The sequence below is a fragment of the Hesperophylax consimilis genome, chromosome 4, assembly GCF_061612785.1.
Source record: "Hesperophylax consimilis isolate HC1 chromosome 4, BYU_Hcon_1.0, whole genome shotgun sequence".
Classification (NCBI taxonomy): Eukaryota; Metazoa; Arthropoda; class Insecta; order Trichoptera; family Limnephilidae; genus Hesperophylax; species Hesperophylax consimilis.
In genome coordinates, this window is record NC_142839.1 from 39,682,246 (window position 1) to 39,826,424 (window position 144,179).

Genomic DNA, 144,179 nt, shown 5'->3' on the forward strand with positions numbered 1-144,179 from the left:
TGACGTTTATAAAAATTCACGCGTTTCTTCAAGATGGCCGACAGAGCGCACCTCTGGCTGTTTAAAAACGAACCAAATGCCTGGCGCGAATATTTAAATATGCAGCTCACAATACTTGACTACTTACCATTAACAAGCGTTTTATAAGAAGATTTCTTCTGGAAGCTTATCACTTTGTAATGGCATTTATCATTATTTTTTATATATTTTTTTCTTATTAATTATATCTGATTTTATATTGGCATGTTTTCTAATTTATAAAATTTCAAAATTATTTATTTGCGATGCTTTATATCCTGAGTGAAGTATTTTAAGACCTGATTTTTTTATCGAAAGTGTGATCATTATTTAAAAGATTATTTGCAAACTCAGATTCACTATTTCCATTTATAGCCCTGCGATATTCTTTAGTTCTGACTTCAAAGTTTCTATTGGTTCTACCTTTGTAAAAGAAATTACAATCATCTCAATTGAGTTTTTAAACTCCTGATTTTTTTGTTTGAATTTTGCTATCATTATTATTAAGAATATATTTCTTCATTGTTATTAGTGTAAAACGCCAGTTGAATGGTACCAAGATTGTTTATATATATATAATTTTAGAAGTTTCGTTATCCACAAACAGAATTCTACGCCATTGTTTATTTCTATCTTTAGAAAGACCGTTTGAAGAGAATGTGTTTAATTTTTTTATTTAGTATTTCAACTTTCAATTTATTAGAATAACCGTTATTAAATGCTATTTGTCTTATGAATATATTGTTTTATGGTTATATGCTATTTGTTTTTTTTAGGTCTTAAAATACTTCACTATAAATAATTTTGAAATTTTAGAAATGAGGAAACATATTAATATAAAAGCAGATATAATTAACAAGAATTTTTTTATAAACTCTCTTTTAAATATTTTCCCACTCAGCTGGTCGTTCCCGTCTAACGATATTGTAATTCCTAATTATTATAAACCCAGGCTACTCTTACCCCTCCCCCCTCCTTCCACTTCTTCTTTCCCAATTGCAATCTATATTTAATTTTTGACTTCGGTGTATACACAATAAAATGTAAACATTATATTTATTTATTTATTGGACAATTTGCATAGCGCCGCTTTTGTGAGATATCACCTCAGGGGCGCTATATTGTAATAATCTACCTTTATATATAGATTTTTACTCTCCTGATGAAGGTGTATATATAATCTAGCTTTAAACTTTATTAGATACAGTAACAGTTGAAAGTAAAGAATTACCACCAGTTGGAGTAAAATTAACACCTTTTAATTAAACCGACTGCTAAAGTCATCGCACAATTACCCTCCTTTTATTCATAAACACGGGTACAATTAATCAATATGTAATAATCTATTATTTAAGTCAACTTTGTTAAAACTATCTTTAATTGTGACAAACTAAACGATATTGATTCAACTTATAGACATTTACGGTTGTAACACATATTTAAGCACTGCAAGTCTCCTATGAGCTAATTATATTAGGTACGATAGCAGTTAATATCAGTTGCAGACATGTAGTCAATAATAGTGTTTCATTTGAAATAATCTATCACAAATACGTAAAATTTCATTTATTCAAACAACTGTCATTCTTATTATGCGTAAATTTAGAATGTTATTATTAATTAACTCCTTCCTGTTCCGTGTTTTAACAATATATATACTCACCCTCTCTCTTTGAATGTTCTAATATCTATCTATTAAATGTAACTGTTGTAAATATCACTTAAAATGGGCGAAGCCCAATTAAGAGCCGCCCGCAGGGCCTAGCAGAAAAAAACCCGCGGAGCGGGTTTTTAACTGCTAGTGTGTTATTTATTTTTACTTTGAATGAGCGATTTCTCAGGAAACTATTTATAAGTTGAATGATTCTAAGTGGGTACCCTAGTTGGTACATTTTATACAGGGTGTCCGGAAACTCGTAGTACAAGCGGGAAACTGGTGAATCTAGATCACATTTGGAGTCGATTTTGTAGTATATTTTTTTTTTATTTGAGCTTTCGTTATCGAGTAAATCGAGTTTGAAGTTGATTTTTTTTTTTTTTTTTTTTTTTTTAATCAAATTCTTATAAATTATTACTGAAGATCAAAGTACCCAACTAATTAAAACTATTTGAAAGTAAAACAAATGAAGAAACTCGGATTTGAAGCATTATTTTGAAATCACCCTTCATTTAACCCGGTGTAATCATAAAATATTTCTGCTCTGCAGGGTTAAAACATCTGTTATTCAACCCTAAACACCAGAAAAAACTTTAACCCTAAAATAGCCGAAAAATATTTTTTTTTGGTTTTTTTTTTTTTTTTTTTGAAAATGCTCAAATCAAAAAACTTTATGTTTTTTTGGGTTCCCCATGTGGTGTAGATTCTCCAGTTTCCCGCTTGTACTACGAGTTTCCGGACACCGTGTATATTAGGCCATTGTGCCAGACTTTGTCGAACGCTTTACTGACGTCTAGAGATAATATTACTGTTTTCTTATTAGTGTTGAAGCCCTCCGTGATGTGTTCCACGACACGGAGGAGTTGATGAGAGGTTGAATGACCTGCTCGAAAACCATGTTGAAAGTCTGGCAAGAATTTACATTTATTTGTGATTTCATTTAATCTTACAAGAATTACTTTTTCTAGGACTTTTCCCAAGCAAGGAAGGAGACTTATCGGCCTATGGTTCTCCGTTAATAATGGATCCTTGCCTGGTTTAGGAATTAAAATGACATTAGCTTCTTGGAAGTCCTTTGGAAAGCAACGTAGTCTAAGTGCTGCGTTGCAGATGGCAGTCAGGGCGCAGATGCCCTTTTTTGGTAGGTATTTAAGGATTTTGTTAGATATTCCGTCAGGACCGGCCGCTTTCTTTTTCTTTAGACCCTTGATGATTTTTATTATTTCTTCTGGAGAAGTGGCTTTAATGGGCGGGTCCTGAGGGTCGAGACTTAATATTGCTTCTACTTTAGAATCCACCTTAGCTACGAAGGCTGGGTCGTCGTGTTCCGTGTTTGGAGTGAATTGAGCTTCAAGGCTATCTGCGAAGGCTTCAGCCTTATCGGTTGCAGAGAAAACTTTACCGTTTAGGCCTTGAAGCGGAGCTATTTTAGTTACTGGACGTCTGAGGCTTTTGGAGAGTTTCCAGTAAGCGTCCCTGTCGTCTTCGAGGGAGGAAATGAATTCATTCCAACGCTCGTTGCGGTGGTCGAGGAGTGCGTCGCGTACCTCTCTGTTTAATCTATTTAAGTGTTGCTTTACGATGGGGTTAAAAGAACTTTGCCACTCCTTACGCACTTGGTTTTTTTCCCTAATAAGGTCTTTGACCTCTTCGGGAATACCGTATTTCGCTGAGTTGAATTTCTTTTTAGTATTTTCTAATGACGCTTCGTTGATGCAAGATTTTAAGGTTTTAATTAAGTTGGAGGTGGCAGTATTTAATGCTAATTCGTTAGGTATTGATGTCGGTATTGTGATTTTACTTTCTAATAAATCGCTGAGTTTTTTCCAATTAATTTTCTTGTTGATAGGCACGTGGGGGACCAAAGGATTAGAGCCTCCTGATAATGTTAGAAGAACTGGATCGTGGTCGGAGGTTAGTTCACTAAGTACTTTTAATGAGTGCAAATGATTTGTTTCTTTTAAGATGACTATGTCAATCACGTCCGGGATTGAGTTAGCTTGATGAAGCGTTGGTATGTCCGGCGCGTCTACTACAATTGATTTAGTGCTAGCGTATTTTGCCAGCACGTTACCTTTTAGGTTTGGACGTTGACTGTGCCACGATCCATGTTTTGCGTTCATGTCCCCGGCTATAATGGTGGGGACATTTTCTTCTAATAGACTGTCCAGTTCGGACGGGATCAGTGGACGTTTTGGTGGTGAGTAAACGGAGATGAGTTTAAGTGGTCCTGAAGATGTATTTATTACTACCGAGGTGGATTCTATGTTACTGCTAGAGAATGAATGTGCTAGACGGTGGTCAATATTTTGTTTTACTAAAATGGCCGTGCCGCCGCCTCTATTGGTTAATCTGTCATCACGGTATGTGATGTAGTTTGGTAATTGAAATTTCTTAGATGGTTTAAGCCATGTTTCATTAATGAAGAATACGTCGATGTTGTATTCTTTAAGAAATTCAATTATTTCACCTTTGTGGGTGATGACAGAGCCATTGGCGTTCCAATAGGCTGTTTGTAAATTGACTGTTTTATTTTGGTGTCTAGACATTATGATTTCTTAAAGTGGCTTGAATTTTAAACATTTCGTCAGTAGCGAGTTTAATCGTGGCTTGAAGAGCTTCTAGCTGCTCTTTGAGGGCTTTAACGTGAGCCGGGTCCATCGGGGACGAGGGTAGTTGGGACTCTTGGGTGGGGGCTGGACCTCTGTCTAGTCTGTGCTGCTGAGAGTTAGAGTGATACATATGGTCTTTGGGCTGATAACTAGGACCTCTATTCGCTTGATGGTACGGTCTTTGTTTATAAAAATGAGGCTGAGGCCAGCTGCGGGGAATTGGATTTGGAGAGTTGCGTGGGAGTTGGGATGCGGGCTTGCGGGCAGTGGGGGTAGGGTTAGAGGTGGGGGGAGTTATGGGAGGGGGGGAGATTGGGACAGATGGGGTTGGAAGGGTGGGAAACTCCACTAGGGAGGATGCGGGAGCTGTTGCCTGTCTGGGGGGGTTTAGATGTGAATTTATATTTACCGATTGTCTATTATTATCATGTTGATTTCTGTGATTATTAATTTGGTGCCGCCTATTGTTATTGTAATTTCGCGTGTAGTTGGAGTTACGGTTTCGGTTATAATTTGGGTTTGAATTTTGGGGCCTGGCAGGGCACCCACCATAGTTGGCCGTATGGGCCCCTTGGCATAGAGCACATTTGGCCGGGGTATCCCTCGGTTTTGTGCAGTTAGATGATCGGTGAGGATCACCGCACTTGACACAGCGTTCGCTGCCATGGCAGCAATTTGCTGAATGGCCGTGCATTTGACAGCGGTAGCACTGTCCAATGCGCGCCTTGTTCCTTAAGGATTCGACCTGAATCCTCAGTCGGAAGATTGATGAGAGGTTATTAAAAATGCCCTTGGCTGTTTCATTTTTCGTTAGATTTACTAGCACTAAAGGTATCGGCAATTTTGTACGGGCCGCCTTCATTCTGTAAGTGTTTACCGTCGGAGTTTTTATGTTTTTTTATACGCTTTTCTGACCGGTCTATTAGTGATATTTTGTGTTTGTTGGGGTTTGTTTTTTGGTCGAAAATGTAGTTTAGTAGTGTTTTTATATATAATTGGCGTATATCAAGTATGTCACATCTTTGTATGAATGTTTCTTCGTCAGGATAAGCGTATACTGAAAATTAATAAACACAAGAACAGACAATTAAGCATCTTAGAATTAATAATTAAAAAATGTTCTTTAATAAAATATAATTGACTACTGATGAAAGTGACGCAACAACGTGATTTTGCCATCCAATGATGGATATGAAAATTTTAAAAAATATATTAAAGTTACTGGTGATAATAAATTGAGATTGACTGACCGTGTATTTATACCAAATCCGAGGGAAGATGTGATAGGTACTGAAAATAATCGAGCACCACTGGCATCTAGCGACAAAACAACGAACTCAGGTTCAACCTGAAAGCATGCGTCTCGGCTAGATTACTGAAAACCTTCTGAAAACGATAAAAGTTTTCCCGTTCCTTGTCTAGATAGTTTTGTAACCCCCAAATGTAAAGAATATTGAAAATGTATTGAATTTAAAATAATGTTAAATTAAATGCAGATTACACAATAATAATTAAAGAAATTATGATTTTTACATTTACAATAAATTACCGGAGCAGTTAACAGGAGAATCTAAAAATTGTGAAATAGCTTTGGAGATGATTATGTTGTGGAAAATGTGTTGATCGTGAAAGAAAATTAAAAAGACAGCAAATATAATGTTTAAAAAGTATTGCCAGCTCATATTAGGCTCACTAAAGATAGTATTAGCACCAGTTATACTAATTTATTAATCAGACTGGTTGGTTTTATTCCATGGTTTAAATTATTGTGAAAGCATTCTGCTATTTATAGGAACGTTGAGTTAAAAGCTAGCTTGATAAACGTATGTCAATTATAATTACGTATCTGTTGTAATACCAATTAAAGTTGCTCACATGTAGGGCAGCATAAGATATTAAAAAGTACTTTCTCAAGTCCTTTCATCAATAATATTGCACTGTAGCATATTGTAAAATTACTGTTACGTTGTTTGGTATGTCTTCTTCAGAGTAGAGTCACATAATTAACTGTTACAGTGTTTGCTATGTCTTCTTTAGAGTAGAGTTATATAATTAACTGTTACAGTGTTTGGTATGTCTTCTTAAGCGTTGAGTTGCATAATTAACTGTTACATGTTTGTTCTGTCTTCTTCAGAGTAGAGTTACATAATTAACTGTTACAGTGTTTGGTATGTCTTCTTCAGAGTAGAGTTACATAAATATAAATTATAATAATACAACCTTTAATTTATGTTGTATATTTCATGGATTATTAAGTGAAAAATCAATAATGTAAAATTGCAATATCTGTTCAGTTTGAGTGCATTTTTCATTAGTAAAATTTATCCTTGGCGCCAGTTAAATGCAATCGTGATAACTTTAAGTTGATAAAATACTTTCTGCAATGACTATTGAACTAGATTTTATAAGAAACTAGCGTAAACCCGTAAAAAATCACGGGATATTAAAACACATTGTAGGATTTGTTAAGCTGAAAGTTTATGCAAAGAAAACATGATAACAAGAACTGCAGAATGATCAAGAAGAAATATTCTGATTTGTTTTGAATTTAAGAGGTATTTTTAAAATTGAAACTGGTTATCACAAGGATTCGTACAAGCGATAAAGTACCTACACTAATAATATAATATTTTAGAATTTAACAATCATATTAAAAATTATTTTCAAAATCGACCAAATACCAAATATTCACAAAAAATATTTACAGCATAAAACATAATTCTTGACAAAATCAGTTCTAATTTTTAAAATGACACTTAAATTCAAAAGAAATCCAAATTCATTGAACAATAGTTACATCACAGACACACCTAAAACCTAAATTAGTTTGTTTGACGATGTAGTTTGATGTGAATGTTAAGTTGAAAATAATCAAATTTTCATTTCTACACTTTGTACAAAAACACTTTGGTTCTTGTAATGGTGGATTTGTGGAACATTTTTCCAACCAACCCAGATGTACATTGTACAGTAGAATTTAAATTTAAAACCTAGTGTTTTTTCCACACCGTTTGATGTGTTTTTTATTAATAATTTATCGATGCGAAAGCAAATTGAATGCAAAAGATGTCTAAAAGCTGAAAGTAATGCAATGTGGTATGGGAATATGTATGCTAGGCACCAATCTAAGAAATTAGATTTATTTATTTTTTTACATTAGATACATTTAAAGGAGACATAACAGTAATAATATAGAATAATGAGAGCATAATATATTTAAAATGAGTAGGTACAAGTGTTATTACGTTTTGTTGGATCGAATTTAGTTCCTAGCTAGGCAGATTGCCTGTTATAAGGAACCAAATGTTTTTGAAATGCCAAATGTAAATTAATTTTTACTCTTTTTTATTAAATTAAGTATACTTGTATTAAGTTTTTACTAAAAGTGACATTAATAGGTAAACATTTATAGTTTTAAGTGACATTAAATAATAGTTTTTCAGTCTTATATTAAGTTTTTACTAAAAGTGACATTAATAGTTAAACATGTGTAGTTTTAAGTGACATTATATAATATTTTTTCAGTCTTATATTAAGTTTTTACTAAATATGATATTAATAGGTAAACATGTATAGTTTTAAGTGATATTATATAATAGTTTTTCAGTCTTATATTAAGTTTTTACTAAAAGTGACATTAATAGTTAAACATGTGTAGTTTTAAGTGACATTATATAATATTTTTTCAGTCTTATATTAAGTTTTTTATTAAATATAACATAGGTAAACATGTATAGTTTTAAGTGACATTATATAATAGTTTTTCAGACTCCTCCCTACCTAAGCCAATCAACCATTTAGTTATTATTGCACCGATGTAGGACATTTTGCATTTGTTTGTTCATTTGTTTGTTTGCATTTATTTTCATTTGTTCGTTTGCATTACAGATTGTATTTAATCATTGAATACTGCACTATCGTTAAATATAATAAATTTAAAAAAAAAATCATCCTGGACTTAAGAAAAGTCGAAAGATGTCGTACACTAAAATAAAAATTGATGTATTTTACTGAGAAGACACTATCTAGATTGCACTTATTTCGGAAAGAGTCAATCATACATATAGATAGCAGCCAATAAAAATATGCGTAAAGAAAATGAAGATAATGTTCGTAGTTCTTAATCGAAGTATGATACTGTTAAACACGACCGATGTTTTTACTTATTAAGTTATTCCAAAAATATAGATACCTACGTATTTTTTATTTCTTATTTGAGTAGGTAGCGCACAACTCTTCCCAACCGGCTGGAGCCATTCAGATTATGGTATTCCCAATTGGGGTATGCTGTAGGACGGTGGCTGGTGAGTTGTGGAAGAGGAGGGTGGTGAAGTACCTGGCTATCCAGATCTCACCAAGTCACCAAACACGCTTAAAGACTGGCTTTCATTATGATGATATTCAAAGTTTGTTACTACTGAACCATGAAAGCCATCATCTTATGACATTGACATATTATTTGTGTATAAACAAAATAAAAATAATGGCAGGACACATTAGTCTGAAAATGGATAAGCGATACATAAAAGTCGGTGTACAGTGGCGCCCATGAGGAAACGACAGATAAGCTTGTTATATGGAAATACTTGGAACCGATAAGAGTTTTTGGCGTGGCTCAATCCTACAATGTTTTGTAGTGAATGACGACGATCAGGGCCGGCGCTGAGACAAACGGCGCCTGGCGCTAGTAGAAATCTCAAGGGCACTGTATTGGGTATTAGATATTAACAGCGCCTTCACTCCTTGGCGCCTGACTCCTTGGCGCCTTGGCAAATCGGCTCCCAGAGTGGACTGCCCCAAATGCGTCTACACAGGGCCGCCCTTCACCACGACGATACCGGTTCCATGCTAACTCAACACGGTGACTATTCAACACACTTTTAAAAAGTGATATAAAATCATTAAAAACTATGATTTTTTTTAAACCTAACCTAACCTACTTAACCCAGTAAATAAAGTTTTTGTTTCATCACTTTCCATGACTTTACATAACTTTTTAAATATGTGATGAATTATCATTTTGATGATTTATCCGGTCACCGACGATACCATATCTATAAATATATAAAAAAATTCTTTGTATGTCCCTCATGCGTTCCTATACCATTCATCAGATTTCGCTGTTAATTTCAAAGATTGTTCTTATTAGTGTCAGAGAGAGTGGTTTGAATGGTGGAAGAAGTAAGGTATGCTCGAGAAAGATTTAACGCATTAACACTGAATTGGAATAAGATACTGAGTCGAGCTAAAGTCGACATAAAAAGGTCGTGAATGCCCGAAGACGACACGGATCAAATAATTAAATAAAGGTACACGTCAGCTATTATATAATATAAATTATCCTAGGACATTATGTTATTAATCGGGACGATGATCGATTTTCGCCAGCCCAAAAATACTATAAAATAATAATAATAAGTGTTTATTCCGGTATGTGGGGAGGTTAGCGCAGTCCCACACATTCCAAATAGAGATTAAAAACAAAAATAAACAAAAAACAGATGTATTTTACATAAAACAGAATAGGATGATAATACTAATAATAATAAGTTGAAGCCTTTAGGAAGCCGTGACTGTATTAGGCGCTAGTATTTTTCTTCAGTGTGCGTCAATGCAGGAGGATGGAGTGAGGCGTTCCATGGTGAGGATATTTCCAGAGCTGCTTATCCTTTCACTCATTCCTGCCACCCTGATCTAATAAGGGCTGCATATCCGGGAACTCACCCCTCCGTGAACATACGGGAAGCGCTGCAGTATCTGGGGAGACAAAAAATTCTGCCGAAGGCGTTATTGTATTACACCCATAGTCTTTCTATAGTAATCTTTTTGGAGTTTACTCATAGTTCGCACGTTTACAACGTTGCGCAGATGGAAAGGAAGAGCGTCCTTTTTACAGCGGTACTTCAAAGACGAAATCTTCTACTGAGCATGTTTGCTTTAACGCTGAGAGCTCGTCTTTGTCTATCGATATCATCATCGTCCATCAGATTACTGGTGATCATGTGTCTAAAGTATTGAAACATCCAGTTTTATGTTGGTACATCAACGTTCTCAGTTAGGGTATTAATCTTATTCTATGTTGTTGATATGTGGTTGTATATATGGATCTTGAGATCTATACAGAATGAAAAACAAGAGAAAATGTCAAAATGTTTGAAAACATAAATAATATACAAATATCTGAAATTAAATTAATAAATAAAATAATATAAAAAAGACCTTGTATCTTTTCAGCTAGAGTAAGGAAAGTTACTTTGCGTTTAAATTCTTTGCATTTTTGTTACTTGGTTTATAAAATTCTGACCTTACTGAAGATATTTTTACAAGAAAAAAATACGATAATGACGGCATTTTGATTTCTATATTAATTTAAAATGTGCCATTTTTGATTTGCCGCCAAAATGAAACGTTGCTCGTGAATATGGCGTTGTTGACGTCACACCAGCCAACGTCGCGACGGTGACAGCCGTCTTACCAGCCAGTAGCGTTTTATACGTCATTATGATGTTGTAGGCAGTTGGAACTATTCGGAATGTGCGAAAATAAATAAATGGGACTGAAAATAATAAAATTACACGTTTGTAAATCAGAATCAGAAAAATAAACTATAAATCTTTCATACTTTTTACATGGTAATCGTAGTTTATGAACATTCCCCATGAACCTACTTTGTTACACCTCGCCTACTACATGCGTCATTTTTTGTTATTGATAAGTTAGTATCGATTAAAAATATTCGTTATCATTTCTCCCATCAATGTAATCGATTCGTGGAAAAGTACGACAATATAGTGCTGTTTGATTTATTTAAATACCCAAGATTAAGATCTGAATGAATACAATCTAATCTGAAATAATATTATTTACTTGTATATTAGCACCTTAGCAGAAAAATTAATGTTAAAATATATAATAAATATATAATGTTTGTCTTTCTTTTTAAAAAAAAAAAAAAAAAATATTGCTAATTTATTATGAATCTCTTCAAATTCATCGTAATCTGGTTAAAACGGGATTGCAGGCCCTTGACGAATGAATTGATATGTTTCCTGATAAACTTTTAGTAAAATACCAATGTATTGTCATGATGTCGGAACATAAAAGTGTGTTCATAAAAATCCTAACATTTTTGCATTTCGTCTTTATAAAGTTTACCAGGAAACGGACTGCAATCCCGTTTTTAACCGGATAAGAATAATTTGAAGAGATTCTTAATAAGTTAATGATTCTCATTTTTCTCCTTGTGTAAAATTAAAATTTCAAATGTATTTTCTTTTTACTTAAATAAAGTAGATACTGCAACATAAAAATACGACTAAAAATAGTGAAAAACGATTTGGTGAAATGCCAACGTAAAGATTTTCTTGTATGGGCAATACCAAATTCCAGTTCAAAATTATGAATTTTGTAAACTTCACAATTAAATGTTCGTTTGTTTCTTAGAATCGGTTTGTGACACCAGGAAACTTCACTGTGCAATTGGCGTAGTTGTAGTCAATTAATAATGTTTTAATAAATGATATATCGTGACCAATTCGTGATGGAAACAATATTTTCATTCCCGCTCAAGTTGCCGGCGCAGAGCGGGCGACGCACGGGTCCATTACAGATGTCGTCCTAGTCGCTTCCATTCAAATTATCCTCTTTCCATTAAAATGGAAAATTTGTTCAGGAATTTAAATATAATTATAAATGTGAAAATGCAGAAAAGCAGGACATGTCGAAAAGAATTTTTGAGATTTTTTGTGACTGTTGGTGTGAAGTGCTAGTTGGAGAAAATTGAATTGGAACACAGCGGGAAAGCCTTCCCGGGTCCCGCGGGTCGGGCGGAGTGGGCCTCGCGTGCGGCGCGCAGGCGCGGGGCGGCCGGGAGGGGGCCGTGCAGATCGAAGGGTCCGAGCGTGCGCGCGGTAGGCAAGCTTAACCGAGCCCAGTCCCAGCCCGCACACCCACACCGCAGGCATGGCCGACAAGACGAAGGTGACGGAACAGTATTACTCCCCGCCGCCGGTACTGGGCCGATGGGAGGGCTTCAGCCAGTTCTTATGGAATTCGGAAACCAGCCAGTTCTTGGGCCGAACCGGTTCCAGTTGGGGTAAGTCATTTTCATTTTCCACCCTCCCCAGACGTACCCTTCTTGAAGCCCGTGTCCTTCCGCACTCGGTGCGCTTGGCGCTCGGGGGACCCCCCGGAGGCTTTTCGTCAGGTTTTAAGCATCGTTTCATACATGACTCTTCGAATTTCCGCATTGCCGTAGGAAGTGGAAAATTGTTGAGAAAATGGCCTCTATGAGATGCGCAGAGTGCGCGCGCCTTCCGGCTTATGTAACAGTAGGATGACCCGAGAAGGAATCCACCACTCTCCCATGCCCCGTGCAGACTTTTAACCAGGATGTATCTGTTCCTAAGTAGTTTTAACACGTAATTATGATTATTCCAAAAAGGTTGCAGACGATTCCCCCTCCCGCGGGGCCTGCGCCCTGAGAGCTTTTTCGGTGACTACTGAATGTGGGTTGTAAATCAATTTAATTACTCCTCATTTCTGTGTCAATTGGCCCACCTCATTTGCATATGGAATCTACCGTTCTAATCTTCCAGACAAAATCCTTTGTAGGAGGCAGTCTAAAGTTATCCATTCTAAATGCCGAGCCACCAAATCTTACGTGATCGATTTTTAATTTGATTTTCAGGTTTTTAGAACAAAGAAAGCTCATAAGATAACATTTTCAAATAAAACGAAGAGTACAAGTTTGCTTATCGATTTATAAAGTCAGACCCGTAATTCCTTGTTAAGTAAAGTTTATTGATTCACTTGAAATATTCATGTACAGAATACTCTATAGGAGCGTGTTCGTGTTATCACCACTTACAAACCTCTCTTATATGTCACGGAATCCCATATCTTTGCCGCCAATATTACTTATATTTTATTCATATAAATTTCATTTCAAATACAAAGTGCCCAAATAATATGATATCACTTCACTGATTCTACTTGAGCATGCTTATCAGTTAAAACTATCCGGTGGTTATTAGGAAACTAGTAAATATATTTTTACTTCAGCTAAAAAAATTAATATGTAAAATGAATTATCATATTGACTGGCTTTCTCATAAGTTAACATTTAGAAAAGAAGAAAATAAGGAAGAAATTGAATAAATCTAACTAAATCTTCGATCTTTCAGATATTATTTCATATTTCAGGAATTTTCAGACAGAAAAGGCGTGATCTCGTGGTTTGTAGAATTTTCATCTCCGATCACATCTCTTATGTTCCATGTAATCGGTTCGAATTTACTTGTAAAAACGGTACAGGACATGAACAATAGTGCACATTCGGATATTGATCTGAAATTCTCTGTCTGGGAAAATATATGAACGTTACGTAACCTCATAAGTACAAAGCTTTGAAGTTTTTAACCAAATGCTTCGTATGTATCACATCAATATACATTTAAGGTGATTTGATGAATTTCAATAAATAATTTAAGAAAAAAAGATCGTCCTTTGAAAGTATAATAGGGCGGAAATCTATTTTTCAGTTTTTGACATCGATAATACACATATTCAAAATCATAATCAACCTCTCACTAGAAACGAACAGACCTGGAACGGAACGGAACAGACCTGGAACTTATTACAGAAAAGATGTAAAATTTCAGTTAAATTTATAATTAGTGTTAACTTTTAAGATCAATAAAACTTATCGTTTTATAAGGAACACGTTTTCAGAACACCGTGTGGTCCAGTTATCTGCTTTATTTGTTGTCCGATGCAATCGGTTTTTAGTATAAATTGGTTTCTAGTTAAACATGTGTCTGTTACTTCTAAGCTCAGCTATAAGCGCGCTCTCCGTATATATATGGAGAAAACATAAAAGAACAGGTAGATTAGTGAATTTTTAGTAAAAATTTACATTCATTCATTTAGTTTAACTAATTATTGAAATGTTCAAGTCAAGCGAACACCTATTGATACTTGTAAGCAGTTGTGAACAGGGTTGCACCTAGTTGCAACGAATTACACTCAAATGATTACATAACTCGCGTAATCAAGGAGCTTTTGTGATCAAATTTATTTGATATGTTTTATCTCTTTGCGTACATGAATTAGACAGCACACGATTATTGTCGATACGACTATCAACTCTTGTACATCACGTAGATATTTTTAAATGCTGTAATTACAGTAACAGATCCACAGTTTTAAAAGTTATGCAATTTGTACTTTAAAATTACTTTATGACTAGAGTTTCATGAAATTAAAAAAATTAATTTAATATTATATTAGCATACTACTTAGCAAATCTACAATGTATCAACTATATACTTGATCATAGAAAACGTTAATTATATGATTCCGGCCTTGTTATAACTTCTACTCTGTGATACAAATACGAAAAATATAATAACAAAATTAAACAGAAAAGCCACAAAAATAATGATTTTTATCACAGATTATTCATCACAAAGCACGACTTGTTCTGCAAATGGAGTAGATCTGTACCCGCTGCATGATTCGAACTCATCTCACCTATTGCTGTCTATGCATCCTCTATATCAGGCAACCGATCATTCCCAAATATTTTTGATCGGTAGTTAAATTTATCGTTAAATTTTCCATACATGATTTACATGGTGTGACGAGACAATTTAAATCCAGCTCAAGTACAATGACAATATTGCAATCATGGTTTTAGACGGCGGTCACTGATCAGATGTATTATTTAATATTCAACATTCATAAATAGAATAACTCAGCCAAAATATCTCAATTGAATTTTTATTTCTGAAGAAGCATATACCCTCTACCGGTGAGTCCAAGCCACGTGGAAACTGGACACCCTTTTTATGTATATAATTACGAAATCCATGCAACTACTTTTAGCTTGCGACATAATTCCTATCATGAGTCAATAATCAATGGTTTGAATAAATGAAATCTCGGGTGAAGACGGGTAGTTAGGATTGGTATATTACATAATGTTTGTCTACCGCCCCCAAACGCGAACTTGTTTGTTTTACAAGTTTTTGTGAACATTGCAAACGAACGCAAGCGATGAAAAAACTGTCCAAGGGATGGAGGTTAGGGGGTGGGGATGTTTGCTCTCCGCCATTTTACATTTGTCAAAGTCCTTCCGTCTATTCCCCAGAGCCTTCCATGGGCCGGAGGCGTGTTTAGTATTTTATTGCAACCCTCTTTTCTATTATTTAATTTGCCTCGTTTTAAAATACCGATGAAAAACTATATTTCAATGGAAACAGACCAAAGTGAATTGAATTGAAATTGTACGTATTGATCGCTCCTTTTTTCTGATACAATCGCAATTTTCACGAGTTCTATCATTTAAAAATATTTTCAGTAGATAAATTCAGCAGTTTTACGATATCAATGATGCATTTCTTCACTATCGAGTCAGTTTTCATCTGTGCGGTATCACCGCTGAGGGCGGTGAGACCAATGTAGCTTGCATAATATCAGCTGTATTGTACGCGTATGCCTTTATTGAAGTATTAATGTAATTAAATAAGCGAAGATTATTCAAAAGCACGTGTCCTCAATTATCGAAAATTTTATCAATTTGTTTATAACAAACGTGTATCGTTTATATTTTTATTTATTGGCATCCTCCCAATTTTCCCAACCTTCGCTTTTGTACATCCATTGTAACCTCTTCCTCTTTCTCACAAACGTCACGTGTAACTGAAAGAGATGTTACAGCAGTGCTCTCGGTAAGTGGTCCATATTACCCAACATTGCTTATATCTTCGCTCACCACACTCAGGACATGCGTCCATCGTCGATAATTACATAATTAACGCAAGGAACAGCATCCCAGCATCTATTCTTCTGATATATACCACCATTGTAACATCTCGCTCCATCTTGTGAACAACACTTGTGACTGAAAGAGAGGTGGCACAGGAGCTCTCAGCGGCAGGATGGTTGGGCGGGATTGTCCGCAGCCCCCCGTCCACCCCCCTCCCAGTCCGCTTAGAAGAGACCTGTTAATTGCCTACCGGTCTCGAAGTTCGATGCCAATTTCATGAAGACTCCGCAAACTGCATTTACTAGGCCACGACTAGTCGCTAATTTATTATTGCCTATTTCAGTCTAGCCACTTAGCGCGGAGAGAATGAGGCCGTCATGTCTCGGTAACCTATAGATTGAACATTTAGTATTTGGGGTGGATTTGGTTGGCATTCAGATGAATATCCCTACGACAAAATTATTTCATCTTTTGATGAATGACGTTAATGCGTTATTTAATGAGGTTATGCCAAAATAGAGTTTTTTTCCTTTCTTATCATGAAAAACATTTGGTTACTATCCTAATTATTTATATATACCTTAAAACAATTAAAATCAGATATCTGCACATATCCCCATAGGAGACAGTAATAATAACACCAAAAATATTCTGATTTCATTGAAAAATATTTTTTGGGTTTTGGACGAAAACGAAAATCAAGATAGATAATAGATAAGGAAATCAATTAAATAGCTGAGTAAATTTCTTAACGCCAGAGTTCAAAGTATTAGGGTTTTAACGGTTCATAAAATCTACCAATCGTTCAAATTCTAAAGTAGTTAAATTATAATAATATGTTAACCCTTCACGCACGTGGCTACTGAAAACTGTATAAAGACGTCATTGGTTCAATGCCTTTGTTAGCAAGGTCCTACGTATTGACACAAGCAACATTTCCGCTTATTAAGGTGGTATTAAGAATTTTTCAAATAATACTGTCGGGTCATTCGTAAACCGAGAATGTTTGTCTTTTTTTTATAAAAATATTTATATTTTTTTAAATTTATTGAATAAACTTTATCGAATTCATGACGAATACGAATGGCGGGGTTAACTGTTTACGACGTATAAATTCTCTGTAGAACAATAATGATTACTGAATGGTCAGAAATGACACAGTTAGATACGACAAGTGGCCGAGTGTTACTGTAGATAAATATATTGTGAGTGATTATTTTCTAACGCAGCCTCGTATGTAAATGGGTAATCATTTGTTTCTTTATTTATCTCTCTTAGTCACTTCGGTCAAAAAGTAATTTATCAAAAATTAGTGGGTCAAGTTTTCGAGTCAAGTACACAATATTTTTTAACCGTCTGGTAGGGAAATATTTGGAGCAACATACTTATTTTGGATATAATTTAATATAAAAGTTAGTCTTTTAAAGTAGACAATAACACTCTACATAAATCACTATGAGATACACGGACAAGTAACGAGAACTGCTAAGAAGAGGTCATACATTCAAAGTAACGTATTAATTTGACAATATGATTCCATGATAATATTCATGTCAGATAAATATACAATGATTGTAACAATATTATGTCACGTTAAAGAGTTACATTAATTATTATAAATTAAATAAATATATTCCGTACATTAAACACATTAAATAAATACATTATTAAATGGGTCATGATCATGTTAAAAAAGTGCCAATTTCCTGATAAAATATTAGGCATTCAGAATTTATCGAGAACACGTATTTTCCAAACAAATATCATAACGGAATGCGATAATATCAGTATGTCAATATCAATATCATTGTTTGAATGAACACGTGTTATATCATCCTTATAAAACACTCGCTTTCGACTAACACGTTTTGACACGAGAACTCATCTCTGTCAATTCATCAGTAAATTTTCTCCGTGTACTTACTCGATGAATTAAAAAAAAACGATTTTGTTACGTCTAGTCAAACATAAATATTTTATGAAGCGATGTAACAATGAAATAATTAATAAGCGTGTTATTCTCATTATTTCTAAAGATATATTTATATAAGGATGTTTAGGACATCAAATTTTATGCATTAATTTTCGATGAGAGCAGTTTAATCTGCACATTCCAAGAACGCGTAATCTGTTATGGGTGAAAACCTTGAGTATTTTTATTCACGTACTAAAAAAATATTTTCTGAGTGATAAAGATTTTAGACAAAAAAGATTGGTGTCGCGCTGTTATTAAAATATCTTTTAGGTGGCAATGATTTTCACGCAATAAAGTCAAAACGAAAACATCAGCAATTCAGCTAATAAGGTAGCCGAGAATCTAAACGACAATACGAGGTAAATAGCATTCTAAAAATACCCACCCCTATTTCTTTAGGGCGGCAGGAAGTGGGAAGTGTAAGGTAGGTTTCAGTTTGCCCCCCGGCGACACGTCCCATCGGCTGCGATGACAAATACTTACATAGGAATAGGCACCTACCCCCGCGCGTCAAACAACCCTTAGATGGGGTAAACCTTTAACCTTTCTATTTAAAGATGCCTTTGTTTTTATTTCCTCACAAATCTTTCGCACGTTATTACACTGCCTGTTTTGGTAAATTTTTGGGTCAATAATATTCAATATTATTTACTGAATCGTCGGAGAAGCGTGATTTTTGTAAAATATTTTATTTTATTTTGTACTTGGATTTACGTATAATCTTTGTAAACATTTACGTGGAAGTAAATCATCCTCGTATTAGCCAAGGGGGCTTAACTCATTTACAGTCAGCGATTAGTGGCTGTATTGGGGCTTCTTGCTTTTTAAAGGTTTCCACGTAAGTTGTTTATAAACATTGTGGTGTAATATCACCGCTAGTCTGACTCAATTTAATAATCAGTATATCTGAAAAATCACGTACGAATTTTTCCATTTACAGAGTCCAAAATTTAGATTTTGAATAGAAATCACAAAAATCTTAGAAGTTTGACGCAAATTTGTAACCAGATTGTAGCCTTGCCGAGATATCCGCATGAAACGCTTCCATAAATAAGTTTTAAGTTCGTGGATTTGATCAGAATTCCAAGATCTCGCGATAAGTTTGCTAGTTAGCGTAGATTAACCACGCATTTGAACCGCGAGAATATTAATCACCTCATCGCCGCGGGAAGGTGTCCTTGAACTCACTACCCTTCCCTGCCTGTAGCCTGCAAGCACCGCCCGGCACAGCCATCCGATCCATACAGCCTTCCACCTAGCCTTCTATACAGCTTTTCACGCTGTGTCTATAGAGCCTTATCCACCCTCTCCACGGCACAGCAGCTCGCAGCTTGGCAGCCTCCTCCCGATAGGGATACCTCCCCCAGCCCCCAGGCCTGTATCTCTCCCCTGTTCTGGATTCCAGCGGGGATGTATGATGGCATTGCTCTCGACTTGGCAGATAATCTATATTATTCACTACTCGGCTGGTGGCTGACGGAAATATCTCGACAGTGCGATGATTAAGGACTGATAAAAGGATTGATGCTTGGAATCAAAGCTTTGAATAACGACTACGAATTCAACGATGTACAGCTTTTGATTTGTCTCGGTGAATAAATGTATAATACATTTTTATTGTTTGATTGTTAGAGTGCTAAATTGCTAGTCTTACATTATTATACACTACATTTAAAAAGACGTGGGCTCTATTTGTGAATCCTACTTCAAACGGATCGGTGAATATTTTTATTTAATTATGTGTAATGACATAACAAGAAGTTATATAAGGATAATTGCGTGATGACATAACAATAAATTATATAAGGATAATTAATTATGTGTAATGACATAACAAGAAGTTATATAAGGATAATTAATGAATTATTAGAAAATCTTTTAATTTACTCACGTCCTTTTTTACGCCTGACATTTTCAACAACAATAAACAGGAAACTGTCATCCATGTACGAATGTAGTTACTTGCTCATCTTTATTAACTTTATTTAAACGTATAATTTACCTTGAGTTTTCACGTAGGAAAGGAATAACGTATTTTTTTGCAACTCTCAGTCATAAATCCAATAAACCGTTGTAATACTTTGCCGTATAAACCAACAACACTTTTCAAAGTCTCGCTTCTTAGCCATTTAATATTTCAGCATTTATTCAAAACGGAATTTTATAAATCATGATATACTGCGCCGTGGCGAGTTAACTTGCGCCGAGAAAGTTCTATAAGATTGGGGCTGGAGGTCGCGAAGTTAGATTCTGGGTTTACGAGCTTCATAAATAGGCTTTCTTATGTGGCAGCCTCACGCAGCGTACTTGTTATTTCAAGGAATTTAGGTGGAGCCGGATGACCATTTCTTTTATTTCTTTCCCTTGGAGAAACCCAAAGCAAGGTGTGTTCCGTGACGCGTCTCGGGGGAATTAATGGAGGCCACGCAGAGAAATAAACGATTTTAGCAATAATTTAAAGAATCTATTTGAAAAACTAGATAACAATGGACTCTGATGTCACGAATTTCCCGTAGCTATCTTTTGTTCCTTGAGTTTTTAGATCAATGCAAATATTTTCAGATCTCAAATTTCCGGTATGGATGCATTTACTGTACCTAGTTTTGAGTTCCAATCAACTATTAAAAATGAAGACGATAATAGTCAAAGAGGAAAATACGACTAAATCTCCTATAACTGACAGATAACCCAACAGATAACTGACCTCGATCACGACCTGTAGATCCCAGAAAAGGCAATGAGAGTGATTATCTTTTTAAAAATAAATTATGTAAAAACGGTTTAAACACTAGTACCTAACTCGAAATTACTTGTAAAATGCTGAAAAATTTCTTGCTTACATTTTATAGGAACAAACAAAAAAAGACACAGATAACCAGCGTCTTGGATTTCCATCAGCTATATTATTTGCTTTAAGGACATTAATTGCTCTAAGGACAACAGAGACAGTATTGCAGAAGCTTAAACATTTAGTTTTATGCATTAGAATATCGTTTTTCAGAGTTTTGAGCATGTAATAAGACGTTAAGAAAACAAACCGCGCCATTTCGTAACCGTTATTATTTGCCATCGCTAGAGCCTTCCTGAATATGAAACACGCCATTGTTTTAGATTGGAGATATCTATTTTAAAAGTAATTTTGTTTATAAGCTTTTTACGAACTGATACCCACTCGAAGAAGGGAAACTACTATTACTACTTAGGGGAAGTTTTTTGAAGAACTCCATATTTTTCTCACTCGTTTTTAGGACACATTGGTCAACATCAAAATTAATAAAGATTCGATTATGTAATAAAAACGCGGAAATCGTAATTACCTTCAGCATAACCACTGACGGTAAAACATTAGAATTTGAACAATTTATCAGATTTCAAAGATAATTTTAAAGTTATATTCAACTTAAATAAAATAGAACTTTCACAGAATTTGAAAATCAACTTTGAAATTTGACAAATTGTTCAAATTTCATGATACAACCGGCTCTTTATGTGGAATAATATTGATACATATTTTGCATAGTTTATTAAGATTTGCGTGGAAAACCTTTCCATTAGATTCTTTGTTTAATACCAACCCTTGCGTGACTCGCACACATTTGATACCTATACATCTTAACTCTGCTATTTGAAGGTCAAATGGCAAATTGTTGCCTTAATGTGAGTACACTCTTTTACCCTTCACCTCAATATTATGTTAAATCAAGACACCTCAAAAGTACTGAATTTTCCAAGGGAAGATCGACCTACAAGTTAGTCTGGTTCATTTCCTCGTTCCACTTTATCCACAGGAAGCAATTATCTAAGCGGTCACGCCGAGCAATTTGTAAATGTTTGGAAGGTTTGTGATCTGTGAAATAAGAAGCTTTTCTTTTTTAATTATAAAATAAACTTTCCACGGTGGTGTAAAAATATTAAAATTAAATTGACACACGTTTCTTTGGAACAGTAAAGAAATCACACCAGTGAAAAAGTTTTTGGCTGAGATTATTAATTGCAAGTTTTCTATAACTTCTCGAATCTAATAAAACCAATTAAACTCGCCCGCCTCAGAACAGAAATCTTCTAGTGAGGCGGGTTACTTTCATATTTGTAATATTGATCATGTTATTGCAATAAACGCCCGGGTTTCCGGCAATTAATAAAAAAAACTTTAATTGGGTATATTTAATTCTTCAAAATATATATTGGCTATATTCAGCAGGTTTACTACTCAGTGACTTAGTGGTCCTCCTGATAAAATCTTGGTAATGGTATTTTTTCTCGAGTAATTTTCTGAGAATAGTATCATTAAAAAATAAATATTTATTTGTGTTTAAGAAGAGAATTTATTTAACCATTCAAAGTTTAATTGCAAACATCGAAAACAGGATAAAACCATTTTATTCAAATATGCAATATGATTAGTCATTGTTATTTGTGTTTATATCCTTAAGCGGATAAAATAAAAGTCAGATGATTTAGAACTAATAAAAAGTCCTTACATTGTAACGTTGATTATTTAAGATGATTCATCTCCCGGAGGCTGTCGGAAGTTGGGATTTGAGAGAACCCAACAATAAACTTGTTTATCATCGGGGCAATTCAGAAAAGCCTTTGTGGAAGAAATGTTTCGTTTTCGGAAGCTTTTCAACCCCTATTCGTGCTACCCTTCTAAATATTGTTTACTAAAGGCCCCTTGACCTATTAGGCCGCCCGACCAACAGCGCGGTATGGATCGCTCTTGACAATTGAATACATTTACGCAGGTTGTGCCGATGGTGGGCTGTAATTTATGAGAAGTGGTTAGGTTATATGCGAACCGTTTTTTTTTATCAATCTAAAACCCATTGATTATAATAAGTAATAAAATAAAATGGAATTCGATAGTTTACCCATATTTTTTGTTAATATTTTAAAACAATTTAGATTCTAGTCGTTTGCGCTTTTCAAGTCTTTTAATGCGATGTAACTTTTTCCATCCTTATTTAGTATGGAATTTAAGAGAATTTATTTATTTATTATCAACGGTATAAATAAACCATAAACAATGATTGCATACCACAGTATTTATAATGACGAAATGCGAAAATGTTAGGATTTTTATGAACACGTGTTCCGACATCGGTATTGGTATTTTACTAAAAGTTTATCATTAACCTGTCGATTCATTCGTTACGGTCCTGCAATCCCGGTTTTAACCAGATAACAAATAATTTGAACAGATTATTAATAAATTAGAAATATTTCGTAAATTCATAATCTATTTAATCAAAATTTTATTGAATACGACAGGAAACTAGTCCAATGTAAACTGTTACCATCCGGTGTTCCGAGTAATTTTTCTTTATCAACATACATATTGAGCAATGCTTTTACAAAAAAGCTCGCATCTAATCACATTCTCCTGAAACGAAATAATTAAAATCTTACAGATCATTGTTTGTTCACTGATATAATCTGTCGTGTAGAGACTATACGACTAGAATGGATAGCGAATGTTAATTCAGTGATGCAGTTCAATTCGATGTCAATTGCTCGTGTGATTGAATGGCGTCTGGTCATTTAACCTCGTCACATGATTTGTATCCACTAGAAGAAGTAACCTAAACCAGTGGTAGGCATGTTTTTATTAACTGAAACAATTTTTAATTGGAAGATCCCAAAGTTCCATTTATTAGCATCTTGAACAGCTGGTTATTTTACTCTTCTAAATAAAAAACAATGTTTCAAGTTAAAACTAGGGCGAAACCGTTTAGTATATATCAGTGTAATCGTAAAACAACATCATAAAAAAGTAAATACAATTCTGGTTATTTTTTTTCACATTAGCTCTACATAGCAATCCATAATTCGCTTAGGGCTTATGTCATCTTTGGGGATGCTGTGTGGAGGGTCTTTTTAGGGAAATGAAGGAGAATGGAGAGGTCAAAAGATCCGGCTCGCCATGCAGTAGGTGGGCAAACCCATCCGCTGCCAAAACCTAGACAAACTTCACCCAATGAACCCGGGCGCCCCTGCTAAGTCACCAAACGTAGCAAACTATCTGGGGTGACCTATGATAGGAGTGTTGGTTATCCAACAATTGGAAAACATTCTCGGACAGTTTGATTTTTACACGGAGAAAATTCACTGATATAAAATACTGTTCATTTATTAAAATTCTGGTACAAAATTTCGTTTTCCTGTTAAAAACGGAACTACAGGCCTTTAAGGAATTTACTGACGGCGGAACACGTGTTCATACAAATATTGATATTTAATACTGATATGGTCGCATTCCGTCTTGATATTTATTAGGCAAAGAACACGTGTTCTCGATATATTCTGAATAACGATTATCTTTATCAGGAAACTGGATCATTTTTCTCTATGTACAAAAGTATTTTTGTTCACTTGCCCATCACTGCATTAAACAAACAGTAAATACTAATATTGCTAAGTGAGTAGCTAATTACGATTGCTTGCAATATGAATATGATGCTGTAATAATTCAGAGGTTTTCAGTTAAGACAAATCTATTATAATGATATTTTTTTATGCAGTTTTCTTAATAATTGTCATAATTGATCTAGTGAACTATTCGTAGTCAGAAATTATGCTTACTGATTAATAAATTTCTAGCTCGTTTAGCTAATAATCGAGGGCGAATGAAAAAAAAATCCGTAAAATTGAGCGCGGAAAAATCAGGGGAGAGAGAAAATTTAAAATTCTGCCAACATTAGCGAGAGATTTATGTAAATGGGACGCGAGATTAAATATGCTAATTTGCAGAGGCTGGATCAGTTCATAAGTACAGTGAGCTGTAGGTGCCTTAGGTATACATCAAACTCCGGGGCTAAAACCTGCAAGAGTAGTTAACTATGTAATTTAGACGAATTTTTACTTCAAATAATGTATGAGAAAATCTCACCATGGCTCTCAAAACAAACCAACATACAGCATCAAAATTAGATTTCTGTTGTGTTTCCGGGGTTTTTTCATAAACTCTCTTATTCAATAAAACTCCGGCTTCACCAAAACCCTGTGACAATGGGCTGTTACATCTTAATTAGAAGGCGTTTGGAATAATCAGGACCCCGACCTTGAAGTTCACCTCACCTTATTTATTCAACTATTTTTCTCGACAGCTAACGTCATCTATTGGTAGCCAAATAGACAAATACTAGACCCATCTATGGTTGAACTCTTACCTTAATATCAAGGATATTATGGGAATTGCTTACGTAGTTTTAGTAGCTAGATCTGAATGGCTATATTTCTAACAGCTTATTTTTGTCTCATCACCAACATTCTTCCACTTTTCAACAATCAGAACGACCGTAGTCCCTATGACTATGCGCTGTATATCACTTGTGAGATGTCACAAAAGTGTTGATTTTTTAAAATACTAATATCCAAGTCTAGGGAAAGTACTTTGAGAAATATCTCCAAAACAACCATTCTAGGGTGAGAGCTATTGTTTTATACGATAAATACATATTTTGATGTAACTAGGCGTCGAAACACGCCAAAGGCCACATTTGGTTAACTACCTACCTACAGAATATAGTGTCCCAGGCGTTCCGACGCCATCGCCCATAACCTCCATATGCAATATTTCACCATCAACTTAAACCATAAAACACAAAACACCCATTAAATTATAACTAATATCCTTTTAACTATCACTTATAAGCCAAGGTACCTATACACTTTTATAGGCTATTTTAAATAACATTCGTTGTTTAATACAATATGCTAAAGTAAACTGGTTAAATTTAATAACAAATTGTATTGTTTTTGTGAAATTTTTCGGTTGGTTTTAGATTAGAAATTCAGGTAGTTATTTATCAAAATACTAGAAATTATATTCTGCAAATTGCTTCGGTAGCAGTAGGTCGGAGCTTAAACGAATAAATTGTACGCTGTCTGAGCTATAAAATATATTATTCAATCGTTTGTGGCGAGTTTGGGCGGTTTTCCTTAGCCCCGGGGTAAATCTCGGGACATTAATATGTAAGACGTCGATGTGACTTGACCCATAATGGTCCATCTGGATATGCTTTATAAAACTTTAATTCCTAAGATTAATGCTACAGACCTTGTCGCTAAGCAATTTCGTGTTGCTAAGGGAAGTCAGTGCTCTTAAGCGATTTGAACTGAATGCATTCAAGACACAATCGAGTCTAACCTAACCCAACCTAATTTTACCTAATCTTACCTAACATTTACCGTATTAGAAATCGCTAGTTCAAACGAATACAAAAGGGTTACAATGGGTTAAACAATTACCTAACTTATCTTAATTTGACTCAACCTAACACAACCTAATCAAAAGTAACCTAAACTAAACTAACAAAACTTAGCCCTATATGATATTATCGTCGATATTGAAACACGTAGAAAAAATATTATTAATTTACTAAGAATCTCTTCAAATTATTGGTAATCTGGTTAAAAACGGGATTGCACGCCTTAACTAATGAATGTATCAAGGCACATGCATTACCAGTTTATCAGGAAACTTAAGGATTAAAAATAATTTGAAGAGATTCTTAATAAATTAGCAATAGTCATATTTGAAAATAATTACAAGCAATAAAATTAAAGAGTTTGCACACATCGCTGGAATAGTTTTCATTAAACCCTAGAGTTGAGAGTTCCAAAAACATGTGATTTCAAAACATCGTTAAATTTAACGTAGTTGTTTACCTGTCGAATAATAAATTCTTCAATAATCCCACATCATTATTATAGGCAGGTACTTACCGCACTTGTGCGTGTGTGAAAAATTACATTTTTAAGTATATATTTTTGTAACAGAATTCACATAGTTAAGCACCATTTTACCGCCGCCGGTCTTGGCCATTTTGAATTTGAAATACGGTGTTGTGACACGGCAAGATGATTAATCAAATTAACGGGGGGACACAATACCTTACCTTCATGTTTTATTAATTTGCTGACGTGAAATTACTTTTTCATACACAAACAAGCGCCGCTCCCGCCCCTATTAACCTAAAGTGTTATGTTCTGCCTCGTTATACCCGCTGTTGTGACTAGTGACTGTTGACAGCCCAGAAAAGGCACAACTTGTTTTAATAATCTAATTAACTACCGCACTATACTATTTTACCTTTTTTTTCGTTTCATCGTACAATCTTCTCCGTATAGTGCAAAATTAGATTGTTAGAAGAATTCAATTCTCTAGAACGTCTATGATCGTTTGTGTTGCCAATATTGAACTATAAGACAGCCTCCGTGGTCGAGGGGTAAGGCTCTCGACTAGAAATCCGAAGGGCGCGGGTTCATATCCCGGGGTGCACAACTGTTATTTGTGTTATTTCACAATTTAATCATTTAAATAAGGTATATCTGCGGCACGTTGAGTAGAAGATACTCTCAGTATCGCCCTGGTGTAAGACCACCATTCAGAATTGAAACGTTGCTTAAAATAGTTTTAGTCGTGTTTGGTGACCAGATCTGAATAGCCAGGTACATTTCCACCATTCTTTTTCCCATCTCCACTACCTTCAGCCTCACAACATACACCAATTGGGGATGCCATAGTCTCACTGGCTTCAGATGGTTGGGAATAATTGTGAGTCTTGTGCGGTATTCAAAGATCCATAATATGCATGCCTGAAGCAGTAAAACATGCGAACTGTGAGCTCTGGTGTTATGAAACTTTCACATAACTATGCGTCTCTTTTCAGCTCGTTTATTCCTAATATGCATTAAACTGGCGCGCGGTGGTTCGTAAGTCGGGTAGTTACTACTATTCTCTTTTCATCAAGAACATAGAAATATAAAAATATATATTCGACTACCATAATTCGGACATGTGTCTAGTGTGGTAGTCGAAAAGCATGTAAAAAACTGTATACAAATATATTTTTATGAAGAAAGAAAAAAAAAAAAAAAACATATATATATATATTAGGTTAAGTTATATAAATATATACGCATGTACTTTTGTGTCTATAAGGTAAACATTTTTTGTGAACTATTACTAACTTCAAGGTTCAGGAAACTTGAATAAACATGTCAAATGTATGCGTTTTTTGTTAATAAAGCTTTAGTTTATACAAACACAAACATGGAAATATGAAAACTTATTATAAAAACTTACCTTGTTATAAAAACTTACCTTATCGGTTCTTTGAAATTTAAAAAAAAAAAATATTTATAAAAAATATGCCAATATTTCTCAGACCTATTTAAGTTTTCCATAGTCACTATGAATAATTATGATATATGAGTGAGGTATATATTTTTTTAAATAGTGTTGGTCTTTAACCTGTATATCTGGTAACCACATCTGCATATCTGGGTACATCTTTCTCTCACTTCTCCAATATAACCTCATAAATTTACCCAAAATAACTGCGTACAGTTGTTGGGACTTAAGCAGGATCAAATATTCACATTTCATAATTACAGTAATTTCGGTACACTTTGAAAAAAAAAATGCTGGGATTACGGTCAACCGGGGAAATTCCTTGGGATTCCGGCTAAAATATGATCTTTCCAAGTTTACAATTCTGTCGCAGGGGATCCGGGAAGAGAAAAAACTAATGGCTGGAACATGTATACCTTTTATAATCTCATTATCCGGGGGCAGATCCCGCAGGAAAGGATTTGAGAAGATACCGAACCATTTCCGGTGAGAATTACAAATTGTATTACGCAGGATGTACGATATCCCCGTACAATAAATGTACTTCTTTGTAATAAAGGGTTTTCACACATTTTATAAAAGAGTTCTTATTTGGAAATTGAGTTTTGGTTTGTTAAAAAGTGTGACATGTTGACCTGGTATAAAAATAGACTTTTTTGTAAAAAAGGTAAAAAGGTAATTTTATAGAATCGTTCTTCTTTTAAAATTAAGTTTTGTATTGTTAAAGAATGTGACTGATATTGAATTTTCAGTTTGTTCAGTTGTTCGTTCCACATTTCGCCGTGAAAGAAAATCGATGGCATTCTGTCATATCAAGGTTTACAGTATCTTTGATGCGATCTGTATTGCGAGGGGACACACAATACTAGTGTGATATAATGCGATAGCTGTACACAATACAGTATTTGAGATTTATAAATATTGATTCTAATAAATAAACATACGAGTTAAACATTTTTAAAACGTTGGGCTATTTTATTTTCAACTACCTGACATGTACATGTTTTGAAGTTTTGAATTCGAGTGTTTCTGAAAACTGAGTCTATTTCAATTTTTTTCAATTACTTAGACTTCCACGAATTGCACCATTCTCTACTGTATACCACAAAGTTACCATAGAAAAACTACATTATATCGACGTTTATTCGAACCATGTACTTGCTCATTGTAGTGCAGAGATGCAGTCTTCCCAAGTCTTCCACGGTAGTCCCCGACTGCTTTTACCAACTTCTATCCACTCTATAAATACTACTTACACTAATAAAAACAAAGTTTCAAATTTTCTGCAAGATCGGTTCAGTAGTTTTAGAGTGTATCTATAGGGGACAAACGAAGAAACATTCATTTCCATATATATATATAGATTAACATTGCATAAAATATTACTGAAACACTTCAAAACATATCCAATAACCATCCAATGATATAAACTTTTCTATTATTAAAAGAACGTTATAAAGCATTTGAATTTATATATTTTTAATGAAATTAATATGTATGTTATATGTAAGAATGTAGAATGCATGGTTTTAGCAAAAGCAGTTAAATATTACACAATTTTTAGTTTATTTCTCTTATCTCTTCCCTTTTAATTCATAAACATTAACTTTATATAAAGATTTACGGATAATTATAAGATGTACCCAATTATAACTTATTATCGCATTACAGTTTATTTTTAAAATACTCGATAAGGAAGTCCAGCTCATTTTTTTCTTAATTCCTGAATGACCCTGAATGTTATAGGGTCAGACCTCAGAACAAGAATGAACTTTAGTATACATAATTTAATATTATTTTCAGATATTAAAACTTTGACTCCTAGAATAATAATAATATTTATAATAAGTATGTACTCGTAATTTCGTTATTGACTATTGGTTAGTTGTCTATTTGCCAATAAATATATCATATTTCCGTCACTAGTAATAGTTTTATATATTTAATAACAATTACGAAGCTCAATGTCGCCCAAACCAACTTATAATTTTGCAAAAGTTAAAAAAAATAAAGTCTCATAAAAATTTCGAAGAATCTACTCTACGCTTGTTGGCATGTTGTAACATATATTTTCAAGCCGTAATATTTTTCAAAAGAGTTACTAATTCCTAGCAATATCTCGTGCCACAGTTTGAGATTCGTATCGGGGCGAATGGTGCCACAGCGTGCCGCGGCGCGTCCTTCTGTCCGGATCAATACTGCGGCGCGCACCTCCCACTTCCATTCCCCCACCCCGACTGCCCCAATCCCCTCGCTCCGTACCCCGCAACCACCCCACAGAGCGGCGGGGGAATGTGCCAGGAAAAGCGCCCGTGAGTTACACACATATATAAGTGTACATTTCAACTAGGTACATTTTTGTTTCAATCTAGATATGTTCCCCACTAGAAATCACATACATTAGGCTGAAACTTCGTTTAGATTTTTAATTGAAACTTCCTATGCACCAAATGTTAATACAGCACTCTGAACGCTCCGGCCTATTTTTAGATATATTTTTTTAAATATCTGATTGACACGTTAATACATTACGTTGTGACACTTTATTTATGTATGATTGACACGTTGAATCTCCATTAATCTGAAAAAGGCACCGATTTAATTTGATGTTAATCAACAACGGTTTGATTATAAAGATAGTACTTACTTTGAAAATAATAATCTGTTTTATGAATTTGACAGTGATAAACAAATTGACAGGTAATCGATTATATTTAACTTTTACACCTTTCACTTAAAATAATTATAATCAGATATCAGACAAATTAATTCAGGGCAGGGCATTATATGTTAAAATTGCAACTATTAAACGTATAAAAGGTTTCTCTTTAAAATAATTTGTCTATGCTTCCAGATTTAATACTAAACACGAAATTGTAACTAGGCCACAACGAATAACTTATGATGTTTACTCTAAAAGTCACTTTTTTGGAAGGCTTGTTATTGTCGTTGATTTTAAGTGTTTTCCAATATTTGTTCATCTACCCCACGTAATTCGAGATTTTTCCTGAAATATTTCGGTTTTCTGGATGAACGGTTGGGTTACGAAATCTGTGGCTCGACGATATTTTTTATTTTCCATTACACAAATCTCTGAGGAAAATAAGGTGTGGCCGGATCGCTCCCTTAATATACGCACCAGGCTTGGTATAAGGGTAGGTCGTGATCAAAGGACTTTAATACGCGAAATAAACTTATAAAACTTAGTATAAAATCTTGACATGCTTCCACTATCCCAGTTTATTTCACATATCTTTATAATCTGAGTTCAATCATAAGAACGTAATACGAATAGTGTTTCTTTTATATTACCACTCTGAAATGATAAAATATCCAAGTAGATTAAAAAATGAACAAAAACTATTCGTGAATCGATTTATACCAGAAAAATACATCAGTTGAACGGTCTTCACAAAAACCTATTCTACTAAATTATAGCTTAAGTGTTTCAATCACTACAGACGAATTGGATTGTGGATTCATATTTCTGTAAGGTAGATTTTCTTCTGGAATCCTTTTCCCACCCCCGCTCCTCCCCCTGCCAGAAAACTGGCGGCGGAAATGAGTCAAGGACGGGTAAGGGGTGGAAGAGAAGCGGTAGGGGGATCCCCCCATATCCTCCATCCCCTCGCACTGTTACTATGCAATTCGCTGGAGGCTAGGCCCGAATAGGAACTGCATTTTTTAACTGCAGTGGCGCTCGAAGTTCGAGGAAGTATTGCGATAATGCTGACGTAATTATTTTTTAGTTTAAAACAATGAAAAATCAGATGTTTGAGATTAAATTTAATCAGAATAAACTTTCTTTTATTTACACATTTAATTATGCTACGCTTACGAATGCAAAAAAAATTCAACAAAAACCATTATTGAAAATGTTAATATCGAGTTTGGTACATTTATACCGAATTCATCGAACTCAAGAGGCCAATGCCCATCAATATGTTGAGTTATAGAATTCACGGTGTGACGACTGGCGGCTACCTATCACCCGGATGAAAGAATTTTCCAAGACCGCTGAAGAAACGATCGAGTTCAACAGAAGGCGCTGGATTTTTACTAAATTATTGGGGTTCAACGCACGCCAAACTCGTCAGCGGTAGTAGCGGGAAAAGAAGGCTTTTTGCATACAAGGTGTAATTAAATCGATTTTAGGAAAGTCGAGAGTAGATGTTACTCTGTCGATAAACACACTCTATGTAATCGACGTGTTGTCATTTCTCTACACCTTGGAAAGGCTGTTAGCCGGCTACTTAACTGACGTCTTCTTAAGCGAAGTACGGAGCCACGACCACACTCTAAACTCCTACAGAATTATGATATATTTATTAATTTATATTCTGTTAATGAAAGTCTAATTAACAAAATTATATTAATTTTTTTTATAAATACAATTTTAATTTTTTATAAATACATATCGAGATATAAATTCCAGTTAACATTATTATCCTTACCAAGATTTTAACTTCTTTCAATATCTTAACATCATAAATTTGCAATAAAATCGTAACAAATTTGTACGAGATGATTCCACGGAAATCTGATTCCATAAAAAAATTACACAGGTACAAAAAAATGGATTTATTCGAAGTGGGATTAAAATATAAGCTGCAGTGCAAAATGCTTTATATAATTCTATGGAACCTACAGGCTCCAAGTCTCCAGGCAGTGTCCCGGGAATTCCCTAATTACCAGAAGTAATTCTCCTTCACCAGGGGGAGGGTGGAGTCAACATCTAGCGGAGACTGTAGAACTGTAAATGGTGTTATTTCTACCCTTAGCTGGTTAGGTTCTACTCCTGCGGAAGGCATATGCGCCATTATAACCTAATTATAAGTTAAATACTGCAGCGGATAGTTTGGGATTTGTGGAACTGGGGTGCTCATATTTAAGACGGTTAATACTGCGGAAATGTTTTGAATGAATACGGTTTTGACTCGTGAGTGTTTGTGAGATTACTGTTATTTTAAGGTGTTTATCATCTTAACCGTAAAGAAGGCTCCAGCCTCATGAAATTGGTACATCTTCTCTAACAGGGTTTTATTGGTCGTTGCAATATTTTCAGCTTCGTAGCTTATTTCAATCATGAGGAATGATAAATAAATTAATAAAAAGAAAATAATAGTTTTTTTCTTCATATTTTCACTAAACCTGTGATGAAATCAATAGTAAAAATATATTTTTAATTTACAGTATAGCAAATTGTTACCTTGGAAATCAAATTCAATATTTTGATAATTTAGGAATGTTTCAGAAATAGGAACGGAAAAATTTACTTGAATGCCAAATATCTGCTTCCTACAAACAACAATGTTAAGTACCCTTGCCGCTAGATTGTTTATACGGAGAAGCTCCGTATAAATAAGTACAATTATTTCTGTACTACAGGGTTTTCCAATAAGAGGTGTTATTTTGAATAGCCCGCTATTTCGGTAGATGTTACTTTTGAAGCTGTCATTTTTTTGACATTTGACAAGTAGAAACTACGCCATTTATAAAAAATGGAACGATACACGCTTCAAAAACGCAACGCATTGAAATTATTAAAATTCATTTTAGTGAATCAAATGCAAATCATTTTGAGTGATGAGGCCTATTTCCACCTCGGTGGCTTCGTCAACAAGCAAAATTGTCGCATCTGGGGCTCGGAAAATCCAAGAATTATTGTTGAAAAGTCCCTTTATTCTCAACGTGTGACTGTTTGGTGCGGTTTATGGTCCTGCAGAGTCATTGGACCTTACTTTTTCGAAAATGAGGCTGGAGCAACAGTTACGGTGAATGGATTGCGCTATGAGAGATGATTAATGATTTTTCATGGCCGGAATTAGATGGTATTGATCTGGACAACGTTTACTTTCAACAACTCACTCACTGTGGCACTACGTGCCACACAAGCAACGAAACCATTGATCTTTTACGATTGAATATCAAAATAACACATCTTATTGGAAAACCCTTTATAAAACTTGTTTTGTCAAAAACTAGTGTTTTAAATGATTTCGTTTGTATTATATTTCTTTGTGTCATCAAATAGAACTAATCAAATGAACAAAACACTCCCGTTTTATTATGGGTAAAGTAAATGCCATTAGCAATAATTATGTTCCGAAAGCTAAAATACAAAGCAATAAAATGAAATATATGTACACTCCCATTAAAACATTTTATTGCGGGTAATGCATTAGTCTATATCCATAAAATTAATACGATTGTATAGACTGATCTTTATTATTCTTCTTGTGCGTTTTATTGTGGATATTTCGTACTCAATATCAGTATAGAATCTTACTTTATATCTAGAGCAATATTGATTGTGTTATTCACTTTAATAAACAAAGTAATCTAAGAGTGTCTTTGGCAGCAAGGTTTTGTTTTGTTTTTATACAAATCTACAGTTTTATCCCGATATTTATGAACTTTTGCACACTTGTCCCTGAGAAGAAATGTTACTCTATACTTGAGATTTAGAAAAAATTAACCCACCCCCTTTCCCACCCTCAAAATTTTCATAAATCTTGTTGAAAATTTGCACACTAGACGTTCCAAATAAAAGTAAAATTACTGCCGGCACGATTTAGGTACACTCTTAGGACGGGTTGTTTCACAGAATTTGAACGATTCATCAAATTTAATGATTTTCAAGTTCTGTGAAGCTTTTAAAACGGTTTGTCAATTTTAAGGAACGTTTTTCAACCATAAAATTAGCGATAAGCATCAGATTTTATTTTTCTAGATAATAAAATAGTAATTTACTGATTGATTCCTCTAGAAATATTTAAGATTTTAGTAATACGTTCATCAGAAATAATTAAAATAAACCCCACGGAAAGATCGATTTTCTAGGCCTGCTAGGGCAAAGTCGACCGTAGGTACGTCCAGTACCCCCGGCCGCGCGCCGAATATTGTTTTTACACGATTAAATCACTTATAAGTGGGAATTTTAATGTTGTTAAAAATCCCACTTTATTTTAGAGATTTGATAAAGCAAAATTAACCGCAGGTCTGTCCAATACACTATGGGCGCGCGTCGCATATTTTTGTGCACGCCTGCTTTACTTACGTCGTTAAGGTTCTGGCTTTATTTTAGGGTATTGTCTCATCTTAAGTAGACACCGTGTCAGCCTTTATATGTATAGTGAGCTGTTATTATACTTATTAATTACACCTTCACATCAGAAATTTTTAATTACTTTGGTTCCATATGCACGAATTTATTTCCAGCCGAGAAAATACAACGATATATAAAGCATAAAGAACATAGCACGAAATGACAGAAATAAACTATTAGACAAAGGCTGTATTTAATTAAGTTTTAAATTTATTTTTTCACGTAACACGTAAACACTTGATACAATACTCATACATTCACTCGCAAAGTAATTACCCCGTAGTTAATTAAACAAACTTGAATAGCATTTAATTATTCTCGTTGATAAAATTTCTAAATATATTTTCGGCACTTGAAAACGTTTTAAAAGAATGCCTAATAGATATAGAGGTAAATATTTTCTCCTATACAAGGAGAAAAAAGAATGTTGTTAATTTATTAAGAATGTCCTCAGATTATTCACGATCCGGTTAAAAACGGGATTGCAGGCCCTTAACGAATGATTTTATTAGTTTCGTGATAAACTTTTAGTAAAATACCAATAGATTATCAAGATGTCGGAACACGTGTTCATAAAAATCCTAACACTAAGCCCTTTTTTACAATATATTATGAAAGAAAACGCAGCCGTATGATCATATGTTCCGATATATTAGGAATTTATTAAAATTTTATCAGGAAACGGCCTGCAATCTTGTTTTCAACCAGGTTACTAATACTTTGAAGAGATTCTTAATAAATTATTAATAATCGTTTTCCTCTGTTAATTTTACAATATCACAAATTGATAACACTCTACAATCTCACCCATAATAAAGAAAATCTCTTCGCAGATTCTAAGGCAGCAAAATTTCTTGGACGGTGAGCTGTGGCTTCGTGAATTTAGCACAGGTTTGCCTACATGGACGTTCTTTGTTCAGGATTTTTATATAGAGCATTGATTAATTAATCCTAGAAAACACTTCCTTGTAAATAGAGTAGTGGATGCTTGGAACAAACTCCCACAACATGTCATCGATGCAACAAATATAAATCAATTCAAAGCTCTATTGGATTCACATTTGGAGAGAAGAAAGGACTTAGTTCAAACTTAAAACAACTCAATTACTGTCAAACTTCTGAAATCAGATATGAGCGCATCAGCAGAATGCTGCTTGCTCATTACATAATAATAATAAAATAATTAAACTTTTTTCAGAATTATTATATAGAGCTTTGAAATAGTGAAGCTTTGAGCAGAAATATTATATAGAGCTTTGAAATGATGAAGCTTTGCTCAGAATTTTCAATATTAACAATAAGACAATTAATTTGGTTATACTCATCAATATAATAATATATTTCGTTCAAAAAGAAGATAATACTAAGAAATTTATACGAGACACAGAAAAATTAAAAGATAACGGTCACAAATACTGTGTAAGACAGAGATCATGTGTTGGATTCCTCGTTGTGACCGTTTTTATTTTCTGTTCGTGTTCCGTTTTATATTTCGTTTAAATTTGTTACTATCGAAACCTGATAAAATAACTTCTAGTAAATTATAGCGGAAGAACCATTGGTTTCAATTACAATACGAATCATTCTTGTCCAAATTACTTAAAATGGTTTTCTGTTCTCAGACAATTAGTATTACCTGCGTTTGCGAAAATCCAGCCATTCAATATATCCGCGATCGAATCCTGACTATTGGGTATTTGTCAATCAATTGAGTATATTGAGATTCATTAATCCTTAAACTTTGGTCCTGGAGTGGGATTCAATCGGCGGAACTTTTCGCAGAATCAAAAGTTTCCTGAACAATGGTCTAGGTAAGCCTTCGAAAGAAACTTTTGGGCGGAGAACTTTCTCAGGCAACTTGTCCGTCTTACTGTTCTTTTGATTTGCTCTCCGCTTTTCGTTACAGAGATTATGAGGCTACAAACAAAAGTTGTCGCTTGCTGTAACAGATAAGGATGTCCTTTGTTATTATTACTTATTTTTCCATTTAAATGTTTCATTATATTCTCATTTTTCAATTTTTACATGTAGGTTATTGTCTTCCATAATTATTAATTATTGAAGACAATAATAGCGATTCTGAAACGAAAAATTGAAACAGAAAAATCAGAAAAGGATACAGTCGCATTTAGTACTTGAACCCAGGACACAACTGAGCTGATGGGATCCTATCTCCTTCGGTCACCGACTTGCGACCGTATGTTTTTTTGTTCCGATTTTTCGTTACATTATCGCTAATATTGTCTTCAATAATTAGATATTATAATTTAAGGTTTTACTCATAAAGTTATTCCAAAAATAAATAATAATAATAATTTTTTTCTTTATAAATAAGCCATCTGCCTTCTAGCCTTTTTAAAGACTGATTTTTATCAAATATGTACAGTTTGGTAGATTATCAGTATAATAAAAATTAGAAATAAAAAAAATGTGTTGTAGATACCCTCAGTATCACCCTGGTGACAAAAAGTCTTCATTTAAAAGTGTTCAACTTTTTTTAAACCTGATTAATGCTCCCAATCGTCTGGAGCCAGTGAAATTATGGCATCCCCAATTGGGGTATTTTGTGAGGCTGAAAGTTTTGAGGAGTGCAAGAAGATGGGCAAGAGTTAGGTGAGAAAGTACCTGGCTATTTAGATCTGGTCACCAAACAAGGCAAACAATTTCAATCAATTCTGAATGGTGTTCTTCCACCAGGGTGATATTGAGAGTAACTTCCACTTGGAACGTGCCGCAAGTATACTATATATATTGTAACACTTGATATCATATGCAGGAGAATGTCAAATACTAGTTAACTGTTTTTTGATTATTCAACCACAAATTGACATAATCGTTGGGTATGTCTTCTACATCTCCCGATCGGCGGAAGTAGTGTTGCTATTGCAACTGGAAACTCTTCCTCGTCTTATATATTATTTCTTCTAGGCTATTAATTGCGCCCCATTGCTGGCCACGTATAAATAAACGGGCGTTACAATATTATTTTAAATTGTGAAATAACACAAATTCATCTAATAAAATCTATTTGCGCACGCCTGGATAAGAACTCGCGACCTTCGGATTGCTAGTTTAGTCTTACCCCTCGTCCATAGAGTCCGCCCACTAAAACTAAACAGAATCTAATTGTAAATTCCTTTTACGTTTAATATATTCATTTAAATTTTTTTATTTAAATTCATCGTGTTTAAGTTTTTTTACCTTTGAGGAACATCCATATTTAATTGTGTTCAAATTGTAACGCTTTTAAATTTTAAATTTTCTATGCTTTTATACTATTATACTACTCAAGTTTCTATCATTAATAAAATTACACTTGAAAATCGTCGTCCAAGATGTTTATTTTACAATGATTTCGCCATATTTTGTGCCATAATTGCCAAATACTTTCCAACGTTTCTCTTCATCATTTCCATTCCTCACTCCCTCCAGCCTCACAACATCCACCATTTGTAGATGCCATAGTTCACTGGCTGCGGACAGTTGGAATCAGTTTCGGAATTCTATTCAGTCGTGGCGTGTTCACTTAATAAGAAAAAATATTCAATGCTGCTCTCACCAATCTAAATTTATGGATTCTCTTTTCACTATCAACCGATTCAACCACTTTTTTGATACAACGAACAAGGACACCAACCGACGACATCGTAATTCTAACTGTGATCCGTTAGGCCAACTACGTGACTGACGTAGTCTCATTTGAATATAAAGATCGTGACTTTCAATATGTACCTTGCTTCTAATCAACGCAATAGTCTTTCCATATCGCAAGGAGATTCCTAGCAAGGATTTTTTAATTACCGTAATTTCACACAACTATGGTCTTACGCCACAAGTATGGTCCAAACATCCACGCGCTCGATTACGGTAACGCCGATATTGGCTGAGTGACATCTTGCGAACAGTTTATACACTAAATGACAAAACATAGATTTGATGATATTGGTATGGTTTAGTAAAACGCTTTGTCCGCCATAATTCTTCACTTGTCAACGGTCAGTCTGGGTGACGTGTGGCATATAATCTCATTAGCTGCTTACTTTCACATTTTCCCGATTATGATCCTTTATCGAAAAAAATATATATTTTGTGTACTATGGTTGTGTACTTCATGAAACAACTATATATAGTCCAAAGCTATTTTTGACGTGAAACATCTTTTGGTACGGGGCGGTAAAACCGGCTATTGCGTAGTAAGCGTGGCAAGACGGAACGACGCTCTTGCACGGTACGACGCTTCATTCGGCCAGCCTCGTGGCTTGTCGGTTCTTTCCGCCCGGCCGCCAAAACTCTGTGCGGTATATTTTCTTCTATTCTCACCAAAAATGACAATGGATCATCAATGATTTTTTAATCTGTAAAACATTTATTTGTGTATATTTGAATAAATATATTATAGTTTTTTTTTTAACTATTATAACATATCAAAAATATAAAGACCTGTTTACTTTAATTTTCACTTCGTTCAAAAAAAACAATTTCGATGTTTCACATCTGCCAGGCGTCCCGTGACGGCTTTTTAAAATTGATTTCATTTATATTACGTAGAATAATATTATTTTTTGTATAATTTTCCAACCCTTCTACAGATAACATTAGCAAAGAAAACACCATTTTAAGAACATATTTTAGAAGTTACAATAAGTCAGACGTCTCGATTACTGCAACGGCATTTATGCCAGCCATCCAAAATATCAAAATGACACACTTCAATCAGTGTTTAATGCAGCAGCACGGCTCATAACCGGGGTTTCAAAATATTCGCACATTTCAGAACACCTTTGTAACCTTCATTGGCTCAAATGCCCTGAAAAAATCCAGTACAAACTGTACTGGATGGTGTTTAAATCCATCAATGAAATGGCCCCACCCTACATCTCTGAACTATGCGTCCCGGAAAACACTGGTCTGAGGCAGTCAACTCTTAGATCAGCAATATCATCAGCTGTAAGGAGACTGATAGAACCTAAGCGCAAGCCAAATACTAAGTTTGGTGATCGCGCTTTCGGAGTATCTGGGCCGAAGGCTTGGAATAAACTTCCTCCAGAACTAAGATCCATAACAAGTCCCAACAGAATTCAGGTCTAAACTAAAAACTTACCTTTTTAAGCTGTCATACTCTTAAATTAAATATACCATTCCTAAGAGAAAGTCAAGTTATATTCAATTTTCCAATTATGTCCTCAATCCTGTATCTAAATTTCGCTAATAAACAATTAGATAATGTTAATTAAGTGTTCATCTCAAGTGACCTACCAGGTAAGTATTGTACTGTATAGTATCTCCATAAATAGTTAAGTAATAACATAGATCACGCTAGAAATTTACTATAAGTTTGTACAGCGCCCTTGAGGTGATTTTGCACAAAAACGGCGCTATGCAAGTCATCCAATTATTATGATTATTATTATTAATAAAAAAAGGATTTCGGACTACAGTTTTGTGAAATTCCGGTGCTTTTTGTGTGTTTTCTATTTTTGTCAGTTCTTACTGGTGATGGTTAGTTTTTTCGCTCCACAGTACTGGTAAAACTTACGAATTCAATTATCTTCTTATTTTTGAGGAAAAAAGTATTATTTAAACCATTTGACATCAAGTAATCATACTACTTTGAATCTTTGTACATTCAACGTAGATATATATGACTATGTAAGATGGATTATTATTTTCACCTCGATAAACGAATTCCCCTGAAATTTAATAAAGATCAAATTTTCCGCCGAACGCCGAACATAAATAACCGCATAAACCCATCTCTCGGTCAATATCTCCCGACCTCGAATCCCGCCCCCAGTGGGAGGGGGGATGTATCAAAGTGGGAGGGGAGACAACCAGATACACGGTTTTATCACCCAGAGATAAGGACGCCTGGGGATGCAAAATTACGATTTTGTAATTAAAAATACAATTTACAGACGCCTATATCACCCGAACGCCGACTGAATAAATAATATCCCTGGCTTAGTTACACGGATATTTTCCCTAATGAGTTGAAAATGAAAAAATGCCAACTGTTCAACAAATCAATGACGTGAATAGAGCCCTCAATAATCGGTTTTATTATATTTATTTTATTAAGTGGTTGTATTTCCACAACAACCTTTTTTAGGAAAAATAACATACATAATGGTTAAAATATCAGCTTGGAATAATAATTCTAATCTAACATGTACGAAGATAATCTAAATAATTCTATAACATGTATTTTTTTTTCTTTATTCATAAAAATATATTTGGATACAGGTTTTTTACATGCTTTTCGACTACCACACTATTTCATACAATAACATCGCGTGTATACGAATTGTGTTGTACACGGAGAAAGTGATCCTGTTAAAATATTAGTCATTCAGAATATATGGAAAACGCGTGTTCTTTTTCGAATTGATATCAAGACGACATGCTACAATATAAGTATGTCAGTATCAATATCAGTATTTGTATGAACACGTATTCCGCCGTCCGCATAAAATATTTGCTGTTGACCGATACTTTGTTACGATCTCTTTCAATTCATTCGTTGTAGGCCCGCAGTCCCATTTTGAACAGGAAAAATAATAATTTTACCAGATTTTTAATCAATTAACCGTATTTCATGTCTGTAAGTTATTTCTGTGTAGATTGTATGTTTTTTGCCGCTATACGATTCTACTCTATAAATAATATATATTAGTATGATTGAAATTATTGCAAGTAATGATAATAATAATATTTGGCTAATTTATTTAGCACAGTTATCATGAAAAATCAACTCGAGGGCGCTGTACAAATATATTTATTAAATAAATAATACTAAAACTACTTACTTCAAACTAGTGACTTACATCTAAGACTTATATTTAGTGACTTACGACTAAGGCCTATAACTACTGTCTTAATGACGGTGACAGGATAAATTATCAAAATCTTTAAAAAGTTATATAAAGTCATGGAAAGTGATGAAAAAAAAACTTTATTAACTAGTAAAGTAGGTTAGGTTAGGTTAGGTTTCAATTTTTTTTTCATCGTTTTTAATGACTTTATATCACTTTTGAAATGTGTGTTGAATAGTCACTGTGTTGAGTTATCATGGAACCCTTAATGACATATATATTTACATATGTAAAAACTTACAAGTAACATACTTAGATTTAAAAAAAACATTGCTAAATATTCTTCATATCAATCATCACTAAATATACGGTATTTTACAAGTACACCGAATAATATGTCGATTTTCTGCGATACATACTAGAGCAGAAGTCTGAAAAAAACTACAGGATAGTCTAATATCTTGACACATTTCAATCTTGAAAATGACAGTTTAAATAATTTTCTGTTAAAATATTCTGTTATAGATAGACACCGTCTCGATAGATATAGATATCGTCTGTCCGAATTCTTCACATAATCAGTTCCAATATTAAAATGATACTTAAATTCAAAGCAAATTCGAGTTCATTGAACCAGAGTTACGCAGGACGCGCATTTAACCGAAAATAACAAGTGTGATGATTTGTTGAACTCTACGTTATTTATTCTCTGAATTAATTGTCGGGTCAGATCAACCTTTCTTACTATATCTGTCTTCAACAATTGAAATGCCATGCCTGAAATTAATTTTATTTACTCTGTTCTTGGGAAAACTGACAAATAAAGACCTTAATTTTCTTACCCTGTTGTTATTTGGATTGTTACGAGGTGTGGAAATGATAAATGGCAAAATCGACGCTTTCTTTTCGTAAAAATAAACGATTTACCTTCGAAAGGAACGTGTGATATAAATCCCCCGAGGCGCATTCCACAGACCATCAGGCGCCCGAGGCGTGTTGGCGCCTTTCCCCGTGATTTACCGCCCCGAGCGTTACACCCGCGCGGAGGATGCGCCGCCACCATCTAAATCTCCCGGACAGGCGCTAATGAAGCGAAAGCCTCCAAGATGACGATGAATTATTCCCGGCGCCTTTGGGCCTCGCTGCTATGCTGACCTTTTGTTTACGTAGACTGTTATATTTTTAACGTCGGTTTTAATTATTATTGTTGTGGAAAAACTAAGAAGTTTCGCGTACGATGAACCATTGTATTTGATATTATTTTATTACAATAAAACAACCCAAAAATAAGGCAGAATAAGTTCCTAATTTCTAATGCAAGGCTTTAATATATTTTACTTTATTAATGAAATTTAGCAAAAAATTGCTGCTGCTGGCTGATGACATTTTATCCGAATTATTAAATAATTCTCAAGCTATTTGGGGATACTATACTGTAAAAGTTTTTCTTTCTAAAATGTTTATTTTGCCCGGGATTGGTCAGAAGTAAAACCGTATCGTAAAACCCTGAGAGTCCGTGACAGATAAGACACATGGTTAGCCCGGATCTTTGGTTATTTAAACATCCCAAAAAACTTGTGAAATAAATAACGTTCAAGAAAAACATCTTTGAATTGTAGGCTTGATTTTCCGCTCAGCCACACACAAGTTTCCGAAAAATATTTTATGTCGTTTTTATCTAAAATCTGAGATAATTTAGTGTAACCGAAGTCATTTTCTCTCACTCTAAAAGTAAGCGACTTAGTAACGGAGTTTCCATAATTTCAAACCTAACTTTGCGGGTGTGAAAAATACAGAAAAAGAAAAATTTTATATGTAAAATTTTCGTTCATCTTCTATACGTTTTTCGTGCACATGTACGCTTGGTAGAAGAGTGTTTTATTGGCGATTATTATAAAGAAACTTTATCCGGCATCGTAGGCTTACTGAGAATCCCTGGCGTTTTATATTCTTAATTTCAGCTTTTAGGCGGGGTCAAAATCCTCGGTTCGTATTTATTCTATGGCAATAAAACTGCTAAGGCTTCTTTATACGAGTTTTCCTGGCTTTTTGCATCCCCTTAATATTTTAATTTATTTAAAGGCTGGTGTCACAAACGAAAAAACCATTTTGTAATCCTACCGAGATGGAATTCAACCCCGAGATTAATGACTTGAAATATTATTATCAGATACATAAATTCTGAAATGATAAATGTAATCTGCTTTTGTGTTACGTTAAATCCTCCATCAATGTTCTCGCGCGGTTTCCCTGGTCGACAGAACAATTAATCATGCTTCTTTGTTTACTCATTTTGATATTTGTATTATTATCATTTGGGGGGACTTTGTAAGCTTCCAGCGAGGTGACATTTGTGATTGTGGCAATGAAACATGCTTTTCAAATATTTTTTTAAAATTTTGTCGACTGGCATTATTATTTATAATAAAATAGCATCGTGAAGTATTGTGTCATTTCACATGTTTTGCTTTGTCATTTTTTTCAACAAACTAATGTTTATTTATTATTTATTTTTGTTAGTAACACCTCTCGGCTTTTAAATAATAACACTTATAGTATAAGACAAACTATAACATGAAATTAGAATTGCATAAGTAATAAAGAGCGATAACGAGTCTGTAAAACAGTAAATAGATGTTAAGAAAATAATGTGTAAAGAACAGAGCAAAAGGAGAACCTGTTTAAGAAATACAATATTGGAATGCCAAAAAATATGTATAAATAAATATACGTAGCTGATAAGAGAAAATGAGGTATGGAGTAAATGTTTTTTAAAATTTTTAATGTATGTTTTATTCAGTTATAAAATTTTTACTAAGTAAAATATATTTCAAGTAGCAAATAATAGAAAACAGAAGTTAAAAACATATGATAATAGCGAAGCAAACGTTTTATACATAATTAATTAAAAAACATATCTGCGATGAATTTTGGGGTCACAAAAATACTATTTTTTCAATATACGTTCAATTTGTACGTATTTTTTGTATCGATTTTTAAAAGCAATAGAGATCCTCGAAACGAAGTTGAAGACATATAGTTTACTCTGTAAATAAATATCCCAAGAGCCATTGAACATATTGTCCAAGCTAATAAATTGGCTAAATGCTGTCACCATTTATTTTACTTGGACGATTTTATGTTTTCCTCGTTGCGATACCTAGATAAACCATTGTGGCTTCAATAGTGTATCAAGGATTATATTTAAACAAATTAAGATGTTTTAAACAAGCACTCGAAACCTTTGTATTCTTTGGTGTTGTCATATTTTTTCGTAAATTTTCACGTAATAATGATTAAATATCTTGTGTATGCATTTACATAGTTTTGGTATTAATCATTAAAATACAACTCAATGCATCACAATATAATATCACACTTCAAACCGTATTAACATAACTATGTAAAGGTAACGAATATGCTATGGAGCACATGATTAACTTAACCTTTGACTAATCAGAGATAGCTTTTAATAATAGAACCCACCCTTTGATCTGCATCTAAAAATAAATAGATATTTTTAAAATTCTGTAACCAATTTATTATAATAAAATATTATTTTAAGCGTATGAAATTTACTATAGGTTGTATTTTTATCATTATTTCTTTAGATAGCTTTAGTGTAGAGCTTTCTACCTTGTCTGATTTATTACTTTAAAAGCTAAAATCTATCATAATTGCAGTCAAAATTTGTACAAAATTATTTTGTAAGAATTTTGTATACTATAAAGCCGTTAAAAGTTTTACGGTCTTCATTTTAATGATAAAACTCTTTTAAATAACGATTTTTAAATTTCAGTCAGAAAAGCTAATACTCCGTGAGTGGAAATTTAACTAATTAAGTTTAGCTCTGAATTTTTTAGATTTTCAGACTTTCAAAATATGAAAAAAATGCAAAACGTTATTTTAATAATTTCCGCATTTTTTCTGATGTTCAAAGTGGTTTAATTAAACGCATTCATAATTGAATTCACATATTAGTTGAATAAAGGGTTAAATGGAACAATTAAGTTTGTTAGCAAAAGCTGTCGGTGAATAATTGTGGATTTAGTTCAGGTTTCAGTGTGGCATTTTTTAATTACGTTGATTGCAACGGTGGCCGCAAGGGAGTAAATTTTGTAAGCACTGCGCTACGGAATTTCGTTCTGACCGCACTGTATAATATCGTGTATTGGATAAGGTGGGAAATCTCCTGCAGTTATGTTGCCAAAAACTCCTGTGCCACAAAGTTAGCCCATTTACGGCTCGGAGAACTTTTGATGTTTTGACCCTCGAATGGTGACAGAATTATTAATAAACACTTTAATCAGTCTCTTGCAGTTGTGTTAACCTAAAATAGATTGGCGTTACAGAGCCGGTACTTTGTTCTGAAGTTTCGGAAACATATAACTTTTCACTTTTTGAAATGCAAGTAACAAAACTTAGCATATTATATAATATACGAACGAGGGTGTGTGCACCGTTTATTCCATTTGAAAATATCTCAGTTTACGAAATTCTTTAATGCATCAATATTTTTGATTGATTTTGAGCAACAACCAATTAGATAGTTTGGGCCTGTAGAATGAATGAGCGAAGAAAATAGTGTAAGGAGAATATATGACGCAAATGTGAATGATAACAGAAGTTGGGGATGACCGAGGAAGACACGATACGATCAATTGAATTAGATACTTGAGTCAGGCCATGTTAAGAGTCAGAAGAGTATGTATGAATGTGAATGTGGCAAGTAGTGTGTACCAAGACCGAGTTGTTTGGCGGTCCGTCCTCTTTGCCTACCCCTGCGGAGAAACGGCATGATGGTTAGTTAGTTAGTAAGAACCAATTTAATGATACGTTTATGATTAAATCGTAGTCACATTACTTTGGTTAATGAAAATACACGATTTTATATAATTTAAATCAGATTATTCCCATTAAAATAGATTAGAGAAAACTTTAAAAATAGTTATATGTTTTTATGAAGACTTTAAGCAAAGCATAGCGATTATTGAAAAGGTATATTTTAGGATTAGACCTAACACAAGATATGGAAGTTTTATTTATATTGAACGAAGCATAAATGTTTTCCCGTTGTTCGGCGAAAGCTCTCTCCTCTGCGCGGGCTCATCCGCCCAACAGAAGAGGTGTCACGTTTCAATTTAACGAGCCCATATTTTATATTCTCCAAAAACTGATTCCGCATTACGAGAGGCTTTCATATTAATATTCAGGCTTCGCAAAACATGCTTTATGGGCGGGTGAATAGAGTCTGCGTGTGGAGTGTAGAGTATAGAGGGATGCCGAGTTAAATTCTATTTGCATCTATTTAAGACACATGAGTCAACATCCTTTGATAGAGTTTTCATCCCTCGCTAGTCGGGTAGGGGACTCGTTGCTTCTACAAGGTGTTTCCAGGGGAATCTCCCTTGCGCTACTTCGGAGGCTCTTTTTTATTGCAGACACAGCCTCTATATTCGATTTTACGAAAATTTGCTTATATATCGTGCGACCAACTCAGATGTCTGAATATCTCGATTAAGAAAATCATGATGCTGTAAATACATTTCAAAATACCTTGAAGGTTAACAGACTTACTAATAAACATTTAAAAAAATTACACAACTGTCTACCATGCATAAGTGGTTGTTGATTAGTTGTATAAAATTCAACACACGTTTTTTAGTAAGACTGTTAATGTTTGAAGTGGTACTAATATTATCTCAACAATAAAGCCGTAAACCTCTTTACTTATCCCATTAAAATCACTTGAACGATGAACTCTGGCGTGATGCAACATTGAACTATACAACTATATTTTTGTCGTTTTAATATGTTACCTGATGAAATTAAAAACTGTGCTCAAAACAATTGGTGAACTAACTGAAGACTTGGCTAACTGAATGAATTGATTTGCATTAGCTTATAATGATATATTATTCTAAAGACTTTAAAAAATGTTATTAATGTTTTCATAATTTTTTTTTGCTATATTTCAGTAAAATTTTTTTTTTTGTTTTAAATAATTATACTGTAAACTTACTATAATAAGATTTTATAATGTAAAGCACCCGTCAGATAAACTGTTAAAAACTAGTTTATCGGGACTTTTTTGCATTATATTTGTAAAGTGTGTAAAATAAAATAATAAAAATCGAAATTTTAAAATTCCAAAAATCAAACGCTAACAACACAAATTCTTTAAAAGTTATTTTCATATTTTCAATGTATAATGGATAGTTAAAACAAAGACTTCGAAAACAGAGAATTGAAAAATCATAAATTAATAAAATTAGTTGGTTCGTTTTGATAATGTAGAATTTCAAGTAGACTAATTCAGTTCAAATCCTTTCGTGATTTTTAACAAAGAATAATTGAATTGCTTTCATCGTTTATATTCAAGAAATAGATTCACATCTTCAAATCGATAAATCCTTTTTTACCCGAGCGTGCGAAGTGAGAAAGGGAACACCATAAATATAACTCAGATGGAGCAATGTTATAAATCAAATATAATGAATTCTCCATCACTTTTGTTTGACAGCACTATTTACTTTATATATCGAGAACGGATACAATATCCATCCGATCAAAAATATTATGGATTTTTCCGAACGATTTTTCACACCAACTAATTTTTTTCCGTAGGTATTAAGTTATTTATTTCCTTTCATATTTCTATCATACTAGTTATAAAGAGTATAAATCTAATTTTAATATCTGGGACAATATCTTTACTTCATAATTATTTCAATTAAACACAGGAATTTGTTACTCAATCACCCGATAGAAGTAATCACAGCTTAAAAATTTGGTATTGCTTTCCTGAAAAGAACTTGTTTTGTACTTGTACTCTTTATGCTTAGAATTATAAGTTTATTCTCAAGTGTTTGATTTGGTAGATATACGAGATTATACTAGTTAGTAACACAACGAATCAGTGTTAGCTAATGTTGAATTCTACCAAAATGCAAGGATTTTAATAAAAGCATTCTTTCAATGGAATTGTTTTAGATCTAAATTTATTGAAATCGCTGTTCAGTTGAAAAAAGAGACTCAACATTGTAATTAACTCGGTAACTCGCTTCAAATAATTTTATTTTCAGGAAAATTTCAGGAAAAAATATTCATGTCGATTAAGAATTTAAAGGTGAAACTGGTCTATAATAATATACGGAAATGATAATTGTGACAAACCTTGTATTCAACTCGACACAGTGATTAGGAAAATAGGCCTTTGATTTATTATCGTATCTCTAATTCAGTCCCAATGACCTTTAATTCATACTTCAGTAGTTCACCACGCGGATATCACTCATTTAATGACTATATAATTGAAGATTTACCGGTATACTTCACGGGAGTTACATAACCGGCAGTTGGGGTAGCGGCGAAGAAGGGAAAGACGAAGAGTGGGGAGGTCAGTGGTTGCGTCACAGCCCCCCCTCCACCCTTCTACTCCACCCCTCTCACACCCGCCCCTTCATAGTTACTATCGACCTGAAAGGCTCGAAGCAATTGCGGGGGTGAATTTTACCATAAACTTGTTACTTTAACCATGTAAAAAGGGACAAACAGAAATAGTTTGATATTACACATTTCGACGATATAAATACGACCCACTTGTGCGGAACCCTCGGCTAGGAGAGGTTAGTATTTAGGAAGGTGGAAGGTTCTAGACTGAATCCGAATGTTCGAGTATTATTATTGAAGGTGCACCGTACTCAAATTCGCGGCAAACAGTCTTCTTGATTTAACTGGGTTCTACGTCATACAAACACATATACATCATGACTATCAAAGAATCAATCACATATCGACTAAAAAGTTTTAACTTTCAGTGTTGAATAATTAAGTGTAAAAATATACTCATTTTCGGCATTTTCAACCCAAAACACATCTCACTACATTAATATATGTTATTTTTAATTAATGAGAATGTATATTTCTATTATAAATAGATATCCCTTTATAAAATGTTTGGTATATGATATCAAATACATGTTTCCTAATAAGTTTCAGTTTGAATCTGATGCCGAGTTATTTCAAATGGGCAAGTTAGTTTCAAAGGCTTTATCTGGCCTGGTTAATTGTACAGTGTTCACTGCGGGCTCTGACAGTTCTAATGTCTATCATCCCCAACTGGCGCCCCAAGTGGTGGTGGCGGGAACTACATACGTACAAACGATATTATAATAAATAATATGAAACAATACAATAGCAGAAAAATAATTTTATGTATACCTATGCTCTGAATAGCCAGAATTTGGGATCACAATCTTTTTTCTTTAATGTTTGGAACGGGATATTTTATAATACATGGAACATTATAAAAGTCTTAAAGAGCCATTATAATAAAACTTCATAGTTAGTCTCAAATAATATGTACACCTAAAACCGAAAATAAAATTCTAAAGATAGCCATAATTAAAAATTAATTATTCAAGCCATTTAAGTAACATTAAGCTTTTTAAATTTTTTTTTTCGGAATAACTTTATTGAGTAAAACCTCAAATTGTAATATTTAAATATTGAAGACAATATTAGTGATTTCTAAACGAAAATCTGAAACAGAAAAATCTTTTTTTTATTTAAATTTTTTTTTATTTATTTATTTTTTATTGTATGAACGACGTAAGTTAAGATTTGCTTTTGAAATATCGTGTTCAGTATTTTTTTTACGTTGGAGTAAAATATGGTTGAACGTTTTTTATAAACATTTTTCATGTTTCATATTAAAATAGTATTATTAATTTATAAATGTCAATTTTTATAAAAAATACATAATATAATGATAATTTTATCTGAAACAGCATTATTTATTGTTAAGAAAAAAATACGTTTTTTGCACATTTAAAATAGACCGGAAGATTAGCGAACTCTGCAAAAATATTGAAAAACCTAAATTTCAAATGCAGAAATTCGTTTCATCATCATTATGAAGTTTTCATCTCGATCAAATGCAATGGCGATATACCATGTCAGGAAGTGTAAGAGAGACAGAGCGCGTTTGCTAAATGGACTAGAATTAAAAAGTACTAAGTCAGCAGTACAGCAGTGAGTTTCTTTCAAAACAATATGGAAGGCACTTCTAGCTTTGTATTATCTATTCTGTGAATCTATTATACGAGTAGATAAAGGATCAAAACTCTATTTTTATTAATGCCATCTATCGACAAAATTTTAAACTTCGAATATTCGATAATTAACGCCATCTAAATACCATTCTAGTTTTTTTGAAAATTTTTATCCTATAAACTTTTTTTATTTATTTTTCAGTCCATTTTGCTGTACGAATAAGCCCCGTTTATGAATTATGTATAACGTTATAGCTTTGTGGTATTGTAATGTTGTGGATGTGACCCTGTTTGGCAGGGTGGATGGTTGGTATATTATGCATATTGCACATTGCACGTGCAGGTATAACTGCAACAAACAAAGCGACCGAAACACGGCTCATGTCACAGAACTTAATCCTGGTCGGGGAATTAATTACGGCGATGCAGCAGGGGGAAGCCGGCGCCCATTGGTGGGAACCACCCAAATAATATATTATACCTCCACACTAGAAATGCCTTCAATGTAGATTTGAATCGAAACCGATAGTGTCTTTTGGTTGTAGCTCATTTAGCACGTACTCTGTCTCGCTTATACAGCATTACAGCGTATATCGCCAATCAATTTCATTGAAATGAAAATTTCGTAATTTCTGTATTTGATATTTAAGGCCCGATCTGACATCATTTTAGATCGAGAAACACGCCCACATCGTATTTCTTGTGTACGTCTTTATTATTTGGTGAACAACGTATTTAGGGCTTTCTGGTAAAGCTGCCGTTTTCAGTTGTCAGTGACCTACTTAGTGAAACAATGTCGGCTTTACCAAGAAAGGTTGCTTTCCGAACTAATCACACATTGATCTCACGTGTATCAAATGTAAATACTACCAATTTTATCCTAAAAGTTTCTATCTTTTTTTTTTAAACTTATGTGTACAATATTTACTAATTTATTTATATCCTTCGGATTACATGGTGCATTCAAATTAATATAATAATAATATATTCACTCCCAGCTGCATGAATGGGATTTGCAATTCAATTTATGTATTGGTAGTATATAATAATAAAATATTAAAAATAAGGAACAATGTGAATCAATATGAGTATACATAATATATATTCACGTAAGTACAACGAATACAAAGAAGAGAGAAGAGAGAAAAATGTATTGATATCTGCCTAGAGTAAATAGCAAAAATCAACATTAAAGAAAAAGTAAGGTTTATGGTAAATATTTACAGTATAAGTAATATAATATGATCTAAATTTTAGTATGGAATAAATGAAAATATCAACGGAACTGAATTTGTTTCCAAGCTTATGTAGCTTTTGGAGTGGGGAATTAATCAAATAGTTTATTGTAGACGAATAAACAAAGGAAAACTCTGGAAGTCTCGTGTTACGATTTGGTACTCTGAACGTTATTAGATTAGATGCATCTAATAAGCCATATGAATTTGTATAAAAGTATTAATATATAGCTGGGATTTTGTAGAATGCGTTTCATCACCGAACCATCTTTAGATGATGTAATTATTATCATCTTTAAATTGCATAATTTATCATAAGTATTTTTAAATGTTAATACCTCACAAGCGATTCCAACTATTCATAGTCAATGAAGCTAAAGGGAGTGGAAAAAGGAAGGAGATAAGAAGAGGAAGATAGGAAAATACCTGACTATTCGACTTATAGTACTGGCTAGTAGACTTATAATCGGGGTTTGCTCGACGCTCACATTTTTAATATTACTGAATAACGTATTACTAAAATCTGTAATCTTTCTAGAGAGATCCCTGCGGATGTAAGTTATTTGGATTTAAGATTGACAAAAACAGGATCTTACAATTATAATATTTTACGATTTGCAAATTTTAATAAACGTTTGCCAACTATAAAATTAGCGGTAAGCACTAGCTTTTATTTTTCTAGACGATGATTTAGAAACTTTCCAAATATTTCGTTTTAAAATTCGATTTTCAAGGCCTGCCAGGGCAAAGTCGACCGTAGGTCCATCCGTTACGCCAGGCCGTTCGACAAATATTGTTTTTACATGACTTCGTCACTTATGTCGTTAATATTCCCACTTTATTTTAGAGATTTGATAGGGAAAATTCAACTGCAAGTCTGTCCAATAAACCAGGGCCGAGCGTCGCATATTATTGTGCACGGTTGCTTCTCTTACGTCGTTAAGATTCTGGCTTTATTTCAGTGTATTGTCTGAACTTAAGCAGTACAACCTGTCGATTCTGGATGGTGATTTTTTACCAGGGCTATACTAAGAGTATCTACCATTCTATACAAAACAGTAAAATAATGCGGGGTTTTCATTATAATAAAAATAGGTAGTGAAACGGGGATGGTAAAAATATTAAATAGAAAAATAAATCAAATATTTCAATAAACGAATAAACTAAATAATATCATTTGTTCTGATATACTCGTAGTTCCAGGGAAACAGTAGGTACATTTATATTTTTTACTGCGTAAAACCAAATTTCATAGTTCAAGGATTTCCGAGTAACCAATTTGTGATTGAATAATTTCTCTGTAGAGTAGTTAGAATAAGGTCAAAAAAATTGAAGTCGAAAGTTTTTTAAATAATTTATTATATTGACCAAGCTTTAGTTTCGAGATTTTGTACAACAATTACCGAATTCCTACTTTTTTGCAATGGAATAATTTTCACCGGATGTGTAGATCGCCATCAAAGGCAATTGGCCCTCTGGCGGTGGCAGCGGACACTAGATAGCGTTAGAGCCTTGATTTACCGCCCCGTCGGAGCCTAATTATTGATGCATCAGTTACTATTAGTGATACGTCATCGGACAGCGGGTATTGCCTGCCATATATAACGTCGTTTATCCCCCATGGTTGATCGTAATTACATGGATTAGAAACGAATATTCTGGTCATACGAGTATATCTATATATCTACGAGTATATAGACGTATGAAATTGTTAAGTAGTGGAAATTGGGTAGTTTTAAATTGAATTATCAAACTTTGACTTGATTTGTAAAAATGCTTTCCATTGAGCGGAAATGTAAAAAAGAGTGTTTAATCTTTAAATATCTTGCTGCTAACTGTTATAAACACCAAATAATTGTACTTTACTTAAAAAATCATGAAAGCTGACTTCACTTGTCAAGACTTTCCCTAAGAAATTTAAACAAAAGAAGTACGTATTTCAAATACAGAATTATATTTAGGTTCTTTATCGCTTATCGAAAATTCTTTACACAATCAGCTCCAATTTTAAAAATCACACCTAATTTCAAAATAAATCCGAGGTCATTGAACGAGCGCCACAATCACAGCCACATCCTAAATCAGCATTTTGATGATGTATTTAATTTTGTTACCATTTCTAAATTTCGTTTTTGTTTTCAAATTGTTTCCTGCAGTTGAAATGATAAAAACACGATAATATGAGAACTGTCACACCAACATTTAACAAAAAATCAGTTAACTGGAAATGATTCCTATCTTCTCAGTGCATTGTGCCTTGTCAGAGGCTTATCGCACAATTGCAAATTAAGGGGGAGCTTCAACTATTTATAAATAATATAATCGTCTTATCAGTGGAGTAGCGACAAGTTCCCGTGCCCCTGAGCAAGGCTGTTAACCCAGCTGCGCCCCTTTAATTCATATTTATACGGTGGTTTTGATGTTGTTTATTCACTGAAATATTTACATCCATCTATAGATGATACAGATTATTGACTGAGAAACCTATTCCCTTGTCACCGACTAGGAATTATTCAAACACACGTAATATACTTTTGGTGTGACTTGACTCCATTATGGTTTGCTAAACTCTGGATGAGGCTTACTAACGGCGACAACGTACGTTGTTACTCTCACCTTTAAGGTTGATGTATCTAATATCACGTCAGACTGATTGCAAGTTTAGTCTTAAGGAGTCTACCAAAATAACCGGAGCATACCATGACCATGCTATGACCGAGCCGTGAATTATGGAAAAGATACGAAGCAACCGGAAACGGCGCGAAACGCAGTTTGCGGTTGTTTGTTCCTTTCCCGTAATTCGTAGCTCGGTAATAGAACGGTCATGGTATACTCCGGTTATGCGGGACTCCTTTATGCCATAAATTTATTAAACACTGGGAACACTAGAGTATTTAACTGCCTAGAACCGTGTTTTAGTAAAAACTGCCATTAGATCTACGGTATGCAAATGATCCGACCATTTTTAATTAGTCTAAAAACCGAATGAAGTGTTCTACGCAAAGTGCTCTAGTGGTGATTTCATTACTTAAAAGCACTGTATAAAATTATCCTATATTATAACACGTCAGATATCGGCTAATAGAGCACTTAAATGCCACAATATTCCGAAGCAGTCTGTGAACGCGGCCTCTGTGTCGAACTATTAATCGATGCCATCTTTCGCGTGGATTAATCGTGAACATAAATACAATTCTAATGGAAGTCTATCATCGCGTCGCTGTTTATCGTGAATGTCATTTGAACATGAAATATTTGAACTGTGATATATTCATAAATATCCTGCATAGATATGATCGTAACAAGGGGTTGGCATTTGAGTTCAATCAACTGCTTTAATGTGCTTTCTCCCAGTTTTTAATTTTTTTGTTATGTTGGCATTCTCTTCTTTTTATGACATATCTTTTTTGGTCTTCCTTTTAGCTAATCTTGTCTCAAGTTTTTTTTAAGAGTAGTCATTTACATTTCTTTTCCTCGTTTCACGTATTACGTTTGTGTTGCAGGTTTTAAATTTTTGTTTGGAAATTCAAATGATATATGGCCATTTATGATTTTGTAGATTATGGAATTAATTAAGTATTGAAGTAAATAATTCGTTTAAATGACAAGATGAACTCCTTCAACATTTCCTTGATTTTCGTAGGTATATATATTTTTCTTCAGTATATTTCTCATTGTTCTATTTTGTAGTACATTCATTTGCTTATTCGTGTATTCATTTGTTTCAATAATCCACCATTAGAATATAATGCTGTTACAGTAATCAACGTATTGTATTTATATATATATATATATATATATATACATAAAGAATCTATATATCGCCGCCGGAAAGGCAAAATGGCGTAAGTGAAAATTTTTCTAAAAATTAGTTAATCATACAGTTTTGATTAAAAAACCACTTCTATTCAAAACTGTATGATGAACTCATTTTTGAAAAAACGGTCGCTTAAGCCCTTTTGCTTTTCTGGCATCGATATGTTGAAATATTATAATATAATTAATTTAACTGCCATACAAATTGAAAATCCTCATTACTAGTAAGGCGCATTGGTGCAATTTTCCATGATTTTTTTTCTATTTTGTGTTAGTTTTTTTCTCATAATAGGCTTTGATTTGGCACAGGCAGTCCACCCTAGCATTATGCGGCGTCCTATTTCCTTACCCGCGTTTTCTTGGTTCAGCGTATTTTCCGGGCTAAGGTATATGTGTATGCATTCAAACAATTTATGTATTCTCGTGGAAGTATATTCTCAATTTCAAATGAATAGATCACTACTCCACGCGTGCTCGTATACTGTGTAACATCATAATATGATAAAAGTATAAATTTATTCAAATTAACTGTTATGAAAATTGTCCGATTGTAAATACACTGTAACCCCTGCAACTTGCGACAATTGATTTACAGCTGGTCATAAACCACACAAGAATCCATAATAAAACCTAACTGATATAAAAATATTAAAAATCTTTTTAAATGATTCATGTACCGGTTAAAAATGAATTGACAAGCTTCCTAATAAACGCTCAGGTCGCTCAGTAAAGCACGAATGTGTTACGGCGATGCCGGAATACGTGATTATATCGAACAATGTGCAATTATTTTTATTACGATTATTTTTATTAAAATTATTTTTAATTGGTCACGATCCTATTATTAAAATTTATTATTAATAATACATTCTATTTCGAGAAAACTTTTATGATTTACAAATTTGACGTAAACCGTAATTATTATTGTAAATGTGAATAAATTATGTTTAATTTGCTCATATATTTAAGGCTTAGAAATTAATTAATTTAAATTTAAATTAAAGATTACAATAAAAACTATGTATTTAATATATATTTTTTAATTTGTTTCGCTTAGAGAGAGTTTTGACTTTTTTGGCCATTGCGACATTCGGAATCGACTCCGGGGAAAGTAAAAAAAAAATCGCTTAACACTCACCATCCACCTCAATACCAACCCTTATGTGAGAATGAAGGTACATTGGAGAAATATTACTGATATAAAATACTGTTTATTTATTATAAAGATTCGTTTTCCGGTTAAAAACGGGACTGCAGGCCTTTTAACGAATGAATTGACAGAGTTCCTAACAAAGTATCAGTTTTATAAAATTACTTCCCCACGCTGGGAATTTAAACCATGTATGCCGTCGTTTTATGTAATGTTTAAGAATAGGAAGGCAGAAGGGCTGCTTTATTTCAAAGGTGCACAGGATTTCATTTTTAAAATGGTGAAATCATAGCCCTACAAATCGTGAGGAGCCTTAGACAGTACACAGATAATGGTGATTGCATGTTCCTGCCGTCAGTAAAACACGGTTACAACGTATGTTACGCTGTTTCAGAATACCGTGCTTGTAGAATATTTAAACTTAGCATTGTGTGCTACGGACTACGAGCTACGTGCCACGACCCCCGTAGCAGCTGCTTATCTGACTCAATTGGTCACACTCAATAATTCAGAAACTAATCGTCAATAGGTCATATTCGAGTTCGATCGACGGAAATCGACATCATAGGAAATCCAAATTGCCACTAGTTTTAAGCATGAAAAGAATTTTACAGAATTCTAAATTAATTATAACCCATTACTTTCTTTGAGGGTTAGATTGCATAGTAATATCCAGTTAAGGTTTTATAGGCGGCAATTAAACTAGGGATTTTATGGACAAGTTTGTACTGCCGCTTTTTGTAATAACATTGGCTCAAGGTCATACCATTTTTTATACTTGTTTATGATTTTATTTATGAATGTTTTTTTGTATTTTTCTACCCCAACAAAGGAATTGTGAACTCACTGAAATTATATAAAAAATAACAACTCTTAATAAATATTTACGTAAATCAAAGTATTATTATAAAATAAAGTATTTTAGCAAAAAAATATGCCTAAAGATATTTTTGATATTTTTTTTTATTTCACGCGAAAATCAATTGTAAAGTAAATGAATTTGGTTAGTGTTATTTTACCCACCATGATAATATTTATAGTGATTCTTCTTCTTCTTTCAAAATAGTTTTTAAATGCCACTGGAAAGCGATACAAGTAATAAATTAATGTGTCTTCCAGAAAATAGTATTTGATGTAAAAATATTTTCCTGATATTTTGAGATGGCATATAAAGTACTTGTTATAACTATGGCATTATGCAGGCGAACTTCCATATTCGTTCAGAAAACTTTCGATGAGATCTTCGATTGGATTGCAACAAAGAAAACCAATTTTATTTTTGGAGTACGACAAACTTTCCTCGTCCAATTTCTATCAGAACTGTAACATCGAGATTAAATGACTCATATTTTTAGTTAGATGAATGATATTTCTACTCTTAAAAATATAAAATACCTACTATGTATTTTCATTTTACTGATAAAAAGATTTTTTCTATTGCCATCGCTATAATGACCACTCAGTACATGATTACAACGTCTTTGAACACCCCGTTCATGAGTGCCGTATTTCATTTTACAGTAAAATATTTTATCTTTTTTACCGTACGCGGTTCACTACATTATAAAACCACCCGTGGAACTCTCGGAAGTATATTGTGAGATTTTTCCTAGCGGATAAATAGAATGGCAAAATATAACGAGGTCATAATGTAACTAAAGCCTCCGCTATGTAAAGCGGAAAGTCGGCGCATAATGCTCTCCTTATCTGCCTTACTAGCAATCTCCCGGAAGGCTGTGCCTCTGCTTCGCTTTTGTTGGTATTATTTATTGCAGTCTATTCTTTGATAAAACCTTCTGAGGAGATTTCCTCAACCAAATACAACCTAATGCATCCGAGTCGAGAAACCGCGAAACAAATAACTACCTCTGTATTATCGGGTTTCAACTTTTCGTCTTGTTCTTTGAAGGATATTGTAGACATCAGAAACATACAAGGGATATCTAGTTTAGTTTTGGTTAAAGTTATTACGATTTGAAGATCAAAATATTTTTCCTAACCAAATTTGGAACAAATGAGTAAGTCCTGTTACGGTATTTGTACACTTTTATAAACCTTAATAAAACAGAACAGAATGTGGCAGTACGGGGGATGTTTGCCAAACGTCCATAACTTCCAAGGGTGTTTTTATTGCCTTTTTTATAGAGGCTCCATTTCCGTAAGAAATTTATTATTTTCCACCAACTTTGGCCACTCGTTTACTCATGAAAAAATTTGATATTACTGTAAGTTGAGTTAATAGACCCCATAAAACGATTTAGTTATTTCTGGATTGATTGAGGAGGCGCTTGCCTCTTGAATTCAAACATTCAAACATCAAAGAGCGATTTTCCTAAAATGTATATGTTTTAGTTGAATACATTAGTTGAGGTAAATGTTTGAATATTTTTGTAGAAAATTGAGATTTGAGAACAACGAGCATACATGGATTCAGTTTACCTTATATAATTTCAGTCCTTGTTCCACACATGACCTCGACGTTGCTCCAAAATAGATCAATAGCGTCTACAGTTGTTCGCTCCGAATTCCATAAAAATACCCGTTACTTGGCTCGGGTGGGGGGCGCGGTGCCACTGGGTCTGCCCGCCGACTCTGTCTTGCATAGCCGCCCCCGCCCAGCCCCGGCCGCCCACTGCTGCAGTGGCGAGCCAGGACGTGGGCGGCGCGCCGATAGGTAAAACAAAGCCTTTCAATGCAACTTTGCCAATATAAATCATGCGGGGAAAATGCATCAGATATGGAACAAAGTATGCAATTTTTTTACAAACCTTAATTGATATAATATATATTAAAATTGCTCTATTTTTTCAACTATGCTAAAGAAAACATTATTATTGCCTATTTTTGTATTACCTTCGTACTAGTTGTATTGGTTTTCATGGATAGCTCTAAGAAAGGGGATAAATCGTGTTACCTTATTGATGTGAATCCTATTTTAATTTAAAATATGATAGAGATGGAGTGGTTGCAATAGATATAGCTTCGGTCTATATATTTAATAGTATGATCCATATAATTTGGATGTTAACTCGGGGTTAAAGCAATAAATGATAAATTTTATTTTCCATAGCAAAATGACACAAAATGATGATTTTTCAGTAAAAGAACTTTACAACAAAAAGTTAATTTTAATCCTAATACTCATGATTGCAGAATTACGTGCAGATCGTTACCCTACGTTTTGACAATCAATACTTATTGAGAGAATAATGTGTTTCTTGATTATACCAGAAAGAACGGAAGCCATTACGGCAAATTGCTTTAAGAATTGAAGCAGTTCGATATTGCGATGGCAAATATTTCCCCAAAATCATGCGACAAACTCGTACTCAAAAAGAAAAGATACAAATAAGTATTATATTATTATTATTTTGTAGGACGGAGCAGTGAATTGTTTGGTTTTAAATTACTTTCTATAATCATTCATCGAAGCCTTCAAATGTCTTCTCTGCGGTATTAAACTGTTTATATGAATATTAAATGCTTTAAAGTCTTCATACATCACATGTTACTTTGTTTATGAAAACCAAAAATAATTCGTTGTTGATTGTTTTCGTTCGGAAAACATATTACGAATTTATAGTGATTTATTTTTGGATTATTATGCCGTGTTGCGCTACCTCCTTTAGCCAACGTTTCGGACAACATTTCAGTAAATTTTCTGTTTCATTGTAGCATTAAATAAAAACATTTTGATTATCTATTCATAGAAGTGACCTTTCCAAAGACTCGTGGAATAAGTAATATCTCAAGGCTTTAGCGTTGTCTTCCTTCACTTCTGGGAAAGCTCTGTACCCGAACACTTCTTGACTTCGCATCAATCTTGTATTTTTTTCTCGGAATTCTATTTTTCGTCGGTGGGCATATTTATCGGATCGTTTATACGGATACGGGTAAGCCATACACAGTTTACACAGAATAGAAGAACACAGTAGAATACAGTGACTGGAGACAAGGAAGGAGACAGATGTAGAGTAAAGAAGGGGGAGGAAGTGAAGGCAGTAGCGCGGCGGAAACCGCTCCCAGAGGGCGGACAAGCTTCCGGAAAGCCCCCGGCGAGGTTCTACAGGAAGAATGATTGGGTGGCGAATAGGGGCGCCTTGGCGTTCTCATAAAAACTCATTTGTCAATGATAAAGGCGTCCATCAAGTTTCATGCGAGGGGTAGTTTGACCTTAAAGAGGCAAAATATTGTCCTTGGGCGAAATAAACGGGTTGAAGTTTTGTGATTTACTTGTCAAAGGCAAATATTTATTGAACCATGTTTATCGACTGGAAAACGTAGGACGAAAATGTTAAAATACATTTTTTCAATAAAATATTACAAAAGGTACATTATTTTTAGGGCAGATGGTTCTGCGAATTTTTCATTGGTAAAATAATGTTTTTTTTAGCAACTTTTGTAAAACAGTTAGGGCCACTTTAAAAAAAAATAAACAATCCTCCAATTTCAATATTCATGTTCAGTAATAGTTTTATTCCAGTTATTTTACACATTATTATTTACTAGCTATTTCAAATAACAGAAATAATAAGAGAAGTTGAATAAACTATCACAGATCGTGAAAATTGACTTTCAAATTTTGTTAAACAACTTGCCCTTAATCGTTTTTGTGCTTAGATGCAAGCAGGCGTTAACTTGGGATAATAACACAAGATAAATTATTAATGCTATAATATGCTGTGAGCGATTTCTTGATACTGATATCACAATCCGATTGTTTTAATGTTTGTTACTCCATCCACAAATAATGTTATAATCCCGGAAATTATGTATTTAAATAGAACTTGCCTCGTAACTAGAATATCGTACTTAGGATAGGATCGAATGAGCGCCCTTGTGGCACGCTCCACTCTCAATAGAGAATACTTAATTCAGAAGCGATTCCATGAATTATTTATGGATGGTTCGTGCTGATAGTTATGTGGGACACGCGGGCAGCAAACAGTGAACACGAGTGATAGGACTGGAGGCTTCCCTCGCGAGCAGAATTAATGGCGTCAGTCCTATGAAATATGCATTTCTGCATTTGATATTCAGTTGGAAAATCGATAATTTTGAATTCAAACTACATTAGATCTTATCATGGTGGATTGCTAATGCTTTCCTGAGAAGTTTTATGACTCACGGGTTTTCTGCTTTCGTACTTTCAATATAATATGTAATTAACTCTAAGCGCTAGAGGCATTTCCCACATTTTATCGTCTTCTACTTTTCCTTCGCTGTAAGTGATTGACTGAAGTGGAACTGCACTTCTTTTGTATGATTTTGGCTTACTAGTTCGAAATCCAATTTAATGCCCTCGTGGTTGATTCACAAATTGCCTAATAATCGATAAAACTCATGCGGAGCTGGGAAATTTCCCCAACTTCTGACACAATCTGAGTTGACAGCCATTATGACGTGGTATGAGAAATCTCAAATGATTATGTACATTTTTATCGATTAATCTCATTTTACATCGAAAATATGCAGGGTAGAATTTTTACTAGAAAATGACGCGTTATTATTTAAAAAAATATACTTAAGGCTCCGCAGTGAGCATTCAAAAAGATAGATGAAGAAGATCGATTTAAATGGAGAAAATTAAATACGAATGTTTAAAAAAGCGCGCTAATATTAAAAAAAAAACATAATAATTAAGTGAAAATTGTGACAATATTTATTAAAACACGACTCTTTTAAAATAGTAAAATAATCTATCGACAAATGTTTAAGCTAATTAAAAGATATACTGTGATCTTTTTCATACCTTTATCATGTTAAATAACAAAACAAAATGTGTTTTTAATCATTTTCGGAACATACTTTGCAATTTTTTGCTATCGAGGGAATTTCATGTAATTGTCTTTTCGGCCATACAAATGTACATATATTATCATAAAGTGGTCAAGTGAAATAAGTTATAAATCTGTAGAAACTCGAAATGCGGGCCGTTAGCTATTTTCTGAATGTAAATATTAGAAAAAGGGTCGGAAAATCTCCTATTTTAAGACTCTTTCAGAATTTTTAATTTCAGTGAAAATGGATTTAATAGGCTTTTATATTATGTGAACACGCTTTAAGAATTTAATCAAGTTGACTTCCTTATCAAAATAAATGGGCTAAAGGCAGATACCAACTCATGTCAAAAATACAGTACTTTATTACGTATATATGTTTCAGAATCTCCTTTTCGAGATCTCATCCATTAAATATTTAGTTCTTTGTAATGTCTTATCAATAACATTACATCTCTTTAACAATTATTGTTTTAAATTTGACTGAATTTTAATAGTGTTTTTCTTTTCTTTTCAGCGAAAATAATATTATTTTATCTAATATTCTATGCGGTCTTGACGGGATTCTTCGCCGCCATGTTGGCGGTGTTCTTCCAAACACTGGACTACCGGACGCCCAAGTGGCAACTGGACAGCTCTCTCATCGGCAGTAACCCAGGTACGTCACACTTCACGTCTTTACACGAAACGACATCACACGTCACGTCATCACACGTCACATCATCACACATAACGTCATCACAAGTACCGTCATAACACGTCACTTCATCTCGCGACGCTACGCGCAGATATCTTTATCCTCCGCTTTGGATATCCAAGTATTTATCAAATTGTAAATACCACCTACGAGCAATTGAGAGAACGAACCAAGGAGAATTTCAGTGATGCTAACTCGGAAATATAAACAAAATCTCTATAATCTAGATGAGGTAGATATGCCCTTACGGAGATTTTAATCGTAGGCTTCTATAATAGGTAAATTAAAATAGTTTTTTAAAATTATTTATACATAAAATACATTTTTCAAAAAATTATTCAAATAAGTCTAATTTATTCCCTCCATCAACATCAAACCCGCAGGAACCTTTAGAGATTCCGCTTCAGCCTCCAAATATTTGAACAACAATATAAATAATAATAATCCTTGAATGAAATATGCAGTAATGAGCTTTGGGTTCGGGTATTCGCTAAATGAAAAGCTTTGGCGACGCCTGCCGGCCTGGGACGGAATTAGACTAATCTCGAATTCCAGTTTCCCACAATGGCGCTAGAATTTTCAAGAATTAATTCGGGTCTGGAATCGTCCGCTCAAAGGACTGACATTCCCCAGTTTCCTCGCCGATCCTGGCATTGTGTTTTAATGTGTGACTGTACGCACAGAACCTTTGTGAGCCCGGATTTAACGGACATAATATATAAATATTATTACTAAGTTTCCTCTAATTAATAACTATGAAGCTGGGTAAATATTTGCTGAAGGCATATGAACGAGTTTGCGAGTTTTGAATTTGATATTGAAATACGGGAATAAAAAATGCTTACAACGAGACATTTGCTGTAGCCATTTACACTGTTTAGTTTTTTTTACGCCGTCAATACGTAAAAAAAAAAAGTGGGTGTGTCAAGCCTACGCAAGACAGAAGTGAAACTTCTAGTTTCAGCTGATGCTTGGCGTGGCGCAGTTCGCTGGTGTCTGAGAGAGAGGAAAGAAGAGAAGAGAGAGAACGTTCGTGAGCGGCTCCCCCACCTCAACAAGGTTTCACTTCAAAAATGCCACAGCCGAGAATCGAACCTCGCTTAACTGATTGAAAGCCAACCACGCTGAGCACCAACTGTAAGCAAAGCCGCATAAATTGATTATATTATGTAGGTTCTGAAAATATGAGAGCTTGTTATGTTTTATAATGTTACCTACATCACACCCAAAATATAATATATTTTTAAAAATAATGTACAATGTACAGAAATAGAATCCCACACAAGATCGCGTAGTGCGCTCTAGCGAACGGATATTTTATCAGAGGGAGATAGTTTTAATTTTTTTTTCTGTAAATTATTACATATTATCAAAATAAATAAATTAATTAAATAAATGTAATACAATTATCATAATATACGGATTAGATAATAATTTTAATCCAACACAATAACGCAAAGCGCGCTCTAGCGGAGTAATGTTTTATCACAGTGAGATAAGTGTTTTTATTATTTTGCAATATTATTTTCTTTTAAAAAATGTTCTGACCTACTAAAAAATAAGATATTGAATGAAAAAGGCGTTAAAAACAAAAAAATAATGTGCGATGGCCGAGAATCGAACTCGGATCAACTGCTTGGAAGTCAACTATGCTGACCATTACACCACCAACGCCAGTTGTCGAGATGAGCTAAGAAGCATTTATATGTTACTTCAAAACTTTGACTAGATCAAATGAACTTTAATCGGTGGTGGGGGTACCCGCATTTTCGTTTCGGTCATGAGTCGGTTTTACTCCGGTCCTAGAAATTGCATGACGCGCGTAAAGAAGTTTCACTTCAATAGCTAGGTTTGACGTTATTTCTTACAAATAGACGATCTGCCAATCGTAACCGAAAAAGTGCAATAAGTGTTTTCTGATAACACGACTTTGCTATTTGAACCCAAGGAGAATATCAATGTTTATTTTATTAAACATTTCAATAAACATGTGTAGTGTCCAATAATGTTTTGACCAAAACACTTACAGTAAAAATATACGGCCTAGTAAACGTTCGCCCAATGCGTTGAGCCAACGTGTATAGGCGCTATTACAAGTCTTAGGTTTCTAGCATCCAATATTGTATTGGATCAATACAAATAAAACTTCCCAAATGACGACATTACATGGCAATAAAAGTGTGCAATTACTATGAGATTTTCGGCCTTTATGTAGCCTAACTTCACCCTGCATATCCTTTGTAACACCTAGGGTAAATCGTCGGTTGCTAGAGGTAGCTAGTAGGTAGTAGCTAGAGGGCACACTTCTCACAATTTCTCAAATCAGGATAGCAATTGTTATTGCATCGCGCTAAAAAATAACTAAAAAGTATAATAGTAGATAGTACTCGCGATATATTAATGTATGAATATTTACCATTTCGGCATGGTATTACGTTAATAATTTCACAGTGATAATTCAATTTAAATTGAACCAAGTGTGCAAAAACCAAAAACCTACGTCCACTGTTATAATACAACAACTAGCGCTCACCTAACGCATGAAAATCAAGGGATATTATAATTGTAGGTTTTGTGAAGCGGAAGTATTTATAAAAAAAAACATTTGCATCGGGATCATTGACATCATAAATTTACCTCTCGAATAAACATAAAAAACTACGACATCTGTCAAAAATTTTAACAAAAGAAATGCACATTTCAAATATTATTATTATTTATTTATTTATTGCTTCTCATTGTACATAAAAATCAACCTCACTAGGTACTAGTACCTAAGTACTAGTACCTAGTACTTAGGTACTAGTTGTTGTACATAAAACATACTACATTGTACATAAAAATCAACCTCACTAGCACTAGTACCTAAGTCTGTTTCGAGGTTAACAATTTACATATTTAAGTGAAGAAAATATAAAATAATTACTACATACATAAACACAAAATATTACAAAAAGAAATAAAATGTATGTTACATGTGTGGCCAGAATGGTACTTTGAGAGTGTATTGTAACAATATTTGAACCATAAATAAATCATCAATCATTATTCCCAAGAATATACTAAAGTAAATATAAAGACAACTAGGGTGATATGCTGCTTTTAGCAAATGTATTTATATAAAATACAGTAAATATAAAACTAGGGTGATACTCTACTTTTGGCAAATGGGTATATATAAAATACAGAAAATATAAAGACAACTAGGGTGATATGCTGCTTTTAGCAAATGTATTTATATAAAATACAGTAAATATAAAGACAACTAGGGTGATACTTTGTTTTCAGCAAATGGATTAATATAAAATACAGTAAATATAAAGACAACTAGGGTGATACTTTGTTTTCAGCAAATGGATTAATATAAAATACAGTAAATATAAAGACAACTAGGGTGATACTTTGTTTTCAGCAAATGGATTAATATAAAATACAGTAAATATAAAGACAACTAGGGTGATACTTTGTTTTCAGCAAATGGATTAATATAAAATACAGTAAATATAAAGACAACTAGGGTGATACTTTGTTTTCAGCAAATGGATTAATATAAAATACAGTAAATATAAAGACAACTAGGGTGATACTTTGTTTTCAGCAAATGTATTAATATAAAATACAATAATTTTGTATAAGTGGAGCTTACAAAGTTATTGTCTTATTTTTAATTTCATTTAAAAGTAATAATGATAGTACCTAGGTTATCGCTTGCCGGAATTGTTCCTACAATCAGTTTCAATTTTAAAAATCAACCCAAACGAAATTAGCATTTTTGATATTTATGTGTTTTTCTTCCACATGAACATTAAAACTCGTAAATTGTATTGAATAATAATAATGAATTTCATTCTTCCCTAGGTCTTGGATTCCGGCCTATGCCACCGGAGTCCAACGTTGAGAGTACACTCGTCTGGTACAAGGCCGCTGATGAGGGAAACGTCAACTACTGGACCAATGAATTAGATACATTCTTAGAAGGTAAGATTTATCTCTGTATTAATCCTCCATCTTCAGACGGGTCTCTCATCGTGTAACACTGTTAACTTTTAAGTTGAAATGATATCACAAGGCAGTAAAATACTAAGCAATAAGACAGCATACAGTACAGTGTTTCGCAAACACACAGTACAGTATTCTGTGTTTTTGCTTATGATACTCGATGTTCCTACTGTGTTTTATATAAACGGAATTAGCATTGTTTCGCATTCCACGAGAAGCAAGGAATTTTGTTTTGTTTTAAGCCTTTCTTGAGACAAATCGCAAAGTAATTTTTTGTTATTGTTTTTTTTTTATGGGTGTTTTCAATTTTTTTAGTATTTATTCTTACATTTCATATTGTATTTTATTATGAAGCTAGACAATAATAATTGTTTATAACATAAAACCGATACGAGTAGTTCTAGTTGGTATGTTAAAGGTGACTCAGTAAATCAGGGCTGTCTATAATTCGGATCGTTTTGCAGAAATCAGCTTTCTAATAAGGATTCATATTGGTTTTGGAAACATTCATCTAAATAAGCCTATTTTTACTGTTCTACTGGTTTTTTATATTAACCCCACACTGGATGCTCTGAGGAAAATAATTTCCCTCAGGGCCTATCTTTTGGGATGCTGTGTGGAGGTCCTTTTTTAAGGAAAGGTATCTCAGAATATGACTTTATCCAATATCTGCCTTTTTGCTTTATGACGGCAGTATAGTCAATGGACGCAGCCTGTTATGTTCAAAAACAACAAAATGTTAGGTTCTCTAGTGGGGTAGGGACGACATATCCAATGATATTCCGAAATTCCAATCGGAAGACAGCTGATAAAGTGTGACTGATATTTCAGCTGTCCGTATTTTTCATTTCAATTCTTTCCAATTTGTGATACGAAAAGCTTGTTGTTGCGATCAAATATTTTAATAAATTCTTTAAAATCTATCCCGTTCTCTCAAAGGTATGGAATGAAAATCTTGGGAGGAGAAACCCATCCCCCCAATCTCCGTTTCTTCAGAATTCTTACCTTTGCTTTATTCAGCATAATTTCGTTTTTATTACTTTAGACATCCGACAACAAGTTTTGATTTAAACAGAAACTCCCTTTAATTTATCACTGGCTTACAACGAAACAAGAATTCTTAATACAGCAGAAAATAATAAAATTTTATTACATTTTAGCGGAAGAAAAATCTCTTTAGAGTTACGTTAGTTAGTATATTAGTGAAGCTTTGTGATTTCCTAAATTGTGTGCTTGAATTATGACGTCAACGTTATGCTAAGTGGTAAATTCGCAGGGTCATTGTTCTGATCGTGTGTTGTGCAGAATGATCAGAGCAGGTTCTGATGATGTGTTGGTTGGTTGTACAGTTTACAGGAAGGACGGCAAGGCATCAGAGGGCAGCGAGAACCGGGTCCACTGCGACTACGGTCAGGCCGCGCCCGAGGGAAAGGCGTGCGACGTGCCTGTGGACACGTTCAGCCCCTGCACCTCCGATAACCACTATAATTACCAACGCTCCGGGCCCTGCATATTCCTGAAGCTCAATAAGGTCAGTTACACTTGCATTTATTTATTTATGAATGTACACAACAGACAGATGGTAAACAAAAAATTGAAAGAAAAAACACAGTATAAATACCATATGCAAGAGATTATAAATACCAACCGTCTAATACGGTGTACAACAATATGTAAACTTAAAACGATTTGTGGTCAACAAAATTTGCAAACAAGATTTGTGGTCAACGAAAATACAAAGAAAAACCCCGTATAAATACCAACCTTCCAATAACGGTGCACAACAATAAGTAAACGTAAAAAAATTGTGTAAAACAACAAAGAAGAACAAAAACAATAAATTTTGAGTCAAGTGAAGTCAAGTTAAAAAAAGAGTTTCATGATATTTTGGGTTATCGCTAAATATGTCCGGAATCTTGCCACTACAGTGGATATTATATATATGTAATATATATAATCTTTATATGTAATATATATAATATCCACTGGTTCTTTAGAAAGTAACGTGGAAGGTTTTGGGGTTTCTTAGTAGACGGTGATTGATTTTGATTATGGACAAAAGGGAAGATTTTACATGGTCATATATAATTTTTTAAAGTAATTTGTTGTCATTTTTTTTTAACTTTTTTCATGAAATTCATTTGATATTTCTAATTTTAAATATTCTACGCGTTTCTTATAGTTTTTCATATACATCAACGAAGGTTGAATATATGCCACACATCCCGGAAACCTTTTTGAACTTTAGGCCCAAGTCCACTTCGGCAGGAATACAGGGAACGACGTTCAAAGAAATGTCCAACTCTTCAACAACCCTAAAAAAGATAGAATACAACAATGCGCCCTTGAAGTGATTTTCTCTATCTTTTGTCTAATATACCATAAACTAAATAGTCTAATTTCACGACATAAAACTGTACATACATCAACGTTCTGGTTGCTCTTATTTAACATTATTTATTGTTTTCCAGTAATTTATTGCATGAAATAAAACTTGCATTCTTCCGCAGATTTACAACTGGAAGCCTGCCATTTACAACGATACAGATGTGTTACCATCTAATATGCCTTTGGAACTCAAGAATCAAATTCAGCAGACAAAGTCGAACAATCCCAAGCAGGTAAGAATCTCCAATCTTCGTTGTAGGTATAGTCATTATAACAAAGGAAAGTTTTACCTAAAACCAAATAAAAGCATGTTTCTACCGATGGGAGAAGCTGTGGTAGGCTCATCAAAGGTCGAGGTCACCAAACTGTGAAATTTTATAGGCCTTTATTGAGCATTTTAAGTGATTAAACAGCTTTAGTTTTAAACTTTTTTTTGTTAAAAATTAAAGCTAAAATCAAATCAATGCCTTGCATCGGTAATTGTTTTACATATCCGCAGATTTTAAAAACAAATCGCGCTTGGAATACATATTCATCACTATATACAATTATGATACTAATACCATCGAAGAAAAGTTAAAATAAGCATCCATTTGATGATGGATTTAATGCTTACTGTGTATGTACTGAATAATTTATCATTTTCAACGTAAATTATGTTTTTTTGTTTTCTCTTTTCATTTAATTGAGGAATTTTGTATTTTCTCCAATATGTGCTGTCAAATATAAGACCATTGACTGAATTTTAAGTGGGACTGTCATTAACGTTGGCATCCTTTACAGTCGGATACGGTGTGGGTGTCGTGCGAGGGAGAAAACCCCGCGGACATAGAAAACATCGGGCCCATCAACTACATCCCCCGGCGCGGATTCCCCGGGTTCTACTTCCCTTTCATGAACGTGGATGGCTACCTCAGTCCGCTGGTGGCTGTCTACTTCGAACACCCCAAACGTGAGTACAAACCAATTAAACAGTCTTTCATCCAACAGTCTTACCGTCCAACCATTGACGCAAACAATCATCCGACCAAACGTCCAACCTTCAACCAGCAAAATCCACCATCCAACCAACTCTCCAAGCAACCATCCAACACATGGTCCAACCAACTATTTCCAACCCATTCGCATTAGTATTTAGGTCATCTTTGTACATAGTCAACCCCTCTTACTATTTTTGGAGTATCTATGTCTAGGGCTGAAGATTAGAAAAGGATTTCCAGTTCAAGAAAGGGAATTTATCAAGTGATTTGTTTACGTGGTTCCTTGAAGAGGCATTTCGAAGAGGTCTCAAAATTCAAACTCGCTCTCATGCAGACGACATCAGCTGTGGACGGGTGTCACAGAATTGTGACACCATTACAATTATTTGTAGAAGTGCAATCACAAGGAGGAAATCCTCATTTTTGAAATACTAAACATGTGCAAACAGATAAAATGTAAGCTGTTGATTTCCCGAAAATTATGAATAAAATACAAACATCAGTCTCCACGGTGAGGAAAATGTGTTCTACTAGTAATTTTTTTTTCATCATATTACTGATATGTGGTGAAAAAGAGTTCAGCATAAAATGAAATACTGATGGATTATTAAAAACAATAGGATAAAATTAATCTAAATGCAGACTAGCTCTCTGTTTTTTGTTTGTTAACAAATCGGTTAGAGTGTATTGCTATAATATCTCAGCCAGTTTAATTTATAAACGAATACGATTTTTCTGACATCATCAAAAATATGATTGCCTTTCACGTGAATATTTTCATGGTCAATGATTATATTTATAGAAAATGTTTCTATTTTTATAATAATGAACGGTTGTTGAGTGATTAGTTTAAAAAAATCCAATTTTGGTAATCTTCATCGTATCGTACAATGTACCCATTTACCTCAAACAAATGGCTGACAAATAATGATTTTTTTCCATTATGTTTATGAATAACTATTTATAGACTCTAGAATTTTCGTTGACAAATATTTTTAATTTCTTCAGGATTTTATTATACATTCTTCATTTGAATTACTATACATACTCCTTAATCTATACTCATTGTGTTGAAATTCAAAAAATAATATCGATAAAACGTTCATTTCATTTTACAAAGGGAATTTGGTTTTCCACGATAGATAGGTACTTATTTTTTTTTAATAAAAATTACGGCACAGCATGTTCGGTAATCGTTGAATTCTAAGTGATTCACTGTAGATTTCCTAATAACTGAAAGAGCGGCAGTCAATTTCTTTTCGTGCTAAGTCACATTTGACACATAACCTCTGATCGCCGCGGCCATCTTGTCCGCTGCGCATGCGCACCCAGTAACCCAGTGGCCTAGCACGTGACTCGGGTGGTTATTGATTGCCGCCACCCGAGGAACCCCACCCACTCCACTCTGCCACCCAGCAGCCCACCTCACGTCCGAGTCCTTACTTAGTTATCGCCCCCGATAGGCCGAAGTTCACAGCAGATGTTAAATTCGGCGGACGGTTTATGCTAATCAAATGAAGGTGCTTGCCTACTCTGCGGAAGGATCAAGATTTTCAAAGAGATAATAATTATTTCGGGATGTTTTCAATTATGTAACGATTTTCAGATCCAGGTTCTAATTTCAATTGGATAGTAAGTACATATAAATTCGATTCATTGCTTCAAGTGGAAGAAATTATAATCGGATTAGCCAACCGTGAACTGATCTCAGAGGCGTTAATCAGTAAAGCTTGTGCCGTCTTTTATTTCTACGAGACGCGTCGTCCTTGAAACTTTTCTCGAACCAGTTGTTGCTTAGATTTTTGTTGGTTGTGTATTGTGTAGTGGTTGCGTTCGCCTTTTGCCAATACTATATCCATACTTCCTTCATCATTACGGTTTGCCTCGTCTCTTTTGACTTGGGCAAGAAATATTATAATGTACTGGTGTACTGTTTAATTATCTTCTTAGTATGGAATACATTCAAGATCCGGAGTATTCAATAAATGCTTTGGTTCGTCAAATCATAAGATAATAATTAATGTCTTGCAGGGCATACGTCCGTTCTATAAGAGACTATGTGTTATTCTAACGAGGTCAAGTGGAAGTGAGCTCCCCACCTAGGGATCGGCTAACATCTGCTGTAGTCCTAGCCATTCGGGTACGACTGACATGCTATCTCTGTCAGATGGTTTAATTAACGCCATCTATGGAAAAAAACTTAAAACTATATTAACTGTATAATAATAATAAAAAAATAATAACTTAAACCTAAACAACGTGGATTAGAAAATGAGGCGATGGTTGGAAGAACAGGTTTTAGGATAGGCATGTTTCAGCAACTTGGGTGTTTTTCCTTGAATATGTCTATGAAGAATTAAAAGTTTTGACGAGGTAATTGTAATTTTTTCGTTGTGTTTTACAGGTGGGGTGCTCATCAACATCGAGTGCAAGGCGTGGGCCAAGAACATCCACCACGACCGCCACGACCGGCGCGGTTCGGTGCACTTCGAGCTGATGGTGGACTAGAGCGGGCGGGGGAGGCTCCACGCCGCTCAGTCGGCGGCCACTTTTCAGTTCCACCCTTTGGAGACTTTAGTTTGTTTTGTTCCCGTTACTCGATACACCGTACTTACTACTTACACACTGCCGACCTGGGACGGACTTCTCCCGCCCGGCCACGGACCACAGACTGCAGGCCGTCTCGCGCAAACCGCGGATCGCAGACCACCGACCACTAGTGACCACCAGTGACCACCAAACCACCAAACCACCAGGACCACCTTCCCGGAGAAGCGGCCCTTCGCGGACTCGTCGCTCTCGTCTTTCTTTCATCAACTTATTGATTAATGTGCTTGTACAAACGTGTTCATTGTGGAGTGTGTCGTGTTGCGTGCATGTGTGAGTGCAAGGCCAGCGAGTGTGTGTGTCATTCATAATATTATTATATGTGTGTGCGTGGGTTTGCAGGGATGTTGGGGGATGTCGGGATGTCGGGATGTATGTTGGGGGAGGGTGGGGGGGGGGGCGGTGGGGCGGTCGACCTTCGTCCCGTAGGCAGTGCCGCTTAGTTAGCTCGCTTTAGGGGTGACACTCGAACGATAATAATATGTTTAATGCGATGTAACAATTCCTCTTCACCTGCTTGGCGGATTGGCAGATTGGCGGATTGGGATACACGTCCGGATTCTATGCACAATGCTCGGTTCCAGGTCAGGTCGGGTGAGTGGGATGTGGGGGGTTGGGTGGGGCGGGCGGGGATGTGGCGCGTGTCGACCTTCATTTCGTTAGGCCTTTCTTTTAGTACGTTAAAGTATTTAATAAATATATAATAATCGATTAAACGACGGAAGGTGCGGATATTAACGAAATATATAAAGATACCGATAATAAAATATTCTGATTCGGGAAAGCAGTGCAGAGTGCAGCTTCCTGACGCTTGGCGAGTAGGCGAACTTACTACTACTGGGTGTCGGTTTTTAGGTAATATCATAGATTCATATATTAATAAAGAATTAATAAATGATTTCATTATCGATAATTAATTAGTTGACATTAATAAGAGTAATCACTAGCTAATCTTAAATGAATTCAAATTCTGCCCTGCCATTTGTTAGTTTATCTAGCTCTATACGAGTCTTGTCTGTCGGTACAGTTCGCTTTCGGCTACCGGCTACCAGCTGCCATGGGGGCGGCGGCACAGTCGAGCGCCACAGTGCTCGGTACTCAACTCAGTGCGCCACACATGCAGCACAGACAGCCGCACGCCCGCCACGGCCGCCATTCATAATCCTTATTATTGCTCCTTCAATGTTACTCTTGTGATGGGAGGAGAGTGTTAACCAATTTATATTATTTACGAATGAAACTTACGTTGTGTAAATAAGATTTCGTTGTTCAAAATAAAATATGAATAATAGAAAGATTTGATTGCAAAGTCAATGTGAATTGTATTGTTTTATATAGTGATAATGTCTTGGTGTGTACCCCCGGGTGTATGGTGTGTATGGTGGGCTGCGGGCCCCCTCGGGGCTCTGCCCCACTAGGACGCCGGGACTCCGGGGGTTGTCGCGGACCGCACTACATGTTAAGCACTGTTACGCTAGTTTTAAAAGCAGAAAGAGATTACCTATCCATTAATAAATTAATAAAATTGTTATAAATAGTTAGTATGTACGTACTTAAGTGTTATCTGTACTCCATATAGTTTAGATATATACTTTTAGGGAACTATCCACCAAAACTAACATTGTAAATTAATTGAATCTTTCACAATAACAGATGATTTTGACGCTGAAACTAAATTAGCGATTTTAGTGGCAATCGCACCGCGCGCTTGCCGCGCACTGCCGCGCAATATCGCACACTTGTCGCGCACATGCGAGCACGCGTGCGCGCCGTATTGCGCCCGGCGACCTTTGCCGCGCCCCGCCTCGCCGGGCGTGCTCCGGAACCAGATCAGACCAGATCCTGAGCTCTCGGCTCTCCAGCAGTCTGTCGAGTCGCGCTCGGCGTGCGGGCAGCGTGCGCACTGCACCAGAGTGCGTGCAGCGCCAGCGTGCGGGCCGCGTGCAGCGCTCCACCGCGCGCCCTTTTCGTGTCAGTTCAATGAGTATTATCACCTTAACATTACGTACTGTACTATTATTGTATAACGATCATTTCCGCATCTCGTTTAGTCAGCGATAATCCGGTACTGTCTCTTGTCTTGAAGCGTTCCACCATGGAGAAGAAGCCTGCGTTCAGACGTTCAGATGGCGCATGGAGCATGGCGCATGGCGTACAGCATGCGCACAGCATGCGTACAGCACGGCTCACAACATATATACATCACGTACACCACTCGTATCTCGTATCTGTACTGTATCTCGTATCTCGTTACCACGTTTGGTTAAGTTCTAAGTTGCTAGGTGTCGATAGCGTGCGGGCAGGCCGCACCACCACTGCATTCAAGGAGTGAACTAATCATTTCAACTATTTCATTTATGCTTAATGTAAACATTTTTAAAAGAAATTAATAAAACATCCATAGTGGTTATAAAATACAGCCTTGTTTCATTTCTCCCCCTTTCAGCAACCTTATTATCCCTATACAGTAGTCAGTGTATCAGCACGAACACGAAAGATTTTAACCAGCGATTCTGGAGCATTCTTTGGAGAAAAACATCACACGTTGCCACTGCTCGTACACATGTCGCAACGGATCCGTACGAGCTCCGTCTCATCTGTTCGGTGCTACTGAAACGAGACGGAGTACATATCACGTGATACGACAGATACAACCCAGTGGCGACGTGTGATAGAATTTCAGTTGAAAAAATGTCATTGGACAGCAAAATTACATCTATGTTTTTACTCCGAAAATACGATCACGAATGGCTGGTTAAAGTCTTTCCGATAGATTCTGATTTTCCCCATACAAAAAGCACAAAACAATGTGTAAACTCACTAACAAATAAAATAAGACCACAAGATTACTACTCATCTAAAGGTCTGACTGCTGATTTAACTCATTGGAAACACATAAAAGCGAGTTGTAGGTATAAAAGTAAATTGATGAATCTGAAATTCAAGAATTTTTAGAGTGCCAAACAGGCTTCTTTATAATATACTTTAGAAAGCTAAACTTCGACGGTGTGTTTCCCAGAGGCGGTCAAAACTCTTCAAGGGTTGGGGCAAATAAACCTCCTATACAGGAAGACGTGGACATCTATTATGGAAATGAATTCGGTCCTCCTGAAAGCAGTTAATATTTTTTTAATTTAAAATTATCGTATACCCATTTTTTTACCGGGAAAGTATCTGATTATTTAATTTGTTCACCTGGTGGGGGAATCTGGGGCACCGAAAATTAAAATGGGCATTTTTAATAAAATCCCTATCCTACGAAATATGTGTCCTTATCCTAACGAAATATGTGCATCTATACATATTATTAACTATAGACTTCATTGTACACTACAATCATAATTCTAGAATGGTCTCAGTAGCTCAGTGGTAGAGTGTTGTCCCGGAAAGACAGAGGTCCTGGGTTCGACCCCCAGTTGCAACCGTTACCTTTTTATTTTCTGTGATTTTTTCTGTTTCATGTTTCATAAAGATGTATTAATATTATCTTCATTTTCAACAATCACAAGTGTTAAATTTTTTACTACGTCTATGGAAGAGCTGTAGGATTCTTGGCTCTTGGCTCAGATGTCAAGGTCTTTATGTACTTTATGTACTGGCGAGGCGCAAACACTTACAATAAAAATATGTTTGCATTTTAATCTAAAGTTCAATCCAATTCAAGAGTTCGATTTAATGCATTAGATGGTATGCTTCGGCTGTGCAATATTTTTCTTCACTTATTTTATTTTAAATGCATTCCCCTTGGAACTCATCAAATGGATGATGCCATAGTCCAACTGGCTTCAGCCACTTGGAATCTTGCCCGATTTACATTAAAAGAACTGGAATTAACATATAAAATAAATAAATAAATATGAGCACGTAATAGATTTTCATAGTGGAATATACTCTCAGTAGGTATCGCCCCCGTGAAAGACTGCCATTCAGAATAGAAATTGTTTCAAATGGCTTTAGTTGTGTTTGGTGACCAGATTCTACCTTCCTCTCTCCCGTCTCCTTCCTCTTCCTACTCTTTATTACCTTCAACCTCACAACATACCCCAATTGGGGATGGTGTAGTTTCACCGGTTCCAGACGGTTGGGAGAAATTGGGACTCAAGTGCGGTTTTCACATAAAAAAATGGTTGTATTGTCGGAAGGAAATGATTTCTGCAAAATAAACATGAAGTATATTATTTTTATGTTGCCATAATTAAAACTTGTGGATAGGGTAAAAAACTAATCCTTTGATTAGTTCTTCGTTTGTCTGCCTACACCAAACACCCTAGAATCGGCTGAAAACTTTGTCCGCTAGAGGCGCAAGTAAAAATCGTAAGTAAATCAAGCGTAATCATGCATAAAATCCATTTGACGGCCGGCGTGGTCTAGTGGTATACGCTTTTGACTACAGATCCGAAGGTCGCGGGTTCGAACCCGGCGTGCGCAAATAAATTTTATTTGATTAATTTGTGTTATTTCACAATTAATTAATTAAAAATAATATATAGTATATTTGCGGCACGTTCCAGAGTGGAAGATACTCTCAGTATCGCCCTGGTGTAAGACCACCATTCAGAATTGAAACGTTGCTTGAAATGGCTTTAGCCGTGTTTGGTGACCAGATCTGAATAGCCAGGTACTTCCCCACCTTCCTCTTCCCCATCTCCCTCCCCTCCCCAATACCCTCAGCCTCACAACATACCCCAATTGGGGATGCCATAGTCTCACTGGCTCCAGACGGGAGCAGTTGGGACTCTTGTGCGGTAATACTGTAAAAAAATTGACTATTTACAATAATACATCAATGATAAAATCTATTAAAATGTAAAATGAAAGCAAAACAAAGCCTCACAACTCGAGCCATGCTCCGGACGCCAGTAGGCGCTGGTGTGTAGCACACTGTCATCAGAATATATGAGAAATGTCAAAAGTTGGAGGTATTTTAATAATTACAGTATTTTCCTACACAGATAGAGTAATGTTGTCCATCTGGATAAATTTTTTAAATAGGTAGGTACCTACTAAATAAAAGCGAAGCTGATTATAGTCCAAGCGATGACCGTAAAAATCCCATCCCATAGGCCACATGAACCAAATTAGTACTGGACTTTAACCCCAAATAAGATTAGTTAAAAAAACGCATTCATCCAGATTTCGTCCCGGAAGGAGTCCTGGAAAGCGACGACTTCCGGTGTCACTTTTGGGATGAAAATATCCGACGTGCCACATTACCAAAACTAACGGCAAAAGTTGATTGCAAATTTAAACACTTACATCATAAGAATAGTATTTGCCTAAAAAATATTAGTACACAAAAAATAAATTTAGTAGTATAATATGTTACGCATTTGGTAAAAAAAAGGCGTAAACGAAGAATCTAATTTTTCATCCAGTACCTGCGAAGAGTTTGTAAAGAAAATATCATTTTAAAAAAACAATTGATATTTTTTATAACTTTGGATAGGATTAATGTTAATGGAATTATTTTGTGTTAATTTCCAGAACAGCATGATTTTCCTCTTAAATAGATCTGTTTGAATTTCACTTTTGCTTTCGGGAATCAATGAATGCAAATTTTGGAAGTGGAAATTAACACACTTTTGTTGATTTTTCTAATTTAATTTATTTATTTCTAAAAGTTATTTTCGACAATAAACTTACTTTTTATCGTCACTGCAAAACAATTTCCAATGAGGCCATGTAAATTTTAGGTTCGTAATACGTAACAGAATGATTTTTCATATCGTTGAGTCAATGAAACAAATTTACTTATGGGGGAAAGAATTATTCAATTCCAATAATTCTTTAATTTACTGCATGACTTTACTGCTACCTTTTATTAGGATCGCAGCTAGAATATACGAGTATATCTCCTGTATGGTCGCCCATTTGAAGTTGTAACTTACACCGCTTGGAGAAAGTGCTGAGGAACTTTATATATTATGTTCAATATAAGTTGACACAACCTGTAATTAATATCTGCTACAAAACATTAATGTCTGGTCTAAAACAACCGCTACTTTCTACCCGGAAAACTATTAATTATATACTTATACTTTTTAAATTACTGGATAACTTTATAGACTGCCCTCAAGTGTTAAGTGTTATAAATATCCGTGTCCTTGTCAAATATTATACTCGACTCCACCATCTTTTCCACGGTGACAACCATAGCACTAACTATTCATGTTTCACTCCCCACTTATCGCAATCTCACCAAACTGCCAATACATCTATCTACATATACCTAAATACATTTTCGATATAATTTAAATCCGTCCTACATCAAAGTAAAAATAATTAGTTGTGAATATAATTTATAGGTTTCTGTAATGTCTGTAAATGATGAGTACTTATTGTATTATCATAAATGAAAGCTTTTTTATTTTTATTTAATTATAAACAAATTTAATAATATAATTACTAAGTTCTGCAAGTATTTTTTTGGTTTTTGTTATTGTTAAGCATCGATGACACGGAGCTAGTTTACGAGCTGCTAGTCGACGAGTCTATAAGCTAGCGAGTAAGCGAGTTAGCGAGTGTCGATGACACACAAAACTTTCCACTCGCTCAGTGGCTCAGTAGCGAACTAGCTAGCGAGTTGGAATCACGTGTTATTTTGCGTGACGTGTTGTTTGCGTTCTATCGTTTATTTTTTTAAGCTGAAAAATGAAGTGGAACACGCGTGACATATTCTCTATCTTCCCATAAGTATATGTTAACATAAAAACAGACACACACACACAACAAAATGCAGGACATCATATACCGATGTTACTGAAAGCCGCATATGTTTCAAGTTGACTATCGGCCGCTCCTTCCTGGGTAAGGTTTTCTGCGGTTTCCCTTACTCCATCAGGCAAATGCGGAAGGATTCCCACAATAGGACGCAGCCGAATTTCCCCCCCCCGATCCCAACACAACACAAACAGACACGTATGTAGTATATGGCCGCCGTTGGTCGCTGGTGATGTTGATGCTGGATAATACATGCAATTTTAGTAGGGTTTTTTGGTAACAATTTTTTTCCCTACCGAGAAAATACAAGGCCTCTAAGTCTATAAAAGCCAGGTAATATTTGAATAAACCCACATGAGTTAAAAATTGTGAGGCGCATATGACGCCGTTCTATTTGTATAAAGAACATTAACTTTAAATTCAATAAATTTAAATGATTCACCACTTCATGGAATATAAGAATCTAGAAAATAAAAGATAGATGACTGCCAAAACGCAAAGATACTCGCAACTAGTTCCTAGCAGCGATGATGACACACGGCTAGTTAACTAGCTTATAAGCCAACACGCCAGCGAATGGCGAGTAAATTAGCCCGTCTTTTTATTTTACTCGCTGTTTTTTTACAATCGGATAGTCAACTAGCAGATTGTAAAAAAGCCGATGATATGGGCGAGTTTACAAGCTGCTAGCGAACTCGCTGGCTTGTAGCTTGTAAACTAGCCCCGTGTCATCGATGCTTTACAGCTGTTTCGGCTTTCAAGGCCATTTTCAAACTGTGGTTTTAACCACGTATACAACTTATTTATGTGATTCTATTTTACCCCCTCCCTATTTAAAATGATTTATTACCGGTTAAACCGATTTACTAATAAAATAATTGTGACAAAAGATTTAATATTCTGTGGGGATATTTTGAAGTCGGTTTTCCCCACATTAATGTTATCTTAATTGTTTAATGATGATGTGGTTGCTATTAATTTATTTAAATGTATTGTTTTGGTTTTGTGAACAAAAATATAGTAAAAAAATTATGAAACCGACTGCAAAATTAAGTATGTCTATCCAGGACCAGCGCTGAGTCAAACGACGCCAAGAACGAGTAATATTTTGGCGCCCCTTGTCTAAACCAGTAGACGCCTAGCGCCTAGGTACGTGATCACTGTAATCTACAATAAAGGACGGGTTGTTCAGAGAATATGAACAATTTATTTTCAAGTTCTTCAGTTCTGTCAAGCAACTAGCCTATACTGTTATAATAACAGAACTTGAATAGTACTTTCACAGAACCCGAAAATGAACGTTGATAATTTATATGTTTGTCTAGCGCCGTGTAGGGCGATATGTCGGCGTTAGGGATCAGCGCCTTTGGGCCTTGGCATTTCGACGCCTGAAGCGGACTGCTCCAATTGCCCCCGCATCGGGCCGGCCCTGTGTCCATCCTTAGTGTAAGGTAAGAAAAATCAATTTTATTCATTTGCATTATCTCGACCACGCATACTAGGCGCATGCCCCTCTCATGGCAGTTGTTTATAGGCTATATTACACTGTGCTAAGAAGAAATATAAATGTAGAAACAATATTTAAAAAAAAAACAAAAACTAGATAAACATATTATTTTAGAAGAATTTACTAATTTTTAACCGCGATTATATTTGAGAGTTAGAAAAAAAAAGTTACTTAGGTACGTACCAACGAAATAAAATAAAGCTTTGTGCATGCACTAAAAAAATTTTTAATATTTTAATTAATATAGTAGATTTTATTAGTAGATATTAATAAAACATAATCGGATTAGTGGATAAGTACACGTAGATAAAACACGTAATAATTTCATGAGAAATTTAATTCAATACAGTATATATGTATACTGTTGTAATAAATTCCTATGGTTTTGAAAAATCTGTATTTTAAGCAAAAATTAACAATATAACAACATCGTTATTTATTCCTCACACGTCCATACAAATTTTCCATTAGTTAATAAAAATATCAATACTATTGTGATTTAACTGTATGTTCCTGTAGGACATGTGATATAGAATAGAAGAAATATTCGTAAATCCCGCCATGGCATATTTTATATGTTGTTAAGTTGGTTAACATGACAAATATTTTCTGACAGTCATGTTTCGACAAATGCGATGATCTAGCTCCCTCTTCTCCGACCTTAATATCAAGTTGGAAGAGGACAAAAGATACGGCCATATTGAAATAGTTTATTCGTAGGAGGACTTGCCAACTTAACTTACTATTTCGTGTTATCACAACTCGCGGAGTCGGTGAATAGTGCTCGGAACATTGACGTCGTAAATTTTCCACAGTTTTGTAGAATTATTTAGAAAATAAAATACTATCATGGTGCGAGCAAAGTTCCTCGTGCTAGTCGCGTTCGTATTTTTGGCATCCGTGCAAGGTAAGGGTATTACAAGAATATCAAATCGGTCTTTTATTGTCATTTTGATTTTTTTTTTCTACGATGCAATGATCACTGCACTCTGTCTTTGTTACCCGTTGGTAACATTTAAATGATCTTAAAACTATTACAAGTATTGGTTTTGCGTTACATTAACAAGTCATTTATAACAAACGAAAGAAGTCATTGTCTAGATTTGGAAATTCAATCAAGTGGGTAGTTTCCGAACAGATTTTTATCGAATGAAAATGAATAGATTCGAAATGTCGCAATACTGCATTTTTAGTATAATTAACAAATGTTTTTTTACAGAATGATTTCACTCCGTGTGCAAGTTTTGTCTTTGTGTGTAGATAGTGGATGTCATTTTTTCTAATTTTTTTTTCTGCCATAATGCCGCTCGCCTTGCTGGGATTACCGCAAATTGCGACGATTTTGTTTACAAGATTGAATCCAATAAACATCATTGTGAAATTTCCTACAAACTTTAGATCACATGATATTTTACAGCAGTTGCACGCTTTTATGCAAATGTTGTAACATGTTTTGCCACAATACTTGACTGGTGCCAAGTACATTTTCCTTATTTTTCACTTTAACACGTTATCCTTGAAATTATCAACCCAGGTACTCAAAATTGTCCTATACATTCTCTATATCGCTTTATAAAAGTTGGAATAGGCCAACTCTGTTTTCTTACTACTGAAAATCTGTCCAAAAACATTTTCCTATCAGATTTGAGTAGTAAGAAGAAAAAAAAACTGGGTAGGTACCTACATAAAACAATCTTTGGCGATAATAATTATTCCTGTAGTTTTATTAATTTATTGTTACATACCAGTGTTTGTGCAACTAATTTTCAAACATTTAGCTAACTACCTACCAATGTTGAAACAGAATACTTGTGACAACAAAATGATAATATTGTCACAATCATCTTTTATCACTCTTTTTTGTATATTTCGCATGTGGTATGCACATTCATGTGAAAACAGACTTTCACAACAATGTGATGAGTAACACCTTGTTTTATGTTTGAGAATGTTCTTAGTATCATGACTATAATTGTGTGATAAATAATAATGTTTATTGTTGCAAGTAGGAAATATATATAATAATATTAATATGGTGGGAATAATGTTGTAATAATTATTAGCACCGTTTTAACACTATTCCCCTTAGATGAATATACAGAAGATTTACTTTTAGTTCGTTATTTCAGTAATTAAAAGGTTACTGAAATAACAAACTGAACTAGGTCCAGTGGACATACTTGAGATTTACTGCGTTTCGTATCTTATATAAGATCGTTGGTCAGATAAGCTGTCACCAACTGCCACAAAAACCTGGAGGCTCTTTGTGAAAAAAAATGGCTCATGCCTTTGAGAGTTGCACAAATCATTCTCGAGCACAAACCAAATCTGATGGAGTTTCTTTCTATTTGTATGTAGTCAAAAATCACTTATAATTTTAATAAATACATTCATTCAAAAGGCTTTTTGCTGCCCGAAAATAGTAATGTCGAATGCAGTAAAATATAATAAAAGTGAGACAATGCAGAAACACACAGGTGCATGAAGAAAAACCCAGTAGTACTCGCTCGTCTTAGTGGCCCACTGACGAAACCCATACAAAATTGCTCGTCGCTCGCTTGTGACGTCTTGCTCGGACCGCAGACATGCTTGCCTGTCAGGGGGCTGCTTAAGCTCGCGGCTGGTGTGAAGATACACGCATACAGAAACGAAGGGCGTTCATAATAATATAGCTGTTTCACCCATACACACTTATTGTTAATGGTTATCCTTTTCTTATGCGTCCATTCTATGCTAGGCAGGCTGCTATATCTAGCTATTTCATCCATTCACACATCGTTATTGGCTATTCTTTTCTTATGTGTTCCGTTACTTGCTATGAATCTAGAAACTGGAATTTACTATATTTTTTGTTTTATTAGTATGAAAATAATGTGTCATTGGTGGTAGCACCGAACTAGGTTCCGTTGGCATACTTGAGATTTACTGCATTCAGTATCGCACATCAAGCTAGACAAGCTGTCAGGTTAGACAAGCTGTCACCAGCTGCCACAAACACGTCGCTCTGGTCTTTTTTTTTGTGTTAAAATGCCTTCCTGCGCTTTTCAGATGTGCAAAAATCATTCTTGAGCAAAAAACAAATCCGATGATTTCCATTTGTAAATACACACAAATCACTTAAACTATTCAAGGCTTTTGGCTACCCGAAATCCGTAAATGTTAAAATAAAATAAAACGAGATAGGGAATGCAGAAATACATAAGTGTAGGAAGGACAACCATAGTGACATTCCGTCATATTTAACTACGCTGCACGCAGTCGGCTTGTGTTGACTGAGTTGTTGATAATACAGCTATTTCATCTGTACGCACGCATCCTTTGAATTGCTATAATTTTTTCATGCATTTCATTTCTTTCTTGGTAGTAACAACAAGAGATGCGCCCGCTGTTGTATTGCTATTTCATCTGCACACACATATTCTCTGAATTGCCATCCCTTTCTTATTCGTTTCATTTTCGCTATTAAAGATCTATGAAAGATCTAATGGACTTTAGTGAAAGTGCCTCTCATGAGAAAATAAATTAGTATGAAGGCGGAGACTGACTTCTAACTTACGAAAAAAGCTTATTACATTACAGCATTTTATTAAGCCTTCGCGAATGTTCGGCTCAACGATGCTTCGATTTTCTTTATTTGTTCGCCGTGCTCGCCTCACAATATTTACTGACCTGTTTTTTTAACAATCGAAGGGCGTCGTGAAGAAACCGACAGCTAGTGGAGCAAGCGGTGCTTGTGGTGAGCATTCGGCTGCTCGATATACTGACTCTCGTAACACTCGGAGTTATAATGTGGATCATTGCAGGCAAATGTTACCATGTTAACAATAATATACTTTACAATTTTAAAGGAATGAACAAGGTTATTTATGCACAAATAAACATAATAAGAAAAGTTAGAAAAAAAAAATCAAGCTGAAAAAAACATTTTTTTAAAACTTTAATTCATCTTTTTTCATTTCGATTTTCCGCCACGGTCCTATGCATCGAACAGCACATCCTAGTTGAGCCATCATTACATCCAATTTCAGAAAAATGCAGGTGTATCCGCGTGTGTGTACGTGATAGCCACAAAAAGTTGATACAATGCATTATCATCTACAACAAGTCTATCTGTATAGTTTCAGCTCGATCGGATGACTGGAAGTGGGTTAATTTCTGTTTCCAATATTTGCAATCATTCATTAACGAAAACAAAAGTGTAATTCAAATAGATTTATTTAAAAAGTAAGCCGTACTTGAAGTAAAGCCGGGAATACACATGCCTGTAGCTGGCACACTTGCATGCAAGCTCCTTGCACATGCCAGCTACTATCAGCCTGTACCTGCCTTGCAAGTAGATTGCACAACATTTGATTTACTGGCATGCAAGTTGAGGGAGGGGACGAGGGGGGCTATGAAACCGGCATGTGTGAACGTCGTGACAGGTACGGGCATGCCAGTAGCTCAGTCTCTCATTAAATTAGCCACACATTGTACTGCCAATTGCAATACGATGATATTTAATTCACTTCGAATGTTTTCCATTGCCAAAAAGCTTGAGACTACTCAGTCTCAGAATGATTTGAGACACGTACTGTCTAGTGACTGGCATGTGTATACGTCTTGCAAATACAGGCATGCAAGGACGCAACTTGCATGCAAGTTTAACTTGCATGTGTATTCTCATCGCGCCAGTAACTTGTACATGCCATTAACATGCATGCAAGCTACTGTTCCATTTTACAGGCATGTGTATCGCCGCCTTAAGACTTTTTTTCAACCAACATGTCATCGACCTATTTATAAAAATTTCTCTGTCAATATCGTGGTGATTAGACAAGCGATCAGTCTGTTGACAGATTCAAATCACCTTTTTACACAAATTTCAATACTGACTGAACATTATTATTATTGCATCATAACATTATTATATTATTGCTCGCCTTTGATAAATATAATGTCTGAAAATTCAAACTATTTTAATATTTTTGGTCTCTCATATCTCATTACACTTCGATCCGAGAAAAGTAGAGGAAACACCCATTCTTGTGTGTTAACCCCCGCTTTGAGATAGTTGACTGGATCTGGAAAATGTGCTACCTAATACGACAGTTATGTTGTTATTGTAGGCATGGTAGGAAACACCCATTCTTGTGTGTTAACCCCCGCTTTGAGATAGTTGACTGGATCTGGAAAATGTGCTACCTAATACGACAGTTATGTTGTTATTGTAGGCATGGTAGGAAACACCCATTCTTGTGTGTTAACCCCCGCTTTGAGATAGTTGACTGGATCTGGAAAATGTGCTACCTAATACGACAGTTATGTTGTTATTGTAGGCATGGTAGGAAACACCCATTCTTGTGTGTTAACCCCCGCTTTGAGATAGTTGACTGGATCTGGAAAATGTGCTACCTAATACGACAGTTATGTTGTTATTGTAGGCATGGTAGGAAACACCCATTCTTGTGTGTTAACCCCCGCTTTGAGATAGTTGACTGGTTCTGGAAAATGTGCTACCTAATACGACAGTTATGTTGTAATTGTAGGCATGGTAGGAAACACCCATTCTTGTGTGTTAACCCCCGCTTTGAGATAGTTGACTGGTTCTGGAAAATGTGCTACCTAATACGACAGTTATGTTGTTATTGTAGGCATGGTAGGAAACACCCATTCTTGTGTGTTAACCCCCGCTTTGAGATAGTTGACTGGATCTGGAAAATGTGCTACCTAATACGACAGTTATGTTATTATTGTAGGCATGGTAGGAAACACCCATTCTTGTGTGTTAACCCCCGCTTTGAGATAGTTGACTGGTTCTGGAAAATGTGCTACCTAATACGACAGTTATGTTGTTATTGTAGGCATGGTAGGAAACACCCATTCTTGTGTGTTAACCCCCGCTTTGAGATAGTTGACTGGTTCTGGAAAATGTGCTACCTAATACGACAGTTATGTTGTTATTGTAGGCATGGTAGGAAACACCCATTCTTGTGTGTTAACCCCCGCTTTGAGATAGTTGACTGGATCTGGAAAATGTGCTACCTAATACGACAGTTATGTTATTATTGTAGGCATGGTAGGAAACACCCATTCTTGTGTGTTAACCCCCGCTTTGAGATAGTTGACTGGTTCTGGAAAATGTGCTACCTAATACGACAGTTATGTTGTTATTGTAGGCATGGTAGGAAACACCCATTCTTGTGTGTTAACCCCCGCTTTGAGATAGTTGACTGGTTCTGGAAAATGTGCTACCTAATACGACAGTTATGTTGTTATTGTAGGCATGGTAGGAAACACCCATTCTTGTGTGTTAACCCCCGCTTTGAGATAGTTGACTGGATCTGGAAAATGTGCTACCTAATACGACAGTTATGTTGTTATTGTAGGCATGGTAGGAAACACCCATTCTTGTGTGTTAACCCCCGCTTTGAGATAGTTGACTGGATCTGGAAAATGTGCTACCTAATACGACAGTTATGTTATTATTGTAGGCATGGTAGGAAACACCCATTCTTGTGTGTTAACCCCCGCTTTGAGATAGTTGACTGGTTCTGGAAAATGTGCTACCTAATACGACAGTTATGTTGTTATTGTAGGCATGGTAGGAAACACCCATTCTTGTGTGTTAACCCCCGCTTTGAGATAGTTGACTGGATCTGGAAAATGTGCTACCTAATACGACAGTTATGTTATTATTGTAGGCATGGTAGGAAACACCCATTCTTGTGTGTTAACCCCCGCTTTGAGATAGTTGACTGGTTCTGGAAAATGTGCTACCTAATACGACAGTTATGTTGTTATTGTAGGCATGGTAGGAAACACCCATTCTTGTGTGTTAACCCCCGCTTTGAGATAGTTGACTGGATCTGGAAAATGTGCTACCTAATACGACAGTTATGTTATTATTTTAGGCATGGTAGGAAACACCCATTCTTGTGTGTTAACCCCCGCTTTGAGATAGTTGACTGGATCTGGAAAATGTGCTACCTAATACGACAGTTATGTTGTTATTGTAGGCATGGTAGGAAACACCCATTCTTGTGTGTTAACCCCCGCTTTGAGATAGTTGACTGGTTCTGGAAAATGTGCTACCTAATACGACAGTTATGTTGTTATTGTAGGCATGGTAGGAAACACCCATTCTTGTGTGTTAACCCCCGCTTTGAGATAGTTGACTGGATCTGGAAAATGTGCTACCTAATACGACAGTTATGTTGTTATTGTAGGCATGGTAGGAAACACCCATTCTTGTGTGTTAACCCCCGCTTTGAGATAGTTGACTGGTTCTGGAAAATGTGCTACCTAATACGACAGTTATGTTGTTATTGTAGGCATGGTAGGAAACACCCATTCTTGTGTGTTAACCCCCGCTTTGAGATAGTTGACTGGATCTGGAAAATGTGCTACCTAATACGACAGTTATGTTATTATTGTAGGCATGGTAGGAAACACCCATTCTTGTGTGTTAACCCCCGCTTTGAGATAGTTGACTGGTTCTGGAAAATGTGCTACCTAATACGACAGTTATGTTGTTATTGTAGGCATGGTAGGAAACACCCATTCTTGTGTGTTAACCCCCGCTTTGAGATAGTTGACTGGATCTGGAAAATGTGCTACCTAATACGACAGTTATGTTATTATTGTAGGCATGGTAGGAAACACCCATTCTTGTGTGTTAACCCCCGCTTTGAGATAGTTGACTGGTTCTGGAAAATGTGCTACCTAATACGACAGTTATGTTGTTATTGTAGGCATGGTAGGAAACACCCATTCTTGTGTGTTAACCCCCGCTTTGAGATAGTTGACTGGATCTGGAAAATGTGCTACCTAATACGACAGTTATGTTATTATTTTAGGCATGGTAGGAAACACCCATTCTTGTGTGTTAACCCCCGCTTTGAGATAGTTGACTGGTTCTGGAAAATGTGCTACCTAATACGACAGTTATGTTGTTATTGTAGGCATGGTAGGAAACACCCATTCTTGTGTGTTAACCCCCGCTTTGAGATAGTTGACTGGATCTGGAAAATGTGCTACCTAATACGACAGTTATGTTGTTATTGTAGGCATGGTAGGAAACACCCATTCTTGTGTGTTAACCCCCGCTTTGAGATAGTTGACTGGATCTGGAAAATGTGCTACCTAATACGACAGTTATGTTATTATTGTAGGCATGGTAGGAAACACCCATTCTTGTGTGTTAACCCCCGCTTTGAGATAGTTGACTGGTTCTGGAAAATGTGCTACCTAATACGACAGTTATGTTGTTATTGTAGGCATGGTAGGAAACACCCATTCTTGTGTGTTAACCCCCGCTTTGAGATAGTTGACTGGATCTGGAAAATGTGCTACCTAATACGACAGTTATGTTATTATTGTAGGCATGGTAGGAAACACCCATTCTTGTGTGTTAACCCCCGCTTTGAGATAGTTGACTGGTTCTGGAAAATGTGCTACCTAATACGACAGTTATGTTGTTATTGTAGGCATGGTAGGAAACACCCATTCTTGTGTGTTAACCCCCGCTTTGAGATAGTTGACTGGATCTGGAAAATGTGCTACCTAATACGACAGTTATGTTATTATTTTAGGCATGGTAGGAAACACCCATTCTTGTGTGTTAACCCCCGCTTTGAGATAGTTGACTGGTTCTGGAAAATGTGCTACCTAATACGACAGTTATGTTGTTATTGTAGGCATGGTAGGAAACACCCATTCTTGTGTGTTAACCCCCGCTTTGAGATAGTTGACTGGATCTGGAAAATGTGCTACATAATATGACAGTTGTGTTTGTTATTATGAATGACAATGAAATAGGCTGTGGCTGAAATAATATTTTATCACTTCAGTAATTGTAAAATCACTTTGTGGCGTGATTTTAATTTAAATAAAATAAATAAATAACCTATAATGTAAAAACAGCAACACAATCTTACGAAGAAACCATTGGTTTTGAAACTTTTCAATCATTTTTGATTAAATATTGATGTTTTCAAAACTCTTTAATTGAATATATTATCATTTATTACCTGCATAATGAATTGTGATTAAAAGTTAGGATAGTAAGTTTAGGCTAAAAAAATAATTGTGTATTCTTTGAAAGTGTACACAATTAAGATTAATTTTACAATGTCGGCGCTTCTTTTGCATTAAAGCGTTGTCCTGCTTGACGTTTATTACATGTTGTTAGGTTATTTACAACTGTCTTACAGCTGTACTGCCGCGGTAACTAAAAACACTCAACTACCAAATAACATAGTCAAACCCGCAAACTCCTGGCTCATTGAATGTTGAAACTTGCTTTAATAATTAATGGCTTATCGGTTGATTGATATATTTATGGTGAATTTTTTCAATGACGTCTTGTGTTTGCTGCCCTTCAATGTTCCCCTGTTGCCGCTGAGTATATCACCGCCCTCCTTGCAATATTGCCCACTTTGGGAACCAATGGCTTAGAAAATTAAGCTACGCAATGTCGCCCCTTATGTCTTTGAATGGATTAATATCCTATAGATCGGCTGAGATGGTGCAACTGTATTATGACTATTTACACCAATTATTATTACTTCTATTAAAATCATGTTTGACCTCTGTGGTTAACGACTCTGTGATAATAATTTTGTTGACAGAAAGGTACCGTGCTTCCTGCCAATATTATTATACATGAATTTGATTTGAAATAGAATCATGCTAGATAGGCTTTCTGGGGATGATCATTATGGTGATAATTTCATTGTTGACACTCGTAAATATTTATTTAAAAGTATGCTAAAATGTCATTTTACACTAAAATAAAATATTTTTTTTTTTACGTTAGTAAATTTTTAAGGGTACTTTTCTAAATGAAAAATAAAAACATTCCCGGGTTGTGAATGAATAATCTGATATTATTTTAAAAGTGAATTATTAAAAACTGTGATTGTAGATTGTGCTATGTGGAGGAATTAGAGGATTGAACCCTCAACCCGACTCTTTTGATTGCCCCGTTACAAACCGGTCTATTTTTCCTATTTGTATTGTGCTTTTCAATAATTATTGGTAGGTTTACAAATCGATGGCCTAGCGCAAGCATGTGTTTAGGCGAAGCTTAATGCCAAATCACTATTTTGGTTAATATTTATAACGAATTGGTGTACATTATGAATACCATAGACATATGAATATTAGTAGACCTGCCCTAAGTGATTAAAAGCGTATTATCCCCACTCCCCATACCGGTTCCATTGGAGCCGGCTGTGCTCGCGTATGGCCTCAAGTGAAATTTGAAAACGTGACGTCATCATTCTTGTGCGAACTATGGTCGAGGCATCATCGGTTCATTTTACGAAATAACACGGCAAAATGTTGACTTGTGCTATGAAAACTTGTAAAAATAGATGTGAAAAAGAGAATAAACCCAATTGTCGTATTACATTCCATATATAAGCATTATTTTACTTTATTTTAAGCATATTCACATCGTATAATATGGATCAGTTGTAGAAACATATACTATCACATTGAGAAACGTCTGGACGCGAAACACAAAGCTGATTGGTTGCTGGGAAGTAAATTATGAACATTTATAAAAGTGTCTTAACTAAATACTTAAACGAAATATTCGACTCTGAAAATAGAAGAAATTTTTTGCCGAATTTGGACTTCGCAAATTTGTTCATAACGTGGCGAGTATTTTGCGCTCCCATGTAAAAATGTCTATTCATTCAAAAGCAGATTTTACTTTTAAGAAGTAAATGGTGATATTATAATGCGAGATGCCTATTTACTGTCAGATTGATTTATTGACGAATCACAGTCAGCTTTACCCCCTTCGTTCTTCAACAGTTGATTTTACCCCTCGCCATTATCTTCTCGTCTATTAATTCCTATGTCTGTGATGAATACCAAAAAATATGCTTTAGATAAATTGAAGGTTTTCCTATCGTTTCGCTTGAGTAAAAATACAAATAAAAAAATAATATACTCTATAAATAATTTTTCAATAGAAATGTATGAACGCATAAAGGATAATGCTGCTCCACTACCGTCACTTAATACATTTTTATTTCAGTTTCCATGTATTTAAAAAAAAAATATATTCCTTTAAAACCTAATTAACGTCTAATTCAGTCGGCTGTCAGAGGTAGTCAGAAAAAAATATTGTTTAGTATCACATTTTATCTTAAGGTGAAGCTTAATGCTAAATCAGTATCTTGATTAATCTTTATAACGTGCATTATGAATACCAAAAATATGCTTTAGATAAATTGAAGGTTTTCCTATCGTTTCGCTTGAGTAGAATACAAATAAAAAAATAAATTACTCAATAAAAAATATAAATGTAAACTAATAATTGAAATATTTTTTCAATAGAAATGTACGAACGCGTAAAGGAAACAACTTTAAAAAAATACAGTATTATAGCTAAGATATCTCTGACATATATAGTTATCTCTGACAGTTTCACTTAATTAACTTTTTTGCTTTCTTATAAAATTATTTACAAAATAAATAAAAATCAGTGAAATCAATAAATGCTTGAAATCAAACGTTTCTAGACTCCATTTGTCAAGCGATTTTAATGCCTATTACCAAGAATATACACATTTTTGGCTTGTAGCTTTCACTTAAGTGCAATTTGAAGATTTAATTAGTAAGAATACTCGCGGTTAAAGATGTAAAGCAAAAAAAATAATTTTAATCTCCGCTTTTTATCCATTCTAGATGAAATAAGTCATGTAAATTTCCTACAAAATGTCTATTTACAAAGTTAGTAATCTTGATAAATGCCTTACAAAAAACTGCACTTAACACATGTTTGCGCTAGGCCATTGAAGTAATCGCTTAAAATCCATGGGACACCCTAAAAAAAAGTTACCAACAGAGTCTGCTTTCATATTTCACAGAAGGGTTAAAGATCTCAAGGGTGTCTATCTCTGCTTTTTATACGATAAGATCCACCTTAAGACTATTATTTGATGTTGAGTCAGTTTCGATACTTCAATGCCTGATCTTGTGTATTCTATATATTAGTGATAACAACATGAAATATAATATTAGTAAGTTAACCTGGTGAACAGTATTCTATGTTTATCTAGGCAATATGATCAAATAATAACCAACGCAAAGAGAGATAATATGTACGTGCAATGTGAATTGGTTGATACTCAAATGGATGTAAAATCATGTCATTCTCATCATCGCGAGGCACCGTTGAGAACATTGCTATCGAACGCGATGACTAATCCTTGTTCCTTATCAACAGAGTACATGAACAATCAGACTTTATATTAACATGTACATTTTTTACTCTTTTGTCATGATATCCGCCTGGATATTAGTGCAGAAAAATTATATTCATTTTATAAATATTGTTACGTAAAAAATGTTCATGGTATCATTTAGTTTTATAGTTTATTTAACCCTTCGGATATGATTTCAGATTTTTATGGCCAAAAGTATTATAGTAATTTTTTTTGGGCTATTATGCCATGCTGCGCTACCTCCTTCTTTAGCCAACGTTTCGGGCAGCATTATAGTGTCCAGCATCAGGGCAAATGTGTTAAGCTTGCGATGATGTGTGTCCTTATGTATGTAAATGTGATACCTTGTTGCTAACTCGAATTCTCTAAGAGCTGGTATAGCAGTATAATTTTAAAATGTTTTCTGCATTTAGTTTTGGTATAGCCATCAATTACCGAATACCAAAATCTATCAGCCCCACCATCTTTATTACTATTAATGTGATTTTTTATAAATTTCAATCGCCTCCGTAATTAAGTATGCTCTTTGTGTTTTGGGTCTTCCCGTAGGAAAAAATCCAAAGTAAATGGCCGGTTTCAAATAAATGCTCGGCGTTTGTTGATTTGTCAGGGTGGCCGAATTTACATAGGCGGAAGTGTTCTGATATCCTTTTAGAGATCGTCCGTTCTGTCTGGCATACATAAACTACGGTTTATGTACGTCAGACAGAACAGAATATCTCCAAAAGAATGACCGCAAAAGCATTGAAATGTACACCTCCATGAAACCAAGGGTTCCGAATGCAATTTGAGAAAAATTTATGAATTTTTTTTACTAAGAATTTTTATATGAAACAACAACAAAAGTTTATAATACATTTATCTAATAAAATGTGTTTTTTTTGTTATCGGTAATTTTTTTTATATATTTATTAGTTTTTATTATTATTATTTTTTTGTTCTGTTGAAAAGTTAATAAAACAATTGAAATCAACAATTTAAACGTGCTTGAAACTTTGGGTGGGACATTCAAATAATTTAGACTTTCCATTGCCTGGTTTGTGGCATTTAAGCAACAAATACCACCGTAAGTTTACTTAACCACTCAGAACATTAGAACGTCAAAAGACGTAAATATGATAATAGCGGTCAAGACATTAGAACGTCTTTTCACGTAAACGCGCGAGATTTTACAAAAATCGATTTATTTCCATCACTAGTATACGGATTGCCATGATTTAAAAAACAGAGTATCGATAATGAATAACGCTACGCGTCTGTATTCAACAATATCTATGGAACGTAGAACTGCATTATCTAAGCCGATGGAATCTGTCATCTTGTTCGTTCATAATTTATTGCGTTTCTAAATAATTTATTAAAAATATTTTTGTTTGGACGGTTAATATTTTGAGGTGACTAATAGTTTTTAATTATATTTCTTCAATATATAAAGTGTTATTTCTTTATGATACTCAGAAAAAAGTACATTTTTCACGGCTTTGAAATAATGGTTATCGATTCTTACATATTTTTGACGTTTTCATAAAATATATATTTAGAAATGCAAATATTTACTTATAACAACACAATGCAATAGAGGATTTCATAATCTTTCCAAAACATTTTTTAGAATGAGGCTACGTTTCCCAAGACGTGAGTTATGATGCTTTTAGCAAAACTCGTAAATAACACAAAAATTATCACGTTTTCACAGTTCTCAAAGGAACACATAGTATATAAATGTCTTTGTCTGAGAGGTTAAATTTGAATTGTATCTGCATTAATTAAAGTTAATTTCACAACAATAATGTTATTTTTCTTTCAGGTCAAGGTTCAAAAAATGATAGTTTCCATAAGAACAAGCACTCAAATGGCAAAGAAAAATCCAGTCTAGATGTGGTGCCCGGTGATTCCACTATGGCTTTCCCTGAAGGCTCAAATGAGAGCTCCCACAAAAAGAACCTAGCAAATAGTAAAGAAAACTTCCCCCTTGATGTCATTGAAACGGGCCATCCTAATAATACAACTGAGGCCCCCAAGACAACAACTGAAGCCCCCAAGACAACAACTGAGGCCCCCAAGACAACAACTGAGGCTCCCAAGACAACAACGGCTGCCCCCATCACAACGCCGGCACCCCCCGCGCCCACTACTCCCCTGCCCCCCGCGGCCAGTGGAAAATGGGCCTACTTTGATGAGAACAACAAGACCTGCGTCATCGTGCAGATGGCTGTGCAGTTCAACATCACCTACCTAGCCAAAGGTAAAAATATTCATAATTTATTTACACCATACTTTGAAAATGTGAAAAATGTTAACTTCGGTACTGGTAAGTTACACACACACATTCAAGCAATTCAACTGCTGTTATCTTTACTAGTGAACATAGATAATATATATTTTATTTATTAATAAAAATTTTGTACATAACATAATAAATAATTCAGGTTTTACGTTGGGTTATTTTGTATCTTATGATTTATATTGCTCTTCCATTAGAAGCATTGGCTTGTGGGTGAAAGAGGAGGCGCACATTTGATAAAAATTAGTTTAACAATATATTTATGGTAAATGCATAATTTTATCAAATACCTACTTATAAATTTCTGTTAGAATTAAGGATTAAATTATATATATATATATATATATACAAACTTGGTTATAAAGAGCACGAGGGTACCGACTGAATTTGCTGTTATAGCCGTTAATCGTTATATCCAAAATAAGTTTTTTTAAAAGTCATATGTACCTAGCTATCCACCTGCCTCTACTATAAATATATTCGCAAAACTACAGTACATTTTCAAAATAAAAGTAGGTATTAGGTACTTATTAAAAAAAATATTAGAAAAATACACTTTTATTACTCAATTTTATTATCATTGATTGTTTTAAAGATTTCGCTTTCATGCTTCTCAATTTCTTCTTCAAAACAATCAATGCATTATAACTATCATCATCTATTAATTCTGCATATAATTATTTACAATAAAACTTATATATTTAAAATCGGCTTTTGTTGACCTATAAGGCCAGCGCCACACTTGACGGAAATTCCGACGCGTAACTTCCGCGGGAGTCAATCCGTTACCATACGTTGCATCCACACTGAATATTCAGTGGCGGATTATCAGTCGACTCTATTTTGCACTTCGATAATAAATCGTTCAGTTTCGAACATCCTGTGCGTGCGTCGTCGCCGCGTGTTATCCGCCGAATGTGGCGCGATGCATACAAATACTTGGAATGCGACGTTGCCGATCTTCCGCCGACGGAAGATCGGTGCACGGAGGACGGAGCAGACGCGAGAGTCGGCGGTCCGCCACGGAGCGACCGATCGTCCGCGACGGAACGACCGATCTTCCGCGTAGTGTGCCCGCTATTTGTAATTTATATGCAATTACATGTATTGGCGTTCCGTCGCGAAAGATCCGCGGCAGAATTTCCGTCGAGTGTGGCGCTGGCCTATGAATAGATCTTTTTTAAGCCATAATGTTTTCCGAAATTATGTTTATGATTAGATCTTTGTATTATATAAATTGCAGACTAATGTTTGCGCTTTAAAATGACTGCAAATGTTATTTCAAAAATAACCTGCATTTATCTGCTGTCACGACTTCTGCCAATAATTAATATAATTGTTCATAATCACTCACCACCAAGTTGTAAAACCCTTGGTCAAAGGACATATGTTTTGAAACAAGATTCTTGCTATTATGTATGTACCAGAGCCTTACAAAAAAAAAAATGTGCAGGTAGGTACCCAATTTATTTTATATATTTATTCAGAATAAGTACCTACTTGTTAATTAAACCTTGGTATACCCCGCGGAACGATTGCATGTCCTTTTTCATGCAAAACTTAAATTTTGATTTGAGGCTAAAATACTTAACCAAACTGAATAATTACAAATTTTAATCGAAAGGTTTAGGCTAATATCTAGTACGGATATGTGCTACTTTCTATTTGTTATTTCAGTTTTAAAATATAGGCCATTGAATTCAGTTTGTCGTGATTTTCGACGCAACTTGGTCAATTATTTGCGAGTTAATGATAATTATGTAAAAAAAAAATTTGCTGTTTTAAAAATATAATGAAATTAAAAAAAGGGACACATGGGTGGATAAACCTTACTGTAACTAGATGACATTTTTTTTCAGTTTAAATAAGAATATTATAATTACACAATTTAACAAACATATTATTAACTTCTATCACAAATAGTTTTTTTTTTACAAAAGCTGCAACCTTGCAGCCACAGAATAAAGAAGAAAACTAGAAGTGTCTTCCATACAGATTTAAATGGAAACAAATCTTCCATGTAACCCACTAACCCGGCCCTCAGTCTCACTTGTACTCGCCCGATATAGTAGATCTCCATCATATTTGAATTTCGTAATTGTATTGGAAATTTAAGCCTCGACTAGGCAAATATTTGGTTCTGTTCATTTGAATTTCGTAAACACAATTTTAAACAAATATTTAGATCTCGAAACGTGCCCACAAGACATTCTTGTATTCTATGCCTGCAGCAGTCTGAAAAGATTAATATTTTAGGTACTTATTATTTGAAATCATTTTGAAAAGTTAGGTTTCATCTACGGAATCATTTAGCAAAAAGCCTAGATCAGCTTCAAAATAATTAGGGATCTTACCTGCATACCCTGGTTTTTTTAAACTGGCAATCCTAACGGCTTTGTTTATTTCCAGATGGCAGTATGAACCAGGCCTTGTTTGACCTGCCCGAGAACACGACAAAGGTGGTGGCCGGGTCCTGCGGCAACGAGACGCAGTTCATCAAGCTGGTGTGGCCTGTCGGCGGCAACCTGCCCGCCAACTTTACCAACAATCTTACGCTCACCTTCGACAAGAACGCCACCACCAGCCGCTTCAGCCTGCAGAAGGTGGATGTCTCCATTGTGCAGGATGCGGCGCACTTCCCCGAAACTGCTGGTAAATAACCTGATACCTTAACCTGATTTACGCACTTGTCACATTCGTCATCTATCTGCGGCTATCCCCCATGTAAGGATATCTCATACTTTGTGGCTTATAAGAATTCATTAAAACACAAAATTATTATGTTATTGTCTCTTGGTGGGATTGATTCTTTTGAAATCGCCAACTTTGTAACACATGCAGTTTATGTACATGCAGTTTGACATGCTTAAAGTGTCCATCAATTCGTTAATTCCTCTTTATGCTAGCGGTGTTAGCTGTACAATGAAATCAACCTGAATCAAATTTTCCATATCAATTCAAGCAATTTTTGACATGTTATGTCAAGTTTGCAAAAACTTTTTGAGCTTTTGCTTGTCATAATGTGCCTTATTTATAGAACCTTAAAATATTTATTTATTTATTTTTCATGTTCTCCGTAAAACGGTTATTCACCAATACATTATGGAGAAGATTACAAATTAGACAAAAAGTATAGCAAAACACATAAAAAGGTCAGTTTCACTACTTTGTGACATACGTCAAAAGATAATTGTTAAACTGCCTGTAGGTTACGTTAAAAATGTCGATGGTCAATGCAGACTCGTTGAGCAGTTCAGTCGCTCTGTTGACTGGGGCGTTCTGATAGGCAGAAGTCCTCGCTTTTGGAGCATAAAAAAGGGTATGGGACCTTCCACGAGTATACTTGTCTGGGACATATAAGTTAATCTCTTTCAAAATAGGTGGATTATGTATAGTTCCAGAGATTATCTTAAAAAAATGTTTTCCTAAAAATATTTTTCGGCGGACTTCTAATGTATTAAGATCGAGCATTCCTGCTAAGAATAAGGATGGATACAGGAAAGGGTAGTACATATATATTAATATGGAATAAACTGCGAAATCTAGGTGGATTCATTGGCTTTAAACCACAGTAAGCAGTTAATAAGTTTCAATATTAATATTTTGAGAAATAATATGATAAATGCATATATATACAACCAATCGCTCGTGCACTCACTGTGAGCATATAAGCATTATTATGCTTATTAGCGATCACGGTGCGGTCCTGCTGCTGAGAGCTCCATTCTAACCTCTCTTTATGTAACTGTCATTAATGAGAAAGAGGGTGATATTCCAACGCTATACAGGGTGTCCGGGGGTAAAGTGAACAAACTTCAGGAGGTGCTTGAATCTAAATAACTTTTTTCCCCATCCAAAAATATTTTTCCATAGAAGAATATTATTTTTTCCATACAAACAATTCAACTTTTGTACCTTAAAACGTCGAAATTTCGAAAAACGTTAATAATCTTTTTTACTCGTACTATCATGTAGAATCACCCCACCTTAGTCAATAATAGCAACACTTAAAATAAATTATAAGTGTACTTAAGGTTAATCACTACGGTCGTTGTAATCTACAAGTTCATTATGGTGTAATTATTTTATTAAAATGCGCTTTTTGTAAATTATGCTTTAAAGTATTAAGACAAATTAATTGTTTGCGCCCGTACATATGTAATATGATTACAAATAAATAGTTTTGTCCATATAAAAACGCAATTCTTTCTAAAAAGGCATACAAATACAAAATTGTATTGATGATTCAAACCAGTATTGTATTTGTATGCCTTTCTTGAAAGAATTGAGTTTGTATACAGAACAATTTTCAATAATATATATTACATACAGATTGGCAATAATTTTGTTTGCTGTGACAGACAAGCATTTTTATCAGGGTTTATTTGTTATCAATATTTAATCTTTGTCCTATTTACTTTTATTGTACTTGATTAACAACAAATCAATTAATAAAAATAGTATGTTGCGGCTTATAAATTATCTACACAAATTGTAAATACTATTTCTTCTTTACCATTCAACTACTAATAATAATAAATGAATGCTAGTTTAATTGTATAATGTACTTGTTGCACTTGTTTTACCACTAATTTCCGGACACCATGTATCCTTCTGTTTCTTTATTGTACCACAATGTCTTGCAACCTGACTATAGCCACAAACTAACACTAATTTTATCCAAATTCAAACCAACATTTTCATCTGGTAGTGATGGATACATAATGGAAACAATAAAATACTTACAAGACGAACTTATCAAACATTGCAGAAAGCAGATTTCCATCACAACTCAAACTAGGGACTATCTAAATGGTGTTAAAAATTGATAAGAATGTCCTCAGTACAAAAAAGACTTAATCAAGAGCTGCATGGCTCTTTGGCAATCACTGTTAGAATATGGTATAATCAGATGGGGCAGTGCAAATGAAAATTTCTTAAAATCACTAATTAAAACCCAAAAAGCTTTGATAAAAATTATTCTGAAAGTCCCTCTAAGACCCGCCTCACAACGCTGCCCAACCGGGTGGTGCCATAACAACCCTGCCTTTATACTGTATAGACAGGGGCGCTCTTGTGAGGTGTCACATACAAAAATTAAAAAACAATTGGCACTGATGAAATTTTCAACAATCCTTAACACTTTTCTGGTGAGTGTTTTTTGCGCTGGCGTTACGCTGTCTCCAAGAGAAAATAAAGGTCCCGCGCAAATTAGTTTTAAATCGCTATATCTTTAAAATATTTCAATAAAAATTTCTATGTAGTAACTCAGCATACCTAAGCTATAAAAGTACTAAACGCAAATCGAATATTATTTTAAATGCAAATCAATTAACCTTGTAATATGTTTTTTACGGTTCGCCTATCGGTATTTGCCCATATCTGCGTTCTTTAAATATGCCCGACATCTCTCGCTCGCCTGCACATAGGAGTTGAGTGGGGCGGAACAGAGATAGATATTCGAATCGGGTTTCACGGTCATAAAAACCATTATTCCAGGAATTGAATTATTATTATAACAAATAATATATTATCCTTTTGTTGAAATACCGATGAAAACGAAAGGCACGAAGATAAATATAAAAAGAAAACTTGCATTATGATTCAACAATTATGTACATATAGTTGGGACCTTTACAAAAAAATTGGTATATAATATTCATATAAAAACATTGAATAATTCTGTCTTTTCTGCCATCGAAATGAGGCCAGTGTAAAAGGTAGAACTACCCGGCGTTAAGCATCAATCGACCGAACGGGTAGAAATACCTTTCCCGGCTGAAGTCTGTTAACATCACAACAATTTTATAATAAAACTAACTAAATACAATATACAAAATATGTATATCAACTGATACACTAGATCTCAGGGTCAAAGCGTATCCAACAAGCAACTACAAATACAACATTTCAGCAAAAACATAACCAACGAACAACTACAAACACAACATTTGACCAAAAACATATCCAACGAGCAAATACAAATACAACATTTGAACAAAAACATATCCAACAAGCAAATACAAATACAACATTTCAGCAAAAACATATCCAACGAACAACTACAAATACAACATTTGAGCAAAAAAGCTTCCTATACTATAGTGCAAAACTCTAGAACAAAATCCCACTGAAAAAAATATTATAACATAAAACTCAAATAAAAAGCTGGATTCATAATAAGAGAGTTCAGAAATAGAAAATATTCAGACACCAAAAACAGACTAAAAAACTGAAACCACTCAACTGCACTGAAAATCTCCGTATAATATATTCATAATTATTTCAGAAAAAAACAATGCATAATATATTTATAATTACTTACTTCATGTTATCCGTACTATACGGAGGGTAGAAGTATTGATCTGGTTTTAAGGAGGTATTAGAAAAAAAACTAATACACTTTAAAAAAAAATATTATGATTTGTGTATGATCCCATTTTTTTTCATTGAGTTGAATTCCACTTCAACGAGATGGCGACCTTCAGCAGCAATACACTGATGTAGTCGATTTCTGAAGTTTTGGGCTACTTTTCTTGCAGCAACAAAGCAACAATTGGGCGATGAAACTAATCTGGGAGATCTGTGTTTCCAACAAGATGAGGCTACAGCACACTCAGCTCAGATTTCTATGGCCAAAATGAGATAAATGTTCCCTGCTCGACTTGTGTCTCTGAGGGGGTGATGTGGGATTGCTAGCGCGCTCTCCAGATTAAGTGCGACTTTTTTCTGTGGGGTTATTTGAAGGATTAAGTTTTCAAACATCGCCCCCACACTTTAGAAGAGCTGAAGACCCAAATTTTCGAGTAAACATCCGCCATACCCCTTGAAATGTGCAGAAAATCAGTCCAAAACTTCAGAAATAGACTACATCAGTATACATATTGCTGCCGAAGGCCGCCATCTTACTGAAGTGGTATTCAAAACTAAAAAAATTGGATTATATACAGATCATAATAAAAATCTCTTAAGTTTATTAGTTTTTTTATACCTTGTCAAAACCGTGTCATTACTTCTGCCTCACCCTGCACTAAATTTTAATAACATGAAATCCTCAGCACGGGAGGTCCCAGTGAGGATATCATTATCTCTATTTGTTACAAAAGAAATAATATAACAAAACGTTTATAATCAATTAATTTTTAACCTTCCTTATTGTTCTCCAGACCTCAACCAGACCCTCACACTCAGCCACGAGGGTGACCAGTTTTCCACGTCCTTGGGCTGGAGCTACCGCTGCGTGAAGATGCAGGACATAGTGCTGCAGTCCAAGGATACCAACTCCACTGTGGCCATCAACGATGTCCAGTTCCAGGCCTTCCACATCGAGAAGGGAACAGCTTTCGGCAGCGGTAAAAAATCAATCTTTTAATATTAATTATAGCTGTTTAAATTTATTTATTGTTATTCAAAAGTACTATCTCATTAAACTTCAATTAAGCAGTTTGGATGTACAATTACAATGTAAATATAAGTACACGTAGTATTATTATACTAATATATATATACCAAATTATTATTATTGACACATGTTAATCTAAAATAATACTAAATCTAAATTCTTATAGAATGCTAGAATAACAACTTATGATTGATATCGCTCAGTATAAAGTATCTCTATTAGGAACCATGTTTTCAGCATATATCTGAATCTAGTTGGTAATATACATTTTTTGGTATTACTTGGTAATACTTTGGTATTACTTGAATATTTTGTTACTCTCCATTGTTCGCTGTCCGTATTTGGTGTTATATTTTGGTACAAGCATGCCTTCATTCTTTGTGAACCTAGTGTTGTGTTCATGTTCCACTTTCCTCGTCAGAGTCAGATATGTATATGCTGAATCAATGTTTTGCCCCAATAAAGTCTGCACTGGTAAGATAGTTAAGTTCCAATACAACAATGAAATGTTTTGTCTATTTGAAAAAATATTTAACTAATTGTACGATATATAAATTAGCTTATTATATAATTTTGCAGGAATGTCACCAAGTGAATATTCCATGGTGTAAAGTTGATTTTTTTTTTCACCACAGCGGGAGTGATGGATTAAAACTTCTGTCACTCCTGGACACACTGACCCTAAATAATAATAAACTCAAGGGCGCTGTATTAGTACTGTTAGGTAATATTGGCACCTTGGCCCTGCACACAGCATCCCCAAAGATGATGAGCCTTAAGGGAAATTATTTTCCTCGGGGCCTTCTGTGTGGGGTTGATGTAAAAACAAAGTCTACCCATTGCCACCCTCAGCCCTTTGCGAGTTGAATATACAGTCAAACCCGTGTATAAGGTTACCACGTGAGAAGTTTTGTCTTATTATCATTGCCTAAGTTTGAACAGTTTTCTCAGATACAGGGTATTTCTACAGTTCCATGAGAAACCTTATAAGAGAAGTTTCGCCGTACGTATTTATGCATAACTTGGTTTGAAGAATTTGCATGCTATTTTTTTTTCTGCCTAAACCTACATCATATCAATATAAATTTTTCAGTTCAAACTAAAAAACTAAGTTTTTTTATATTCATATCTACCCACTGCCTGGCAATTATGCAAAATTTAGAGCATATTAGTGTGCTGAATTGTTCAACTTCACCAACTGTCATAAAAACTATGTTAGGATAGTTTGTGTTAACTCAAAAGGGTTTCATTATGCAGTGAATTTATTATTTTTCGAAAACTATCTGTTATAAAATGGATTCGGTTAGTTTGTGTTTGCTGATAATGAGGTGGGTGACAAGAATAACTTCTTGGTTGCCATCTTTTTTCGATTGTCTGAAACAAAATTTAACACTGTTCTACCGTTGTTCTGGGTGATATAATAAAGTTTGCGAGTTGATCTATGACATGCAATTTTTATAAATATTCATACTCTCTTCAATGAATCTTAATTACTTTTTCCTTTTAATAGTCAGCACTATTAAAAGAAAATGTAGTCTATACTCAACCTGATCCCGTGAAAACTACTTTACTTGATGTATGCTTAATAAATAAGATTAAGAAAGGGGCGCTTAGATTGTTTGGGCATGTAGAGCAAATGAAGGAAGAAAGAAGAGGACGTAGAATAATATCATCAATGTGAATGGTGGAAGTAGTCGAGAACGCCCGACGAAGACATGTCACAATCAACTGAACCGAATACTCGAGTCGGGTTCTGCTGTCAAGAGTCAGAACACCACATGGGTATGTATGAGACGATGTATGAATGTGAATGAAGCAAGAAGTGTGTACCAAGACAGAGTTGTTTGGCAGTCTACCCTACCCCTGTGGAGAAATGACATGATGGTTTAGCCTATACTCCGTTTACAAAGAAGAAATTAATCAGATTAAAAATTGATATATTAGACTCTGAAGTTCTTTGGGCTAAGGTGCATATTAAGGAAGTCTTTTTGACAGTTATTCATTTTCGTTACACGAAAATAACCTATTGTAGTTGTACACTCGAAAGAACGTTATGTTAACTCCTGTAGGACGTGTAAAATTTAGTAAATATCTCAAAGCTAAACATATCGAAAATTATATTTGAAATAATAGACTTACTTATCAATTCTTTGGAATTTTCATGGACAGTATAGAAATGCATTCAAAACTTCTAAAACTTAGCTCTACACATTGCATATGCACATTGCAGTGCACCTCGAGGTAGCCAATATTTTACTGGACTGCAAATGTAGCCGGCCGCACTACAGGGGTTAATATCGTTTAAAGTCAAGCTGTAAGCAGGCAGCAGCACTCTGTATATAGAATCTACTAGCTGCACCCCGCCACGTGTTGCTGTGGCTCAGTCTGTCTGTGCAGATAGAGAAACAATAGTGCGTTTTATTTTACGTCCAACAGATGGACCTGTTTTAAAAAAAAGCATGTTTTTACCTGACACGGATGACATCTATATAATATAGGTATATAAAAATACATGCGTATTCGAATGCAACGCTGTGTCAAATTTTCAAAGCAATCGGAGATTTAAGATTTTAAACAAACAAACATTAACATTTTTGTTTACGGCGCGGTAACATTGTAAGGCTTTTTGTGCACATAAATTGCCTCTCAGATTTGTTATATGCATACATGCATATACAATTTTTGGCTTTCACATTTATTGTAAAAAAAGTATCGATTCAATTCAATTATTTTAAAACATTACAAAATAAAATTTTAATCCATTTTTATGGATAATATTGATTAATACCTAAGGAAAACAAATAGGCATATAAAATAGATAATATTGATTAGTGTAAATAACTAAGGAAAACAAATAAGTATATAAAATAGATAATATTGATTAGTGTAAATACCTAAGGAAACCAAATAAGTATATAAAATAGGTAATATTGATTAGTGTAAGTACCTAAGGAAAACAAATAAGTATATAAAATAGAGAATATTGATTAGTGTAAGTACCTAAGGAAAACAAATAAGTATATAAAATAGGTAATATTGATTAGTGTAAGTACCTAAGGAAAACAAATAAGTATATAAAATAGAGAATATTGATCAGTGTAAGTACCTAAGGAAAACAAATAAGTATATAAAATAGGTAATATTGATTAGTGTAAGTACCTAAGGAAAACAAATAAGTATATAAAATAGAGAATATTGATTAGTGTAAGTACCTAAGGAAAACAAATAAGTACATATTATTAAGCGCAACATATACACACGGATAAGAGACATGTTAAAGGAGCTGAATATTTTGACAGTGAAGCAAACTATGTATTTGAATGTACTTATTTTTATACATAAAATTAACTTAGGGATGATGTCTAAGGAACTGAAAAGAAAAATAAATTACAATAACGAGATACACGGACACGGGACGAGAAATTCTAAGCAAATTAGATTGCCAACAAGAAAAAAAACAAGCACCCAAAAATCTCTGATGTACCAGGCCGTTAAACTCTATAACAAAATCCCGAAGGAAATTGCTGTGATAGAAAATATTAATAAGTTCAAAAATGAATTAAGAAAATATGTCTATCTCAATTATTAATGTTTCTTTTCTTGTGACTTTATTGAAATATTTAAAGAAAGATTATGTTTGCCAAACAATGTACATGTTTATATGTTTATAAAACTATTAGCACACACGAAGATGTGAGCTAACTTGATTAATAAATAAATAAAAATAAAATAAAATATATAAAATAACAAACTTGCCATTTAAACTTCTGCTAATATTTACTACAGAATTTCTGAATTCTAAGCAGATAATAATTAGCAACATCATAATTAAGTAGATAACCTAATGACATCCAAATGTTATCAAGTCCAGCACTCAAGGAAATAAACGGTTATGTGGGTTTGCTATATCTCAATGTACTATTATTTAATGTATTATTTATAGTCTCACTTCAACATTCTAAAAATATACGATACAATGACTCTTGGATGAATGCACACATTCCGTCACTCACCTTTGAAAGCTACCTTACATTTGTCTATTAGTGTGACGAATTCTGTGACCAGAAATCAATACTACCAAGGATGGGTTGTTGCACAGAATTTGAACAATTCGTCAAATTTAAAAGTGGATTTTCAAGTTCTCTGAAAGTTCTATTCAAGTTCTGTTGTGATTGTTTTGCGAATCTGGCCGATAATTATATAATAATAGAACTTGAATAGAACATTCACAGAACTTGCAAATCAACTTTGAAATTTGATGAATTGTTCAAATTCTGTAAAACAACCCATCCCAAGTGTTCAGACCTCATAATGTAAAAACATTGACGATATGAATTGCAACATAAATCATCGATGTTATAATTTATTCAGCATCGAAAGAATCAAAAAGAGATCACAATATATTAATGGAATTCGAATGGAAGATACTGTCAGTATCGCCATTCAGAATTGAAACATTGCATGTAATGCCCTTTACTTCCCCTCCCCACTACTGTCAGCCTCACCAAATATCCCAATTGGGGATGCTGTAGTCTCACTGGCTCTAGACTGTTCCGACTCCTGTGAGGTATTCACATAAAATCAATAGGTTCATCTACATTACTCGGCTACATTTGAGATTTGGTTTTAAAAATACATAATAATAGATTACATATATAATATAGCATCTTGTCTTATTTTTTTACGATTAGATGGTATTTCAAAGCCAATTATAGGAATGACTGCAAGCTGAAAATAGTTCCACTTAACTAGAAATTCCACATAGAAAAATCTGTGAATATTTCATAACTCTTATGATAATCTGTTTGCCTGAGCATTTACTGCTTCAGATACACAAATTTTCTACTTTATAGTTGGGATTTATCAAAACATCGAGATGATTGCCCACCCAAATGTTTTGAGGTTTGTTTCCTGAATCTGTATGGGTTAATGATTAATATGTTTGTGTTTCCAGCCAATGACTGCGACTACGTGGACGTTCCCGACATTGTTCCCATCGCCGTGGGCTGCGCCCTCGGGGCCCTGGTGCTCATTGTGCTCATCGCTTACCTGGTCGGGCGCAGAAGGTCGCGCGCACAGGGATACCTCTCCATGTAAACACATGGCTGCGAGCTGATACCCAGACAGCCAACGAACCAGAGCTGATTGCAGGTCTCTACTAATATTACATTTGGCGCTATTCACTGGCCACAGTTTTTAATTTAATCAATCAGCCTCCAGTTTTATTTTAATAGTCCAAGCATTGACACCAGAAAATAAATGGCGCATTCAAAATTCTTTTAAAATTTATAATTGATCTATTATCAATTTTTTTAATTGTGACAGAAATCTGTGTCCCAATTTGTTATCGCAGTTACATCTTCAATGTAACTTTTTTAACCCGATTTTTGATTTAGAAATTTTATACCCGCCTGATAATTTCATGGATGTGTTATTATAAAAAAATCTAGACAAACCTGTTCTGCAAGGAGAGAGGCAGGCTCTGTTGTTGATGAGAAAATAGAGAATATTTCTAATATTGGTTCACACAAAATCGCATGTGATTTCTTCTTAGCTAGGTTATTTTTTTATTATTCTACTTTTATTATTTTGAATTTCATAATTTCAAAAAGACTTATCAGCGAATATTGTCACTTGTTTTAAATTCATTAAAATTCTATGTTAAATTTATCTTATTCTGTTTAGGTGAAAGTAAGATCTAATTGTCTTATGTATAATATAATATTTTGAAAATATGTTTTCCTGTTTTATGATATAAGTCAATCCAGTAATTTCTCCGATAAAGTAGTGTAGTTATGTTTTTTATGTTGTATTTTTCCATCGATATTGCCATTATTTGTTACATTATGTTAACAATATCTTTTTAACCCATCTCCCCTTATGAGAATACAGTAAAAAATAAAATCACAAATTTAATAAATATTATTACAGAGTCAGGGCAGTGTAAGCGTGAATGTTGTTGAAGTGTCTCTCTGTATTTATTGAAAATATCTTGTTAGAAAAGAGGTGGTCATTAATTACTAGACATTGGATTATATGCACTGTCAAAATAGCGAAAATTAAATGCCTAAATTTAACCGTAAAACAGTAATTTGTATTTTGGAACCCAGTTCTTTAGAAAATGTTTGGCTTCACGGGGGCGAAAGGGGGTCAGCGAAATTCTCAAAGAAAAGAACCAGTTCCTCAAAAAATAAGATGTAGGGAAAATAGCGATATTCAATAAACACTGTCAACCCTACCCCTGGTACAAATCTTGTCAAAATTTCCAAGAGTAACCGATTCCTTCGAAAAATATAAACCAACAAAGTTAAATTTTAACAGCTCTGCACTAATGACCAAAAAGGCACAAATATGAATCTGTTTATGCAAATTTATATAATTCCGTGTCTATTAATTATTACTGATTGTTGTATCTCTCAAAGTTGTGCTTTGTCGGTAGCAGAAATGATTTTGTGGTGTAATTGCTGTTCCCTGATCTAATCCCTGCGGTTTGAAGAGCTTTTATAATTAAGAAACTTAAATATGTATACAAGTGTATTTTTTTTACTGATTGGCCTAGTATGCCCGCCCCGCGCTTTGGTTCAACCCGTGACAGTCGTGGTTATTGACTGGCGTCGGGTGCGGCTATTGACTTGCGGGAAGAGCGGTTATTGAGTGTAAAAATAAGCTTGAACTCTATATTTGTTAACCTTAAAAGTTTTCTCAATTCAAAGTTGCATAGGATGTCGTAGTGTGCTACTGCTACCGTTGTACCCTGTTAGAGCTTGGCAAGCCCAATTGGCCCAACAAATGTGTAAAGGAATGGTCCATAATCCTAAATGAATGAAAAGACTTGATATGTGATTTGAATGTTGTAATTATTTAAAATTTTACAAAATAAAGGTTTAAACAGAAATTAACCTTTTTTTATTTACATCTTTTTTATGTATAATTTTTCCTTCCACAAATTTATTTTGTTAAAAAATAACATTTCGGCAATCTCAATCCGATCTTGTAATATAATTATAAATGCCATAAAATGGGGTGAACATTTGATAAATTTTCTACTTTGAAACTATTGTTGTGTTTATTGCACATGTTTGAACTATCAAAGTATTTGTGTAAAAATAAATTGTATATGTGTTTGAGGGAGTAAAAAAAAACATGCTGATCAGTCATCTTTTGGATATTATAAGTATCCTTTTGAAATATATTTTTTTATAAGCTTATTAGAATTATAGGCCAATCCCCAAAAAAATTGCAACCCCTCACAGGAGGCCCTGAGGAAAATAATTTCTTTCAGGGTGGGCCTATGTCATCTTTGGGGATGCTGTGTGGTGGGTCTTTTTAAGGAGAGGAAGTTCTGGGAAAGAAAATGGTATGAGGGATGGGTAGGAAACTAGGGATCATTGTGTCCAGGAGTGACTGACGAATGATCTACCCTTCCGCTGCGGCGCTAGGCGGATGAGTCAAGGAGAGACCAGTTGGAGAGGTCAAAGGGTCTCCCCAAACCAACAACTTGGGGTGACCTATGGCAGAGGTGTTGGTTATAAATGGGTTCCTGGGGCAGCGGTTTCTCTCTGAAAATCTTTAAAAAGGAACTTTAAAATTAGACCATCAGTGCATTTGAATTTGACCAGAAGCCAGCTAATTTGACAGTTATTTTCAAGGTGACATTTTGCACGAAAGAAAATCATTAAAAAGAAGCGAGTAATTTCTGTGGTAGCGAGAATTATGTAGATATCTGCGTTGATCAGTCATCCCCCCCCCCCAATTTAAGTCTCCCCATATTAACCTAATTTACAGCTACTGAGCTGTTTTGGTTGGAATAAAATAATATCAGAGGCCTGATCCCCTACCCTAATACAGCACAAACTTATTCAGAGACCTGAAGAACCCAGTTACTTCATGATGCTTTCTGCAGCTAGTTTGGAGGATCATTGTGTGATGTAATTAAATACTCATTACAATAAATAGATCATTCAACAAGACTAATCCATATGGGTAATGCTGAAAGAGGAAATTATACATATGTAATAAAACCACAATCTAAAAATGTAGCTTAAATTAATTTATTATAAATAGTAACTAAATAATGTAAAGTTATGTTTTGGCACATGTCATGAAATTAATAATCACATTTGAAAATAAATAAATTATTTAAATAATTATACACGGTATAAATAATAATGAATCATAAATAATGTACAAACTCGCTTCACAATAATAATATTACATACCTTTACACTAATTACTATGCACTATTATTATGGCAGTGATTAGTTTATTTCTTTTGTGAAAATATACTGTTTATCTTTTATCATCTCTGCAAATCCAACTTCCCTATTACATTAATATAGCAATTTTCCTGAGAGAAAAATAAAATAATATACTTATTCCTTTATTACTAGTCCATTGAATTATAACGGACCTGTGGACGAATTTAATACTGATTTAATGCTGCTGCAGGTATTTTCACACATTTCAATTAGAGATATTATTATTATCAATACAGAACTACGGTGAAACTTGTTTATTAAGAGGTTCCCCACTTAAGAAGTTTTCACGCTTTGTTTTTCTGTCCCTTGAAATTCCATATGAAAAACTGCAAAAACCACGATTTTTTCCAGCTTAAGAAGTTTTAGCCAAAACTGCTCCCGCCTAAGTATATTAATAGTTCAGAGGTGAATCCATCACAAACGATAACTATTGGCGAAATATACCTGAAAATGTCAATTTTTTCCAAAAGTCATAAAATTTATTTTGTTATTATATTTTCTGCATCCCATTTATGAGGTTTTAGAAGTTCGGCAGTAAAACCACCATAAACTGAAACTAGGGTCACCATATAGGTACCTGAAATGAACCTTTGTTCAACAGTCATGTTGCACAGTCACAATAATGTACAACTTTGTTTAAGCAGATTACGCAAGTTACACTGTGGCAGCTCGAGATTTTTGTGTTTGCTATGAATGATTGAAAAAATATGAAACTATTGATGTTGTTTTAGCCTGAAACAACTAAAATAAATAATACTAATACATATAACTGTGTGTACAATACTAGAAAAAAATCTTCTTTTAAAAATTTTTCGATTTTGGATTCCACTTTTTTAAGAAAGTTTCACCGTGTACACACATATTCCCATAATAAAAATATTTGGCTACTTTACATAGCGCCGTTTTTGTTAAAAATCACCTCAAGGGCGCAACAAATATATTTATTGAATAATACATACAGCTGGCTTACGAGACTAGGATTCATAATATTCATGTGTATAAAAAACAATTTAATTTCTCCTCATTTAGGATTATTGTCAATGTTTAATGCAGTGATGAATTTGCAGAGATGTGATATATTATTGAAGTAAACATATATAATATTTCTCATTTTAACTAAAATATTTGATCATTTATACAGAATATCTAAAAGTTTATTAATTTTCTTTGCTTTGTGATAAACGATAATACCTTTAAAATAATATATACAAAAATACTATGTCTAGGTTTTCAATGCGATTTTCCAAAAATTCTTTGAATCATAACATAGTCTTATGTAAGTATTCCTTACAGTGTAAAAACTCTTGGGGTGTGATATTATATAACATTTAGAAATTGTTTAAATGCAAAAAAACTATCACTTGTATTACATATATATTTCCAATATGGATTGTCTTTATGGCACTTGACAAGTTAAGCACTTTATCCTTTACTTTCGGTCACAAATCCAAGAGTGCATTTTAATCTTAACTGGCAAGTATCACAACAGATTCAGAATGTTGCGTTAAACTAGAGAAAATTTGTAGTAGATGTTGATTGGCAACATGGTTTGTCTAAAAATTAACTAATTCAACAATCCAAGAAACACAACAATTAATAATTTGTTAATTAAGTAATTTAATCTAAATAACTGTACGAAATGTGAGGAACTTTAAAACCTTGATTTGATTTACAAAAGTTAGATGTCAGCGTTAAAAATAATACAGAAAGGTTTATAAATGAATTCAATTTCAAATGACAGGTAAATGTAATAAAACCTTCATCAAATAATACATAAAATCTTATTTTTTCATAGATTATTGAGTCAACATATTTCGTGTGTTTATTAAGCCACGTCTCCAGCGACAATGTTTTATGTTTGTACAAAAATGAGACAGTGAGGCAGGGCCACAATGTTTTTTCGAAACATTTGGTCGCTGGAGACCTGACTTTAATGCCACCTTTATAAATTAGAGTAATTTTCTGACAAACCATCAATTTTACATACTATAAAGAACGGTTTTGCGTTAACGTTGAATTTATTTATTTTGTTTCCATATTAAAAAGATCTTTTCTCCAGCACTTCTAGCAAGGTGTTGCGCATCAAAATAAATCAAATTTACTTGAACTGCGTCATCATACTTCACTAAAAATGCACTCTTTACTATGTAATGTCACGAATTTAGTAAACTCTTTTAGTATAGTATTGTTGCATTTAGCTTTGTACTATGTTCACTGCACTGGACACGAGGTGAGTAGCAGGTTATGTAAGTAGTCCATGTCGGTCCAATCCTTGCGGTGCCCCCGGATGGATACGTTTCTGATGCAGCCCTTGAAGTTCTCTTTGGTGGTCAGTGTGCCTGTTGGGGCTCCATCTTCAAAAGAAACAAGAATGGTAGGTGTATTTTGAGGTTAAAAATAATGTCTTACTAAACTGGTTAGTAATTATTATTCTTGTTTTCTGTTTACATCATTTTTATGAAACCGAGTATAGTTGGTTAAATCTCTGCTTGGTTCATTCCAAATCATTGCATGAAAATACGCTTTATTACGTAAAGTGTTCATTTTTAGGTTGTTCACTAGTTGTTTTCTAATGTGCTTATTTTGTATGTTTGGTGATGCAGTCATCAAAATAGTTGGTAAAGTTTCCAAATTCCGCCTCACGCACACAATGAAAACCATAATAGCGCTTATTTCAAATTAATTACATGAAAAAAAAAAAACATAAAAAACATGCACAACATAGGTTTTTAGGTTGTTGGTTTGGGTTATTTTAATAATTTATGCATAGTTCCTAACCTTCAAACTTAACCTCAGGCTAATTTGTTCGGTTTTGCGAACAAACAGCTATTAGTAGAGTCAATTTGTTCGCTTTTAGGAACAGCTTGTATGGCCTCATAGAAATCGTTGCATTTCCCTCACTGTCAAGGTTAGAAATATTATCTAAACGGTTATAGAAAGAGGAAACACCACTCTTTATATTCAAATCTAGAAGTTAACCGCAGAAGAATTAAAATGTACAAGTATATGAAACTAAAGGTTCCAACTGCAATATGAGAAAAAACCCATTTATTTGGATTTTATTACAAAGCGGAAATACACACAATTCTCCGACTTTCTGACAGCATCTTTAAGAAATATAACTGTCAATATGCCAGAGGCCTGAGGGGTTAACTTTGTCTGAGAAAAAATGGAACTTTATTGTCTTACCATCTTATAATCGTTTACTATCTTCCCCGACATAAATAGTTCTTTCTTAAATTAGTAGTTTTTAAGTTGAAAAAAAGTGCTATCAAAATTTTTTCATTTTCAGCATGAGGCAGAATTCGGCAACTTTATCAAACAGTTTACATATTATGCTCTAGTTATTCATTTAACACATTTTTCTCAAAAAAATATAACCTTCCAACTCCCAGATACCTTACTCAAAACTTTCTCTATTGTTTTATCCTTTTCTCCATTGTGTTTTCCCTCCAATAATGCATCTTTGTCAAATCTTAACCGTTTTATAATATTCATAGAGTAAAAGAACATAATATTGGGAAATAATTATTTTAAAATGAAGCACTTCAAACATGTAGGAAATTACTTGAAGAAAGTAGTCCTACCCCAATTTTGTTACAAAATTGTTTTCTGTTGCTAGAGGCCAGAGGCTTTTATCACTTTTGGTATTTTATAAATTGAAATAGTGAAGAAAACAGCTGTATTGGAATAAGAAATAGAATTCCAACAGGAATCTCAAATGATTCTTTTGAAATTCTAAGGACGGGTTGTTTCGGAGAATTTAAACAATTCTTCAAAATTCAAAGTTAATTTTCAAGTTTTGTGAAAGATTTTTTCAAGTTCTGTTATTATTTCAGTTCTGTCAATCAACTAGCCTATAATGATATAATAACAGAACTCGATTAAGACTTTCACAGAACCCGAAAATGAATGTTGAAATTTGATTAATTGTTCAAATTCTCCGGAACAACCCGTCCTAAGGGTATTGTATTTTTTCAATATCTTGAATGACATAATTTTTCTAATGTTTTCATACCTGGCAGCCCCCCAATATAAAGCGGGCTCTGCTGCAACGGCTGGTTGATGCTGGGCGGCGTTGTGGGTGAGTTGCCCGGACCCCCGCCCACATCCGTCTCCTCGGGCAGCTGGTCCACCCTGACAGTAAGCTCGCCAGCCGAGAACAGCGCCGAGATGTTGTGCCAAGTGTTGTCGCACAGGCCGAACTGGGTGGGCAGGGAGGTCTCCACGCTGAAGCGATGCCCTGAGATTGTCAGAACCGACAATACAACCTGGAAATATAGTGAGTGTTAGGCCCAGATTTTTCGCAGAAATTAAAATGTAACATTGTCATGAAATGGCCATTCAGCACAATTCTAAGGTCCCCACTAAATGCCGATTCTAGGTGCGTTTCAGCTTTCTATCAAATTGTAATAAGCTGACAAGCATAGTCAAACGATAGTTGTCCCTCTTCTGCTGATCACAATTTGTTCAAAAGCTGAAACTTTGCACAAGTGAATTTCTGCAAAACAACTTGGTCTTAGATATACATATTTTACTGATCGTAGCCGAGTCCTGTTTTAACTCCATGGTTTTACATTTTGTCTGTTTGTTAATTTGTTTAAACATTCCGTTTCAAGATGGAGGCAGTTTTAATGGTTCAGTAAAGATTATTTTTCGAATTTGAAATGGTCATAATTATTTTTATTAGTTTTTCAATATTATGGTACCTACCTGCCTGAAGAAAGTATGAAAAAAAAGTTGTCATCATCATTGAGTTGTCTTTGGACTAATAGTATAATTCCTTATTTGAATTTTTTTTTTAAAGTTACATAAAATAATTATGTGGTTTATTGAAGGACTATACTTAGTAGGTATGTATTTAAGTACCTATTTACAAATCTTAGATTTTAAAGGAAATTTCGGGATTGATTTATAAAATAAGAGAAAACTAGAAACATGCTTTTTTGGATGCGGGGTCTACCGTTCACAGAACTAATATTATTATGTATAATGGCTTATTGGTGAATTTATAAGAATATTGAAGGGATAGAGAAGGACTAAGGCACATCAAAATGGTACACCTACTAATATGTGAAGTGTCCACTTGCTACATTTATCAATATCATTTAGAAAAGAAAACATTGTTGATGCAAAAATACTAGGCAACTTTTAAAGTGGACAAAATGAAGACTGATTTGTTCCCAAAAATAAATTTACTGTCGATTCTTTCATTTTAAGATGGCAATATGTAGGTTTAAATATCTTTCTCTCAAACAATTTCACAAAATACTAAAAACATTGTTTTGAAAAAATTTTAGTAGATAACTAATTTCAAGAAGTTTATATATCAAAAAATGTTGCATACTTGACATCACATCCCAACCCCCTTGTTCTATTAATGTTTTTTTTCTATTGATGTTATGTTCTTACATTTTATGAAGAATTGGCTAAACTTGTTATTTTCTTCTTTTAAAAATTTTATTTGCAATTTTATGTAAATCACAGACATAGGAATTAATAGACGAGAAGATAATGGCGAGGGGTAAAATCAACTGTTGAAGAACGAAGGGGGTTAAGCTGACTGTGATTCGTCAATAAATCAATCTGACAGTAAATAGGCATCTCGCATTATAATATCACCATTTAGTTCTTAAAAGTAAAATCTGCCTTTGAATGAATAGACATTTTTACATGGGAGCGCAAATTACTCGCCACGTTATGAACTAATTTGCGAAGTCCAAATTCGGCAAAGTAAATTTCTTCTGTTTGCAGAGTCGTAGTTAGTTTCAGAGTATTTAGTTAAGACACTTTTATAAATGTTCATAATTTACTTCCCAGCAACCAATCAACTTTGTGTTTCGCGTCCAGACGTTTCTCGATGTGATAGTAACAACTGATTCATATTATACGATGTGAATATGCTTAAAATAAAGTAAAATAATGCTTATATATGGAATGTAATACGACAATTGGGTTTATTCTCTTTTTCACGTCTATTTTTACAAGTTTTCATAGTACAAGTCAACATTTTGCCGTGTTATTTCGTAAAATGAACCGATGATGCCTCGACCATAGTTCGCACAAGAATGATGACGTCACGTTTTCAAATTTCACTTGAGGCCATATGCGAGCCCAGCCGGCTCAATGGAACCGGTATGGGGAGTGGGGATAATACGCTTTTAATCACTTAGGGCAGGTCTACTAATATTCATATGTCTATGATGTAAATGCATTATATTTTGCTACCTATATTACCAACCTTAGCATTATTTAGTTCCAAAGACAATGCTGGCGCATTATGAATAGTGTGTGCAATGCTCAACAGCACTCCGTTCATCTCCACAGTTCTGAACTCCAGCTGCAGCTCGAGGTGTGAGCCGATGACAAACTGTCGCTTGTAAATGGCGTAGGCGTCTCCGGGGAAGTAGGATCCGCGCTCGATGGTGGGGAAGCACTGGCCCACGTTTTGGTGCAGGGCGGCATCCTTCACCAAGTCCTCGGGCTTGCCGTTCACGGTCAGTCGTCGGATGCAGCCCTTGAAGCCTTCCATCTTTAACATCTGGAATGAGACATATATATATTTTATATCAATTTCACTACGCAATTTGTTTTTTTGAAAATAATCTCTCACTGACTTTGACCAATGACAGTTATTATTCCACGGAATATTATTTTCCATGTAATTTATTAATTCTTATATATTATACAGGGTGTGAAGTGCACTAACTTCGGGATGTGAATCCACTTTACTCCCAGACACCCTGTATAGGTAATATAATATTTCGACGGTCTCAAAGAACAATTTTGGATTTCGTTTCGTTTCTGCATTTTTACTGTTTTCAATTATATATTTCTCTTATTAAAAAAATAAGGGTTAAAGCAAAATACCGAACAACACTATATTTCTTCATCTCTAAAACAATAAAAATAAAGAAACAAAACTGCAAACAGGTCTACTGCAAAATTACAAATTTGCACATTTGACATTGTTCTTTTTTAAGATAGACAAACATTACCGGATTACGAATAACCTGGCAATATTTGAAAATCTCCTACTACTACCACAGTAAGCGGAAAATGTTGTTTGTGTTGTGATGGAGGCTAGTTGAGGAATTGAACACATTACGCCTGGGTGGGACCCAAACGTGATGCCAACTCATCCGCTGACCGATCAAAGTTTGGGACCGTCGATTTGAAATCGAATGATATTTTAAAAATTGGCTTACATAATGCCTAAAATCATATTTTCCGCATTAAAAAATCGAGAAGTAGACAATCCTTCATTGCTTATAATATGGTCCACTAGTGAATCCATGACATTTAGAAATGTTTAAAATAATTATACAATTTTTTCAAATCAATTTTGGTCATTGTATATTTAATGATTTGATTTTTTAATGTTCATCGATATGTAAACATATTGTAAATAACCTACTACAAAAAATAATGGTGTTTTTTATTTTGTTTTATGTGAATACCGCACAAGAGTCCCAACTGCTCCCAACCGTCTCCCAACAGTCAGTGAGACTATGGCATCCCCAATTGGGGTATGTTGTGAGGCTGAAGGTAGTGGGGAGGGGAAGGAGATGGGGTGGCGGAAGGTGAGGAGTACCCGGCTATTCAGATCTGGTCATCAAACATGACAACAGCTATTTCAAGCAATGTTTCAATTCTTACACCAGGGCGATACCGAGAGTATCTTCCACTCTGGAACGTGCCGCAAATATGCTATATATTATTTGAAATTAATAAATTGTGAAATAACACATTTGTGTTAATAATTTATAATTAATTTTAATCAAATAAAATTTACTTGCCCACACCGGGATTTGAACTGGCGACCTTCGGTTTGCTAGTCGAGAGACTTAATGTTGGTGCAAAAATTAAGAGTGTCAAAAATCTAATCTGATCTGAAGCTGTCTCCTGAATAAAGATGCCTCAATGTCCTTTGATAGAAAGCACCAAAAATATTATAACTTACATGGTCAGGTATATTGATAGTGACTGTTTTATCTGGAAGTCCTCCGACGTAGAGCATATTGCTCAGGAACATGACTTTAGGCATCCTGGCCAGGGCGCTCCTGGGTCCCACAGTGATGGACAGTCTCCTCTGCGTTGACCTCACCAGCACGTGGTGCCACTGCCCATCATTGGTGACCAGCGGTATCGAGAGCTCCAACTTTCTTCGACCCTTCATAGTCAGTGTCACTTTCCCATCTTTTAAGTAAACGGCTATCAGGTGACGTTGTTTCTCTTTCGTACCCTGCAATAATATATGTACATTTAAAAAATATGTAATTATGTGAAAACCGCACAAGAATCTCAACTGCTTTTAACTGTCTGGAGCCTGTGAGACTATGGAATCCCCGATTGGGGTATGTTGTGAGGCTGAGGTATCGGTGAGGGGAAGGAGATGGGGAAAAGGAAGGTGGGGAAGTATCTTGCAACTCAGATCTGGTCACCAAAAATGGCTAAAGCCATTTGAAACAACATTTTAATTCTGAATCCTGATCTTACACCAGGGCGATACTCTGGAATGTGTTGCAAATTTACTATGTATTATCTTAAATGATTGAATTGTAAATTTCAGCTTGGTGTAATATTTCAGTACCTTACGGTAATACGGTATATGGTAAATTATTTTCACACAACTCTGGTCCAAACACCAACGCGCATAAAACACAAATATTTTACATATGAGTTGACATATAGTGAACAGATTACGAACTAAATAATAGAGTGTAGATTTTTTCTTATTGTTATAGTTTTGGAACACCTTTGAAAATGGTAATTTAAAATAAGAATGAGAAGTGTACTTACAGGAGTTAAGAACAGTAATCCGTTGGGATAGAATGTTCTGAAATCGAATTCCAAAACAAAATCTTGATGCCATATATTTCTTCTTGTGAGATGAACTTGTGCGTAACTGTTTGAAACGTCTCCAAATTTAACCGCTCCTGGTTCTAAAGTATAACTGTACACCTAGAAAAAATGTGTTTAAAATTACAATCACTTAAAAAGCAAACATACATAAACAATTTTGCACAGGATTATTTTTAAAAAGCAAACCTTGTGACATCCCTTTGATGTTTTATTTATATCCGACTCTGACTGCTGTGTGTTGAGTAAATTGGCTCCCACTTCATATTCTTCACCCATTGGTGGTCCTAGGTGTCCAATCAGAGCGTGATTCATGGAAACCAGATCTTGGATTGAAATTAGACTTGAAAAAAGAAGAAAATCGGTTAAAACAACTTGATGAAAATATTAATCTTAACTAACCACCATCATGCAATTTCGCCACAAGGGTAGAGGGGGAGAGGATAATGTAATACCACTCAACTCTGTCCAAACACACATCCTTGCTTCATCTACATTCATTATCTTCTCACAAATACTTTTTTGTTAAAAGGACTTGAATCAAGTCTTCCAGATTTGAATAAACTTTTTGTCTCTAATTAGGTAATATAATTAAAGCTCCATTTTCCTTTCATTTAAATGTGAAATAGTTTTATGTGCAATAAATAAAGTTAATTAATAACTTACGATCCATCAAATACAATGTCCTTAATCGCGCCGCGTAGTGAAGTAGTTGACGCTATGTGTTGATCTGTCACATCCGTCTCATTCAGATGCTCGGGCACCCCTCCCACGAACATACCCCCACTGGCATTTCCCACCACGGACTGCGGTATAGCGTGCACCACCACTGAACCGGGGGGCAGCGTCCCGACGGCCTGGGCTACGTCGTCGATGAACATCTCGATGCGCCGGTTCTTCTTGATGACACTCAGCGCGTGAAACTGACCGTCATTTAGAGCGGTGCCATTCGATACGAGCTTGAGGTCTCCTTTGCCGGCATTCATTAGTAGATGTATTTGACCTGAAAAATATGTTATATAATTCAAATTTGTTGTAAAAAGCCCAAATCAAAGAGAAGATGGACTAAACTAAAGTAACAACTTGGAATTACTTCAAAGTGTTCAGATAAATAGCTGAGCACAAAACTGTTTTATTCGACCCATCGCTGCTAGTAGCCGCTTTTTATCTTATCTTTTTACTTTCTAGTTTCAACCTTAAAAATGAACCGTCGGGTGAAAAGGGAGCGTACACTTCAAGAAAGATTAAAAATTGTTGGAGTGGAAAATATTTTTGGAAAAATATGTATTGTTTTTTAGAATATAGCCTTTGTCTATATTCCCGCATTAATAGTTAAATTCAATAGGATCCCTCAAAAATGATACATAGAGTTTTCACTATAAATTGTAAACAAATAAAACGTTAAAATGAACTCACTTTTTGACTGAGGTTTGGTCATCTAAATTACAATAACATTGTTAGCACTTAATACTAGTCTATCCTGGGGTTATTTTTTCATTTAGTAGTCTGATATAATGCTTTTTAATTTCAGGAAATCAGATTTTCACACACTCACCGTCGACGAGAGAAAACGAATAGAATCCATCATTATTATGAGCGTTCTCTTCAATACTGATGAGCTCAGACTCCGTAGTGTAGGCGTACTCTGGGATAACTTCGTTGGTCCTCATGATGTGGTAGTGCCTCGGCGCGGAGAGGAGCAGGAAGGCGTTGGGCTGCAGTGTTCGGAACATGAAGCCTAGGTGGCTCTTTCTGCGGAGGGTGTGGCCCGGTAGCTCCAGGAATCCGTCTCCATAGAAGCCCACGGAAGTGAGTGGCTGAAAGAAGGAAACAATATATTTTTATTTATTAATTGAACTGATACTTATTACATAATGACACACATACATGACAAAACATATTAATAACACCCCTAGTAAAAACCCATTAATACCTATTAATGACACACATACCTATTAATGACACAAATACTTATTACATAATGACACACATACATGACAATACATTTTTTTTTTTTTTTTTTTAAAAGAAAGACAAACATTCCCGGGTTACGAATAACCCAACAATGTTTGAAAATCTCCTACTACCACCACAGAAAGCCAAAAATGTTGCTTGTGTTGTGATGGAGGACTTAGCCAGCCGAGGAATCGAATACGCGACGCTCGGGTGAGACCCAAGCGCTATCCCCACTCAACCACTGACCGGTCATATTAATACTTATTAATGACACACATGCCTATTAATGACACACATACATGACAATACAGATTAATGACAATACACATTAATGACACCAGAGATGTGCAAAATGGGTACCCAAAAACATTTGAAATGCAAAATAGAAATGGGTCAAAACTTTTCCATTTGAAAACGCAAAATGGTTTTTAGAAAAGCATTTCAAATGCAAAATACCTATTTTCAAAATGCATTGAAAATGCAAAATGGTTTCTCAGGTCAAACAATTAAATTAATTATAGAATTTTTAAACAATTTTGTCATTTAATATTGGACATCAATGTAGAAAAAACATATTACATGATGGTAAATCCAAAAACACCACGTCTACAGATTATGAAACCACAACAAAATTACGAGGGAATAATGTTGCCAACGTAAAAACATAGAAACTGCTATCTAACATTTAATATTACAGCGTCATGGCCCCTGTTCAGAATTTGAATCAGTATTTTTTGTAATGGTATCACTCAATTGCCAGGGCTCCTACCAGGTAGCAACTTGACAAATGTAAATTATTTCTCATAGCGAGGTTGAGGAACGACTGATATTTGAGGCTTATGAAAAAAAGATGAGTAGAGATAGTAGGAAGAATGTTGCAAAAAAGCATTTAAAATGGAAAATGCATTGAGAAAAGCATTTAAAATGCAAAATGCAAAATGGTTTTTAGAAAAGTGTTTAAAATGCAAAATGGAAAATACCCATTTTGCATTTTGCATTTCCATTTGAAATGGATTTATTTGAAATAAAGCACATCTCTGAATGACACACCTAGTAAAAACTTAGTAGATAGTTTTAATAAAAACAATAATTTTTTACAGCATAATTCATTTGGCATCTTCACAAGCATTTTTTTTTTTTTTTTTTTACAGTATTACCGCACAAGAGTCCCAACTGCTCCCGTCTGGAGCCAGTGAGACTATGGCATCCCCAATTGGGGTATGTTGTGAGGCTGAGGGTATTGGGGAGGGGAGGGAGATGGGGAAGAGGAAGGTGGGGAAGTACCTGGCTATTCAGATCTGGTCACCAAACACGGCTAAAGCCATTTCAAGCAACGTTTCAATTCTGAATGGTGGTCTTACACCAGGGCGATACTGAGAGTATCTTCCACTCTGGAACGTGCCGCAAATATACTATATATTATTTTAAATGAATTAATTGTGAAATAACACAAATTAATCAAATAAAATTTATTTGCGCACGCCGGGTTCGAACCCGCGACCTTCGGATCTGTAGTCGAAAGCGTATACCACTAGACCACGCCGGCCGTCCGGTCATTTGGTTCCTTAGTACAGGCAATCTGCCTAGCTAGGAACTAATATCGACCTGACAAGACGTAATAACACATGTAATTAAAATAAATATAATGCATTAATCAAACAAGGCTACGTGCCACATAAGCAACGAAACCATTGATCTTTTACGATTGAATATCAAATTAACACTTCTTATTGGAAAACCCTGTATTTGGCTAATTTATATAGCGCCATTTTCGTGAGAAATCACCTCATTCCCAATATTGAAAAAAAATTGTTTTGGATTGAAAAATTAAAAAGATTAATATGACTTCTTCTGTATATAGCCTCATATTAATCAGGATTGGACTACACTAACTAGAAAAACTTATGAAATTGCATGAATCATGTATTTCATCAAAACCATGTTCAGAAATCATCTATCATATCACTGATGTATATTTTTGTGCAGTCTATCATTGCTTTATTCAGGTGTAGCTAATATTTTTAGCTAAGTACCTGCGATTTATTCATGTTTACTCTTTTCAGCTTGTATTTATGCTTTGTACTGTGTTATTATTGTAAAGTCTCAAATAAGTTAGATACCCTTCTTTGCAAGTAACTTGTCACATTAAAAATTGTTTGAATAGTCGATAATGAAAACCTCTGCAGCATAGTAGTTGATGCATTTGAGTTTAGGTCGAGAAGTTCGATTCCCGCAGCATAACCAAAATGATATACCTACATATTAATGTTATGTGGTTGCTACGTAGTCTGTGCCACTAGTTTTCCATTGGGATGGTGATTGCTAAGTTTGATTGACCTTACAAAAACGGGTTTGTGCTGATATTCAAAGACAAATATATGGAGAAGTTTACCTTATCTGAACAAGTACTCTCCACCCCATAATGCACAGTGGTATCCAGAGGGTTGTACCCCTCCTGGTCAATGGTAAGGTCCCCCAGACAGCCCAGGAAGGGGGGAGGCAGGGAGCGGATGATGGAGGGGGCTCTCCACAGGGGCGGGGTGCCCCCCAGCAGATATTCACTGTTGGTGAGGTCCGGAATGGACGTGGAGTGGATAACGGGCGGGTTGGGGGAGCCAAGTTGTTCATATCCGTCTACTTTGAGACTTCCTGTGGAAAGAAAATGAAAACAAATTATTATAAACATGTTAATTTCGGTTGACAGTCCACGTGTAAGTTATGTCAAATATTCCTACGTAATATGTAACATTATTCAAGTTCAACTTTTAATATTCAATATTGAAACTACTTATTATATATCAGACAAGCGATAAAGTAGGTATCAAAATTATTTTATGAATTAATAATTATTTAATCATTGAAGGCAATATTTACAAACAAAAATATGAAATAGAAAAAGATTCAGCCGCATCTAGGAATTTGACCCAGGACCTCTTTCTTGCCGAGGAAGAGCTCTAACCACTGAGCTAATTGAACCATATCAACTTCCGTCATTTTTTACTGTTTCATAATTCAACTGAAAGCTACCAACATTATCTTCATTTTATTATTGGCTCTTATCTTTTTTTATGTATGAATGCAAGATTCTACCTAAACTAAATGCAATCTAGATAGTATCTTGGATAGATTTATATATTTTTATGCATGAATGCAAGATTCTACCTAAACTAAATACAATCTAGATAGTATCTTGGATAGATTTATATATTTTTATGCATGAATGCAAGATTCTACCTAAACTAAATACAATCTAGATAGTATCTTGGATAGATTTATACAGAAGCGGCCCGTGACTGTAATTACCAGCAGTGCATTTCACTTTTAAAATATACCTAGTCTGTAATTTAGGTGGAGCAAATTAATGAATGGGAACACCTACTGCAATTCATTCTATCTTCTAAGTTATATTTGTAAAATAACTGATTAAATAATACAAAATTATCTCGAAAATAAAGGACACTCAATTCATCGTTGAAAATATAGCGAAACCGTTTGATTTCACCGCGAACGAGTTCCAATGTGTTAATGTTGTTGCGTTAACATTGAACATTAGTATTTCTAAGCGAATCCATTCCAAACGCATTGGATTACGCATGATCAAAGTTATGCAAAATTCACTCGCCGTCAAAGCACTTCGATAATGCACGGATGGGTTATGTATCTGCACTGCTCTAACACGTAATTTGACGTTAAGAGTGTAATCTGTCTCGCTCATGTCACCGTTTCGGCTACTTCGGGCTGTCTCGATACTGCCCGACGCTGTTTTAGTAGTATGGTAAAAGTTGGTTTTGTGCATATCGGGGTATGCACGACCGCTTGCTCTTGTGCGGGATTTTTTTACTAGAAGATAGCTCAAATAATGACCTGACGGGAATTACGAATTTCTTACATCGATCACTGGGGCACAGATGTCGTTGTAATTTGTTATGTGGAGATTGAAGACAAGCAGTGCAATGCACAAATGCACGTACCAAGGAACCGCCTCTGGATTTATATACTATTTATTTTGTAAAGTGTGATATTTATTGACTTTTCTGCAAGTCTGGAATGAATATTTTATTTTTGGAATAACTTAATGAGTAAAACCCCAAATTATATATATTTAATCATTGAAGGCAGTATTAACGACGGTCAGACGAAAAATTTGTAACAGTAAAACCTAGATACGACTGAATCTAGGTTTGGAAAATGATAAAAACATTTATTTATTTTGACAGCACTTACCTTTCTCTATCTTTCTCTTGATAAACACTCTTGCTGCTTGCACTTGAACAAATTTACCCGTGTTAAACTTTTCAGTGGTATTTATTTCAAGTCGGGAGTCTCCCGCGTAATCTATCCTGAAGACAACTCGGCCTTCCCGCAGCTGGAGAGAAACCGACCTATTCTGTAAAAAACAAAATTATTTTACCATAAAACATATATTTTTATTTAGGGATATGTTTAAAAACATATAATTTCAATCATTTTTTGGTTTGACTGAGGGATGAACCTTTCTCCCAAAGTGACTGGCTCTTAACAGCTGTGAACTTTTAAAATTTTAAAAATTAAATATTGTTTTGACTGAGGATTGAAACTTCCTCCTCAGAGACTGACTAAAATGAGTGAAACTTGCTTTCACTTAAGCCAAATCCTACTTGGATGGTAGCAAGATTTATTTAGTATATTAACTGCTGTAAATTTTTAAAATGTCATCCAAGTCTATAAAATGCATTGTCATCGACAATGAGTTTATCTGAGAAGTTTCAGATCGACCCAATGCCGGGAAGTGGGTTAATTTCCACTTCCAAGGTTCCATTTCATTCATCATTCATTAATTTATTTATTCATTCATTCCAGCAAATAAAATCAAAATTCAAATAGAAGATTAGTCTTCATTTTTAGAATGATATAAATTTGTAATAATAAAAGCAACTTACATTGGCTTCATCGACGGCCAAGAACAATAAGGCATTTTCATCAAATGTTCTGAAGGTGAGAAGAATGCTGAACTGATTCTTGTTGAAGGGCCGGAGGCCAGATCTCTTCAGGACGGAATAGCCAGCCCCATTCCAGTAATACATGTTCTGCTCTGATACCTTGATTTCTTCAGCTCTGGCCATGTCATAAAAAAATAAAGTTTCATTTTTATTACTATGCAACATAAGAGGATAGGTATCGAAATTGGGGTAGGTACTTTTTCATCCTTGTTTTCAATCTTCCATTATTTCCATTTTTAAATATAGGTACTAAACAAATCAAATATTTTTTTATTTTGACAGAATATGGAGTATTGCAACCAGAGGGGTATAACTCAGATCGAAAATTGGAACCGTGAATATTGTGAGGTCATATTATTGCCTAACTATATCCACCAATGAAAAACTATATAATAAAATAACTATGTATAATAAGTAGGCTACAAATGAGAATTTTACTGTCTATATATTGACAAATCTATGTTTTTTTTAGGACCAATTTGTTTCATACAAAAAGCCCGAAGATATGGATCTAGTGAGTGGTTTATTTATGATTGCAACAAAATAACTGTTTGGGGGAAAAATCAGTAGGTAGCTTTTGAGGTTAGGATAGGGTTGCCAGTTGTTTATTTACGGGGTTGCCATCCACTCCGATATATATCGCGTGAGTTACCGTTATCGAGCCCTCTGTCCCCACAAAACCTAAAATGGATAAACTTGTCAAATTCCCTGCACGCTTAATAAGCAATAAAAATTAGAAATAGCATGGTTTCAACTTAATTACTAGAAGAAATAACTATGTATGTCCCGGGAGATGGTAAAAGATGCATTGAAGTTCCATTTTTTCCTCAATTAAAGTTTAGTTTGAAGGTGTAGAAATATGTATAAATTATTAAAAACAACCCAAACTAACACCCTAAAAACCTATTTTATGCATGCTTACTTAAACCTCCAAATAAAGTTATCTCCATTAGATAATTAAAACGAAATCAAGTGTTGTTTTTTTAAAGAAGGCTATTTTTTGCAAACACAGCAGAATTTGACAAGTTTAACAATGTCCCGACAAAACCTAGAACTAATAAATGTTTTCCGCGGCCGTGTTGACTACCAATGTTACTGTCCGTCCTAAGCTATATCTATGAGAAAGAGTTTTTAGATCGGATGGAAGTTACAGTAATGTAATATAAAGTATTGTGGAGATTATGTAATACATACAGTGTAATTTGAGGACATAATTTATTTTAATATCAATGGTATAAAATATACCATAAATATACAGTAAATTATAAACAGTGACATCAGAAAATATACAATTAACAGAAACTCTAGATGGATATAAAAAGTTAGAGATACAAGTACATGCAAAACTTATAGGTAGACTAGGTTAGATTAGTATTGATTGAAATATATGATAGTATAGATACATGATATAATATATTACAATAGCTAAAAATAAATGTATGCATTTATTTTCAGGTTTTGGTTGAAAGTAGGTAAGTGCCAATCAAGCTGTTGGTTCACCGAATGGAATATTATTATTCACCCAAGTTTCCTCAGTTTCCCCAGGCAGTTCATTTTATATACATATTTATTTGACTTTTTATGTAAGTATGAGTAGACTTACATTTTATTGATCATGATTTAAAAGATATGATATTAAAGCCTTTTTGTACCTAGCTTCTGTGCAGTTAAACAGATCCGCTACATCTGCGTACCTATTATGTACCTATTTCATGTAATTTAGGTACAAAAGAGTGTAAGAATGTATAATAATCACAGGAAATTAATAGAACTTGTTGAATTATTATATTGTACAGTCGAAAAGTGTTTAAAACTGAAATGTTATTAATACAAATTAGGTTTAGTTTATAATATTTTAAGGTGTTAAGTTATGAAGACAGAAGTATAAGTGCAAATTAATGGTAAAGATATAGGTAATATTTACCCTTCAATACAACCCGTGCAAGCATTCATATTGGGCTGCGAATGGAAGTTCCACAGACCAATCTGTTTTCCATTGTAAGAGAGTTGGTGCAAGCAGCCAGCTAGGCCGGCATTCTTCTGCACCTGGGTTGCCAGACTTCCAATCCAGGCCAAGTCACCGGGCTTCATGTCTAGAATCCCGAAGGCCGGATTGCTGGTGTTGGAGGCAGGCACTTGTGCCAGAAAATCTGATTCGGGAGATGTGACAACCTTCCGAACCCACAGTTTTCCTATATTCCATACCCTGAAAAAAATTAGGAAGATTGTTAATGAGCAACCATTTTTTTTTAACTTTAAATTTATTTATCAATATCAAATTATGTAACAATCAACATTATGACACCCAGACCTGGAAAATTACGAAAAAAAGCTTATTTTTGCATTGTGTGGCAATGGGGTATTTTATTTAGTGCCATTTATTATATATATAGTTATTGATAGTCATAGTACAATATGGAAAGAAAGGAAAAATTGTAAGTTAACAAGAAAAGAGTACAAAGTTATTAAAAGAAATAAAAAAGAAACAAAAATAAAAAACCTGTTTTGCAGTGATCTCATTAATATTTCACAAACTATGGATACCTAAAATGTAAGGAAGATTTAAATAAAAATTTTCTTAGGACGGGTTGCTTCGGAGAATTTGAACAATTCATCAAATTTCAACGTTCATTTCCGGGTTCTGTGAAAGTTCTATTCAAGTTGTGTTATTATATCATTATAGGCTAGTTGCTTGACAGAACTGAAATAAAAACAGAACTTGAAAAAATCTTTCACAGAGCATGAAAATGAACGTTGAAATTTGATGAATTGTTCAAATTCTCCGAAACAACCCGTCCTTAAATTCTATTCATCGTTCTAAAAAAATGGGTAATTTTAATAAATGGGCAATAATAATTATTGATTTTAAAAATAATCTAAAACCGCGCATTCCTAAACAGTTCAAACTGGCTACAATGTCGTTATGACATGGAAAACGCTACTTGCTGATAAGACGGTTGTCACCGACGTTGGCTATCTTGACGTCGACCATGCCGTGTTCAAGAACAGAAACGAACATATAAATATGTGGCGTCGAAAAAAATCTAGATTAACTAATTAATAATAAACCGCTCGACCTACTTAGTACCTACTCCCGAATTATGTACCTGCAGTCGAAATCGCATCGTAAACAAAGCAATCTACTTACTACAAGCACCTACTTGTCTACCAGGTGACAATACGTCACAGGCCGTCTTTCACATCACTAGAACTCGCCAGAAGGTTCGAGTCTACCGCCTAGGCATAATTGCCGCGCTGTCGAAGGTTCCCGAAACACACAGATTGTGCGAGTGCCTAGGATTTAGTTGCAATCCATCTACCTACTGTTACCGTCGGCCGTGTAGTATAAATAAGCCCGACGCAGCGAGACAGTCAGTCAGTCATCAATCTGCCGCCAACGATTTACTAATCTCATGAGTGACGGTGCGCCCCCGCGCCCCCCGCAAAGGACAATATTCCCGGTTTCGCCCGTACCATCATGGACTCTATCGGGACATCATCTTAGCGCCTTGTCCAGATCGCCGTCCCTGGCAAGCGCTACTTGGATTACAAGCGCCCTGGTTCCAGCGTCTCTGACCAGCGCTTCTTCCACGCCACCATGACCACCACGAGGACACGCAGCATCCTCACTGGTCTACGCCGTTCCCGCTCAACTGCCTACAAGGTCCGCCGCACCTTCGGCCTCCGTCAGCACTGGAGTATTGATTCCCCAGATCGCCAGTGCCTGACAGTCATCGAGTCCCGGTCACCAGCGCCCGGCGTCGACTCACTGACCCGCACCTGACCAGCACATCACCGCAGCAACCGGAATATTCTACATCTGTCCTACATCATCTCCTCATCACGGCAACTGACTCAATAAACACAGTGACCTTCACCACCCGCCTTTTATTCCGTGCCTTCACCACCATTGATCCCCAAAAATATAATTAAAACATCACCATTATCATAATATTTTCGACATTTAAAACAAAACAGTTAAATTCCTTATTGCAGCCTCATGATTCCATAATAAGTTAAATATTTTGACCGCTAAACTATGGAGGCTACGAGTTTCCCGACTATGCACCGGTACCGAAGAGAGCAACGACGTTAGTTCTTCGGAGCATCTTCCATTGAAATACCAGTAGAACAAGGACAGTATTCCCACCTCGCGCCAGGGGAATCTATCAAATGTCCTGCTCGTTTCTGCACAAACGCAGAAGTATTTTGGGGCTCAGACCTGAGGCTGGCTACCAGAGTATTGTAAATTGTGAACAATGTTTTCAGAAACATTAGATAAAAAAAGAAGCACAACGTGGCCAAATTAATCTGAAGAGAGTATAATTACCTATCCGCATCCACTCTGTACCAGCTATAATCCGAAGTAGAATCACTGAAAGTCTCGAGAATCTCTGGATGAGTTATATAAGCTGTATTTCCTCCGAGATTCCAAGAAAACCTTATCTTTTTATTGATAAGTTCCAGTTTTACAAAGTCTCCGTTGATGGTGCTCGGTAAATGGAAGAGGACCGAGTCTTGAGCATTATCCGGAGTCAGGGAAATGGACGCAGACAGGTGGGTTGTGGTTGAGGGTGCCAGGTTGGTTAATTGGTAAGAGCGAACGCAGCCTTGCTCCATTGAAGACTTTAGTGAAACTCTAATCTGAAAAAATAACATATTATTATATGAAGAAACTGTTATGTATTGAATATACATAATTCAATATGTTTTGAATTTAGAATTACACTAGCGCAGACCTTGTGAAAAATCACAGGATATTATAAAGCCAATTAATATTTTTGTATTAAAATTATGGGTTAATATCTACTTTATGGATTGTCTGAACAGTTCCAATTTTGAAAATGATTCGCGTCATAGAAAACTGAAATTAGTACGCCTGGTATTAACATATTTATTTTTTTATTAAAAGAATTTTTTATATTTGTACACACCCCATCTGCTGCATGTTTAGCCCTTTGTATTTGATCTCTCAGTTTTTGTAGCTTTTCTGCCAGTGTGGAGTTAGATTTCCTCACTTCTGCTTCTCTCAGTTGTTTTGCATCCATGAGGCTCAGTGCCAGTTCACTTGCCCTTCTTATATTTCCTCTTAGGAGTGACACTAAAATGGAGGAATTTCATAATTGATACAGTGAAAAAAAAACATCAAAAAGCTAATAGTGGCACAGGACCACAGAGTAACGAAGACACACAGCTGCCCATAAGGACGAGAGGAACAAACAGGGGCAGTGTCATCGGCATGTCCCTTTCAGTGATTTGTCAATAAATGAATCTGACAGTATATACAGGCAACTCACATTGTAATATCACCATTAAAATAAATTCTGCTTACGAATTACTAGTCCTTGTTACAATGGTACGCAAATGATGGCTGCGTTAATAATTAATAAAAATTAACTACAAATCCCAAATCGGGTGAACAAAAGTTTGGGCTTGTTTCCAAAACTGAATATTTTGTTACACTATAGACATATGCAATACGATTTGAAGGCGGTTCGGTGTTTTGACCATTTTTACCAACATTCCGATCCAGCGCAGAAATGTCCCACAATAGACTGTGTTGCAAACTATTGCCTTATTTTAGTGAACTTTACTTTTCTGCGAAGGGTCTGGTTATTTTAAGGTGCGTTCAACGTACGACTGATGTCATCGATTATTTAAAGCATTCTCGAACCACGTTGCCAAAAATATGGTCACGTGGTTTGACTCCAGCTCGTCTAAGAGTTTTTCCAAGAAGAAAAAGTGTAGCATTTTATGTGCGCAATATTTGCATTGGTTTTTAATTACTTCAAATGGTAGGTGCTCAAACACTGTGTATTGGGAGTTATTGTGTAATTCATGAGCAATCTTTTTCTTACAATTATTACGGCTGCACCTCGCAACAGGAAAATTACAGAGACGGACTGCACCTTGCGAGGATCAAAGAATTTTGTCTATGCTAATTTGTATCACCCTAAATACCCTAGTTATCAACAGTCAGACATTAGTTTCAAACAAAACCTTCGAATCAATCAGAAGAAAGTCTTAGTTCTTCTTTTGCCATTGCATAATTATTATTTAAAATTTTCAAGTTCAATAAAAGTTATAAACATAAAACATAGGTTTTACAGGTGTCTTCATAATTATTCTGATGATATAGCAAATAAAAAAGAAAAAAACTAAATTTTCAAGTCCTAATTATATATCCTAACTTTTGAAATTTACTTGTTCTCACGTAACTACATGAAAACACCTGTAAAACCTATGTTTTATGTTTATAACTTTTATTGAACTTGAAAATTTCAAATAATTATGCACATCTTTTAATTTAGGGCCCCCCCCAGGACAAAATCCTGGGTGCGCCACTAAAAGCTGTTGTCATAATATTTAACCTTTGATTGCAATGACATCTAAAACACAATGAGTTTTTTTAATACTTTATTTGAATAATTAATTTTATTATTAAAGAAGACTTGCACAAAATACTGGCAGAAATTCTAGAGGGAAGATGTCCATTTGGCCATCCCTGTCAAGTATGCGGAGAGCAACTTCAGAGGCTTTGCGAGGAAAGCCTGGACTGGAGGCTGCTGAAGTGGCTTAGGACAGGGAAGAAAATAGGAAAAGGGGAAGAAGATGATACCTAATTATTTAATAGGGTTCTGTACCTTTTTCCTCTGCCCCTCCAATCTTATCATCACCATTGCTCCGCAGGTCTTGTAATTTCATCCTCAGCTTGTAAAAAGCATCATTGTAAATACTGTCTGCTTCCTTGTAAAGCACTCGCATGTTCTCATAGACCCGGTCAGACTTATTGTTGGCCACGGCTAGTTGTTCGTCAACACTGATTGCACTCAGGTTGCTTGTCAGGACATTGAGATCTTTATCTTTCCAAGCAATACCCCTGATCGCCACTCTTATTCTCTCAACCTTTTGATTTGATTTTTCTAATTCTGCAGCCATTTCTGAAAAAATATTCAAACATTAACAAAAAAATATTGAGAAAACTCCAGATTGCCCAATCAAATTTTTATTTTTTAGTTATTTATTCTTAAATATATTTGTATGATAAAGGTATAGTATATTGTCCTCCACGCTAGGATTTCACCTGTGTTGTGGAGGACTTTTTCAATTTTAAAGTTATATAATAGTAAATAATACAGTGGAGATTAGTTACACAGAGAAACAATAAAAATTAAATTATAATAACGATTTTTACATAGTTTTAACAAGAACAAATGTGAAATGTAACAAAATTAAATATTAAAAGGATTGTAGCCAGTTCCATATGTGTTTTTTGTATTCTGTAAGATTTGATGTTTTATATTGTGTTGGAAGTGAATTGTATAGTTTTATAGCCTGGAATCTGTAGTGTTTTTGTCCAAAGGATGTGTTGGTTTTTGGTATTAGTAGTTGGTGTACATGTCTTGTTCTAGTATTGCGAGAAGTTTGTGAAGTTTTAAATGTGTTTAGGTTCTTGTAAAGGAAAGTAAGTATTTGTTTTGAATATAATTTTTGAATCTTCAACACAGGGAATTTTTTGAATATTTTTGAAGTGGGTGTCAGTATTGGTACTTTAAGTATTACTTTTATTAAGGTTTTCTGAGCTTTATACAGTGTGTCTATGTATTTTGTACTGGCATAGCCCCAGGCAATAATGCCGTATTCCATTATGGATTGTGCTATTGCGAGGTCCATCTCTGATAAGTCCTACGCCTTCTTTTGAAGAGAAAGGATAGGATATGTATGTATGATAAAAAAATTGTAAGGGCATGCCAAACTGTAGTCTGTTTTTATACCTTTTACTCGAAGGGTGTGTTGAATGCCTGTCTTCAGGTGTTCCGCAGAACTTTCTTTAGAAATCTCCGACATTTTTAAAAGAGTATTCTGTTCGTCCTGTGGAAGATTTTCACCTGCAGCAGCTTTTTTAGCGAGTTCTGCTGCTTCCACAGCTTGAAGAGAAGCCTCGCGCGCTGCATTGATTCCTTGGACTATGTCTTTGAAAGCAGTGGAAGCAGTCACAGCTGAATCGGCACTATCTCTTGTTTCAGTGAAGAGGCTAGAAATATAAATAAATTATCAACAAACCATCATAGATTCTATAAATCAACCAATCAACAAATCTACAGCGATTTTTCACAAAAATGGAACTATGTAAATCATCCCAACTGAGAGAAGCAAAGTTTCGACCATTTGGCATATTATCTGTTTGTTACGTTCCAGTTCCAATTCAAGATGGTAGCCTTGTTAAATATAAAAATGTCCAACAAGAATATGCATGATCATGGTTCTTAAAAAAATATTGTTTATAATTAATTAGGTAGGTATTTAAGTACCTACTTACAAGTCTTATGATTTCAGAGGAAATTTTGGCTTTAATTTATTAACCAAGAGAAAATTAGAATCACACTTTTTTGGACATGAGGTCTACTGTTCCCAGAACTCTTGGTTATTATTGTCATTACAAAAAAAAACAAATCAATTACAGTATTTTTTAAATACATATTATGTACAACTTACTTTTTAAATGATTCAGCCAGTTTAGTGAGCTGATTAGCATGCTTCATAGCTGGCTCTAAATATTTCTCTTGGTATTCTGGGTTAACTCGGTTTAAAATACCTTCCTTTTCATCAGTCTGATTAGTCAGGTATTCCAAGAGAGGTCCGAGGGTTTTTAAGTTCAGAATATCATCCTCACATTCCTGCAGAAGTACGGTTGACTCCTGGTTCAAGTGTTGATCCTGCATCTTGGCAACTTCAGCCAATATTGCTTGGCTCTGTTCATTTTTATTGAGAATATTTTTATGGGTGTTCTTGAATCTTTTAATGGCTAATTCTACAAAATCGATGGTGTCCCAGGCATTCTCCTTGAACTCAAGGATGTTATCAGTTTTGTTGTGCCAGACGTCAAATCTTTCTTTGATTGCACTGATCTTGTTTTCATGATCTTTCAATTTGTAAATATGTTCGGAAAGCATTGCAGACTGGAGGTTAGCCTGAAAAATAAATGAAATTGAAATTAAATAAATGTAGGCCACCTGGGGGTCTAGCACGGTCAAATTTAGACGATTTCATAACCATATCCTAAGCACGGTTACGCTTATTGTGGGTAGCATATCCAATAGAGCTAATGGTTGTATACCTAACCCAACCCAACCTAACCATATTATTTAATTAATATCATTCTTCAAAATATTAACAAGGAAACGTATAAACTGATTACTGTAGTTTAAAGCCAATGAATCCACCTAGATTTCGACGTCTATCCCATATTTTTAGTTTCTATAAATTTAAAAGATTACTATGCCAAAAATCGCTTGAATAGATGACTAACCGAAATTAACATAAAATAAAAATGAAATCGTTTTACAATGGCAACACTGGCGGATTTGTCTATGGTTCAACATTCCTAAACGTCTGACGGCTAAGTAAAAATATGAATTAATTGAAATATTAACTTTAACATTGGCACTCCGGGTATTATTTTTGACATTAAATATTTAATTAATTAGTTGATAAGTTCTTTAGCAACAAGTTGATTTATTTGAACAACTTTCCTATCTCCAAGCTGAACGAATTCAATTGATTGCATATATGACTTCTTCAATTTTAAGAGCTTAGTTAGTTCACCTTTGTTCATTAATAAGCCAGTAATTTTGCATAACGAACAAAATTATTCAAAAAAGATGTGTATGTATATTAAAAGTTAATCGAAGTTTATCTGACACCGTGGAGATTGTGCTAAAATTTGTTTGTCGGCTCTCAGAATATTTCTTATTAATTGTTGACCGTGCTTGCAAATATCGCCAACTGGCCAATGATGGTTTTAGTCAAGATAGTATTGATAGAGAGTTTTATCGATTGACCGTGCTAGATCCCTTGAAAGACCATAGCGGAAATGGATACATACTAAAGGACTTTACCCAGACAAAGGTAGACCAAGGTAAGAAGATGACAAACAGTGTTGTGAAAGAAAAGTATTAAGTTACCTTATCAAATATATCATCAGCACTCTGCATTAAATCTGATAAATCCAATTTCTTAATCTTCTGCAGCATATGTCTTGCTTCTTTCACGGCCTTATTCACATTGATGTGGGTATCGGAACGGGTGAAATAATCCAATTCTCCAATTTTATTTTCAAGCTTTTTCCTTATGCTCATCAGATTATCAAACAACAAGTTCGCATCTTGCCGCAATGTACAAGCCTCCATTGTAGTCATATTCCACTGTTGGCCCAATGAAGAACTTTGGTATTCCAAGTCTTCACTTTGTTCCTTCATATCTTGGAAAGAGTTTTCAGGCAGGGCGAGTATCTTTTGGATTCCAGACATCATAACTTCAAGTTGGAGTTTAACATCATATGTTTTGTTTGTTAGTTTGTAGAGGGCATGCCAAGGTTTGGGAATGGAAGCATTCTGGATGTGGTCGGTATCCCGTGAAAGTTCGTATGACATCAGCTCGATGGTGTCCATTAGTGTCTGACTGCAGTTGTCGCAAGCTGGTGGAAGATAAATAAATGGTTATAATTCACAAGAAGTCATTTGACATTTGTAATGCATAATATTTTTAATCCACTTGTAATATCAATTCAAATTAATGTTAACACATTGGCCTCAAACGACGCCGTACCGGCGGGTCTGGTGTCGTCGGCTTAAAAACGAAAAAGGGATACATTATTGACATCTGTGTTTAAAATTTTAAATGCCAATCGCTCTGTAGATAATTAAGCATTCATTTCGTAGTAATTTGCAGGACTCCGTTGGTACAGTTTTTTCCTGATATTTACGATTGAAATTTTGTTATATTTCAGCGTCATTGAATTTTTTTTAAAATAGCGTGTGGTTCGGGAATTGACAAGCTTGTTCGTAAAATGCGTGGTGGGCGGCTAACATCAGCCCAAATTGAAATAAAATATATTATGGTCATAATTATGATTAATGTAAAACTTTTCTTAATCCAATTATAAAAAAAAATGTTTTTTATAAAAAAATATATTTTTATATCCTCGTTTAATCATATTATTATTATTTTTTAAAAAACTGCATATATTTTTTGCAAACCTTAATTCAATGAACGAGTAAATTTAAAAAAATTGTTTCTTTTGCATGTTTAGTTTAAGTTTAGTTTAAGTTATGTAAGATTTAGTACACCACTGCAGATTTAAAACTTCGGTACAAAACAATTTGGAGGCCAATGGGTTAATGACGAGGAGTTGTAATCATACTTTGTGGTATGTTGTTTTGCTAACTTTTGTCTGTGTGAATTATTGAAATCTTAGCATGGGTTGTTTCGCAGAATTTGAACAATTCATCAAATTTCAAAGTTAATTTTGAAGTTCTATAAAGGTTTTATTCAAGTTCTGCGGGTGGGTGGCTAGAGAAATTAAAAAAAGAAAAATTTCTCCAGCCTTGCCCCCTGCACTGAGATTGGAAGCCCTGCACTAAGTTTGGGGGCACTCTTTGAAAGCCAAAAACATATAGGAAAACAACAAAAACATAGTTCCCGGGGGCTTCTGGGCTAATGCCCCGCGAGCCCTTAGGGTAAAGACGGAACTGGCTAGTACTTCAATTAGATCTATAGTTCCAAAAAGGATTCTTGCTGTTGTAAATGCTAAACCAAAAATCTGTTGCACAAAAAGCATTGCCTGTGGGGTCATTTAACCACTGGATTGCTTTTGGTAATATAAATGCGCCAATTTAAATGCCTGCGATTGCTTTATTGAAAAAAATTGCAAATTATCTCGTGATCTCAAATCCTACAAAAATGAAACAAACAGTAAAATACAGTTTAACTCATTGGCTATATAGCACCATAACAAGTTTGTATGACTCCATGTAAAAATTCTAAGTTATATTTTTTTTAATGTTGGCGAAAAATTAAAAAAATTATCGTCTGGATATCTCGAGCAATCGAGGCAAAATTATTTATTTCGCGTAGTCGCTCCAGTGGTTGAAAACTTAGAAGCCAATATCTGGGCAAGTTTTTTCCACACATTTAAAAAAATAACATTTCTAAACTTACGTATACAAGTGGAAGCCTGCAAGAAGTGTCGAGGCGTGATACAGGTATCACATCTCATCCCGGTAACGTGTGGCAGACAAGGGCACTGCCCGGTGGTGGGGTGGCAGGGGTGCGGTGCCCCCCCCGGACGGGGTCCTACCACGCCCCCTGGGGAGCACTCGCAGCGCCGGCACCTGCCATCGTCGCCCAGCCACCATCCTACGGCGCAGGAGGAGCAGTCTGCCCCCGAATAACCTGGAAATATTTCATATTGGAATTTATTTAATGAAGAAAATTTCATAATATAATTACAGAAAATAAACATTTGAATGGCAAGCCAATAAATATTGTTTCCAAATGATAATAAAATTTTTCATTAAATGTGTTCTTGTGGAAAATGTCTGAATAAATAAACCCCGAGAAAATTAATGAAAGTTCATCTAACCTTCTCTGCAGTGGCACTGAACCCTGTTGGGGTGGACGTTGCAAGCGATGGCATTGTTCCTAGCTGTGTGGGGGCATGGGCAAGCCTGGCAGCCCCTCTCCTCCTGCGGCTGGCCGTAGTAGCCCTCTCCACAACGCTCGCACTTGGGGCCTCCGGTGAACTCTCGGCAACCCTGGGAAAATAATTTAATATTATTGTTTTGATCATGAAATAAAGACAGTTTGAATTAATCCAAAACCCGTGGAAGAATCCAAACTGCCGGGAGTTAGTGGGACTATGGTATCCCCAATTCGGGATCGTTATAGCACACTTAAGGGAGTGGGAGGGTAATGAGACGGGGAGAGGAAGATTGGGAAGTACCTGGCTAATCAAATCTGGTCACCAAGAACAGCTAATGTCATTCCAAGCAAAGTTTCGATTCTGATTGATGGTATTTCACAAGAGCGACAATAAGAGTAGGTATCTGCCATTCCTCTACCTTCACTTTACAGGACTTCATAAATTTTAAGTAATACAAAAGTTATAAGAACGAAGTAGCAGGAGTCGGTGTATTGAAAAATAAATAACTTACGGTACAATATCCGGTATCTTTATCGCATGTTTCTGATCTCCCATTGCACTTGCAAGGTTCTGCTTTGCCTATCAGCTGGGTCGGAGATACTTCAGGCTTTCCGATATTTTGGTACTTCGGAATGAAGAAGCCTATGGAAGCATCCTGGCAGGAAGTAGAATTGTACTCTCGAGGGCAGGAGCAAAGTTCCACGCTTGAAGCCAGGGAGGACGGGTGCCCTTCGATAGGAATCGCAGTGTCCATTACAACATGAGATAAACTGAAATTAGATGTTAACATTAAGTGAGGTGAGTGAGTGGGATCAAGTTCTTGTACATTTTAATTATATATTTTGGCAGTAATGATAAAAGAGAGAGAGAGTACATTTAAACAATTTGTAAATGCAACAATTCACATTGTTTCTTACATTGCTTCGATAGGACTGGAGTAATGTGTTCCTCTGATGTAAATGGCATCCACGTGCTGAAGGGCAATCATCATAGTTGCTCTGTTGACTTCCAGTGCAGAACTCAGCACTTTGGAAGAGGATGTCAGGGGATTCCTCATGGTCCAGAGCGACTCATGGAACCATACTTCATAGAAACCAGAATTTTCATTGGCATATTGCTGAAAATATTAACAAATAAATGTATTAATTTTAATATTTTTTATTTTACATATTTCGAGAATTACCTGTCGATTATATATAATTTATTATGTTTCTTCAAAAAAACTTTTTTTAAATATATGTTATTGCTCTAGTGGTTAAAGTAATGGATCGGAAGATTAAGGGTTCTCTTAATAAGTGAGCAAAGAGAAAGATAACACTAATGCATACCTCATAGTACTCCAAAACAAGTAATCCTTGAGCGTGTAGCTGAACCAGAGGGTACTGTCTCAAAATGGAGTTAGAAATCTTCTCAGTGATTCCGTCGCTTTCAACGTAGAACTTCAAGAATCCCCCGTAAGATGTCACTCTGTCTCCATTGAATTTGTCGGGCAGTTTCCAGTAGAGGGGATAGGCCAGATCGTAATTGGTTCCGATGGTGATGTTTCCAGTTGTATCCGGTATGATTGTTATGCCGCTTGTGACATTTAGTTCTAATTCTTGATCCTCGGAATATAAGTCAATCGGGGCTTCTCCGACAGTAGAAATCTGGAAGAAATATTTGAAATAAATAAGCATACTGAGATATTTTAAGCAAAAATTTGGGAGGCGGGCTTGGGTACCATCGCCCCGGGAACCATTTATTGGATAACCAACACCTCCGTCATAGGTCACCTCAAGTGTTCGCCACCTTTGGTGATTTAGCAGAGGTGCCCGGGTTCATCAGGAGAGGTGTGTTCAGGATATGCCGGCCCACCAGCTGCGTGGTGTGCCAGATTGGGAGAAGCTGTTTTGGTAGCTCCCTAAATTCCAATAAAATAATGTAGGTTGGCACTCACCGAAATAAAACTGATAGCAGAATCAAACTGGTCGGGGTCCGCACTGGGTCTGATCTGCAGCATCCTGGCGGTGTTCAGTCGGAGCAGACCCCAGGTGAGTCCGGCCTGGGTGCAGTGCGAGCTCCTGCCGAAGCAGAAGCACTGGGTGCAGCCAGAGGGACTCCCCGTAGACAGGCCAAACGTTCCGTCTTTGCACTGGTCACACTTTTGGCCGACAACGTTGATCTAGAATAAATGAAATTAATTTGTTAAGATGACAACAACGATCCATTCACTTGTGTTTTATCAAGGTAAAGAATTAGAAAAAAGACATACATTCACTTTGAAAATATTTTGAACATTTAACCTAATAATAGTACTGCAGTTTTAAGTAAAAATTCGGTGAATTCACTGTCTTCCTTTGAGAAAAAAAAGACATTGTGTTGTTATTTGTCGGCCTCCATGGTCGAGGGGTAAGGCTCTCGACTAGCTATTTGGAGGTTGCGGGTTCAAATCCCAGCGTGCGCAAATAAAATTAATTTGTGTTATTTCACAAATTACTAATTTCAAATAATATATAGTGCATTTGCGGCACGTTCCAGAGTGGAATTACTCTAAGTATCACCATTATGTAAGACCACCATTCAGGATTTAAACGTTGCTTGTAATGGCTTTGGCCGTGTTTGGTGACCAGATCTGAATAACCAGGTACTTCCCCTTCCCAGTACGTTCAGCCGCACAATATACCCCAGTAGGGGATGCCATAATCTCATTGGCTTCAGACGGTTTGAAGCAGTTTGTAGTCTTTTGCGGTTTCACATAAAAAGTTATTTATGGACTAAGTCGTTATAATTGTACAGTTTAAAGAATAATATACCACATTGCCTCTCATGATTTCCGCCTGATAATAAACAGTTTATGAAATTCTTACACATAAACAGCATCACATATCATGACAGACAATTACAATGACAGATACATTATGGTAGCTACCTTCAGCCTCATAATATACCACAGTTGGGAGCAGTTGAAACTCTTGGCCGGTATTCACATTTACAAAAAAATTAATACAGCAGAAAATAAAGTAATAGTGTGTGGCTCACATAGTTACACTATGTTAAACACTAAGGACACGTATATCATTATAGGCTAGTTGCTTGACAGAACTGAAATGATAACAGAACTTGAAAATATCTTTGACAGAACTTGAAAATTAACTTTGAAATTTGAAGAATTGTTAAAATTCTCCGAAACAGAAATTTTTTTTTAAAAACTTTTCAGAATTATTGTATTATCATAAATAATCACGTTATTAGGTTTTTTGGTGTGAAGTTATGAGTGTAATTTATATACCTAAAGAAAGGGTCAATGGAGGGCTGTATGGATTTGATTTTTATACAAATCTACAGTTTTATTTTGAGATTGATGAAATTTTGCACACTTGACCTTCAAAACAAGAAAAAAGTTACTGTCTATGTGAGATTTCGAAAAAACCACCAGCTTATTTCACACTGCTTAGGTACTGCAGATTTTTGATAATATTTCTTGATGAAATTTTACATATTTGACATTCAAAATTATTGATGATCTGATTTCGGAAAAATCTCGATACAGCCCGGAGAACGTCAGGAATTCCACTTAAGTAATACAAATATTTTACTATCGATTTAACCCGCCTTATAAAATTGTTTCCTATGTATGTTAGTACATATCATCAATGGTACATATAGAAAAAACTGCAAATGTATGACGGCGGGTGCAATTCCATGATAATGTTATAGGAAATCAAC

General features: G+C 34.9%; 3 protein-coding genes across 3 annotated transcripts in view; 2 read left to right on the plus strand and 1 right to left on the minus strand.

Annotated features, from left to right (window-relative positions):
- Nucleotides 1-12,179: 12,179 nt before the first annotated feature.
- nrv3 (sodium/potassium-transporting ATPase subunit nervana 3) lies at nt 12,180-76,215 on the plus strand. Its single transcript, XM_089630959.1, has 7 exons — nt 12,180-12,382; nt 63,645-63,785; nt 67,683-67,802; nt 69,173-69,354; nt 70,334-70,444; nt 70,995-71,163; nt 73,596-76,215. Exons 1-7 carry the CDS (start codon nt 12,250-12,252, stop codon nt 73,697-73,699), a joined length of 960 nt encoding a protein of 319 aa, XP_089487085.1. The 5' UTR covers nt 12,180-12,249; the 3' UTR covers nt 73,700-76,215.
- Nucleotides 76,216-82,749: 6,534 nt separating this feature from the next.
- On the plus strand, nt 82,750-110,830 carry LOC149424715 (lysosome-associated membrane glycoprotein 1-like). Its single transcript, XM_089630961.1, has 5 exons — nt 82,750-82,932; nt 96,057-96,494; nt 98,943-99,185; nt 103,700-103,885; nt 108,890-110,830. Exons 1-5 carry the CDS (start codon nt 82,875-82,877, stop codon nt 109,030-109,032), a joined length of 1,068 nt encoding a protein of 355 aa, XP_089487087.1. The 5' UTR covers nt 82,750-82,874; the 3' UTR covers nt 109,033-110,830.
- Nucleotides 110,831-110,955: 125 nt separating this feature from the next.
- Nucleotides 110,956-144,179, minus strand: part of wb (wing blister) — a 393,659-nt gene continuing 360,435 nt past the window's right edge. The window contains exons 18-41 of the mRNA XM_089631097.1: nt 142,411-142,635; nt 141,803-142,120; nt 141,392-141,591; nt 140,986-141,244; nt 140,415-140,586; nt 139,991-140,224; nt 137,956-138,467; nt 136,487-136,962; nt 135,766-136,025; nt 134,635-134,931; nt 132,925-133,091; nt 132,321-132,634; nt 129,915-130,196; nt 127,931-128,105; nt 127,236-127,398; nt 125,404-125,660; nt 122,611-122,872; nt 121,722-122,058; nt 121,245-121,398; nt 120,996-121,157; nt 120,157-120,438; nt 118,435-118,734; nt 116,212-116,464; nt 110,956-114,547 (exon numbers count right to left, since the gene is read on the minus strand). Of these exons, the coding sequence (XP_089487223.1) occupies nt 114,405-114,547; nt 116,212-116,464; nt 118,435-118,734; nt 120,157-120,438; nt 120,996-121,157; nt 121,245-121,398; nt 121,722-122,058; nt 122,611-122,872; nt 125,404-125,660; nt 127,236-127,398; nt 127,931-128,105; nt 129,915-130,196; nt 132,321-132,634; nt 132,925-133,091; nt 134,635-134,931; nt 135,766-136,025; nt 136,487-136,962; nt 137,956-138,467; nt 139,991-140,224; nt 140,415-140,586; nt 140,986-141,244; nt 141,392-141,591; nt 141,803-142,120; nt 142,411-142,635 (6,204 nt within the window). The 3' untranslated portion in view covers nt 110,956-114,404. The remainder of the gene's footprint in view (nt 114,548-116,211; nt 116,465-118,434; nt 118,735-120,156; nt 120,439-120,995; nt 121,158-121,244; nt 121,399-121,721; nt 122,059-122,610; nt 122,873-125,403; nt 125,661-127,235; nt 127,399-127,930; nt 128,106-129,914; nt 130,197-132,320; nt 132,635-132,924; nt 133,092-134,634; nt 134,932-135,765; nt 136,026-136,486; nt 136,963-137,955; nt 138,468-139,990; nt 140,225-140,414; nt 140,587-140,985; nt 141,245-141,391; nt 141,592-141,802; nt 142,121-142,410; nt 142,636-144,179) is intronic.

What these genes read in the sequence shown, in the direction of transcription:
- nrv3 (XM_089630959.1), top strand. Translation starts at nt 12,250, where the DNA reads ATGGCCGACAAGACGAAGGTGACGGAACAGTATTACTCCCCGCCGCCG. An exon ending in CCGAACCGGTTCCAGTTGGG is followed by an intron (nt 12,383 to 63,644) that starts GTAAGTCATTTT and finishes TTTTCTTTTCAG; the next exon opens with CGAAAATAATATTATTTTAT. An exon ending in TCTCATCGGCAGTAACCCAG is followed by an intron (nt 63,786 to 67,682) that starts GTACGTCACACT and finishes ATTCTTCCCTAG; the next exon opens with GTCTTGGATTCCGGCCTATG.
- LOC149424715 (XM_089630961.1), top strand. Translation starts at nt 82,875, where the DNA reads ATGGTGCGAGCAAAGTTCCTCGTGCTAGTCGCGTTCGTATTTTTGGCA. An exon ending in GCACTTCCCCGAAACTGCTG is followed by an intron (nt 99,186 to 103,699) that starts GTAAATAACCTG and finishes ATTGTTCTCCAG; the next exon opens with ACCTCAACCAGACCCTCACA. An exon ending in GGGAACAGCTTTCGGCAGCG is followed by an intron (nt 103,886 to 108,889) that starts GTAAAAAATCAA and finishes TTGTGTTTCCAG; the next exon opens with CCAATGACTGCGACTACGTG.